Below are 141,110 nucleotides of genomic sequence, written 5' to 3' on the forward strand. Positions count from 1 at the left end.
CAGGGCGTTGCCATGATCCCAGGTACTGTGTCAGGGCTCCCACTGCTATTGTTCTTCCCATGGAAACGTCTCTCTCCCCCCTTTGTGGATTCATAGAGGGTCTGGTATCCAAATCTGGCAGAATCCTGCTGCTCCCAGGTTTCTGCCCTTTCCCAACTGTCCCTGGCCTAGTCACACTCCGAATCCCAGGTATTTTACAGTCTCTTGGTACAATTGAGCTTTTCTTCTAGATACCTTTTTACTTGTGTAACTGCAACAGTTACCTTGTTTACATTACTTCTTGTTTTATTCTATGGTCAGATACTCTCTTTGTTTCAGATCTGTAATCCACCCAATGGGGCCACAGCTGTTTTTCCTAACACTTCAACATACTTTAAATCTGCTTGGCCTATTCTGTGTCTCTCCTCTGCATTGAAAAGAGTCAGTAGGAGCTGTGGCCAGTCCACCAAAGTGGGACTAGAAGTCTGAATTATTGTGCAGGACAAGTCTGTCACAGGTGAGTTGAAAGACAGGGCAAGAGTTCAGTTTCTGGCACCGGGAGTCTTTGGGGTGGTAGTGGACATTGACATATGTGCGCCCATTGATTGGCCGTTTTCATCCTACTTATGCTGAGGGTGTCAAGCCTAGGGGTACCATTTGGGGTATATACACTGTGACTGAAGACTGAGGGGGGGTCTGGTCATCTTCCTGTGCAACATAATGACTTAAACTTGATTCCCCTAGTCTACAGGGTGGGCATTGAAACTCGCTCTCTGCTCATACCTGCCCGTGACATGTCCCTCTATGTATGGGGGAGGCTGTACAAATGATTTCTCAGTTAAACATACAAAAACTTGCTACAAAGGCTTCGACCCTTATCTTATACAGTACCACGTTACAAAACCTTCACCTTAATTTGATTACTTATCTCCTAATAATAAACTTACACAGACCCTCAAACATAAAATCCATCTCTTTCTCCCTTTTTTTTTTTTAACACAGGCACACAAATGTGAAGTGAGGGGGAGGAATCTGGACAGGCACACAGACATGCAGCCATCTCTGCTACAAATTGTTTTTTTTTTTTCGTTAAACATACAAAGGCTCACTTTTCTCGTATGCTATTTTCTCAGTTTCAGTACCTACACTAACTCTTCTGTATTTCTTACTTTTCTCATTTACAACTTTACAGAACTTTTGCTTCAGTTTCATTACTTAACTCTTCCAATGTTAAACTTACACAGACCCTCAAACATAAGTAGCAAAACCTATGTTACAAATCAGCCATACTTAGCTTTAACTCTCTGTCGTAATTCATATAACATTGTCATTTATTAACCACTTAAGCCCCGGAGGATTTGGCTGCTCAAAGACCAGGGCCTATTTTGTGATTCGGCACTGCGTGACTTTAACGGACAATTGCGCGGTCGTGCGACGCTGTACCCAAATGAAATTGACGTCCCTTTTTTCCCACAAACAGAGCTTTCTTTTGGTGGTATTTGATCACATGTGCGATTTTTAATTTTTGCGCTATAAACAAAAAAAGAGCGACATTTTAGGCCAATTTGTTTTCTGCTACATATTTTTGGTAAAAAAAAAATTGCAATAAGCGGATTTTGATTGGTTTGCGCAAAAGTTATTGCGTTTACTAACTATGGGAAAGATTTGTCGTTTTTATTTTTATTTTTTTTTAACTAGTAATGGCGGCGTTCTGCAATTTTTTTTGCGGGACTGCGACATTGCGGCGGACAGATCGGACCCTTGACTGACATTTATGACACTTTTGGGGGTACCAGTGACATTACTACAGTAATCAGTGCTATACATATGCACTGTTACTGTAAAAATGACACTGACAGGGAAGGGGTTAACTTTATTGGTAAATAATGGGTTAAATGTATCCCTAGGGGCGTGATTCTAACTGTGGGGGGTGTGGCTTGTGATGTAACCACAAAGACAGTTACATTAGGGAGAATGACAGACGGCTCAGCCGCCTGCCTTTCTCCCTCTCCAGCGGGAGATTGCGAGTCGCGGGGATGCCTGTGAACGAGCGGCTGAGCGAGTGACGTACCCATACGTCACTTTGCCCAGCAGCGGTTGCCTGCCGCAGTATATCTGTGGTGGGCGGTCGCTAAGTGGTTAAAGACACTACAACAAGCATTCAACATCTTCATACAAGCAACCTGTCCTCAAAATTAGCTAGCTACAAGCAATTCGGACACACACACATCTTACGTTACTGCAGTTTTACAATCTGAGCGGTCAGCTCATTGTTTTCGATATTCAACCAACTCTCATTGCTCTGAAACTTCTACCGTCCAGAGACCAATGCTATTACTATTACAAATCGAGGCTTCCTGAAGACACAACAGTTTCATTTGTATATCAGTCTATCACCCAATTTATCAAACAAAAACAAAATTGCAAGCTGGTGTCCGGTCATGGGCACCTTTGTCCAATCAAACCCTCAGTCTAATGCTGGCCATACACTAGTCAAAAGATCTGTCATTTGGTCCGATCCTTCGTTTTTCATCCAGTTAATGGGCACAAATAGAAAATCATTTTTTAACTTTTCAGAATTCTTCAGAATTTCAAAGTTCTTCAGAACTTTTTCATAATGTAATAGGGGAATACACCGCTGGGAAATCAGGCGATGAAGTACTTGCCACAGCCTTATCTTCCCTTGAAATTTCTTCTCCTCTTGCTCCCTGTTCCCCTCCTGCATCATGCTGGCTATCTGGGAGTTGTTGTTCTACTTGTTTAACCATACCCTTCAATGCTGTTCTTCACATGTTTTGCCAGTACTATCATCCATCACCTTGGATACGAGTATAATAAAATGTGATTTACCATGATCTGTTTTGTTCATTATGGTTGCACAATTATCAGTCACATAGGGCCACACATCTCATATAAAGTCCCAAACTTCAATATGTTTTTTATCGTGCGATAATAGGGATGGAGGCACATGCCTTTGTGTTGCCTCATATAAAGTCCCAACCCCCTCTTTTTTCTTTGTCAATTACCCAGGGATGGAGATGTGTGTCCCGAGTCACCCCTTTTTCTGATGACTCAATGTGCCTATTGTGACAATTTTTGGTTGAGCCCTTCATATATATGGACTCACCATCACCATTTACGATATAAGTTATGTTACTCTCAAAACTTTCTTTTTTTGTCTTAGTTGGTGAGGGTAGTTTGTGTATATGTGTCCACACCTGGGCTCTGTCTGGTTTCCGGGAGCTGCGATGCGCTCCGCCCGCCTTCCTCTCCCTCCACCCTCCGCTCTTTGGGGCGGGAGTGGGGGGCGGGGTTTGCGGCCGCAGCGCATCGGCGTCACACACATCCGTGCAGGTCCTGACGTCATGTTTGGCGTCGGCACATTGACACGTGTTTTCCATCAGCCTTCCCACATATGGATCTCTGCTTCCGGCTCACATAGCCGTTTGCTGATCCCTCGTTGTGGTTGTAGCAGTGTGACGTTGGGAGCATACCCTGCTCATGTTTTCATGCAGGTACTTTTCATTTCTTCCTTCCTACACACTTTCACCTTGTCTCCTATCCAGTCCTAGATGGACTGACACCCTTACCTACTTGCACAATTTCATCATTTTAATTGGGATATTCATTTCATATGACCCTTCTTATTAATCATTGGTCTCGGTTACCAGCTATACCTTTTTGAACCACACATCTCATTGGTCTATCACCAATCATTTTTGCCTTTCATCTACCCTTGCACTCTTGGTACTCCTTTCTCCCTTTCTTAGTCTGCTTCACGGTTCATACACTCTTCTACACTCCAACTACTCTTCATCTATTACTTTTCTATTCACTCCATGGCGGTTGGCCTTGGCGGCTTGGTCCTCTGGCATGGACAATTCACCACCTCTCCTTACTTGCATACGTGCTAAGCTTTTTATATCTTTAATATTTCATTATGATACCATGATATTATCATTCTAGAAACCCATTGTGGTCAATTGGAGATTTTGGTGGTCCCCACATGAGGATTCATAGCATCCATAGATCCAACACTACAGTCACCTACGTGTGCAGGCTTTGCCCCCTCAGCTCCCGTGTCAGGCATACCCTCCGTTGGCACATCTCTACACATCCTGCAACTTCATTTGGAACAAACTTGTGAGTTTCAATATAAGGGCTGGGTATATTGAGCTGTTTCACAGCCATACACATGTTCTTTCATATATACATGTATTCATATACATCATTTTCTCTAGATATACGAACTACATCTGCTCCTGATGAGTGTTTTTACACGAAACGCGTCGAGCCTTTCATGAAGCAAATTTTATATCATCAATTTTGTTTCATTATGCATTTTACTGTATTGTTATTTTACTTGTATTTATTGTTGACATTCATGTTGTTCAACAACATGCATGTACTGATGTTACCATTGCTTTGCCATTGTTGTACATCCATGTAATATCCATACCCTTCAATGCTGTTCTTCACATGTTTTGCCAGTACTATCATCCATCACCTTGGATACGAGTATAATAAAATGTGATTTACCATGATCTGTTTTGTTCATTATGGTTGCACAATTATCAGTCACATAGGGCCACACATCTCATATAAAGTCCCAAACTTCAATATGTTTTTTATCGTGCGATAATAGGGATGGAGGCACATGCCTTTGTGTTGCCTCATATAAAGTCCCAACCCCCTCTTTTTTCTTTGTTACTTGTTTAACAGGGGCAGGCCGTGCTTGTGTGGGCAAAGACACCATGGGATATGGTCTTAAATCATCCTCTTTCTTTAGTGGGAGAGATGAGTATACTGCATCATAACTAGCTGGGGTTGGTCCAGGGGCTGAGGGAACATTAGAAAATACCTGTGGGGGCTCAGGAGTATATCGCGGGGCATACTGCAACCAATTTAGTCCTTCTGCCCTCAAATACTTTATGCCCCAGTCTGGATTCCCTGAAAACCATGGGAGTGCTAAATTATTAATTCATGGGTCTACATATTAATCATACCAGGGAGAGATTCTCATAACATACTCTTTACATGTTAATTACATTTCTTTTTTTAACTCCTATGTCATTTGCTCCGCTCTCTTTCTTTAGAACATTACTTATTACGCGGAGACTCCGGTAGATTGGGCAGAGTTCCCTTACCATCTTAAAGCAGAACAACAGTTAAGCAAAGCACTAAATATTATGGTGTCAGTGTCTATTCCTTTTCACTGGAAGGCTGCCATGCACTGACACTGCCTATACCTTTTTTCTTTTTTTTAGTTTAGAAGTTTAACACCTAAAGACGCAAACACCACAATAAACCTATTCTGTTACCTTTGAGCATCTCTTCCTGAAATTTTTGATCATACACTCTAAGGCAGGGTCATCTTACCGAATGGGCATGCTGGGAAGTTGCCCGGGGGCCCCACTTGCCCGGGGGGCCCCACCTGCCCAGCGACCCATCCCCAGCCAGGCATTAGTCCCAATTCCCGTGTGCATCCCACCGCTGAACTTAGCAGGTGGCAAGCGCCTGTCGGCCCTGCGTTGTTGTCAGGCCACTTGGCCTGTGGAGAGGGAGCCCACAACTGCAGGAATGCCTGTCCCCCTTGATGGGAACAGGCACACATAGGACAGTCGAGTCTGACTCCTGTCCATGTGTGTGTTCACCGGACCAACCCGCCGAACTTGGAAGCTGTCATTAGCCTGGCACTGCTGTACCAATAAATATAGCCTTATCGATAATTTGCATTTTTTTCTCATGGGAGATTGTGTAGGCAGGGCTCCAGTGCACCGCATTTCCCGGTGCCCTTTAATGCTCTTAGGATGGCACTGCTCTAAGGGGGATAGGACTGACTGGTTCCCACCCATTTTGTAGCCTTAGAGAGATGTCAAAACAGACACAAAGGGTAGGGTAAGGTTTTGAGAATCTGGTAGAGGGATCCAAGGACTCTCGACACAAAGGGGTATTTCAAACGGCAATCGCTTTCCCTTATCAACGACTCAGATGCGGTCGCCCGACTGAGAACTGCATCTACACAGGGTCCAATATCTCTTCATTGCCAGGCAACGTCTCATGCACACCATTCACAACGACCTTTGCCACACAGGATAACTAACTGATTGAGGTCCGCCCAGGGTGCACTATCATCCTCTTTTTTTGGAGTTTCCTCGGGCTCCACTTCCCTTGAATACCGTTGAGAGGGCCTCTGACTGCAAATATAAAGGGTTCGCGCTTAGGATAAATGGGTGTTAATACTCCAATATCAATAAAAATAAATAAATCAATATGAGCTGCTGCAGGTAAAAAAGGTAATACCTCTCAAACAATAAAACAACTATGTACCTGCGCTGCTTGTGTCTAAACACCTCAAAATATATGTGATTAAATAAATAAAGTGCTAGTGCAAAATTGTACTAAGTGCAGCCTTAAAAAATCTATATATATATATTACACAAGTACACACAATAAATATCGGTTATAAATTCCATATATAAAAATACCACATAAAAAAAACTTGTGCAAATATAAAAGCTTATAAATACAAATATGTATTCTATAGTGTATAGTCCATGATATTGTTAAAGTGAAAAAAAGTCTCTGTGCTAATTTAAGTGCTTAGTGCTCCACTAATAACTGAATATTAAAAGTGCTCGTGCTCAGTCCAGGTGAAGTGGTGCTCCCCTCTCAGCTCCCCACTCACCAGAAGTTGGATGTAAAAACGCCTTATCAGTAGATAAAATGGAGTAGACCCCTCACTGGATCGTCAACAGGAGCAAGGTATCGCACCATAAGCCTCTCACTCTATCTCCAGGTTATGTTCTCACGATTCATAAAAAGAAAGGGCCATCATCGTGCAGTATATAAGACTTGTTTATTCACACGCAAAACAAATAACACTTACACTGTACAGGGAAATATATCGCCTTCTGCAAACCCGCGGGACGCCAAACAAATGGCCGTGCGTTCCACCCGCGTAACCGGAAGCCGGAAGCCGGAAGTGGTTGCAGCCGGAAGTGATGTATTACGTATTCGGACGGCTTGACGCGTTTCGCTCCGCCAATCAGAGCGTTATCAAAAGCGAGGGCGTCACGAATACGTAGTACTATATATAACAGTACCAATAATACAACATTGTAAACACCTGAGGCGGACCGGAAGTCGATCGCCGCCATCTTTGGACTCCCTTTACAATGGGCTGCCTATCAATCTCCATTATGGTGCACCCGGAAGTGCCATTATGCCCCAAAAATGTATGAATATATGCAGCATGTAAAGTAAAAGGCCACATAACACCATCATGTTACTATAATAATAAACCAATATATTGTTATAATAATAAACTAATTTGGATCTATAGCGACCCCTCAGTCATATGATATTTAACCGATCGAATTCCGGTATACCTTGATGGTTGCCCTGTCTATGTATATACACAAAAAAGACCTAACACACTAATATACATATACATTAGTATGCTAAAAACCATATACCCTATAATTTCTCACCATATTGCAGCATACTATAATCCATAAAATACAATATAAATTTAATATTAAAAAGCATAGTTTATAATAAAATATTTTTATAAAATAAACAGATGATTACGAAAATAAATAAATAAATATAAAAATTAAAAGTCATTTATAAAACAATTTATATCTAAGTCTACATTTAAACCTGTCGGCACCATACTCTTAAGCTGCTGTATCCACCAAGTTTCATTTTGGGATACAGCCCTCTTCATGTGTGTACCCCTCCAATGAGGGCTGATTCTGTCTATTCCACAAAATGTAAGCTTGGATGGATCCTTATTGTGGAATAGCCTAAAATGGTTAGATAAATTATGTTTACGGAACCCCTTTTTTATATTGCTAACGTGCTCTCTGAGGCGTACTCTTAATTCTCTTGTAGTGCGGCCTACATACTGTAGGCCACATTCGCACTGTAGTAAGTATGTCACGTGTGTATTATAGCAAGAGATAAATTGCTTTATCTCATATTTCTTTTTAGTAGTCCACGAAACAAAGTTATTTATACTCTTACGTTTGTCCTTACGGCACGTTGTACAAGCCACGCATCGCCCACATTTAAAAAACCCTGTTTTATCTAAAAAAGTTCCCAATTTTTTAGGAGGGTTGGGGATGCTCTTCACAATCTTATCTTTTAGAACTGGTGGTCTTCTGTAGATAAATTTAGGTCTACTAGGTAACATTTGTTTAAAAACCGGGTCTCTCAACAAAATGTCCCAGTGCTTTCTTATACTCCTCTCAACCTGTTTATATTGCTGGTTAAACTCTGTACAAAACGCAATGTCAAACTTTCTGTTGTTATCCTTATTTCTAGGTTTATCACTCAATAAAACTTTTCTCTCCAGACCTCCCACTTGTTTTTTTACTTTATCTAAATTACCTCTCTTATATCCCTTTTCTTCAAACCTTTTCATTAAGATTTCTGCTTGTTCATTGAAGTCACTGTCTCTATTACAATTTCTTTTAATCCTCAGCAGTTGGCCTTTCGGTACTGCTGAGATCCATTTTGGGTGATGTCCACTATTGGTAGGGATATAACTATTGCGATCTGTGCTCTTAAAATATGTTTTAGTAAAAAGATTATCACCATTTTTAAAAATTGTGAGGTCCAAATAATTTACTTCTTGTGTGTTAAAACTTTCCGTAAAACTAATCCCATACTTATTGTTATTTATTACAGACATAAAATCCATAAAAGAATTCTTAGACCCCTCCCATATGATAAAAATGTCATCGATGTATCTAACATACATCTTGAGAGGGTTGTGGGGTCGTTTAAAAATTGTTTCCGACTCCCATTTGCTCATAAATAAGTTAGCTACCGTGGGGGCATACTTAGCCCCCATGGCGACACCCTTTGTTTGGTTAAAATATTGCCCTTCATGCCAAAAATAGTTGTTTTGCATAGCCATATTTAAAACCTCTAATATAAAATCAATCTGTTCACGTGGGATTTTATTTTCCGATTTAAGGGCCCACTCTACAGCTTTGCTAGCATCTTTTTGCTTAATGTTAGTATAAAGAGAGTTAACGTCTATGCTAGCTAAAAGCTCTTGGGTCCCCCAAGAGGTCAGAACTTTTGGAGACCGAGAGGCCCATACAGAGGCCCCTACAGGGGGCACAACAATACATATCCCCAACAAGGAGGAGGTCCTTACAGGGGATACAACAACACATATCCCCAACAAGGAGGAGGTCCTTACAGGGCCCACAATGCACACCCCCCACAAGGAGGAGAGGCAAGAAGAGAGGATGCCGGGGAGGACAGAAGAAAAAGGAAAAGAGATGCATAGGCGCGGGAATTTTTAATTTAAGTAAAAAGGTTTTTAATGAGGATGAACTTAAAATTTTAGACAGAGGATTAAAATATGCACCACCGAAGCAAATAAACAAATTTAAAACTTTTATTGACCTGCATAAGTTTGTGAGAATTTTAAATATTAAAAAGCATTTTTTTTAACAAACCAGCCACGAGCACTTTAACAGATGATATATTTATACATAGTGGTTTAAGAAATAAATCTACATTTAATCCCAAAAACCCCAGGAACCAATGTTTAGAAGTATTTAAAATGATGGTCGAACAGGATTTGGAAAACATTTCAATACACCCAATAAAAGGAAGTAAAGAAATTAAGCAGAGTATAAAAAAACTCGAAAAAGCGAATGATATTATCATCAGACCAGCTGATAAGGGGGGGGGGAATTGTAGTAATGGATAAGGACCATTATATTGCAGAACTTAATCGTTTAGTCGAGGACAAGGAAACATACATGAAACTCAAAGGTGACCCAGTAAAGAAATTAAAAGCAATGTTAACAAAGAAAGTAAAGAAGGCACAAAAAGAGGGTATCTTGAATAAGAAAGAGGCCAGATACTTAGTACCAGACCACCCCAAAAAACCCATCATATACCAAAATCCAAAAATACATAAAAGCACTACCAACCCACCGGGGCGCCCTATTATTAATGGAGTGGATTCCTTATACTCCAGGTTAGGAGAATATGTAGACTATTATCTCCAACCACTAGCACAAAAATGCCCAGCCTATTTGAAAGACAGCAAAGATTTAATCAACCGTATAACCAATATGAAAGTGTCAGAGAATACCATTTTAGCTAGCATAGACGTTAACTCTCTTTATACTAACATTAAGCAAAAAGATGCTAGCAAAGCTGTAGAGTGGGCCCTTAAATCGGAAAATAAAATCCCACGTGAACAGATTGATTTTATATTAGAGGTTTTAAATATGGCTATGCAAAACAACTATTTTTGGCATGAAGGGCAATATTTTAACCAAACAAAGGGTGTCGCCATGGGGGCTAAGTATGCCCCCACGGTAGCTAACTTATTTATGAGCAAATGGGAGTCGGAAACAATTTTTAAACGACCCCACAACCCTCTCAAGATGTATGTTAGATACATCGACGACATTTTTATCATATGGGAGGGGTCTAAGAATTCTTTTATGGATTTTATGTCTGTAATAAATAACAATAAGTATGGGATTAGTTTTACGGAAAGTTTTAACACACAAGAAGTAAATTATTTGGACCTCACAATTTTTAAAAATGGTGATAATCTTTTTACTAAAACATATTTTAAGAGCACAGATCGCAATAGTTATATCCCTACCAATAGTGGACATCACCCAAAATGGATCTCAGCAGTACCGAAAGGCCAACTGCTGAGGATTAAAAGAAATTGTAATAGAGACAGTGACTTCAATGAACAAGCAGAAATCTTAATGAAAAGGTTTGAAGAAAAGGGATATAAGAGAGGTAATTTAGATAAAGTAAAAAAAACAAGTGGGAGGTCTGGAGAGAAAAGTTTTATTGAGTGATAAACCTAGAAATAAGGATAACAACAGAAAGTTTGACATTGCGTTTAGTACAGAGTTTAACCAGCAATATAAACAGGTTGAGAGGAGTATAAGAAAGCACTGGGACATTTTGTTGAGAGACCCGGTTTTTAAACAAATGTTACCTAGTAGACCTAAATTTATCTACAGAAGACCACCAGTTCTAAAAGATAAGATTGTGAAGAGCATCCCCAACCCTCCTAAAAAATTGGGAACTTTTTTAGATAAAACAGGGTTTTTTAAATGTGGGCGATGCGTGGCTTGTACAACGTGCCGTAAGGACAAACGTAAGAGTATAAATAACTTTGTTTCGTGGACTACTAAAAAGAAATATGAGATAAAGCAATTTATCTCTTGCTATAATACACACGTGACATACTTACTACAGTGCGAATGTGGCCTACAGTATGTAGGCCGCACTACAAGAGAATTAAGAGTACGCCTCAGAGAGCACGTTAGCAATATAAAAAAGGGGTTCCGTAAACATAATTTATCTAACCATTTTAGGCTATTCCACAATAAGGATCCATCCAAGCTTACATTTTGTGGAATAGACAGAATCAGCCCTCATTGGAGGGGTACACACATGAAGAGGGCTGTATCCCAAAATGAAACTTGGTGGATACAGCAGCTTAAGAGTATGGTGCCGACAGGTTTAAATGTAGACTTAGATATAAATTGTTTTATAAATGACTTTTAATTTTTATATTTATTTATTTATTTTCGTAATCATCTGTTTATTTTATAAAAATATTTTATTATAAACTATGCTTTTTAATATTAAATTTATATTGTATTTTATGGATTATAGTATGCTGCAATATGGTGAGAAATTATAGGGTATATGGTTTTTAGCATACTAATGTATATGTATATTAGTGTGTTAGGTCTTTTTTGTGTATATACATAGACAGGGCAACCATCAAGGTATACCGGAATTCGATCGGTTAAATATCATATGACTGAGGGGTCGCTATAGATCCAAATTAGTTTATTATTATAACAATATATTGGTTTATTATTATAGTAACATGATGGTGTTATGTGGCCTTTTACTTTACATGCTGCATATATTCATACATTTTTGGGGCATAATGGCACTTCCGGGTGCACCATAATGGAGATTGATAGGCAGCCCATTGTAAAGGGAGTCCAAAGATGGCGGCGATCGACTTCCGGTCCGCCTCAGGTGTTTACAATGTTGTATTATTGGTACTGTTATATATAGTACTACGTATTCGTGACGCCCTCGCTTTTGATAACGCTCTGATTGGCGAAGCGAAACGCGTCAAGCCGTCCGAATACGTAATACATCACTTCCGGCTGCAACCACTTCCGGCTTCCGGTTACGCGGGTGGAACGCACGGCCATTTGTTTGGCGTCCCGCGGGTTTGCACAAGGCGATATATTTCCCTGTACAGTGTAAGTGTTATTTGTTTTGCGTGTGAATAAACAAGTCTTATATACTGCACGATGATGGCCCTTTCTTTTTATGAATCGTGAGAACATAACCTGGAGATAGAGTGAGAGGCTTATGGTGCGATACCTTGCTCCTGTTGACGATCCAGTGAGGGGTCTACTCCATTTTATCTACTGATAAGGCGTTTTTACATCCAACTTCTGGTGAGTGGGGAGCTGAGAGGGGAGCACCACTTCACCTGGACTGAGCACGAGCACTTTTAATATTCAGTTATTAGTGGAGCACTAAGCACTTAAATTAGCACAGAGACTTTTTTTCACTTTAACAATATCATGGACTATACACTATAGAATACATATTTGTATTTATAAGCTTTTATATTTGCACAAGTTTTTTTTATGTGGTATTTTTATATATGGAATTTATAACCGATATTTATTGTGTGTACTTGTGTAATATATATATAGATTTTTTAAGGCTGCACTTAGTACAATTTTGCACTAGCACTTTATTTATTTAATCACATATATTTTGAGGTGTTTAGACACAAGCAGCGCAGGTACATAGTTGTTTTATTTTTAGGGCCTCTGACTGTTATCCCCCAGAAGGCAAAGATCTCACCTGGTCCTGAAGTGGAGCTCCAACAGTTTGGTTGGTTCCTGAGTCCGGATTCAAGACGTCGTCGGGCGGTTTCGGAGCAGGCCACCAAGATACAGCATAGTCTCTCAGACAAATTCGTCCAGTGGCGTCTGAGACAGAGGCTTGATCCAAAGGGCCGGTTCCCGACCGATCCCCAATGAGTCACCACAGTGGAACAGCCAACAGTCTCAAAAATTCCACCTGGGTTTCCCGGCCAATGCACCAAAGAAATGTTACAGCAAATAGTTAATTGAAACTCAGGAGGAATTTCGGACTCGGACTTCAGAATCAAACCTTTTTTATTTACTAGCGATAAATCACTCAGCCTGGCTTATGGTAGTTTTGCTAAGTGGCTAAGTAAGCGTGTACCTCACATATATAAAACAACAGTTACGTCACAGATACATATTTCCATAACTAGCTTGGCAGCAATACATATCCTTCTCATACAGATGTTGCCTGTACATTGATCTATGGCAATTAACATTCCTGGCTTCATGCTTATCTGTATTCTCGTTAGTAACAGAACAGAGAGAAAGATATAATGAGAGAGAAGTGGGGGCTAAAATGTGCAGCTTGACTGTTCTGGTCTCTGTAGTGCCACAGAATCTACCATTTTGTTTTGGAATGCTAATTAGCCACCAATTTAGAAGCTTTCCAGGTACTGCCACACTCACATGACATGCAGACTCAATGCAATACAGGTCATACACAGTTTATGCCCACAGCTTCTCATATACAAACATACACAGCCCAGGGGGGAAGGTGCAAGGTACAGACCTTCTATGCCCACACTCCCAGCACCCAGCTGATGGCTGTCTGATTGGCTGCACTGTATTCTAATTCCTTTGAGAACAGCCTTGCCAGGGGTTACCAACCCTCATCCCCCCAGGTGCCCACATAAAGGGTACACAGCAAAAAATTGCATCCCTCCATCCCTTACTTCTGGCACAGGACAGAGCGATGAAGCCCAGTACAGTGACAGCAGCCATGTCCCAAGGTTTCCTTCCAAAGTTTCCCCGTGTGCCTGGCTGGTCTCAGCTCTGCTATGTGTGAAGCTCACACAGAAATGAGGATCACACACTGGAATCTTTCACTGTGGCACTCGGCGGAGGGGGGCAGGGCGGCATTAGTGCCTAGTACAAGGCTCCCCGAACAGTGGGTGGAAGAGCTCCCCCCCTGCATACATGTTATGGCCAGGTATAGGCACAAGGTGGCTCGGGGTGGATCGGAGCCCGCATTGGGGGACACAGCTGTGATATGGTGGGCTGCAGGGGCTGACAGGAGGTCTGTTATTTTTAAGCAGCTGGGCTTAAATTAAGGTAGGGGTCTGGAGCTGAAGCTCCAATAGCCCCTACATTAATCTGGCCCTGGAGGCATCACAAATGAACTGCAACCCATGGATCAACTGGTCCACCAGCTCAGGGAGGTTAGGGGGAATCTGTTCCCCTTCCAAATCCTGGCGCAAAAGCTTTCCACCACAGGTGGTACTGTTAATGTTTTTAGGAAAACCCCACTGACTCGCGGCAATTTTGTCAAAATAGGTGAGAAAGAGGAAAACCTTTTTCTTCTTTGAGGATCCACGAGTACTGAAATGCACCAGCGTCTCCGACGCAGCAATAGCTGCATCCTCCAGTTTTAAAGTTTCCCGCACTAGTGCATCCACTAGCGCCTTTTTATGCGTGGCCGTAGTGGAAGAGGAAACATCCTCAATATCAGGGTGCGTGGATGCAGACCCAGCAGGGAGACTCGCGGCGACCAGATCAACCTCAGAATCTGAGAAGACAGAGGATGCAGGTGAAGGCAGGGGAGGCTTTTTTCCCCATCCTGTTTTGCAGGATTATATCTACCTTGGACACTAGTGACTCCAGGACCGCCGTCATAGCAGACAAAGTGGACTGGGACCCAGAGGACTCAGGAGGGGAGCAGGGCCGGACTGGCCTACCGGGATACCTGAAAATTTTCGGGTAGTCTGCCTTCCCTGGGGCCGCTTTGGGCTGTGGGCGGCTGCGGCGGTGCCCAGGACCGATCCTAGGCGGGTGGCCGGGTGTAAAGCACAGCAGGTTCACCGTGAGCTGAGACAGAGGGGAGGGGTGTCAAAGTCCTCTTCTCCCTCCTCCCCTCCTTGCGTATGGCACACACAAGACTTGAGTCTGAAATGTAAGAAAGTCCCGCCTCCTAAGATAGACGGCACGCTGATCCAATGCTGTGAAATTGAATCAGTGTGATGTGATCATCGGAGCGGGTCTAGGAGGCGGGACTTTCTTACAGTGGCAGCCCGGGCAATTCAAATCCAAGCTCCCTGACACTGCAGGGGATTGCTGATGTATGTGATCCAGGCACATGTAGGCTTCATTTGGTGGGCACGTATTAGGCTGCATTTGATGGGCACGGATTAGGCTGCATTTGATGGATACTGATGAGGCTGCATTTGGTGGGCACTGGAAGGGTGCATTGATCTCTTGTATCATGTTTGCAGTCTCTAACCATCTCTTGTATTTGTCTGCAGTCTCTGACCATCTCTTGTATCATGTCTGTAGTCTCTGACCATCTCTTGTATCATGTCTGCAGTCTCTGACCATCTCCTGTACTATGTCTGCTGTCTCTGACCATCTCTTCTATCATGTCCTCAGTCTCTAACCATCTCTTGTATTTATGTCCGCAGTCTCTGATTATCTCTTGTAACATGTCTGCAGTCTCTGACCATCTCTTGTATCATGTCTGCAGTCTCTGATCATCTCTTGTATCATGTCTGCAGTCTCTGACCATCTCCTGTACTATGTCTGCTGTCTCTGACCATCTCATGTATCATGTTCTCAATCTTTAACCATCTTTTGTACCATGTCTGCAGCCTCTGACTATCTCTTGTCTTTTATAATGTCTGAAGTCTCGGAGGGGGGAGTCTGGAGAGGAGTCAAGAGTTGGAGTGGCGCTGGGATGGGGGGTCATAGGAGAAATAAGACGTATGTGGACTGTTGAGAGGAGACTATAGGATAAAACCAGAGCCACCAAGCTGGAGCCGACTAACTGTGCAATGCACGGTGCACCTTAGAGGAGGTTAGGGACAGCGCCACCAGGCCAGTCTGAAAGGGGAGGTCGGTGATGTAAGGGGGGGGGGGGGGGAGTAAATACAATAATGTAAGAGGGCATTAATATAAAGGTTTCCCTTATATCATTACCCCCCCCCCCCCCCACAAACACACATTCCCTAAATTCCTGGGGTCCCCCTTGATTGCTCCACTTTCACCACTTTTAACCGGAATTTTCTCATATATATATATATATATATATATATATATATATATATATATATATTGAAAAAATGCCTGCTGGACTACACAAACATGGCCGTCAAAAAGTACAGCAGCCACCCACGACAAAATAGCGGCTACAAGCGGCGGCAACGCGGCTCCCAGGACCCCCAGAAACTAATGGGCAGTAAGGTGGGGCCCTGGCCGAAGCCCCCACCAGGACCATCCCCCAAAAATGCATTTTCAGCAGCCGACAGCTTGACCCCCCCCTCCCGACCCCCAATGCCCGCTCAACACCCCCACACAGACATTACATGTATGGCCACCCCTGGGGGGGGAGCTAGGTGTAGGTAAATGGGGGGGTGGTTCACAGGGGTAATCCGATAAATGAGGGGGGACGCTATGTGGGAAGGAGGGAACCCGGGAGTCCGAACGTCCCAGGGAGGGGCCCACATCCACCCCAAAAGGTCACCAGTGGAATAGGGGACACTACTTACCACTCCAGACAGGCCACCGCACCATCGGAATGGGGGTGCTGCAGGTTAGAGGCACGCTGTGACTCAGGTGGTGACCAGGTCTGTGCATCCTTTGCGAGACATTTAACTTGCTGGCCAGCCCCCGTCCAGAGAGGCTATGTCACGGTCGACCTAGAGTGGAGCTGAGATTGGGTTGCGATCGCTGGCCGGACTGGGGAGACCATAAGGATCTAGAATATCCAGTTCGTCGCCCAGTCCAGCAGTTGATTGTAGTTCTTACAGGAACAGAAAATAACAAAAAGAGGAAAAAATCCGTTTTAAAAAAAGACAAAAATGCCAGGACCAGAGATCCCAGCAAGAACTAGGTACTTACTCCTGACTAGGCAGAAAAAAACTGAGTGCCTATAGCAGGAAGTGGGAGTATATGCCCTCAGACTGTCCCATAGGCATGGTAAAAAATTTTCCTGCCTAGTGTCCTACTCCTGTAGGGGGCAGCATAACCCAATGGTCAAGACAATTCTGGAGCTGTGTCCGTCAATGAATGAAAGAGAAATCTATTGTTGCTGGGGTAGGTCTAGTTTTGCTGAGGGTATATATTGTTGCGGGGGGGGGTCTATTGTTGATGGGGCGGGCCCCTAGTGTTGCTGTGGATATCATTATTGGGGGATCTATTGTTGCTGGGGTTGGGTCTAGGGTTGCTGGGGTATCGGTTATTGCTGGGAGCATCTATTGCTGCCATGGAGATCTATAGTTGCTGGGGTGGGGGGTCTATTGTTGCTGGCTGCAGAGGATCTATTTTACTGCTTTTCTTGTAATCTCTAAAAAGGACCGATACTGGGAGGTGGATTGGGGGCGAAGGCAAGTAGTGGCTCACAATGGGGGGGGGGGGGGGGGGCATAGTTGCCAACATTTGAAAAATATTTCCAGGGACACTTTGCAGCACAACTATCAATTACTTACCACACCCACTTCCCTGAAGCTCTGCCCACTCCACATACTTATTCTCCGCCTACTTATCAGGTTATAGGGTCTACTCAAGGAGAGAATTACAAGGAATCGAAATACCTTTTTTTTTTTACTACAATGAAGAATATCATTGTGTCATTCCTGTTGGTGACCGCGCTTTGGAGCTCTATCCCTTTTTCCTGCCCCTGTAACACCTATACAAGAATAGGCGGGGATGTGCCTGATGCAGAAATGAAAACATGTCTTCTCCTTCCTCTAACGTTATACTTTGTATCACAGAATGAGAGTATTCCGCACACATTGACAATTGTACAATTTCCTCTTTGACATCCCGCTCCGTACAGTGACCTCATTCTGTACAATACAACCCCTCCCGCAATCCATTCTAATTGGAGTACCAAGACATTGATCGGTAGTCTGGACTCTTCCAGTGTCCAGACCCCCTGAACAGAAATTTTGCCGAGGACGCCTCCGCAGCCGGACAGGCTGGCAGCCATGGTGACCACTGTCCAATACAAGGGGAGGCAGGATTTGACCAGCCGAAGCACAAATCCACCATATCAGGGACTCTTTTGTTCCCCAGCTCAGCCGGATCTGATTATCCAGAGAGTGCAGATTCTTGTCCCATTTGACCAGAATCTCCCTTGCAGGGACTTTGTATGGAACTGTGCAAACGGAACCGCCTCGAAGGTTGACACCATCAGGCCCAGCACCTGCATGCAAGTCCGGAGGGATTACGATCTGCTGGACAACAGGAGACAAATTACAGCCTGAAGTTTGTCCAGAGGAAGGAGCACTCTGGCTAAGACAGAGTCCAGAGTCAGACCTAGATAGTCCAGGTTTGTGGACAGAACCAGAGCAGACTTCTGAAAATATTGAATCCAGCCAAACACCCTCAAGCTCGTATGGGGATTTCCAGGTTTTCCACAAGAGCAGTAGGAGACTCTGCTCGCAGGAGGTCGTCCAAGTAGCCCAGTACTGCAATTCCCCGTTGGCATAACAATGCTAGCACCGAGGCCAACACTTTCGTGAAAACCCGAAGAGCAGAAGCGAGACCAAAAGGGTAACGCCACAAACTGATAATGCTCCACTCCCACGGCAAAGCGGAGGAAGCGCTGAAGACTGACACATATTGGAATGTGAAGGTAGGCTTTCTTGTTGTCGATGGAGTCAAGAAAAATCCCCCTGATGCAGGGAAGCCACCACCGTGCGAATGGACTCCATTCTGAACTTCTGCACCCACACAAAGCAGTTCAGCGCCTTGAGATCCAGAATTGGACACACCTTGCCTTCTTTCCTGGGGACTGTAAAGAGGTTTGAGTAAAAACCCCTGAAAACATTCCGAAGTCGGAACCATCACCCTTTGAAGTAATGGGTGTTCCACCACCCCAAAAAGAGCCTGTAAGCGGACCTGGGACAGTCACACGTTGGGAGGAAGAACCTTACCAGAGGATAAGAACAAAACTCTTGTAGCCTGACCGAATGACCTCGTTGACCCACCTGACTTGTACCAGGGGAGTCCACCATTCCGGGAGCCAGGAAGACATCCCCCCCACCCAAGATAGGGGGGGGGGGTGCACCTTTATGCTGAAGGGGCCTTGTCTGCGGGTCTGGAGAAGCCCTCTTTTGACTTTCTAGACCAAGTTTGCTTGGATCTTCCAGAGGGGGCCCTGAAGGGCTCCGATCCCTTGTCAGTCGACCAAGAGGGACGAATAAACTTCTTATGAACCGAGAAGTCTACGACAAGGGTCCCTGCACTTACTAGCCTGCAGAAGAAAGGTACTCTTCCCCCCCCTTGTGAGACCTTTAACAATGTCATCCAGGGTAGCACCAAACAGGCGATCTCTTTGAAAGGGAAGATTAGTCAAGGCCTTTTTAGAAGTCTGGTCCGCAGACTAGCATTTGAGCGAAAAGACGCGCTGAAGAACCACTGCCTAAACAGAGCCAAGCCACTATGGGAGCCGCATCCAAATAGACATCACAGATAAACTGCAGCCCCTGGACCAGCTGGTCTGCCAGCTCAGCAAGGACAGGGGGGAGCTACTCCCCCCTCCAAGTCACGGCACAAAATCCTAGCCCATTCAGTCAGTCTGCAACACCAGGGCAATGATGAATATCGGCCTCAGTGCCGAACCAGCCAGGGTGTACATATTGTAGGCCACAGCCTCCGCCTTCCTGTCAGTCAGGTCCTTAAAGGCTGGGGACTCTTCAACCGGAATCATGATTGCCTTGTTCAATCTGGAAACCAGAGGGCCCACCACCAGTGGAACAGTCCACTTCTTAAGAAGTGACTCCTCATAGGGGTATCACCTAGCACTATCGCTTAGGTACCCCACTATTTAGTGACAATTCTGTCAAAAAAGGAGGGGAAAGGGAACACCCATTCCCCTCTGGATGGCTTGTGAATGCCAAAAGGGAACCTGCGCCTCTGCTGCAGAGCTTCAACTGCATCCTCCATCTTTAAGGTCTCACGCACAGCTACAATCAATGCATCCACCAGCCCCCTTTCATACGCGGTTGCAGAAGTAGAGAAATCCTCCTCACTATCTGAGGATTCAGGGCGCGTATGAAACCGATATGGCAGGGGAGCTTTTTGCCAGCCCATTGCCCAAAAGCCACCTCCACCCGGGACACTAAGGACTCCAGGATTGCTGTCAGTGCATCGATGAATGGATGCGACCAGATGTGCTACAAAGACTCCATGAGTCACCAGGAGGACCCCAGAAAAAGAAAAAAGTGTAAAACACTGCTAAGGGATAACCCCCCTCCCCCCGCTCTGGCAGCCCACCCAGTTTCCAGCCACAGAGCACCAATCAATTCTCAGTAAAGAGGGAGAGGACCCAACCAGACTCACCACCCTGCAGAAACCAGGCACAGCAGCTACCAGGACAATCTGCACTACACAAACGGCAATCAGGAAATTAAAAGATCCAGGAGTCAGCACCAAAGGGCTCCACTGTCATTACCGCCGCGATTTTCAATGGCAAACCACTGAAAAATGGCCACCAGACTACATGAACATGGCCGCCGTGCATTAAGCACACAGGCTACAAGAAAGTGGCGGCACCATGAAGATCCCAGGAGGGATTCCTAGGCCTCAGAATACCGTACAGGCAGGAAAGGGGGTTCTGGCAGTAGCCCCCCACAGCAGATCGCCTGCCCCCCCTCACCCCCTTTGCCAGCACAGCACCCTGCCCCCACCCACCCTAGGTGGTGAACCAGGCCACCCCACAGCCCCAGCGTCAGTGAAGGGGGGCAGATGGTCCACCAGACAGATGAAAGGGTTGCCTAATGGGAAGTAGGGAACCCAGGGGTTCGACCACTCCATGTCAGTCACGACAGTCACTTACCATACCAGGAACCAGGCGGGCACCACAGACAGAACCTCCTCTCCATCGATATGGGGGGGGGGGGCTGTCGGCTAGGAGGAACGCTGCAGCTCGGGCCAAGACCCGGTCCTATGCGACCTCGCAGGCCTGTCCCCCATCTGGTGGGGCTATGTCACAGCCGACCTAGCATGGAGTTGAGGTCTGCACGCCCTTGCTGGCTAGACTGGGGTGACCACTGGATCTAGATTATCCAGCCCATCACCCAGTCCGGCAGTTATATGTAGATCTCACAGGAAAAAATGCAGGAGAAAAAAAAATTTATATCTAAAAAGAAAAAATTGCTAGGACCAGAGACCCCAGCAAGGAACTAGGTTCTTTACTCCTAACAAGACAGAAAAAAAACAAATTTCTGTAAGAACTTACCGTAAAATTATTTTCTCGGAGTCCTCTGACAGTCGCCGCCCACTCATACAGTCTTCACTTATGGGTATTGTCCTTATCCATAGGGGTAAACTAGGCAAAAGATTTTTGATAAAATCATACATAAAAGAATTTGCATGTACACACCCACAGAGGGCTGTCACTCTGGACCATACCCTCATGCTAGCAGCATTCTCAACTCAGTTTGGTAGCAAGCAGTATACAGATCTAACAACCCCAAAAGAGGTACGGGGGCGGCGACTGTCAGAGGACTCAGAGAAAAGAATTTTACGGTAAGTTCTTACAAAAATTCTGTTTTCTCTTACGTCCTCTGACAGTCGCCGCCCACTCATACAGTCTTCACTTATGGGACGTCCCAAAGCAGTGTAGACTTGAGAGGTGGGAAATGCCACAAGGGTAACGCAACACCCAGGTCAGAGAAGGAACCTGATCGCCAAGATAAGGGTAAAAAACACTGGGAAACAGGAAGCTCAACAGGAGCAACAAAACCCAGGAAAGCAAAAAACCAAGGGGTTAATCCCCCAACAGGAAGGGACAGACGCAAAACAGTAACGTCCCCCTAAAGTACAGCCGCACTCAGAACTGTGCGGCCAAAGGAGGCATCGGCCGACGCCAAAACATCAAGTTTGCAAAACATGGTAAAGGTATGCACGGCCGATCAAATCGCCGCTTTCACACCTGAGACACCGACGCCTGATGGCGAAAAAACCCAAGACACACTCACCGCCCTGGTAGAGTGTGCCGGGACAGGGAAAGGTAGAACCTGTTCCCCAAGCGAATAGGCCAGAACAATCGTCTGCCTGATCCATTTAGAAATGGTTGCCGCAGACGCAGCCGGACCCTTCCGAGGTCCCTCAGGAAGGACAAAGAGAGAATCCGACATTCTGAAGGATTCAGTAGACAGGTAGACCCTGATCGCCCTGACAACATCCAAGGAATGCGAGGCCAACTCCTTAGGGAACCTAGGCTTCGCACGCAGCGAAGGCAAAATATCCTCAATGAGATGGAAGGCAGAAACCACCTTAGGAAGGAAGGATTGATGAGGTTGCAAGACCACCTTGTCCCTAAGGACAACTAGGTAGGGAGAACTGCAGGACAAGGCCGCCAACTGCGACACTCTGCGAGCAGATGTGATAGCCACAAAAAAGGCAACTTTCCGTGACAGTGCCAGCAGAGAAAACTCCCTGATATTTTCAAAGGGAGGACGTAGGAAAACGGACAGGACCAGATTCAAGTCCCAAGAAGCTAATGGCGCCCTCCTAGGGGGGGCAGATGATGCACACTTTGAACAAAAGTGCGGATCAAGTAATTTGATGCCAGGGGGCGCTGGAAAAGAATAGCCAGCGCGGATATCTGACCATTAGCAATGTGCAGCGCCAAACGCTGATCCACACCAGATTGCCGGAAGGCTAACACCCTTGCCACCCAAAAGGAGCGAGGATGGAAACCCGGAGATTCACATCAGGCAAAATGAGCCTTCCAGGTACGATAATAAAGCTTACCAGAAGTGGCCTTCCTAGCCTTCAGGAGGGTAGGAATGACAGCCGACAAGAGACCTCGATCTCTCAGGACCTGACTTTCAACAGCCACGCCGTCAAAGCCAGCAACCGTAAAGCAGGATGGAAGATCGGCCCCTGCGACAGCAGATCGTCTCATGAGGGGAGCCGCCGAGGAGGCTCGACGACCAGTTGCATGATGTCCGCGTACCAGGACCGGCGCGGCCAGTCTGGAGTCACTAGGAACACCTGCTTTTGGTACCAAGGCCAACCTGCGAAGGAACCGGGACAACAATTGAATCGGAGGAAAGGCATAGATCAGACGATACTGATTCCACAGCACCACCAACGCGTCCGAGGGGTCTGCCAGAGGATCGCGAGTTCTTGCCACGAACCTTTCCACCTCGTTGTTGAGACAAGACACAAACAGATCCACGTCCGGGAATCCCCATCGTGCACACACCATCTAAAAACACCTCCGGGTGTAGGGACCATTCCCCTTGGTCCAGGGTCTGGCGGCTCAGATAGTCGGCTTGCCAGTTCTCCACACCCGGAAAGTGAACTGCCGAAAGTGCAGAGACCGGTGTCTCGGCCCATGACAATCTCGGCCACTTCCTTGGCAGCCCGGGCACTCCTGGTGCCCCCTTGGTGATTGTTGCATGTCACCGCAGTGGCATTGTCCATCTGCACACGTACAGGGCGGTGCTGCATACGACCCGACCAATGCAACAAACAGGTCGATCGCTCTTAGTTCCAACACATTTAAACGGCAGAGAGGATTCCTCTTCTGATGAAGTGCCCTGGGCAGACAAAGTGCCCAGAATACCACCCCAGCCCGACAGGCTGGAATCCGTGGCGATCACCGTCCATGGAATTGTGCAAATGGTATCACCTCGAAGGCTGACACCATCAACCCCAGGACCCGCATGCGGGTCCTGAGTGACGAGGAATGTTGTCCCCAAAGGACCTGACCCCGCTCTGTAGAGTCTGGAGTTATACCTCCGGCAGAAAGACATTTGCTTGAGCAGAGTCCAGAACCATTGCCAGGTAGGGGAGCCGGACAGAAGGGGACAACGTCGACTTCTGGAAGTTGAAGGTCCACCCAAACTCCTGGAGCATCTGAACCGTGGCAGCCAGATCGCGTACCAAGGTCGCACTGGAACTCGACCTTAACAGGAAATCGTCCAGATATCCCAGGATTGCAATCCCCTGCGCACCCACAACAGGGCCAGGACAGGAGCCAAGATTTTGGTAAACACCCTCGGGGCCGAAGCAAGACCGAATGGCAATGCCACAAACTAATAGTGCTCCTGCAATCTCGAATCGGAGGTACCTCTGATGACCCTCGTAAATGGGGGATGTGTAAATACGTATCCTTGAGGTCGACCGACACCAGGAAATCTCCCGGACTCAGAGAGGCCACCACTGATCGAATAGATTCCAAGAGGAATTTCTGAACACGCACAAAGCGGTTCATAACTTCAAGTCTGGAATCGGACGTACCTTGTCCTCCTTTCTGGGCACCGTGAACAGATTTGAGTAAAACCCCCGACATTTTGTCCCGATGAGTCACCGGGACAATCACCCCCTGGGCAAGCAGATCCTGCACCGCCCGATATAGATTGAGGAGACGATCCGGGGTTCAATGAAGATTTGAGCGGAAGAATCTGTCTGTCGGCCGTGATCGAAAGTTGATCTTGCACCCCGATCGGGCAGACGCCCCCCCCCCCCCACTCCAGAAGTGGGTGAGGGCGCCCCATCAGGTGGAGGTGGACTGGAACAGCGCGTTAGGGTGGGCAGCTTTTGGCTTGCCCGCACAGGGCTTCTGCAGACCACTCGGGCCCTTGAAGGGTTTGCCCTAGTCTAGTACCCTAAAGGCACGAAATACCCCTGGATTTTTTTTTTTTTTTTTTTACATTTTTATTTTACTTTTTACATACAAAATCAGACAAAAAATATAAAGCAGTGTTAATGCAGCCAATTACTTGGGTCAAACACTCCAAGGCTTTGCGTAAATAGACAACGAAAAAAAAAAGGAGAAGAACAGAAAAAAAAAAAAACACGAAAAAGAAATAAAAACAAAAACAAACACCAAAAAAAAAAAAAAAACCCCAGAAGAAAAAAGGGGGGGGGGAGGGGATTGGAGATTCAAGATTCATCCTGAGCCTATCTAGGTTGCAACCCTTATGTTGCCAAAAAAATCGGCCGTGTCCCTAGAAGAATACCATTCAGTGAATCTAAAAGGGCGTATCATATCTGCCAAGCTCTCTTCTGAAAATGTATATTACAGAAATTATCTCCATCTGGTAAGAAATCTCGGGGTAGTACGTGAGTTGGAAAGCATAACGTCAAGTCTTTCCAGTTGGCATAGAGACAGCAAAGATTGTTGGACCTGTGAGAGATTTGGTGGGGTGGAGTTAATCCAGTTAGCCATAATCGTTTTGTATGCTGCCAAGAGGCAGAGGTGGGTCCATTGTGAAGAAAAGGATATGCAGTTAAAAAGGCAGGTAGTAGGAGTCTTAGGTACACCCATACCCGAAATAAGAAAAATATAACCCAGCACGCTGTCCCAAAAATTGCTGATATGAGGACATTCCCAGAGTCGATGTAAAAGTGTAGGCCGTGTGACTTTACACCATGGACATTGCGCTTGGGTAGGATCATCTGGGCAATGTCGAAAAGGATAGTAAGCCCGATGCATTATTCTAAAATGAGTTTCCCGCCAATTTTTAGAAATCATTTTCAGAAATAAATAATGGTTGGTTTTAAAGGAATGGCCCCACTTACCGAGGAAGAATTTACCCTTTGCCACTTGGGGTAGAAGAGTCTCTCAACCCCAGTGACCCCCTAACAAACATCCAGGGATCCCCCAAAAAGTCTGTACCCCGCAGAAGGGATGTCAGCCACCGTCCCTCAGGAAAACAGGTCAGCCGACAGGTTTTTTTATAACACACAATGCGACAGATGTGCACCGCACATGCAGACAAACGTGAGACCAGAGGGGCCTCATCCCAGGTCGTGTCACACAGGCATAGTACAGTATGATAAACCTGTTCCATCATGGTCATCGTAGCAGGAGGAACAGAATCCGCCTGCATGGTGCGTTGAATAACTTTAATCCACTCCAGCACAGCCCGAGAGACCAGAACTGAAGCGAACCCGGGTTTCAGCAAGGAACCCGCCACCATATAGCAGTAATAGACTCCACCTATCTGTCCGCCGGGTCCCCAAACACCGGGCATTAGTGCGGCCTTATTCAACCTGGACTCAGTGTGGTCCACCTTAGGGGCCACAGTCTAGCGCAAATCCGTGGGAGACGCGAAGGGATAACGGTACTCAAACTGCCTAGGGACCACAAAGTTGCGCCTTAGATTGCGCCAATGTTCATTCACCATTGCATGAAATTCGTCGTGACAGGGAAAAAACCTGGACCGATTTCCGGGTTCTGCGGGTCCCAAAGGATGACCGCGTACCCTGCTGGTGGGGCACAGCCTCCAAATGCAGCGTTTCTGTGACAGAACTAATGAGCGCAGCCATAGCAGCGTGATCTCCGGCAGCCCTGGCGGGGGAAACTTCCCCCTCCTCCACTACCCCCTTCGACTGGGAGGACTGAGACCCCGCAGGGGGTACACTGTCCATGACAACCATATCAGAATCTGAATCAGAAGGTGAAGGCCTGGCCCATATCCTAAAAGACCGTTCAGACATCAGCAGATCCACCTATGATGCTAAAGTCGCTAGTGCAGCGCCAAGGGAGCTCTGCTCAGAGCTGGGGGGAACTTGCTATCCTGAGAATCCATATTAAATCTAATGAAAATTTGGAAAGCGCTGGCCCTTTAAGTAGTAACCGATGCGGATCACACCGCGAGGTACCGCAGCAGCAATGAAATAGTGTTACAAGCAACCAACAGGAAAGTGACTGCCAGCATGAAAAAAATGATCCCAGAGAAGCTAAAAGACCCCCAGAAGGCATACATACAACCTCCACGCTTTGCTGGAACGATCTGAAGTCTGAATAAAGGAAATGTCATCCGCTAGAGGTCACAGACTAAGGGAAAATGGCTGCCTATGTAATGTAATGGGGAGGCTTTGGGAAAATGGCTGCCGAGCCCATGTATTGGAAGGACCGTGCCACATCCAAGATGGCGCCAGAAGGGCGCGAAAATGCTGCAGGGAGGAGCGCAGAGCCCATAACGACGCTGAATAGCGCACCCACACTAAAAAATGGCGGCTCCGCAATTTTTTTGCAGCGGGCCGCCCGCACATGTCTGACACCCCCACAAAAGTACACAAAAGGCACACATCGGGGAGAGGGACCCCCTGTGACCTCCCCACAGCGCGGCAGAACCGCAATAGTGCCCACAGGGACAGACCGGGAAGGACACTGACAGACATGAGGGGAATACAGACATCACAGGCAGACGGTCATCCCCAACACAGAGGCCCCACAGACACCCCCCACATAGAAGGGTTACTCACCGACCAGCGATAGCGTGGGTGCCGCCGTGAGACGGGAAGCCTCCCACCCCAGGTGGTGGGGGTACCGTCAGCCAAACAGGACGCTAGCTACACGCGGCGCACCGCAGTAGAGTCATCCTAGCGAAGTAGCCACATTCGCGGACAGTGTCCCTGAGGACAGAGACAGGTCATTTGCGAGGCCTGGGCGTACACATAGCCTGCTAAATGCTCGATGGCAAGCTGGGATTCCATAAGGTTCTCTGTCCTGAAATACCAGGACAACCAGTCTGATTCCCAGCTCCACAAACACTGAAGTCTTCTGATCTGACTAAGTGCAGGAACAAATAAAATTCTATCAAGATAAAGAGAAAAAACACTTTTTCAGAAATAAAATGAAATAAGAAAAGTAAAGAGGCTGAGACCGCAGCCCCAGCAAGGGAAAGCCTGTCTACCACTTAGCTAGGCAAAAGACAAACTGAGTTGAGAATGCTGCTAGCATGAGGGTATGGTCCAGAGTGACAGCCCCCTGTGGGTGTGTACATGCAAATGCTTTTATGTATGATTTTATCAAAAATCTTTTGCCTAGTTTACCCCTATGGATAAGGACAATACCCATAAGTGAAGACTGTATGAGTGGGCGGCGACTGTCAGAGGACGCAAGAGAAAACTGAGTACATATAGGGGAGAGAGGGAGTATACCCCCTGGGACTGCCCATAGGCGTAGCCAGACTTTTTTCTGCCTAGTGTCCTCCTCCTGTAGGGGGCAGTATAACCCAATGGTTAAGAAGATCAGGAGCTGTGTCAGTAAATGAATGAGAGAGAAATTATTTTTATTGCAGTTTTCAAAACAGGCTGTTCTTAAATGCATGTTTTCTGTTTTTGTACTAACAATCAGGTGACACCTGACAAAACTTCAGCAGAGGCACAACCCCTAGTGTTTTAAGCTAAGATGCCCCAAACATGTTTAGCAGCAGACATGTGCCAGGTGACAACTTACCCAAAAAAAAAAAAAAAAAAAAAAAAAAGAATTTTTGTAAAATCTTACCATAAAATTCCTTTCTCTGAGTCCTCTAACAGTCGCCGCCCACTCATTCAGTCTTCACCAATGGTTATGGACCTCTTATCCATAGGAGCAAGCTAGGCATAAGACTTGTTAAAAACAAAGTAATTTACATAGACACACCTATGGGGGCTGTCCCACTTGTCCAATACCCCCCTGCTATCAGCATTTCCAACTCAGTTTGGTAGCAAGCAGTTAAAGTCCAAAAGAACCCCAATAGAGGGGCAGGGGGCGGCGACTGTCAGAGGACTCAGAGAAAGAAATTTTACGGTAAGATTTTACAAAAATTCAGTTTTCTCTTACGTCCTCCGACAGTCGCCGCCCACTCATTCAGTCTTCACCAATGGGATGTCCCAAAGCAGTGTAGACATGAGGGCTGGGAAACGTAACCATCACAAAGGCAATGCAGCATCCAAGTCAGAGAAAGGAACCTTACTCGAACAGAAAGGAAAATCCTCTGGGTAACAAAAAAGGCTCAACTGGAGCAACAACCCAGGAAAGCAAATAAACAAGGGGAAAAAACAACCCCAACAGTCAGGGACCCGCAAAACCAGGGTCCACTTAAGGCACTGCTGCACAGAGAACTTTGCGGCCAAAGGAGGCATCAGCTGATGCCAGATCATCATGTTTGTAAAATTTGGAAAAGGTGTGCACTGACGACCAAGTCGCAGCCTTGCACACCTGGACCACCGAAGCCTGATGCCGGAAGGCCCAGGACACACTCACTGCTCTGGTAGAGTGCGCCTTGACAGGGAAGGGCGGGGCCCGGTCCCTAAGTGAATAGGCCTGTACAATCGTCTGCCTGATCCATTTTGAAATGGTTGCCGCAGACGCGGCTATACCCTTCCGAGGTCCCTCAGGAAGGACAAAAAGAGAATCCGACTTCCTAAAGGATTCAGTGGATAACAGGTAAACCCTGATCGCCCGGACAACATCCAAGGAATGTAAAGCAAATTCCTTAGGATGCTTAGGATTCGCACATAGCGAAAGCAAAACAATGTCCTCATTAAGGTGAAAATCAGAAACCACCTTAGGAAGGAAGGACTGATTAGGTCGCAAAACCACCTTATCCCTATGAACAACCAGGTAAGGGGAGCGGCAAGACAGGGCCGCCAACTCCGACACTCTGCGGGCATATATCAGACGATACCGGTGCCAAGGCACCACCAGCGCATCCGAGGCGTCTGCCAGAGGATCGCGCGTTCTTGCCACGAACCTTCCCACCTTGTTTTTTAGCCGGGACGCGAACAGATCCACATCCGGGGATCCCCATCTCGCACACAGCATTCGAAACACCTCCGGGTGCAGGGACCATTCCCCCTGGTCCAGGGTCTGGCGGCTCAGATAATCGGCCTGCCAATTCTCCACACCCGGAATGTGAACTGCCGAAATCGCTGGGACATGAGTCTCGGCCCAAGACAGAATGTTGGTCACTTCCTGGGCCGTCCGGGCATTCCTGGTGCCCCCTTGGTGATTGATGTAAGCCACCGCGGTGGCATTTTCCATCTGCACCCGTACAGGGCGGCCCCGGAGACGATCCGACCAATGGAGCAGGCACAGCCTGATCGCTCGCAATTCCAAGATGTTTATCGGCAGGGAGGATTCCTCCCCCGACCAAGTGCCCTGGGCAGACAGGGTGCCCAGAACGCCACCCCAGCCCGACAGGCTGGCATCCGTGGTAAATCACCGTCCACAGCAACGGCCAGAAGGACTTCCCCCTCCGCTTCGGCCGGAGACTGGAGCCACCACAGAAGATCCACTCTGGTTTGGCGATTTAAAGACACCCTCAAGTCCAAGGACTGAGGAAGCCTGTTCCATCTGGCCAGTATCTCCACCTGGAGAGACCGCGTGTGAAACTGTGCAACGGTATCGCCTCGAAGGCTGACACCATCAACCCCAGGGACCGCATACAGGTCCTGAGCGACGAGGACTCATTGTCCCTGAAAGACCTGACCTCGTCCTGCAGGGTCCGGAGTTTGTCCTCCGGCAGAAACACCTTCGCTTGGGCGGAGTCCAGGACCATCCCCAAATAGGGGAGACGAACCGAAGGAGACAGTCAACTTCTGAACGTTGATGGTCCACCCGAACTCCTGGAGCGTCTGAACCGTAGTGGACAGATCGTGCAGCAGGCTCTGACTGGCACTCGACCTTAACAGGAGATCGTCCAGATATCCCAAGATCGCAATGCCCTGTGCCCGTAACAGGGCCAAAACAGGAGCCAGCACTTTGGTAAACACCCTCGGAGCCGAAGCGAGACCAAAAAGGTAATGCCACAAATTGATAGTGTGCCTCCGCGATTGCGAATCGGAGGTACCTCTGATGACCCTCGAATATGGGGATGTGTAAATATGCATCCTTGAGGTCGATAGAAGCCAGGAAATCTCCTGGGCTCCAGGAGGCAACCACCGAGCGGAGCAATTCCATGCGGAATTTTTGAACGCGCACGAAGCGGTTCAGAGCTTTCAAGTCCAGAATTGGACGCACCTTGCCCTCCTTTCTGGGCACAGTGAACAGATTCGAGTAAAACCCCCCAAATCTGTCCCGATGTGGCACCGGGACGATCACCCCCTGGGCGAGAAGATCCTGATCCGCCTGCTGAAGATCTTGCAAACCATCTAGGGTCAAATGAAGATTTGAGGGAAAGAACCTGTCCGCAAAAGGAATTCGATCTTGTAACCCGATCAAATGATTTCCTGAACCCACCTGTCCGGAATGCGGAGCAGCCAAGGTTCGAGAAAACCGTGCAAACGTCCCCCCACCCCTGGAACGGGTGAGGGCGCCTCTTCAGGTCGAGGCGGACTAGGCCGCCGCTCCAGCCTGTGCGGCCTTTGCCTTGCCCGCCCAAGGCTTCCTCTGGCCACCATGGCCTTTAAAGGGTTTCCCCTTGTCCTGTGCTTTGAAAGCACGAAAGGACCCCTGGTTCGTTTTAAAGGAAGGGCCCCGCTTACCACAGAAGAACTTACCCTTAGGATTCTGGGGCAGCAGAGTGCTCTTGCCCCCAGTGACTCCTTTAACCAATTCGTCCAGGGATTCCCCAAAAAGACGAATCCCCGCATAAGGGATGTCAGACACCGTCTTCCTGGAAGTCTGGTCAGCCGACCAGCTCTTCAGCCAAACCAGGCGACGGTTAAGCGCCGCGACACCAGACAGGCGTGCGGCTAAAGGGGCCTCATCTAAGGCCGCTTCACACAGGTACATAACCGCCTGACTAATCTGGTCCACCATCTCCAAAGTAGTAGTGGGGGCAGAGTCAGCCACAAGGGTGCGCCTAAGCACCTTGGTCCAGTCTGCCACAGCCTGAGACACCATGACGGAGGCGAAAATAGGTTTCAGCAAGAAACCCGCCACCATATAGGCGTGGCGGACGAGGGATTCCAACCTCCTATCCATAGGGTCCCTGAACACCGGAGAATCCTCAGTGGGAACCAGAGTGGCCCTGTTCAATCTGGACACCGTGTGATCCACCTTAGGGGCCCACAGACCAGCGCGAATTCGTAGGAGACGCAAAAGGGTAACAGAGTTGAAACCGTTTAGGCACCATAAAATTGCACGATTGTTCATTCACCGTTTCGTGAAACTCAGCGGGGCAAGGAAACACCTGCGCCGCTCTTTGGGATCTGCGGGTCCCAAAAGAGGACCGCTTACCCGAAGGGTTGGGCTCATCCTCCAAATGTAGTGTATCTTTCACAGCAGTAATCAGCGCAGACATAGCAGCGCGTTCTCTGGTTGTCCCAGGGGGGGGGGGGAATCATCCCCCTCCTCGTCCTCCGCCTCCCCGTCAGACGGAGGAATGAGACCCCTCAAGGTGTACACTATATCTACGGCAACCATATCAGACTCAGAAGAGTGAGAAAACCTAAGCCCTTTCCTAGAATCCCGTTCAGCCATCAAAAGATCCACTTTGGACGCTAAAGTCGCAAGTGCAGCAGGAAGTGTAGATGATCCAGGAGGAACCTGAATCATCCACCAAAGCTGGGGGAAATTTGCTGTCCTTGGACTCCATAAAAGAATTTTTTTGGTACTGGCCCTTTAAATCGCATGGCAATCCCACCGCTAGTAAGGACTACACTGACAGGAATAAAGCTGATAGCCAGAGATATTCCCCACAAAAAACAGCAAGAACAGACCCCACAAGTGTTACCACGCTGGCTGACGATCTCCTCTGTATGAGAAAGGAAGTGATGTCACACCGCATGAAGCTGAACAGGACTCAGGCTAAGGGAAAATGGTTGCCCATAGAAAGCAATGGGAGGATCCAGGAAAATGGCCGCCGACATGTGCACAGAAGAAACACATCGCCACACGCAAGATGGCGCCAAAACACACAACATAGAGAGCTAAGAGAAATCTCTTTTTTTTTTAACAGCAAGCCTGAGAACTAGCGCACACATTTGTGCATCCATAGTTCTCTGCAGCAAGGAATACAAATAAAGCATATTTGCACACACCTATAGCCAACCTTTCCACCTGACGCCAGTTGTGGTCTGTTCCTACCAACAACCGGTATCAAACCGGATGTGGGAGGTTCCATGACCCTATATCACTGACGCTCAGCATGGCGTTGGCGTGTATTCCTCCTGACACCTGGCCATGCACAGCTTGGACTGGATCTACATCGGTATTCACCCTCATCCTCATTTCCACTTGATATTTGTAAACCCCTATTTATATATTTTTTCTTTCGCCTATCATGTCACGTTTTCATCCTCTTTGCACTAGCCTTGGCTATGCCAGCATTCATTTTTACTTTTTAATTTTGCTCATTCACCCACTCCATCTATGTTTCCATCCGGTATCTCTCACAGCCACTTATGCAGTTCCTTTTCCCCTGATCACTCAATCGAGGTTCCCATGCACTTTTCACATTCCATTTTTTCACTTTTTCTTTTTATCACTCATTTTGGTGCATTCTTCCTTGGTGTTCCCTTGCACTTTATTGGTTGCATTTATTCTTTTACATCAGTTTATTCATCCATTGTCTTTATAGCATGCTTATGCAAATTTATATGTTTTTCAGAAAACTTTTTTGCACCGAAGGGTGCCCTTTATATTATTATCAATTCCTGGATTAATGCCTTCCAATATCACATCACGTTGCATCCTTGGTCCTTTCCTTCCTGATGCCCCTGTGTGTCGATGGTTTCATGCCTCAGCCCCGGGTGAGATATATCAGGATCAGCTCTGGTCTCCCATTTTAATATTGGATTGGTCATGGATACATGACACTGCTCAAGGTAGTGTTCTTCCACCAGTTTTTACTCCTTATCCCCCATCAGTATCCCTTTTTTCCAATATACGTGAAAAGTGCGGCATGCGTTTGTATTCAGCCCCCTTTACTCTAAAACTCCTAAAATGTAGTGGAACCAATTGCCTTCAGTAGCCACCTATTCTGTGTGTAATTGCAGTATAAATATAGCTGTTCTGTGAAGTCCTCAGGTTTGTTAGAGAACCTTAGTAAACAAACCTCATCATGTAGGCCAAAGGAAGACATCAAACGGTGTATGTGCGTCACCGTAACAGACTAAACCTATAGTTGATAACGAATATGTGGTTTGCCACAACTAAAATAACTCCTTAAAGGAATGTGTACAAATGAACAGAATTTTATAGTAGCAGCGCTAACCAATCTGTGAAAATTAAAGTCAACATGCACGAAAAAAAAAAAAACACAACTAAAAAATGAAATTATACAATATAATGTTCCCAACAAATTCAACGGGATTCACAATCACCATCGGGAAGCTAGTTTCGCCATCTTGGTTATGGTAATTATGCCCTTACTCCATATTGTTTATCCAATCAGCTTACCGAATACCTGAAGTGCCGTTTTTGCCTTTTTGGCTATCCCCAGTGGGATTCCTCCCCTTGTTTCTTTAGTCTATATTCTCACATACCTTTCGGTTCCAGTAGTTAGCGCGTTGAGGCTAGTGGAGCAATGTCACGCTACTTCCGGTTCCTGACCCGCATTGAAATCAAGGCTTGACACGCACGCTGGCTCCATTGAACAGAGCGGCGGTTACAGAGGCTTATGTGCATAGCTGGACAGACTTAGTGCCGGTCTGAGGGCACTTTTAAATGCGAGTGTAAAAACTAATTTTATCATTAGTTTAAATAAAGCAAATGGGATATTGTGCAATCATGGCATTTTTTTAATTACATGAGTGCATGAGAGGGGATTATTTGATCCAAATAAGAAATCAGTGGATAGACTTGGATTTACTATACAACATCGGAACTGTGTCAGTGGAATGTCATGGCATATACCTGGGAGACATTTATATTGATGAGGCACATATTGTACTGCCATCTGGAGTGTGAAGTTTTGAATGTGGTGGATAATCGCACGCACTGGATGGGTGTATCACCGTATGAGCAGCTTTACACATTTGGCATGGAATGGATTAATGAACATTTTTTATATTTATTTTTTGATGTTTAGTTTAACATAAACATTTTTTTTCATAACAATTTGTTGGGTAACATGTATATTGTATACTTTTTACTTGTGGATTTTTTTTGTGGCTGTGGACTTTAATTATTCACAAATTAGTTTAGCGGAGCTACTAGAAAGTGCAAGGAACACACAAGACAACTCAGGGAGAAAGTTTGAGAAGTTTAAAGCAGGGTTAGGTTATAAAAAATTATCCCAAGCTTTCAACATCTTGCGGAGCGCTGTTCAATTCATCGTCCGAAAATGGAAAGAGTATGGCACAACTGCTCCGTTTCCAATTTGCGAGAAGCCATGTGTGTGTGGGGGGGGGGTTGGGGCAGCAAACGTGTGGAAGAAGGTGATCTGACAGAGCTTGAGCTATTTTACAAAGAAGAATTGGCAGAAATTTCACTCTAGATGTGCAAAGCTGGTAGACACATACCCAAAAATACTTGCAGCTGGGATTGCAGCGAAGGGTGGTTCTACAAAGTACTGAAAATTTCAAGGGATATGAATACTTTTTCAAGGCACTGTGGATGTATGGACAGTGCTCATGCAAAGAAAGACTAAGGTTGATTTTAGACAGTCAATAAGTGCCCTTGTCTATTGAGCTATGCAGCTACAAATGCTTCACAGGACAGTATTCTCTTTAAAAAAAAAAAAAAAAAGAGCTCCAAAAACTGCTTTTAGAAAGGAATGTGTCAACACATATCTGTGCTCCCGTTTGCAGTACATTCTGCTGTGACCATATTGGTGCAGTTATCAAACCACTTCTTGTCTCCACACATGTAAATAAAGCAGCTGGCACAACAGACTACAGAGGATTAGTTTAATTAAATGAAAATTTGAAAAGACCCCAAAGAAGGCTTATTGTACCCATTTTACCTCCAATCTTTTCAATTCAACCACTCACCAGATCTCAAACAGAGCAGTTCCTGGTGCAATGAGGGGGAAGTCCTTCTAGGCTTCTTAGCCGTGTCATGTGACACGCCAGAGCTGAAGCTAAGCCTGGGTGAGCTTCTCTCAGGTCTCACAGGGTGCAGTATTTAGTCTGGTACACAACAATTTTTTTTTTCATTCAACTCAGCGGGCTGAATGGAAAAAAACAAAAAAAACTGACAAATTGCTGTACTAACACATGCAATGTTAGTACAGCAATCTCCCCTGCTGTGCTATTGTGTCCTTATAGAGACTGTACCCCCCCCCCCTCCCCCAGGACACATTGATCAGTGCCCGCAGCTATTGGCTGTGAGCGCTGACTGGGTGCTGATTTTTCACCATGCCCGTTCCACAGAAGCTAGTCGGGGAGACTGGCTTCTGTTAAACAGGGAGCTGTACACACGGGCTGAAAATCTGGTTCCTGCTGAACTGACAGTTTTCGGCCCGTGTGTACCCAGCATTTGTGTGGACACATGTATACTGGTAATATCTGGCTGTACTCAGGGTGGATTTCATCTTCTAGGTAAGCCACTGTGGTAAATTACTATACAGCCTAGAAAACGTTAAATCTATAGTTTGTTACACAGATTGGAAAATAGTCTTACAGCCAACATATGGTCACAAACGAAAACATAACATAGGAGACTGCATTTTTTTTTTTTTTATTGAGTACAAAGACTGGAAGGGTCAACTTGTACACTTCAGTGCCATAAAAAAAAATGAAATAAATACAATTTGAAGGTTAAATCAAATTAGTTTCAATAGGTGCTATTGTTTTACAGTTTTACGTGACATGAAATTATGGAAACCAATGGCTCTGCAAATCAACCCGAACTTCTGCAGGATGCCTGAAATAAGCTTAATATCCCATTGTCAAAGTTGGAAAAAGATGCTAAATCTAGCCTTTCAGAGAGGACATTCCTGCTCTCATAATCTCATCCACCAAAAGGATATTGCTTGCGATTACAGTGCTGAAAAAGAACAAGAATTATCCTAGATTAGTAAAGACAGGCTTTTATGGTCATTTGAGTGTTCTATAGACTCTTTGTCCATATTTACTAAGGTTTAGGCCCCGTTCACACTGGGGTGATCCGACTTCCCCAGGCGACCTCACAGGTTGCGGCGCGTTGCTCGCACCACGACCTCGGAGCGGCCGGCACGGACTTCATAACATTGAAGTCTACGCAGGTCGCTCCGGGTCGCCCCAAAGAAGCTCCGGACCCTTTTTCTAAGTCGGAGCAACTTGTGTCGCTCCTATTAGAACGGGTCCATAGCTTCTGTATGGGAGGCGACCTGTCAGGTGCCCCAGTGTGAACAGGGGCTTACAGCCATTTCAAAACATTATTTTGGGTCAAAAACCCGATATTGCAAAAAAAAAAAAAACAAAAACACAAAAATAAAAAAAAACAAACAAACAATGAGCTGTAAAGCCTGGTTAACTAACACCTATGCATTTTCTGGTGCTTTTTGCAGAAGCGCACTACAGTCCATTTAAAATGGTTTGCTATGGAACACGTTCACATCTATTTTTTTAGCCACTGTATTTTTGGAAAATGTCGGACTTTGTAGATGCAAAATGGTGCATTTTGGGTTCAACAGGCTTCAATGGAGATGCTGCAGACAAACGTAGTGCGTTTTTGACACGTTTTGCATTTTTTTTATCTGCCCAAATAAAAAAAAAAATAAAAATAAAAAAAGGAATAAAAATGCAACACGCATCAAAAAACAAGTGAAAATGTGTGAGCAAAACGCACCGCAGAAACGGATCAAAAGCAAACCACATAGGTGTGAACCAGGTCTTACCAAAGGTTATGCATTTGTTTGCTCTACATTACAGCATTATGTAAAAAGCAAGAACACATTCACTTCTTTAAATTGGCTACAAAAAAAATAAAGAATTTAGGAACATCAGAATTACCAGGAATGAAGAAGCTGTTTCTTAACATTGTAATTGTCCCAAATTCCTGCCTCTGAAGAAACCATTGGTTCACCTTAAAAAGAGGAAAAAAATTAAACTTTTGTGCAGAGGGAAATTGGTTAGAACTTCTAATATTTAATTGAAGTCTTACCAAAAAAGAAAAAAGAGGAAAGTTGTTTTAGCCATCGCTACACTTTAAAATTCAGAGCACATTAGCACATAGCCTGACAGAAAGCATAATAGGAAGCACATTTACACCCAGAGAGTAAATGATGAAAACCTGCAATGTTTATTTGTAAAACAAAGATTTATTTTAGAGATAATACCATTATGCTCCGGTGATGCCAGTAAATGCATCACAGCACCCTTGGTAATACACGGTTAGCCACTTAAGGACCGGAAGGTTTTATCCCCTTAATGACCAGGCCATTTTTTGCAATTTGGCACTGCGTGAATTTAACTGGTAGTTGCAGTCATGCAATGCTATACCCAAACATAATTTATGTCCTTTTTTTCCCCACAAATAGAGCTTTCTTTTGGTGGAATTTGATCACCTCTGCAGTTTTTATTTTTTGCGATATAAAATGAAAAAAGACCAAATAGTTTGAGAAAAAAAAAATTTTTTTTCTACGTTTTCTTATAAAAAATATCCAATAAACTCAATTTTTGTCATACATTTAGGCCAAAATGTATTAACCGCTTGCCGACCGCCGCACGACTATTTACTGTGGCGGTCAGCCCCTCACAGGCAAAGCGACGTAGTACTACGTCGCTAGCCTGTGAGGCTCTAGGGACCTAGCGTGTCCGCCGGGCACTCGCGATCGTCCGTTACACCGGAAGAAAGGCAGGCGGCTAATGTAAACAAAGCCGCCTGTCATTCTTCCCTGTGTAAGAATGGAGATCACACGGTTCTATGTAGGACCGTTGATCTCTGTTCTTACACTAGTAGCCACAGCCAATCACAGTTAGAAACACGCCCCTAGGGACACACTTAACCCCTCCCTCTCCAATAAAGTTAACTCCTTCACTGCCATTTTTTTTACAGTAACAGTGCATATGTATAGCACTGATTACTGCAGTAACGTAAATGTCAGTCAAGGGTCCGATCTGTCCGCCGCAATGTCGCAGTCCCGAAAAAAATAAATCGCAGATCGCCGCCATTACTCGTAAAAAAAAAAAAAATTACAAATCTTTCCCTTAGTAAACGCAATAACTTTTGCGCAAACCAATCAACATACGCTTTTTGCGATTTTTTTTTTTACCAAACATAGGTAGAACAAATTGGCCTAAAATGTTAAAAAATTTAGATTTTTAAATTTTTTTTGGGGAATTTCATATAAAAAAAAAAAATGTGAAAAATATTGCTATTTTTGCAAAATTGACGCTCTTTGTTTATAGCGCATGATCAAAAAAAAAAAAAAAAAAAAAAAAAAAAAAAAAAAAAAGCACAGGTGATCAAATACCACCAAAAGAAAGCTCTGTTTGTGGTGAAAAAAAGGACACCAAATTCGTTTAGGTACAGTGTCGCACAACCGCGCAATTGTCCGTTAAAGTCACGCAGTGCCGAATCGCAAAATAGGCCCTGGTCAGGAAGGGGGTAAAATCTTCCGGGGCTTAAGTGGTTAAGCTAAATCGGATAAAAAAAAAATAAAAAAATCTTAAGCAGCGTATAGATATTTGTGGTTTGCACAAAAAAGTTATAGCGCCCACAAACTATGGTGTACATACTGAAATTTACGCAGCTTTTACTTTCTGACAGCCCATTTCATTTCTTGAAGTGCTATAAAATACTATAATAGCAGGGCAGCAACCCCCCCCCCCCCCCCCCAATTACCCCTTTTTGGAAAGTAGACACCCCAAGGAATTTCCTGAGAGGCATGTTGAGCCCATTGAATATTTAATTTTTTCTGATTACAGAGGTTTGACAAAAAAAATAATAAGTATATATATATATATCCTTGCTTTCGCCTTTCCGCGCAAACACGGGGGGAAAGAGGTGCTTGAATTTCATATTTTAATATTTATTTAGCTTTTTATTTTATTTTGACACTTTCCTTTTCATTTTTTTTTTTTAAATAATTTTTAGTGTTATCACAGGGAATGTAAAAATCCCCTATGATCACAATAAGTTGTTATTGACTCTAGATCTCTACTCTGCACTTAAAAGCATCTGACCACACCAAGATTGGCCACATTGCCCCCCCCCCCCCCCTTTTCTCCACCGCATTCATGTGCAATTACATACATGATGTGCTCCACATATATGGTTTGGATTTCGTTAAATGTATAGCACACAGATTTGATAAACATTTATAAGCTAACTCCTTCTGATATATCACCTGGTGCAGGCGTTCTCTTTCTCTGTTTATGCTTATCTTTATTTCAAGATGTATGAAGTTCGGCTGCAGTTTGTGTATAAATTGTTTTTTTGTAATCTCATACCAAAACATGATGTGAATTGTAATACTGTCTACAATCTTGATATGCTGATGTTTTTATAACTCCAGTGGATGTTTTTTCTTTGGGTGATATGTTTTTTTTTATATGTCCCACTGTGTGACTAGCTGTGCTTTGTCGGCTGCCGATATTTGCATATTTTGTCACCTTTTGGTGGGTATGCGGGGGTCGTAGGAGAGAAATGATCGATTCTTCTGACAACTCTCTGTGCCTATCTGCGGGCTCTATCTCCCATACCGCGGCATTGCTTCCATCTATGGGCTAGTTTCTGCCATGCTGGTGGTTACCGGTTGCCTTGACAACCGGCTCTGGGAGTGGCGGCCTGCGTACAATGCGGCAGCACGTACGAGTTTACCCGCGCATGCGCTGTTCGAGTCCCGGACTCCGATACATCAGTGCGGGGCGCCGTCCCTGTCTACTGACATCGGAGTTGTCTGCCTATATATCACAGGCTCTCCCAGCAGCAATTTGCAGACGGTGGATGCTGGACACTGGACACATAGGTACTACCCTTTTGCGGCTGATGCTTTTTCCTTTCATCTCTGTTCATTGATAGTTGCATATATGTATTTTCTTACTATTACCTTCACGCATATTGCAGTGCTGGTTGTATATTTTTTTTATCATTTATTAACGTCCATGATGGAACCCTTACTCATAGATTCATCTAGGTATTCCATGCACTGCCAGACTGTAACAGAAATGTATACCCCTAAGGAAGCGGAATATCACGTGAAACATGTCGGGTAGCGGGTAATCATTCCGAGGAAGTTTTCCTAGATATACCAGGGCGACGCCTGGTCATCTGGGACCTCCGTACGGTCTGCTACAATAATCAATGTTATAGCCTTGCTGACTTATATTGTTTATCCGGACTGTCCTATGTCCTTAATCTTTAATGTACGTTGTTGTGTTTTTTTTATATTTGACTTTGTAATAAAATGTATGATTTTATAGAAAAAATAGGATGGTAGATCTTTGTATATGGGCTATTACTGGTCACAGACGGTACCTTTAAAATCTCGCCCCATATTTTTTTTCCAAATCCCTTTATGTCATTATTGGGATGCGGTACCTTTAATTTACCTTCTTCTGAGCTAATCCACAACAAGTTTATGCCTAAATCTGCAGGCATCTTCCTGGTATGACCACTCAAAGTCCAGCGACGTACCAGTACACTGCTGGTTCTTGTTGGGCATATATTGTAAGGTTCTCTTTTTATCATGCAGCCTGTGGGCTGAAGAAAAAAAAAAAAAAGAACCTAACAGATTCCTCCATTCACATCGATGTGGATGAAGAAATCTCTGCCAGAAAGTGTGTAGTATGCCCACCATTAGACCTCCCAGCATCCACCCACTTCTAATGATGGGCATACATGCAATGTTTTTTTTTTTCGTTCAACCCATGGGCTGAATAAAAAAAAAATAAATAAAAATATAGCAGATTGCCCCATTCGCATTGATCGATGTGGATGAAGAAATCTCTACCAAGAAAAGTCTTTAAAAAAATATATGGCGAGCATAGAGATCCACCCTCTTTTTCTACCCCATCCCCTATGCTTTGCCATATATGACCCCCCCTTTTTTTTTCTTTTCAACTGCGGTGGTGAAATCACCTCCTGTAATGCTACAATTATTGATATGGTGTATATATATATATATATATATATATATATATATATATATATATATATATATATACACATATACATATACATACACCATATATACGTATATGGGAGAGCAAACGCTCTTGCTGTCAGGATAAACAAGTCAGTGCTGCAGCTGATTGGGCGTACCTGCAAAGCAAACAATGGTTAACAATAAAAACACAGTAACAAAAAAACATAATTAAATATTATACAATACAGTAAAACCGTAGAATGGTGGTATCTGCAAAGCAAACTCTGGTTAATGAAAAACAGTAACTATTAAACATTACAGTATATTAAAGTACAGTAGACTAGTAGTCTAAAGTACAGTAAAACAGTAAGAACAGAAAACGAAATAAAATGACAACTATTTTTGGCCTTTTCTTTTAGCATTTCTTTTTATTGTAATTGTAAAAAAAACTTTAAACATTCCAGGCTAGGGTCTTCAAAATGTGATAGCCAGCTAACATCTTTCAAGACCCTGTGTGAAAGTGTGCCACTGACTATGCCGTGCTGTACTCTATACGAATACTCCACTAGTGTGTGGTAGCAACGAAAAACAGTCCCCAATGCAGAGGCCAGGACAGGAGGGACAAAAAAAAAAAAAAAGCAGGTATCACGCCTATATCTGCATTTTCTACATATACGACATCTTTGGGGTGCTCTTTGGGTAGAGGTAGCAGGGAGGAGGACATCCGAAAAATGCCTCTCATGCAACCGGCTCACTGCATCTGGATTGTGAATTTGGGCCACAGCACCTTCTGGATACAGAAGAGCTGTGATGATCTCTCCCTACAATTTTAGCAGGGATCCACTTCTTCCTGACACTTTGTATAGCACATAAGTGTTCAGCAGGGCAAATCTGAATAAGTATACAGAAACTTTCTTGTACCAGCGTCTGGCCTTATGGGCAATTAGGTTACGACGCCATCATCTGGTCATTGAAGTCCACCCCTCCCATGTTAAGGTTGTATTTGTGGACACAGAGGGGCTTCTCAACACCAGTCGCCATTGTAATTTGGACAGTCGTGTCTGCGTGAATAGAGGACAGAACGAAAACATTCCGTGTGTCCCTCCACTTCACTGCAAGCAATTTATTACACTTCAAGCAGGTTCTCTCCCCCAGTCTAAGTTGGGAATCTACAAGCTGTTGGGGGAAGCCCTGGCGATTAGGTCGCACGGTGCCGCATGCACCAATTCCAGAATCAAAAAGTTGACTAAAAAGTGGCACGCTTGTGTAATAATTGTCCACGTATAAATGGTACTCCTTTTCGAATAAGGGTGATACCAAGTCCACAACAATCTTGCCGATGCTCCCTATGTAGTCTGGTCAGTCGTGGGGCTCCATATTGCTATCTTTTCCCTTGTAAATCCAGGAAACTACATGTATAGTCTGTTGCTCTGTCACATAGCTTATACATCTTCACCCCATATCTGGCACGCTTGCTGGGGAGAAACTGTTTGAAAGCAAGGCGGCCAGAAAATTGAATCAGGGACTCCTCAACGCAGATCGCTTGTTGGGGCGTATGCAAGGCTGCAAACTTTATGAAAGGCCGAATTTTATGAAGCCGGTCATATACAGGGTCACCCTGAGGATGACCGAGTTCAATGTCACTGAAATTACATATGATGAAATGGCATATGATGAATTGATCGACGTATAATTTGCTTTGGTCCACAATAGATCTGTACAGATCTTCTGTAAAAAAAACAGCTCCTAAAAACCAAGGGGCATAAAATCGGCTGTTTCCACTAGAATTCCGGGTTGGCCAGTGAATGGGGCCAAGCGCGCACTACAGAAGTGGTGGGCTCCCAATAAGGATTTGTAAGCGCATCAGGAAGGACACCTTGGGCTCTACAGGCCTGTCTTCAAACTCTTGGTGGCTGCAGGACACTACTTGTGCTAGCCACCGCACCAGCTTAGACTGCACTTATGGGACTCACCACGTTATCAAGTGTTACTGAAGTGCTGGTTTGACTGCGACCAGGATGTACTAGGCCGCTGGTGCTTGCCAGTTCACCAGAAGGTTAAGCGGCACTAGTACTGACACTCTGCTGCATACGAGAACCATGTGATTGTTGCACCTCAGCAACAGAAGAATGGGGTCGGGTACGCCTGACCTTAGCAGGGACCACTACTCTGTCGTCAGAGCCATTTGTCAGGATGCTGCCACTTTCTACAAGTTCAAATACAGAGCCCGATTCTGACAGTGAGGCTTCCCCATCGCTCACATCTGTCATGCTCAGCATCGTGTAGGCCTTTTCACTAGTGTATCCGTTAGGACATTTTTGGTCAATACATTTATAGGTACCTAGTGTTACTCACGAGTAAAAAGCACCTGGTTGTCAAGGACTGTTTGAACCACTACCAGAAAAGTTAACTGCTAGTGCTGTGGTTTAGTGTGCTGTGTATTGGAAGTGAAAGTAATCTGCTGATACTGCACTTCTTGGGGGCTGAGTGGAGGGGCTAAACGCAGGTGCTGGCAGGTGTCAGGACGGATCCGGCTAACGCTGCGTTTTGGGAACACTATACTATTGGGGACACTAGTATAGTTCTGATCAGATCAAAGATATTGATATGTTCAGACACTATACTATTAATGGAGGGGTTTAGTGTGTGTGTGTGAGAATGGCAAAGGGTTAAAATTACTAAAATGGGTCGGGCAATCGGACGCTGTCCTGGATTGATGCTAAAGTTACCTGTGACACTAATACAGTGATGAGAAAAAAAGATCTGTACACTATAATAGTGACACCGACAGGGCAGTGAAGGGGTTAACTGGGGGTAATCAGGGGGTTAAATCTTTATTAGGAGATATATGGCAGGTACAATAAACCTATCTGGGACTGCCCCTAACTGCTGCTGACACTAATTGGCGTCACAAGTGACACTAGTACAGTGCTCACTAAATTATCTGTATATAGCAACACTGACAGGGAGTGAAAGGGTTAATGGGGGCGGGGCACATAGGGACGACAGGCACATAGGGACGACGGGCACGCGCCCCCTACTGCCGCGTGCGATGACATACAGGTACAGCAACTGGTTAATGGTGCATCAGTACAATGATGATATGAACGGACGTTAAAAACAAACATTACCTGTGTTCAAGTCTACACCAACGAGTTGGCCTGTTTCAGCATATTCTGTCTGAAGTTTTACTAATGTCTCCTGCTGGTCAAATCCTGAATTCTGAGCAAGAACCTTTACAGAAAAGGTCATAAAAAGCTTGTCATTAGTAACAAAAGAGATTAAACCGCATAAAAAAAATCCAAAAATTACAGCTTTTATAAATATGTAAAGGTTAGATTGTCATAGTACTTAAGATAGCCACATTTACTTTTGCTGATACAATCTTTAAAGGAACTTCACTCATGCTACTAGCATTAGTAAATGAATAGTAAAGTATATGTTTGTTTTAAACTTTTTTTTTTTACATTTCTTCAGTTCCTTCCTGTTTTTTTTGCCTAGGCAAATGATGTCATAAATCCCAGGAGGAGAGGAGAGAAGGGTTTTTCCCAGCTAAGCACACACTCTCCTACATGCTTGAGCCAGGGCCAGATGGATTCCAGGAAGTAAATTATTTGCCCTCGTTTATGATGGCCATGGCCAGAAATGCTAGGGAGTGTTTTTTTTTTTAAAGTGATTTTTCAACAAAACAAAAGCATAAAGACATGGATGGATGGGGGAATTTGCTTTGACTATTAAAAATAAATGTGTTTTTGGTGCTCAGATGCAGTGAAGATTCACTTTAATGTGCTAAAAAAGTGAAATGGAGCTATTGTGGCTGAAACATGATAGTTACTTCTCATTCAATAAAGATTCCAAATTAGTAATAATACATTTTCCATCAAATGGCTTTAACTTTTGCAGAGTTGCATCTTCCAGGAACCTAGCTGATTTGGGCACGAGCAGCACTACATACCAACTTTCACAAATGAGTGTTTGACTACTGAGATTTGTTGCTTACAAGTTAAAATCAGTATTTTTTTACTAGAAAAATACTTAGAACCACCAAACATTTTTATAGCAGAGACCCCAGAGACTAAAACGGCCGTTGCAATATTTTATGTCACACTGTATTTGTGCAGTGGTCTTTTAACCACTTTAGGACCGGAAGGATTTGCCCCCTTCCTGACCAGGCCCTATTTTGCGATTCAGCACTGCGTTACTTTAACGGACAATTGTGCGATCGTGCGACTCTGTACCCAAATAAAATTGATGTCCTTTTTCTCCCCACAAATAGAGCTTGCTTTTGGTGGTATTTGATCACCTGTGCGATTTTTGTTTTTTGCGCTATAAAAAAAAAAAAAGCACAATTCTGAAAAAAATAAAATTAAAAAAACTGAATTTTTGTAAAATCTTACCGTAAAATTCCTTTCTCTGAGTCCTCAGACAGTCGCCGCCCCCTCCAAGTCCTCACCAATGGGTATTGACCTTTGCTCCGTAGGAGTAGCTAGGCAACAAGAATTGTTAATACAAAAGCTTTTAGCATAGACACACCCCTAGGGGCTGTCCCCTCAGTCAATACCTCCCTGCACCAGCATTCCCAACTCCGTTTTGGTAGCATAGCAGTAAGAGTACATAAAAACCCCCAAAAGAGGGGCGGGGGGCGGCGACTGTCGGAGGACTCAGAAAGGAATTTTATGGTAAGATTTTACAAAAATTCCGTTTTCTCTTACGTCCTCCGACAGTCGCCGCCCCCTCCAAGTCCTAACCAATGGGACGTCCCAAAGCAGTGTAGACATGAGGGGTGGGAGACGCAACCGTAGAAACAGGCAACGCAGTACCCACATCAGAGAAAGGAACCTTACCACAGTAAGAGAACCAACTGGGCAACATGAAAAACGTGCTCAACAGGAGCAACAACCCAGGAAAACAAGTAACCCAGGGGTAAAACACCCCAATAACCAAGGGCCCACAAAAAACAAGGGTCCCTAAGAAACTGCCGCACTGAGAACTTTACGGCCAAAGGAGGCATCAGCCGATGCCTGAACATCCACCTTATAGAATTTTGAGAAGGTGTGAACGGACGACCAAGTCGCCGCCTTACACACCTGGGCCACAGAAGCCTGATGACGGTAAGCCCAAGACGTACTCAAAGATCTGGTAGAGTGCACCTTCACAGGGAAAGGAGGAACCTTCCCCTTCAAGGCATAGGCTTGCTCAATGATCGGTTTGATCCATTTGGCGATGGTCGCAGCCGACGCCGCCATGCCCTTCCGAGGTCCCTCAGGAAGGACAAAGAGGGAATCCAACTTGCGAAAGGATTTAGTGGACTACAGGTAAACCCTGATCGCCCGGACAACATCCAAGGAATGTAAGGTAACCTCCTTCGGATGCTTAGGCTTCGCGCAGAGCGAAGGCAAGACAATGTCTTCATTAAGGTGAAAATCCGAGATCCTTTTCGGAAGAAAGGATGGGTTAGGTCGCAGGACCACCTTATCCTTGTGAATCACCAGGTAGGGAGAGCTGCAGGACAAAGCCGCCAGCTCCGACACCCTGCGAGCCAAAGTGATCGCCACCAAAAAGGCAACCTTGGACAGCAGAGACAACGAGATCTCCCTGATCTTTTCAAAAGGAGCCTGTTGTAACACGGACAGAACCAAGTTCAAGTCCCACAGAGGCAAAGGTTCCCTCCTAGGAGGGGCCAAATGTCGCACCCCCTGAACAAAGGTGCTAACCAATGAATTAGATGCCACAGGGCGTTGAAAGAGAACGGCCAGCGCAGAAATCTGACCCTTAATCGTGGCCAACGCCAAACGCTGGTCCACTCCAGTTTGGAGGAAAGCCAACACTCTTGACACCGAGTATGAGCGAGGGGAATACCCCCTGGACTCACACCAGGCAAAATACGCTTTCCAATTACGGTAGTAAATTTTTCCCGAAGAGGCTTTCCTAGCCTTAATCAAAGTGGGAATGACCTCAGGGGAGAGACCCCTATCCTTCAGGACCTGGCTTTCAACAGCCAGGCCGTTAAAGCCAGCGACTAAAGCAGGATGGAATATCGGTCCTTGAGACAGAAGGTCTTCTTGAAGCGGCAGACGCCACGGAGCGTCGACTGCCAGATTTACGAGGTCTGCGTACCAAGACCGGCGAGGCCAGTCCGGTGCCATCAGAATCACTGTGTGCGGTTCCGAGGCCAACCTGCGAAGGAGCCTGGACAGCAGCTGAATCGGTGGAAAGGCATACATCAGACGATACTGATGCCAGGGCGCCACTAACGCGTCTGAGGCGTCTGCCCGAGGATCGCGCGTCCTTGCCACGAACCTTTCCACCTTGTTGTTCAGACGAGACGCGAACAGGTCCACATCTGGGGAACCCCACTTGTCGCACAACATCTGGAAGACATCCGGGTGAAGGGACCATTCTCCCTGGTCCAGGGTCTGGCGACTCAGATAGTCCGCCTGCCAGTTCTCCACCCCCGGAATGTGGACTGCCGTTATCGCCGGGACGTGCGTCTCGGCCCAAGACAGAATATCGGCTACTTCCCGAGCCGCTCGGGCACTCCTGGTGCCCCCTTGATGTTGACGTAGGCCACCGCGGTGGCATTGTCCGTCTGAACCCGAACTGGACGGCCCCGAATCCAGTCCGTCCAGCGCAGAAGGCAAAGCTTTATCGCCCTCAATTCCAGAATGTTGATCGGAAGGGAGGACTCCTCCGACCAAGTTCCCTGGGTGGACAAAACGCCCAGAACACCACCCCAGCCCGACAGGCTGGCATCCGTGGTGATCACTGTCCACAATAACGGACGAAAAGACTTGCCCCCCCGACACCGCCGGGGACTGGAGCCACCACAGAAGATCCCTTCTGGTGCAATGGCTCAACGAAATCCGCAGATCCAGGGATTGCGTCTTCCCGTCCCACTCGGCAAGAATCTCTGCTTGGAGACCCCGCGTGTGAAACTGGGCAAAGGGGATCACCTCGAAGGCCGAGACCATCAACCCTAGACATCTCATGCATGTCCGGAGAGACGAGTGCCGGTTGTCCCTGAGGGACCTGACCTCGTCCTGAAGAGTCCGAGGCTTGTCTTCCGGCAGGAAAACCTTCGCTTGGACAGAGTCCAGAATCATTCCCAAGTAGGGAAGACGAACCGAAGGACGCAGAGTCGACTTTCGGAATGTTTATAGTCCAACCGAACTCCTGCAGAGTCCGCATCGTGGTGGACAGGTCGGTCACCAGGCTCTGACTGGCGTGTGACCGTATCAGGATATCGTCCCGATACCCCAAGACAGCAATGCCCTGTGCTCGCAACAGGGCCAGAACCGGCGCCAGCACCTTGGTAAAAACCCGCGGAGCCGAAGCGAGACCGAAAGGCAACGCCACGAATTGGTAATGATCCTCCGCAATGGCGAATCGAAGGTACCTCTGGTGACCCTCGAAAATGGGGATGTGTAGGTACGCATCCTTCAGATCGATGGAGGCCATGAATTCCCCCGGACTCAGGGCAGCCACCACTGAGCGCAGGGATTCCATGCGGAACTTGCGAACCCGCACAAAGCGGTTCAGAGCTTTCAAGTCCAGAATCGGACGCACCTTGCCCTCCTTTCTGGGCACAGTGAACAGATTGGAGTAAAACCCCCGAAATCTGTCCCGATGAGGCACCGGAACCACCACCCCCTGGGCCCGCAGGTCCTGCACCGCCAGGTGCAGATCCTGCAAGCGCTCCGGAGACAGCTGAAGATTCGAGGGGAAAAAAAAAATCTGCCCGCCGGCCGAGAGAGAAATTCGATCTTGTAACCAGATCGAACGATTTCCTGAACCCAACTGTCCCGAATGCGGGTCAGCCAAGGTTGTAGGAAACCGCGCAGATGTCCCCCCACCCCAGAAACGGGTGAGGGCGCCCCTTCAGGCGGAAGTGGTATGGGAAGTTGACCCAGACTGGCCGGACTTCTGCTGCCCTGCCCACGGCTTCTTCTGGGAGCCTTGGCCTTTGAAGGGCTTGCCCTTGAATTGTGACCCGAAAGGCACGAAAGGACCCCTGAGAGGGCCTAGACGAGGAATTCCGTTTACCACGGAAAGACTTCTGCTTGTGAGACTGGGGCAGGAGAGTACTCTTGCCCCCCGTAACCCCTTTTATCAGAGTATCCAAAGCCTCGCCAAAAAGGCGAGATCCCGCGTAGGGAAAATCCGCCAGCGTCTTGCGAGAAGATTGGTCGACCGACCAATTCTTCAGCCAAATCAGACGACGGTTCAGTATCGCCACGCTGGACAGGCGCGCAGCCAAGGGAGCTAAATTCAAGTCCGCATCGCACAGGTACATGACACCCTGATGGATCTGGTCCACCATAGCCAACGTGGCAGGCGAAGCTGCATCAGCCACCAAGGTGCGCCTGAGCATCTTAGCCCAATCCGCAACAGCCTGCGCCGCCATAATGGAAGCAAAAATAGGCTTCAGCATAGAACCAGCAACCATATAGGCATGACGGGCAAGAGACTCCATTCTCCTGTCCATAGGGTCCCGGAAAACCGGGGTATCCTCAGAAGGCACCGCAGTAGCCTTGTTCAAAATGGCCACCGCGTGATCCACCTGAAGCGCCACACACCAACGCTCGTCGGTGGAGGGCACAAACGGATAAAGCAGTTTAAACTTATTTGGCACAGTAAAGGGCTTCTTTAAATTGTGCCACTGTTCATGAACCGTATGGTGAAATTCAGCAGGACAGGGAAAAACCTGCGATGATTTGTGAGTTCTCTGCGTTCCAAAGGAGGACACCCTAGCAGGAGGAGTAGGCTCATCCTCCAGGTGCAAGGTATCTTTTATGGAAGCAATCAGCTCATTCATGAGTGCAAACTCTTCAGGCGAGCCAGGGGGAGAAACATCAACCCCCTCCACCTCTGCCTCCCCCTCGGACCCCAGAAGGTCCAAAGATGAGCGGGACCCCGAGAAGGGTACGCCAGCCACATCGCCCTCTGAATCAGAGGAAACGGACACCCTGGCCCTTTTTGCGGATCCTTCAGCCATCAGCATCTGCACCTGAGACACCAAGGAAGCCACGACAGCGGTCAGATCGGCCCCCTCGGGGGGTGCAGCAGCCCCCTGGTCCCCCCACCAGGGCGGGGGGAAACTTGCTATCCTGAGAATCCATGCCCCAGCACAGAAAAGTAATAAAGGTACTGGCCCTTTAATACCACGGCGAGCGCAGCCCACTGCACACTACTGTATGCACCGACCCCGCAGGGATAGATAACACTGAGCAAGGAATGACAGGACAAGAAGGTAAAAACCTGGAGAGAGCACAACAGACTGCTGCCACCGATCGCTGTTCCCAGAGAAAGAGGAAGTGCTGCAATGCTGGCTGACTGATATAGCCTATGAAGGCTCCGGCAAAATGGCCGCTCGGCTGGGGGAGAAGGCTACAGGAAAATGTACGAGGACGAGCACCGCCCGCCAAAATTGCGGCGAATGGCGCCAAAACACGGCGCTGCACAGGGACAGGGCCGGTCAAAGCATACAGGCAAAGAAAATGGCGGATCGCCGCAGCGACCGCCGCACACACACGTCTGCACACAAAACTGCACCCAGAGCATAATTTACAGCAGAGCAGGATGGCCCCCCCTCGCAGCCCACAGGCAGTGCAGCCACACAGGGATCTGACAGGGAGCCCGCAGTTACACAGACATGGGGGGTACTACACAGCCACAGACTGACACCCACACAGAAGGTCCCCACACAGAAGGTGCTTACCGTACCAGATGGCGTGGGGAGCCGTCTCCAGCGGCAAACCGCTATCAAGGCAGACAGGGAGTGCCGCAGCCAGGATGCTGGTGAACTGCAGCCATAGACCGCAGTATGGCGTCCAGTGAGGTAGCCACCTCACAGGCAGCATCCCTGCAGCGAACAGGGATGGGTCGTTCAATGTGCCAGGGCAAACCTAAGCTGAACGCTCGATGGCAGGCTGGGGATCCACCTGGCTCTCAGCCCTGGGTCCAGGGCGGCCAGTCCGAGACCCAGCTCCGCATGACGATTCTTCATCCGAAGATCCCTAAAACTAAAGCTGACAAAATAACAGCTAGTAAAGAAAAGAAAAAATACTTTGAAATAAAATCAAAAAAAAAAAAAAAGGGTAGAAGGCTGAGACTGAGCCCCAGCACAGGAAAGCCAGCTACTCCTAAGCTAGGCAAGATCAAACTGGGTTGGGAATGCTGGTGCAGGGAGGTATTGACTGAGGGGACAGCCCCTAGGGGTGTGTCTATGCTAAAAGCTTTTGTATTAACAATTCTTGTTGCCTAGCTACTCCTACGGAGCAAAGGTCAATACCCATTGGTGAGGACTTGGAGGGGGCGGCGACTGTCGGAGGACGTAAGAGAAAAAACTATTTTTCACATTCTACTATATTACATTCTCAAAAAAATAATAAATAAACAAATTTTTTTTAACATTTTAGGCCAATTTGTTTTCTGCTACATTTTTACCAAAAATATCGCAATAAGCGTATTTTGATTGGTTTGTGCAAAAGTTATTGCGTCTAACTACGGGAAAGATTTGTGTCATTTTTGCTGTTTTTTTTTAGTAATGGTGGCGATCTGCGATTTTTTGCGGGACTGCGACATGGCGGCGGACAGATCGGATCCCTGACTGACATTTTTGGGGAGACCAGCGACATTACTACAGTAATCAGTGCTAAAAATATGCACTGTTACTGTAATGATACTGGCAGGGAAGGAGTTAACATTGTGGGTGATCAATGGGTTAAATGAGCCTAGGGGAGGGATTCTAACGGTGGGGGGGCGTGGCTTCTGAAATTACCAGAGAGACATGTGATCCTATATAGAAGGATCACATGGTATCTATTATGATCATTCCAGAAAGAACGGTCAGCTGTGTTTACAACAGCTGACCGTTCCCTCTCAGCGGGGAACGATCGCGGGTGTCAGACGGCAATCGGAGCCGCCTGCCCGCAGCATCGGCTTCCCCGCTGACAAACGTGCGCTCGTCCCTAGACTCGTGAACGAGATCGACGTACAGCTACAGCGATTTTCCTGTGAGCAGCTGCCTGCCACCATATAACTGCGGCGGGCGTTCAGGAACGGGTTAAACGCAATTTTGGAAAAAATACACTTTGATGAAAAAAAAAAAACACACACTAAACAAAGCCTATTTCTTGTATAATGTGAAAGAGGTTACCCAGAGTAAAAAGCTACCCAACATGTCACACATGAAAACTGCACACACTTGTGGAATGGCGACAAACTACAGTACTTAATCTCTATAGGTGACTTAAAAAATCTTTAACGATTACTTGTTTATAGTTAGAGGAGGTCAAGTGCTAGAATTATTGCTCTCGCTCCAACGATCGCGGCGATACCTCACGTGTAGTTTGAAAACGGTTTACATTTGTGGGCGCGGCTTACGTGTTTCGTGGTGCGAGCACAGAGGGATGACGTGTTTCGTTGTGCGGGCACAGAGGGATGGGGCGCTTTAAAAATGTTTTTTTTTACACTGTCCCTTAAAAAAAAAAAATTTCTGATCACTTAATGCGGTCACAAGGTCCTTGTGACAGTAAAAAGCAGTGACAAGTACTCTATATGGAGGATGTGGGGTCTAAAAGACCCCAAACCCTTCCTCTGCAATTTAAATTTTTTTAAAAACGCCAAGATGAGCGTTTCTGAATACTGTGGATTTTTTAAAACTGGCGCCATTGGCCGGGTTACTACATCGGAGACCCGATCAAAGCTGTGCCAGCTGGGACGTCCCCTCCTGCTGCTTGTAATAACATCGGTTGTTATTACAAGAAAGCCGACCGTCGGCTCTAACCGTCAGCTGCAGGCATCACTCCGGTAAAACCACTTGAGCAAAATGAGTTTTCTCAGCAAGTAATTAACCACTTCAGCCCTGCTCACCATACATTTACTGCGGCACTCTGCTGCTGCTGGGCAAAGCGACGTAAACCTACATCGTTCGTTCAGGCGCGCTCCTGCCCCCGCTCGTTCCCTGGGGAGCCAGCTCGTGTGACCGGTGGCTCCGATGGCCTCTGGTCACTCACGATCTCCCACAGCAGAGGGAGAAAACGGAATTTTTGTAAAATCTTACCTGTAAAATTCCTTTCTCTGAGTCCTCCGACAGTCGCCGCCTCTTCATATTCGTCACATATGGGGTATTAGACTTTGCTCCGAAGGAGTAGCTAGGCAACAGAATATGTTAACAATAAAGCTTTAACATATCCCACCCTCAAGGGGTGGTCCCCTCAGTCAATACCCTCCTACTTCCTGCAACCATATCTCAGTTTTAGTGGAATAGCAGTAGAGTATACATTCAAACCCCAAAAGAGGGGCGGGGGCGGCGACTGTCGGAGGACTCAGAGAAAGGAATTTTACAGGTAAGATTTTACAAAAATTCCGTTTTCTCTTACGTCCTCCGACAGTCGCCGCCTCTTCATATTCGTCACATATGGGGACGTCCCAAAGCAGTGCAAACATGAGGGGTGGGAAACGCATCCGCGCCGAAAGGCAACGCAGTCTCCACATCAAAGAAAGGAACCTTACCAAAGGAAGGAAACCAGCTGGGCAACAGCAAAAATAAGTGCTCAACAGGAGCAACAACCCAGGAAAAGACAAAAAACCAGGGGATACAAAACTTATCCCAACAGCCAGGAGTCCCCAACAAGGGACCCTAGGGAACAGCCGCACTAAGAACCTTGCGGCCAAAGGAAGCATCCGCCGATGCCTGAACATCTACTTTGTAGAATTTTGTGAAAGTGTGTACGGTCGACCAAGTCGCCGCCTTACACACCTGGGCTACAGAAGCCCCATGACGACAGGCCCAAGACGTACTCAGAGATCTAGTAGAGTGCGCCTTCACAGGCACAGGGGGAACCTTCCCCTGCAAGGCATAGGCCTGTTCAATGGTCTGCCTGATCCATTTGGCAATGGTAGAGGCGGAAGCCGCCATGCCCTTCCGAGGACCCTCTGGAAGAACAAACAAGGAGTCCGTCTTTCGAAAAGACTCAGTCGATTTAAGGTAAACCCTAATCGCCCGAACAACATCCAGAGAATGCAATCTCACCTCCTTTGGATGTTTAGGCTTCGTGCACAACGAAGGCAAAACAATATCCTCGTTAAGATGGAATTCCGAAACTCGTTTCGGCAGAAAAGAAGGATTAGGTCGCAAGACCACCTTATCCAAATGAACAACCAGGTACGGAGACTTGCAGGACAAAGCCGCCAGTTCCGACACTCTGCGAGCCGAAGTGATCGCCACCAAAAAGGCGACCTTTTTGGACAACATAGACAACGAGATCTCCTGGATCTGTTCAAAAGGAGCACGTTGTAACACAGATAGGACTAGATTCAAGTCCCAAGGGGGCAAAGGATCCCTCCTAGGAGGAACCAGATGCCGCACACCCTGAATAAAAGTGCCAACCAAGGAGTTGGAAGCCACGGGACGTTGAAACAGAACGGCCAGCGCAGACACCTGACCCTTTATCGTAGCCAGCGCCAAACGCTGATCGACACCCGTCTGAAGGAAAGACAGCACACGGGAAACCGAGTACGTGCGGGGTGAAAACCCCCTGGACTCACACCAGGCAAAATAGGCCTTCCAAGTACGGTAATAAACCTTTCCCGAGGAAGACTTCCTCGCGTTGATCAAGGTATGAACAACCTCTGGAGAGAGACCCTTCTCCTTCAGGACCTCGGTCTCAACAGCCAGGCCGTCAAAGCCAGCGACTGTAAAGCAGGATGGTAAATCGGTCCTTGAGACAGTAGATCGTCCCGAAGAGGCAGATGCCAGGGGGCGTCGACCGCCAGATTCACGAGGTCTGCGTACCAGGACCGGCGAGGCCAGTCCGGTGCCACAAGAATCACCGTGCTGCGTTCCGAGTGTAACCTGCGAAGGAACCGGGACAGCAACTGAATCGGTGGAAACGCGTACATCAGCCTGTACTGATGCCACGGGGCCACTAACGCGTCCGACGCGTCTGCCCGAGGGTCGCGCGTCCTTGCCACGAACCTCTTCACCTTGTAGTTGAGGCGAGACGCGAACAGGTCCACATCTGGAAGACCCCACTTCGCGCACAACATCTGGAAGACAGCCGGATGGAGAGACCATTCCCCCTGATCCAGGGTCTGGCGACTCAGATAGTCCGCCTGCCAGTTCTCCACTCCCGGAATGTGAACCGCCGTTATCGCCGGGACATGAGTCTCGGCCCAAGACAGAATGTCGGCCACTTCTCGAGCCGCTCGGGCACTCCTGGTGCCCTCTTGGTGGTTGATGTAGGCCACCGCCGTGGCATTGTCCGTCTGCACCCGAACCGGGTAGCCCTGCAGCCGGTCCGTCCAGCGATGAAGACAGAGCCTTATCGCACGCAATTCCAGAATGTTGATCGGGAGGGAAGACTCCCCCTCCGACCAGGTCCCCTGGGCGGACAGAACGCCCAGAACACCACCCCAGCCCGACAGGCTGGCATCCGTGGTGATTATCGTCCACGAGATCGGACGAAACGACTTGCCCCCGGACACCAACGGGGACTGGAGCCACCACAGAAGGTTTTCCCTGGTGCGATGACTCAACGAGATCTGAAGATCCAGAGATTGAGGTCGCCCGTCCCACTTGGACAAGATCTCCGCCTGGAGACCCCGCGTGTGAAACTGCGCGAAAGGAATCGCCTCGAAAGCCGAGACCATCAATCCCAGACATCTCATACACGTCCGCAGAGACGAGTTCGGAACGTCCCTGAGGGACCTGACTTCCTCCTGAAGAGTCCTGAGTTTGTCTTCCGGCAGGAAGACCTTCGCCTGCACCGAGTCCAGTATCATTCCCAGATAGGGAAGACGAACCGACGGACTCAGTGTCGACTTTGGAACATTTATCGTCCAACCGAACTCCTGCAGAGTTTGCATCGTGACAGACAGGTCCTTCTCCAGACCCTGACTGGTCGCAGACCGAATCAGAATGTCGTCCAGATACCCCAGGACCGAAATGCCCTGGGCCCTCAATAATGCCAGAACCGGTGCAAGCACCTTGGTGAAGACCCGCGGAGCCGAGGCGAGCCCAAAGGGCAACGCCACGAACTGGTAGTGATCCTCCGCAATGGCAAATCGAAGGTATCTCTGATGACCCTCGAATATGGGGATGTGAAGATACGCATCCTTCAAATCGATGGAGGCCATGAATTCCCCCGGAACCAGGGCAGCCACCACCGAGCGCAGGGATTCCATGCGGAACTTGCGAACACGCACAGAGCGGTTCAGAGCTTTCAAGTCCAGAATTGGACGAACCTTGCCCTCCTTTCTGGGCACGGTGAACAGATTGGAATAAAACCCCCGAAATCTGTCCCGATGAGGCACCGGAACCACCACTCCCTGAGCCCTCAGGTCCCGCACCGCCAGGTGCAGATCCCGCAGGCGCTCTGGAGACAGTTGTAGATTTGAGGGAAAAAATCTGCTCTCTGGCCGAGAGAGAAACTCGATCTTGTAACCAGATCGAACGATTTCCAGAACCCATCTGTCCCGCACACGGGCCAACCAGGGCTGAAGAAAACCGAGCAAGCGTCCCCCCACCCCAAAACTGGGTGAGGGCGCCCCTTCAGGCCGAACTGTTATGGGCCGCAGGTCCGGATTGGCCGGACTTCTGTTTCCCAGACCAGGGTTTCTTCTGAGAGCCCTGGCCTTTGAACGGTTTGCCCTTGTAGTGCGGCCGAAAGGCACGAAAGGACCCCTGAGGGGGCCGAAAATTCGCATGCTTCTTCCCAGAAGCCCCATTAGCCTTGGGGAAATGGGGCAAGAGAGTGCTCTTACCCCCGGTGATCCCCTTAATCAACACATCCAGGGACTCCCCAAAAAGGCGAGACCCATCATAAGGCAGATTGGCTAAGGTTTTACGTGAAGATTGGTCCACCGACCAACATTTCAACCAAACCAGGCGGCGAGACAACACCGCCACGCTATGCACACGTGCAGCCAACGGAATCAGGTCCAGGTCCGCATCACACAGATACATGACACCCTGGTGGATCTGATCCACCATGTCCAGGGTCGCCGCCGAGGCCGAATCGGCCACTAGGACGCGCCTAAGCATCTGCGTCCAACTTGCGATCGCCTGGGCCGCCATGAGAGAAGCAAATAGAGCCTTAAGCATAGAACCCGTAACAGAATAAGTATGACGGGCAAGAGACTCCAGTCTCCTATCCGTGGCATCACGGAAAACAGGGGATCCCTCTGCAGGAATCGCAGTGGCTTTGTTCAAAACCGCAATTGCATGATCCACTGGTGGAGGCACACACCACCGTTCATCAGTGGCAGGGGAGAAAGGATAACGCAGCTTGAATTTACTTGGTACCGCAAAAGGTTTGCGCAGATCGCGCCATTGATCCTTTACAGCGCGCTGAAAATCAGCATTGCAGGGAAAAACCTGCGGCGTCCTGCGTTTTCTCTGCGTCCCATAAGCCGCCAAGGCAGCGGGGGGACACACTTCGTCCTGCAAACGTAGCGTCTGCTTAATGGAAGCAATCAACTCATCCATGATTGCAAGCTCTTCAGGCGAGCCAGGGGGAGAATTATCAACCCCCTCAACCTCAGCCTCTACCTCAGACCCCACTAGATCAAGAGAGGAGCGGGACCCCGATAGGGGGGTCCCTGCCAGAACAGCCCCATCACCTTCACCCTCAGAATCGGAGGACAGAGTAACTCTGGGCCGTTTAGTAGATTGAGCAGCCACCAGCATTTGCACCTGGGCAGCAAGGCCAGCCACAATAGTGGCTAAATCCCCCCCTGGGGGGGAAACAGCGGTCCCCTGGCTTTCCACCAATACTGTGGGAAACTTGCCCTCCTGAGAATCCATTGCCCCTGTACGCCAGACAACCAAGGGTTAACTGCCCCCTTTCAGCAAGCGCGGTAAGCGCAGCCCACCGCACACACTCAGGCACAATGAGACCCCCACAGGGAATATACAGACTGAATACAGGCAATGGACAACAGGAAAAGAAGGATAAAACCTGAGGAGACCCCGCTGCTGCTGCTGCCTCGATCGGTGTTCCAGGAGAGAGGAAGTGATGCTGCCAGGGCGCTCTATGTAAGCCTATGGAGGCTACAAGAAAATGGCCGCCGTGCATGTAAACCATGCGGCCGGAGCGGGCGCCGGTAAAATGGCGTCGTTTGGCGCCGAAACCGCCGCTCCACAGTGCATAAAAACACACACAAATTCATCCCATTATATGGATACATGTTAGATCGCCGCAGCGATCGCTGTATATGCCCCAACATGCCATTAAAAACATGCCCCACAGCACACAGCTTCCCACACTGCCCAGCCTGACACACACAGTGTCATACAGCTCCCCCCCCCCTTGCAGCCCACAGCATGCAGCCGAGAGATAGGGAGACAAGCAGTGTGATTTAAAGGCAGGTTACACAGTCCCAGACTGAGACCCCCCCCAGACAGACAGGTCCCCACATAGACACACTTACCTCATATGGCGTGGGGAACCCGCACAGGCGAACAAGCCGCTGCACATGAGGCAGGGAGAGTCGCAATTCAAGACGCACACAATGGCGGTTAAGAAACCGCACAGCGTCCGGTGAGGTAGCCACCTCACCAAACATCCCTGCACCGAACAGGGATGGGTCGTTCACCGTGCCAGGAGCGTTACCTGGCTGAACGCTCGATGGCAGACTGGGAAGCCACTGACCCACGACCTGCGATCAGGGGGATCAGCCCGAGACCCAGTCCGCATGATCCTCTTCGTCCGAAGAACTAACTAATGCTGACAAAAACAACAGCTAAGTAAAGGTAGAGAAAAAACTCAAATAAAATATTAAAAAGAAGAAAGAGTCTGGGACAAAAAGTCCCAGCACAGAGAGAGCCAGCCACTCCTGACAAGCTAGACATTAAAACTGAGATATGGTTGCAGGAAGTAGGAGGGTATTGACTGAGGGGACCACCCCTTGAGGGTGGGATATGTTAAAGCTTTATTGTTAACATATTCTGTTGCCTAGCTACTCCTTCGGAGCAAAGTCTAATACCCCATATGTGACGAATATGAAGAGGCGGCGACTGTCGGAGGACGTAAGAGAAAGACAGACGGCTGATGTAAACACAGCCATCCGTCATTCTCCCTTTAGATCACAGAGGCTATGCGATCCTGCTATATAGGATCGCATGTCTCTGATGATCTCACAAGCCACGCCCCCTGACAGTTAGAATCACACCCCCTTGATCACCAGTAAAGTTAACCCCTTCCCAGCCAGTGTCATTTTTACAGTAAGAGTGCTTATTTATAGCACTGATTACTGTAGTAATGTCACTGGTACCCCCAAAAGTGTAAAAAATGTCAGTTAGGGGTCCGATCTGTCTACTGCAATGTCGCAGTCCCCCCCCAAAAAAAATAAATAAATAAAAATGACAAATCTTTCCCGTAGTTCGTAAACGCAATAACTTTTGTGCAAACCAATCAAAATACGCTTATTGCGATTTTGTTTTACCAAAAATATGTAGCAGAAAACAAATTGGCCTAAAATGGTAAAAAATTGATTTTTACACTTTTTTTGAGAATTTCATATAAAAAAAAGTGAAAAATAGTGATTTTTTTCGACATTTTCGCTCTTTTGTTTATAGCGCAAAAAAAAAAAAAAAAAATCCACACGTGATCAAATACCACCAAAAGAAAGCTCTGTTTGTGAGGAAAAAAGGATGTCAATTTCATTTGGGTACAGCGTCGCATGACAGCGCAATTGTTTATTAAATTCAAGCAGTGCCAAATAACAAAATCGGGCCTGGTCATTGAGCAGCCAAATCCTCCGGGGCTAAAGTGGATCTTCAGCCAGGCTTCGCACACCTATCTCCAGAGCCATGTTTGGTCATGTGCAGATGCGCAAAGACAGGGAAGGTTTCTAACTTCCATGTTGCCAGTCCTTGCATGTGAAATCCCATGCGTGCACAGATTGCTAGGAAACCAGCATGTGGGCAGAAGTGCTCAAGGGCCTATGTAACCCTAGGTAAAAAAAGTTACTAAAACTTGAACTTCTACCTTCAAAGTATTTACCTTGAACATGGCATTTGGGAGTTTGAACTCAACTATGCAACATTTCAATTATCTTACATGGTAAAGAGTTTTAAGAATAAATACCAAATGGGAAAAATGATACAACCTACCAAAAATGGTCAAATAGAAATCTTTTTTTTATGTAATAAAAGTGCAACGGAATCAATATGAGGGGCACCAACATTAATTGCTTTCAACACCAACAACCCTATTCTAACCTTGGACACACAAACAACACTTTCATCAATACCTTGGGAATGATGAGAAGAGCATCAGCGAAAGCTTGTACACCAAGCTGGGCTCGTCCTTTCACATTAGGCTTGTGCTTGACAAGAGCAGCAGCAATAGCAACTTCTACTGCACCAGCACCAGACACAACACATCCTGTTTACAGAAAAAAAAAAAATGTAAATTGCATTCATGTGCTCTGCATCTAACGTGAAAGTGAAAAAACTGTTTTCTTGCACATTTCAACAAGTGTTTGTAGAGATTAACAGTATTACCTATACACTCCCATGTTTATATTTTATATACAATAAACACTAAATATAAGCAGTTAACTACTCTCAGCCCAAGCCAATTCTGGCACTCCACTCCTAATGTAAAAACTGGATTTTTATCGTACCGTAAAATCCTTTTCCCGGATGGACACAGCTCCATGTCTCTTCTTAGACCCTTGGGCTTGTGCTGCTCTCTTCAGGAGTAGGACTAGGCGGAAACAATTTTGGCTACACCCCTGGGGCAGTCCCAGGAGGTATACATCACTTCCTGCTATAATAAGATCTTCCCTGAGAGGAAGTTTCCAAGGGACGTCTGCCTCCAGCCTTACCAGGCCTTTGTACGAAGACCGGTGAGGCCAGTCTGATGTCACCAGAATCACTGGAATCCCTTCTACCTCAATTCTGTGAAGCAGTCTCGACAGAAGTTGTATGGGATGAAAAGCGTAAATCAGACGATATTGACCCCAAGGGGCCACCAGGGCGTCTTGCCAGAGGATCCCGGGACCTTGACACGAACCTCTGCACCTTCCTGTTGAGATGGGAGTTCAACGGGTCCACATCAGGGGCCCCCATATCAGAAACCCTCTTGTACCCCGACTCAACAGGACCAGATCATCCAGAGACTGCGAATCCTTGTTTCATATGGCAAGAATCTCTCTTTGCAGAGGTCTGGTATGGAACTGAGCAAACGGAACCACCTCGAAGGGGGAGACCAGCAGACCCAACACTTGTATGCAAGTCCTGAGCAATGACGGATCCCCACTGACTAGCAACAATCTAGTCAAAATAGGCAGAAAAGGGGGAACACCTTAGTCACCTTGGAAGATCTGCGGGTGCCAAACTGCACCGGCGTTGCCGACTCAGCATTAGCCGAGTCCTCCAACTTTAAAGTTTCCCGCACTGACACAATCAATGCCTCCACCAGTGCCTTTTCATGCGCAGCTGCAGAGGATGGATTCAGGATGCAGACCCAATCGGCTGACTCACGTCTGCAGCAGCCAGATCCACCTCAGACTGAGGCTGCAGAGGATACAGGTGAAGGCGGGGTGTGCTTCTTTCTAGGCCGCCTTTGCAGGGCCATATCAACCTTGGACACAAGTGACTGCATGGCCACCAGGGCAGACAGACCCAGAGGGTCCTGCAGCTTCAAGGAGTGGGTCAGGTGGTGATACTCGTTCCAGGGGCTCCACGATTAAATATGAGCCGCACTATACACAAAAGAAAAACGTTTATTTATTTTTTTTTAAAACCCCTGCACACTGCTCAGAGCACAAGGATCAGCACACCCGTGGAGCTGTATATAGCAGAGGAAGCATGAACTTAGAAAATGGTCACACACCACCACGGAATCCAATGAAGAAAAGTTCCTTTATTCACATAAGTGGTACAAGGTACAGCAGCAGTGTAGGACAGTAGACGCGTTTCACACAAGCGCGTAGCAGTAGTGTGAAATGCGTCTACTGTCCTACCCTGCTGCTGTACCTTGTACCACTTATGTGAATAAAGGAACTTTTATTTATTGAATTTCGTGGTGGTGTGCAACCATTTTCTTCTTTCATGCTTCTCCTGGTGGCGAGCCGAGGTTCAGCACCCACCTTGATTCATGGACTTTGACTAGCCTGAGCAGTGTTATCTCTCTTCACTGTATAGCAGAGGAAGGACTGTATACCCACAGAGACTCACCACCAAGCACCCAGAGCTGGATCCAGAGCGCCAAACAGCGTGCCACTGCGATCAAAGACGAAGAGAAATCGCTGACGCTGTCACTAGAGGCCTGCGCTGCACGTCACCGCACTTGACTTCAAGAAAATGGCCGCCAGGTCATTTGATTCAACCATTGATATAGAGCAGGGGTGAGGAACTTTTTTCTGCCAAGGGCCATTTGGATATTTATAACATTTGGGGGCAGTACAAAATTAGCCTGTTCTATTTGGTCAAACATTTAATTAACTCAACCCTAATATGATGGCTGGAACTTCTCTTTGGTAAGGTGTGTGATGTTAGCGGGTATGGATGATATTGCTACTCCCAACTGGTTTTCCAGGTTTGCGTCGATGACTCTGGAGCGCAGTCAACTCTTAGTGATGGTAAGGTTTGAAAAGAACTGCTGGCGGTGGCTAGTACTGTGCTGTGGGTACTGCTGGCTGGTACTGCTAGCTCAGGCTGGTACTGCTGTGGGTATTGCTGGCTCAGGCTGGTACACTGCTGGCGAGAAATGCTGGCTAGAGACTCAAGAGCGGTGCCACGCTGGAGGAAGATAGAGGCGATGCTTCCTGTATTGGTCAGTCTCCTCGCAGGTGGAGTGCATTTGATTTTACTCTGCCTGTGACTCACTCAAGACTGTCAGGACAGAGCCAGAACTATACAGGAAACATCAGCTCTGTTCTGACAGCTCAGCTGAGACAGACTCAGCGGCACGGGCGGCCAGACTAAAGGATTTTGCGGGCTGCATACGGCCCGCAGGTCCCCACCCGATATAGAGGGTATGCACAGCTACAATTTCCATTGCTGCTGCGCATATTCCACCACTTTAAAATAGTGAAGGAGAACGAAGCACAGGACACAGCTGCATTAGCACCATATCAACTGTTAAAACATACAGGACGAATAACCAGTAGGTTTGTGGAGGTGGACGCATGTACAATGTATAATTGTGAGGCTAGCATCTGCTTTTGTTGTGATGAATAGAAGGCAGGTGGCAAACGGTTTTGTGAACACTGTGCGACTGCACAGAGTCTATAAGATTAGTAACCTACTTACCATAAGTGAGGTCATCTGAAGCTAGCAACATACCTGCTCGATCTGAAGAAAAAATTTATTAACCCCTGTAATGCAAGTCTGCTAAAGTTTTTAATAAAATTATCCCATAGGTACAGGTTCGATTTAACTTTTGTCATGTTTAAACCCAAGTTCCTAGAAGCAACTTACCATCTTCAATTGCATTTTTAACTGCTCGCAAGCCATCCCTAATGGCATCTTTTATCTGCATTAGAGTGTGTTTATTTGGCCCCTTAACCAGCAAAGTGACAGAGCGTGGATGGTCACATTGTTCTATGAAAGTAAACTTCTCCTCCCCCTAAAATGAGAGATTCATTACATTAAAAAAAAAAGGTAATGCATATGGAGGGAGTAGATCCTAGCATGTAGCATTCTACCACTTACCATTGTATACTCATAAACAAGACCAGCATGTCCTAAACACTCTGGGGTGAGGTCATCTACTGAATTCATTGCACTGCCACCACAAGCCAATGTTAGTCTAGACAAAAAAAGGTTAGGGTCAATATAAATGTATACAGAAACCGTTGTAATTGAAGTAATTAAAAACAAGTTTTTTTTTTCCCCCTTTTCTTAAATTCACCTCTCCATGTTTCTCCTCTTTGCTCTGCGAAGGGCTACAATTCCCTCCTTTGCAAGGGTATCCAAGGAAAATGGGTCTATTCCCTGAAAGGAGAAAAAAAAAAAAAAAAAAAAAAAAAAAAACACACATTAGAATGATATCCGATCAAATTATTAGTTGGTAATATGTTGTACATTTTCATAAACAGTAGTAAAAATAAAATTTATATGAACAAAACAAGACGTGGCATACGGGAACAATACACACATAAAAAATAGATCCCTTCATCTACTCTCTTTTCTACATAACAGCAATGTATGTTTCTTTTATACATCTGTAAAAAAAAAAAAAAAAAAAAAAAAAAAAAAAAACTGTCAAAAACTATTTTTGTAAGAACTTACCGTAAAATCCTTTTCTCTGAAGTTCAACAGACACAGCTCTGCTTTGGGAGGAGGGTTATGCCCCAATGGCCAAATGTAGGCAACCAGGTAAAACAGGTCAACCAGAAACAGGAGCTCCCCCGAAATGAACTCTCAAAGAGAAACCAAAAAAACAGGTTCTCTCAACTGCAGCCTGCAAAACCTTGCGGCCAAAAGAAGCATCAGCTGATGCAAGCACATCTACCTCGTAGAATTTAGTAAAGGTATGCACAGACAACCCAAGTTGCCGCCTTGCAAACTTGTAGCAAAAAGCCCAGGTGGCACTCAGTGCCCTGGTAGAATGCGCCTTCACTGGAAAAAGGAGGAATCAGACGGTGGTACAGGCCTATTCACTGAAGGGTCAGTCTGATCCATCTGGAAATGTTCACAGCAGAAGCAGTCAGTCCCTTACGAGGTCCATCCATAAGGACAAAAAGAGCGTCCAATTTTCTGAAGGACGCAATGGTCTCTAAGTAAAACCCTGATAGCCCAGACCACATCCAAAAATGTTAAGGCATGCTCCTTAGGATGCTGAGGTTTAGGGCAAAGGGAAGGTAGTACAAGGTCTTCATTTAAATGAAAATCAGAAACCACCTTAGGAAGGAACGACTGATTAGGTTTAAGTACCACCTTATCTCTGTGAACCACCAGATAAGGTGAATAGCAAGACAACGCCGCCAATTCAGATACTCTGCGGGCAGAAGTGATTGCCACCAAGAAGGCAGTTAACCTTCTGAGACAAAGCAAGCAGCGAAAATTCACGAATTTTCTCAAAAGGAGGCTTTTGAAGAACAGACAACACAACAGTGAGATCCCATGGCGGTAACGGGGGATCATGCGGAGGTGCCAAATGGCGCAAACCTTGAATGAATGTCTGGATAAGGGCGAGCGTGGCTAATGGGCGTTGAAAATAGATAGCCAAAGCCGAAACTTAACCTTTGATAGTATCCAAAGCCAACCGCTGTTCAACCCACTTTCTGGAGAAAAGCCAAAACCCTGGCGATAAAAAACAAGCAAGGGTGCACTTTCAGCGATTCGCACCATGAAACGTACGATTTCCACATGCGATGATAGATCTTTCGAGAAGCCGACTTCCTGACCTTCAAGAGAGTGGGGATTACAGACTCCGAGAGACCCCTATCTCTCAACAACTGACTTTCAATGGCCATGCCGTTAAAGCCAGCGACTGAAGTAGGATGGAAGATCAGACCTTGAGTCAACAGATCTTCCCTGAGAGAAGTCTCCAAGGGGTACCGGTGACCAAATCTTATAACGTCTGCATACAAAGACCAAAGAGGCCAGTCTGGAGCCACCAGAATGAAAGGAATGTTTTCCACCTCTATCCTGCGCAGAAGCTTCAACGGGGGAAATGCATAAATCAGCCAATACTGATCCCAAGGAGCCACCAGGGCATCTGTAGCGTCGGGCAGAGGATCTTGAGACCTGGCTATGAATCTCTGCACCACCTTGTTGAGGTGGGAGGCAAACAGATCGACCTTGCGGGTCCCCTATCGAACACACAGTAGGTGAAACACCTCCGGGTGTAGGGACCACTCCCCTTGATCCAACACCTGATGACTCAGGTAATCCGCCTGCCAGTTTTCCCCACCTGGGATGTGTAAAGCAGAGAGGGCTGTAACAAAACTTTCTGCCAAAATCAGAATCTCGACCACCTCCTTGCCCGCCAGAACATTCCTGGTGCCCCCCTGGTGATTGGGGTAAGCCACAGCCATGGCATAGTCTGAATGAGCTTGTATCAGACAATCGCATAGGCGAGTTATCCAATGACTCAAAGTATGATCGCTCCGAGTTCTATAACATTGATTAGAAGTTTTGACTCTTCCACCGTCCAGGTACCCTGGGCAGAGAGCTTCCCCAGCACCCCGCCCAAGCCCATCAGGCTGGCATACGCAGTTACAACCTTCCAGAACAACGAAAGGAAGGACTTGCCGTGGTCCGTTTGGCCAGGACCAAATCTACCTTGGACACCAATGACTCCAGGACCGCCATCAGTAATAGTTGGGGGGGGGGGGGAAATCAGGTGGGGAAATGCGTTTCAGCGACTCCATTAAAGAACAGGGGGACCCCCACAAAAGTGTTTGACACTGCTATGGACACCCCCACCACGCTGATGGCACTACAAGGCCCAGCACAGATGCACTATCACTGCTATAGCAGAGAGAGGGAGAAAGAACCCTACAAAGGCTCACCACCACCGATCAGGCACACCACACAACGATCAGGAAGAGAAAGAGTCAGCACTAGGGCATGAGGGGGGACTCCCAATGCCAAATCACCGCCCATACAGCTCCAAAAACATGGCCGCCTCTATTTCCAATGAGATAAACACAAGAAAATGGCTGCCGAGGCTACACAAAACCGCCATGCCATAGCAGGAGACCCCACCCAAAGATCGATCGTCCTAAGCGCCCCCCTCCAAATCGCCAGATCGACATGCCAGCCAACCTAAAGGTATGGCCATCCCATGGGAGGGGAGGAGGGGGTTGTGGGCAGATGAGGGGGGGGTAACAAGTCCAGAGGACCACTGATAAAAGGGGGGGTGCATGGGAAGGAGAGGAGCCCGGGGGTCCAACCATCCCAGGGAGGGGCCCACGTCTAGCCCAAAACCTTCTGGGGTGGGGGGGGGGGGGGGGGAGGACAGCTACTTAACACACCAGGAACAGGGTGGGCACCGCTCCTAACAGACCACCGCTCCATTGTAGTGTAGGTGGCTGACGGCTAGGAAGAACGCTGCGACTCAGGCCGAGGCTAGATCGTATGCTCCCTTGTGAGAATTTTAACTCGCAGGCCAGCCCTCGTCCAGTAGGGCTAGGTCGTGGCTGAAACCTGCGTGCTTGCTGGCCAGACTCTGGATTTAGATTATCCAGTCTGTCGCCCCCAGTCCAGCAGTTCATTGTAGCTTCTCACAGGAAACAAAAGAAAAAAATTGCCAGGACCCAGCAAGGAACGAGCTCCATACTCCTGACTAGGCAGAAAAAAAACTGAGTGGCTATAGCCGAGAGTGGGAGTATACCCCCAGAAACTGTCCCATAGGCTTAGTCAAGTTTTTTCCTACCTAGTGTCCTACTCCTGTAGGGTGCAGCATAAACCAATGGTGAAGATAAGGAGCTGTGTCCGTCATTGAAAGAAAGAGAAAACGTCATCCCTGTACAGCTTCTGGGCATGTTCATCAGGGACTGACGTGTCTGCAACGGAAGTGACGAGCAGGGCCGGTGCAGCCGCATTGACTTTTGGGATTGATGACGTTCATCTCCCAGGAGTCAATGCAAGGAGGAAGTGACGGCACGGGCCGAGGCCACAGAGGGAGGAAGAGGAAGGAAGGGAAGTATATTTTCTTTAAAAACAAGGTAAGTGAATAAAAAAAAAAAAAATATCCAATTGTTTTTCAGGTAAAATTAAAGCAAGCAGACCATGAAAAGCTCATTTTGAGGGTGGAACTCCGCTTTAACCACTTCCTCTGAGATTTTCAGGATTTCCCTACTTTGAAAACTCAAATGCAGTTCGGCCTACATTACATCTGTCACTATGTACTGTACTTATGAATACGTGCCCGTGAATGGCTATTTTCACCAGACGCAGAGGAAAAGGACAGTCATCAATCTTGCACAGATTTGCTGGCCAAGGGTGTTATACATCACACTTGGGTGTTCTCTGTGCTTTACAGAAAATACTTAATTTTAAAGGGCAACTCACCTTCTGGTTAATCACAATGAAGCCTTTGCCAGAATCGCCACACACCTTCTGTTTCAAAGCTATGATTTTTTTTACCCTTTCCTCAATAAACTTCCTTTCTGCTGTAACAAGTTTCTCACGCTCATCTGCACTTTTGTAGAAGAATCCAGAGTTTACTTCCCTGAAATGACAAATGTGACAATTAAAAACCACTAAAAATCTAGTTAACCAGGACTTCATCTTTTTAACAGCTTTTTTAGGTACAATTCTAATTATTACCCTAGTTTGTATAATGCAAAAGCGGGTATTTAGCCAAATCAGATTTAATGTTGATAATGGTAGCTTTACAGCAACTGAACAATTCAGACAGATAGTAAAAGTTTAACAAAAAGCAGTAAAATAGCTCACATGCCACGCTGGTTGCGGTAATAGTGCATTACATACATTCACATCGTAAGGCACAATTTTTACAAGTATTCTGACAATTGCAAGTAAGGAATATAAGGACCTAAACCAGATTAACTGCTTGCTGACCGCCCCATGTATTATGTACTGTGGGGCGGCAGCACCTGCAGGTGCAATCTTGTACCTGTACATCCTCTGCACTTCTTGGTTTGCGGCCGGTAACCAGCTCCCGCTGTGATTGGACAAAGCGGGAACCAATCAGCGGGTCAAGGAGACCCGATGTCCGCTGGGACCTGCCAATCGTTCCTGACATAGGCAGAAAGGCGGTGTACCTATGTAAACCACTCAGATAACAGTTCTGTGACAAGGGAAGACAGGAAAACGGATCGCTGCCTTCCCACAGGGGGGTGGGGGGGAGGTTGGGGACACACACACACACCGTCCATTAGAGCATTAGAGTTTGGCTTTGCCGGGGGGATCCGGCTCCTGGTAGCGGCCATTGGAAATAAAGACTGCTGGTCTGATCTAATCTTTACATCGTTATTCTGAGATCGGGTGAGCACTGTTTACATGCTGAGGATAGCAGACCACCACATCTACAAGCGGGATACTTAGTGGAATCCTATCCAGCCCTTCCGAGACAGTGGAGCAGATCCCCGGGTACATCCCAGTGGGAAGACACAGGTGAAACGGACCTGGGAACAACGGGAACCATAACAAAGAGACCCATTTACCCACGCTAGACCCCAAGGGGTCTTCTGCTAAGTGGGCTGAACACTCAGTGATGGATTCCCCTCCCTGATCTTGCATGTGGACATTTATCTGCACTGAGCACCAAGCACCTTAAAACCATCATTGAGAACTATTTTGCTGCACCTTTTGCACCTGCACCTTCAAAATTACAAGGACTGTATATATAAATTGTTGTCATTAAGCACAGACACCTTATAATTTGAGCACTTTAGGGGTAACCCACTGGTCCACCAGATAGTGGCTTAAGAGTATGTTCAACAAGTGATTTGTCATATTTAATCCCCATTAATGATTTGTCATTATTACCAATATTTTCACTTAGAGTGCTTGTTTATTGATTCACATATTTAAATATTTATATAATTTTGAGCGCTGTCTCCCTTTTACTACAGTACAGTGAGTGCAAATTATTTTAGCACTAATCACTGTATTGATGGCACTGGTCCCCAAAAAAGGGCAGCGTCTTGATTTCTGCCACAATCCTGCTAATTAAGTTGCGGATCACCATAAATAAGAAAAAAAAAAAAAAAAAAAATTAACAAAATCCTTAAAACATCCCAGAGTTGGTTGACGCTATACAAAAATTTTGCGCAAACCAATATATGCTTATTGGAATTTTTTTTTTTACCAAAAACATGTAGCAGAATACACATCGGCCTAAATTGATGAAGTTTGATTTTTTAAATTAAAAATTTTTTTTTTGGGTGTGTTTTATAGCAGAAAGTAAAAATATTTTTTTCCCCCAAAATTGTTGGTATTTTTTTGTTTATAGCACAAAAAATAAAAACTGCAGAAGTGATCAAATACCACCAAAAGAAAGATCTATTTGTGGGTAAAAAAGACATCAATTTTATTTGGGTACAGCGTCGCACAACCGCGCAACTGTGAGTTAAAGAATTCCAGTGCCGTATCGCAAAAGATGGCCTGTTAATGAAGGCGGGGGGCGCGGTTAAACCTTCTGGAGCTGAAGTGGTTTAAATATGGGTTTAAGAGGGTTAAACATTTATCATTTAATATTAACAAATAAGGCCTCATACACACTGGACATTTTTACAGCTGCTGTTTTGGGCGTCAGGCTTGTGATCACCTCGGTAAAATTTTTAACGCGTTGCCTATGGAGGTCAAGTACTGTAGTTTGTCACCATTTCACGAGTGTGCACAATTTTAAAGCATGACATGACATCTATTTACCCGATGTAACATCTTCACATTATACAAAAAAGTTGAGCAAACCATTACCTTTTAACCACTGAAATTATATATATATATTATATATATATATATATATATTAGTTGCTGTGGAAACAAGGATTGGTGATGAGCTTCAGTGGAGACACCTTTTTCCCCATAACTCTTAGGCCCCTTTCACACGAACGATCCGATCAGATCCGCCTGTCAGTTTTTTAGGCAGACCTGATCGGATCCTTCATGCACCCCTAAGGGGCAGCGGATGTCAGCGGAGACATGCCCGCTGACACCCACATCCGATCCTGTCCGTGTAATGGGGATGGATGGAAACCCTATTTTCCATCCGTCCAGCGGATCGGATGAGAGTGGACAGACAGTCCGTTCTCAACCAATTCCCCCAGAGAGCAGCGGGGGCTGTCATCCGCCTGCTCAGCAGGGATCGGCGGATCGATCCCCCACTGAGCAGAGCGGAAGGACTGTATGAAAGAGCCTTCAAAGGAGTGAATTTCCATTGAAAGGGGTAGATTTCCTCCCACTTCCTATTGCCTCCCTCAGTTTGTAAGTAGGAGTCATTTGTAAGTTGGATGTTTGTAACCCGGGGGCCGCCTGTATAATGTTTGGGGGTTCCAAGTAGTTTTCTAGCAAATACGGATTTTAACTTGTAAGCAACAAAATGTCAGAAATAGGCATGGTCTTCAGGTGGTTAAGGAGCAGGCCAGAAAGCTGGCTGCTGCATCCTTAACGACAGATGAGTCATCAGACGTCAGGGGGTTTCCTGGCAAACTCCAAGCCAAAATAACAAAAAAAATAAAAGGTTTGGGGTCTTCTCCAAAATCAACTTGGGCACAAGGTCCTCTTCCCCACAACCATAGCCCAGTGGTTGTGGGGTTGACTTATCGAAATCTGGAAGCTCCCTTTAACAAGGGGGCCCCCAGATCCGGGACAATAAACTAAGGGACAGGGCCATCAGGTGAATCTGGCCCCTTGTGACATCGACTTGGGCATGCCAGTGGCCCCCACCCATTTCGTTTATTTAGCGGCTGAGCTGTCTAGAGACAGGAGCCTTCGTCAAGTGCAAATTTTTTTTTTTTTTCCCGGGTCAGTGGCTTGCATTCATGGTGATTGATGGATCTAGACCAGAGGACTTTTAAAAAATTGTGCATGCACGTTATTTACTTTGACACTTTTTTGGTGAATGAGTTGCAGGATCTTCGGCCCCCCTTTGTTAAAGGGTAAGGGTTGCGGGGAAGAGGCCCTTGCTCGTTCCCTCCTTTCCTGGTCTGCAGGCTGCATGCTTAAAACCAAGGGTCTGATATATATATTTCTCTTACGTCCTCCGACAGTCGCCGCCTCTTCATATTCGTCACATATGGGTATTAGACTTTGCTCCGAAGGAGTAGCTAGGCAACAGAATATGTTAACAATAAAGCTTTAACATATCCCACCCTCAAGGGGTGGTCCCCTCAGTCAATACCCTCCTACTTCCTGCAACCATATCTCAGTTTTAATGTCTAGCTTGTCAGGAGTGGCTGGCTCTCTCTGTGCTGGGACTTTCTGTCCCAGACTCTTTCTTCTTTTTAATATTTTGTTTGAGTTTTCTCTCTATCTTTACTTAGCTGTTATTTTTGTCAGCATTAGTTAGTTCTTCGGACGAAGAGGATCATGCGGACTGGGTCTCGGGCTGATCCCCCTGGTCGCAGGTCGTGGGTCAGTGGCTTCCCAGTCTGCCATCGAGCGTTCAGCTAGGTAACGCTCCTGGCACAGTGAACGACCCATCCCTGTTCGGTGCAGGGATGATTGGTGAGGTGGCTACCTCACCGGACGCTGTGCGGTTTCTTAACCCCCATTGTGTGCGTCTTGAATTGCGACTCTCCCTGCCTCATGTGCGGCGGCTTGTTCGCCTGTGCGGGTTCCCCACGCCATGTGAGGTAAGTGTATTTATGTGGGGACCTGTCTGTCTGGGAGGGTCTCAGTCTGGGACTGTGTAACCTGCCTTTAATCACACTGCTTGTCTCCCTATCTCTCGGCTGCATGCTGTGGGCTGCAAGGGGGGGGGGGGGGGAGCTGTATGACACTGTGTGTGTCAGGCTGGGCAGTGTGAGAAGCTGTGTGCTGTGGGGCATGTTTTTTCTTGGCATGTTTGGGCATATACAGCGATCGCTGCGGCGATCTAACATGTATCCTTATATTGGGATGTAATGTGTGTGTTTTTATGCACTGTGGAGCGGCGTTTTCGGCGCCAAACGACGCCATTTTACCGGCGCCCGCTCCGGCCGCATGGTTTACATGCACGGCGGCCATTTTCTTGTAGCCTCCATAGGCTTACATAGAGCGCCCTGGCAGCATCACTTCCTCTTTCCAGGAACACCGATCGAGGCAGCAGCAGCAGCGGGGTCTCCTCAGGTTTTATCCTTCTGTTCTTGCTATCCATTGCCTGTATTCAGTTTGTATATTCCCTGTGGGGGTCTCATTGTGCCTGAGTGTGGTGCGGTGGGCTGCGCTTGCCGCGCTTGCTAAAAGGGGGCAGTTAACCCTTGGTTGTCTGGCATTACAGGGGCAATGGATTCTCAGGAGGGCAAGTTTCCTACAGTATTGGTGGAAAGCCAGGGGACCGCTGTTTTCCCCCCCAGGGGGGGATTTAGCCGCTATTGTGGCTGGCCTTGCTGCCCAGGTGCAAATGCTGGTGGCTGCTCAATCTACTAAACGGCCCAGAGTTGCTCTGTCCTCTGATTCTGAGGGTGAAGGTGATGGGGCTGTTCTGGCAGGGACCTCCTTATCGGGGTCCCGCTCCTCTCTTGATCTAGTGGGGTCTGAGGTAGAGGCTGAAGTTGAGGGGGTTGATAATTCTCCCCCTGGCTCGCCTGAAGAGCTTGCAATCATGGATGAGTTGATTGCTTCCATTAAGCAGACGCTACGTTTGCAGGACGAAGTGTGTCCCCCCGCTGCCTTGGCGGCTTATGGGACGCAGAGGAAACGCAGGACGCCGCAGGTTTTTCCCTGCAATGCTGATTTTCAGCGCGCTGTTAAGGATCAATGGCGCGATCTGCGCAAGCCTTTTGCGGTACCAAGTAAATTCAAGCTGCGTTATCCTTTCTCGCCTGCCACTGATGAACGGTGGTGTGTGCCTCCGCCAGTGGATCATGCAATTGCGGTTTTGAACAAGGCCACTGCGATTCCTGCAGAGGGTTCCCCTGTTTTCCGTGATGCCACGGATAGGAGACTGGAGTCTCTTGCCCGTCATACTTATTCTGTTACGGGTTCTATGCTTAAGGCTCTGTTTGCTTCTCTCATGGCGGCCCAGGCGATCGCAAGTTGGACGCAGATGCTTAGGCGCGTCCTAGTGGCCGATTCGGCCTCGGCGGCGACCCTGGATATGGTGGATCAGATCCACCAGGGTGTCATGTATCTGTGTGATGCGGACCTGGACCTGATTCCGTTGGCTGCACGTGTGCACAGCGTGGCGGTGTTGTCTCGCCGTCTGGTTTGGTTGAAATGTTGGTCGGTGGACCAATCTTCACGTAAGACCTTAGCCAATCTGCCTTATGATGGGTCTCGCCTTTTTGGGGAGTCCCTGGATGTGTTGATTAAGGGGATCACCGGGGGTAAGAGCACTCTCTTGCCCCATTTCCCCAAGGCTAAGGGGGCTTCTGGGAAGAAGCATGCTAATTTTCGGCCCCCTCAGGGGTCCTTTCGTGCCTTTCGGCCGCACTACAAGGGCAAACCGTTCAAAGGCCAAGGCTCTCAGAAGAAGCCCTGGTCTGGGAAACAGAAGTCCGGCCAATCCGGACCTGCAGCCCATAACAGTTCGGCCTGAAGGGGCGCCCTCACCCAGTTTTGGGGTGGGGGGACGCTTGCTCGGTTTTCTTCAGCCCTGGTTGGCCCGTGTGCGGGACAGATGGGTTCTGGAAATCGTTCGATCTGGTTACAAGATCGAGTTTCTCTCTCGGCCGGAGAGCAGATTTTTTCCCTCAAATCTTCAACTGTCTCCAGAGCGCCTGCGGGATCTGCACCTGGCGGTGCGGGACCTGAGGGCTCAGGGAGTGGTGGTTCCGGTGCCTCATCGGGACAGATTTCGGGGGTTTTATTCCAATCTGTTCACCGTGCCCAGGAAGGAGGGCAAGGTTCGTCCGATTCTGGACTTGAAGGCTCTGAACCGCTCTGTGCGGGTTCGCAAGTTCCGCATGGAATCCCTGCGCTCGGTGGTGGCTGCCCTCGTTCCGGGGGAATTCATGGCCTCCATCGATTTGAAGGATGCGTACCTTCACATCCCCATATTCGAGGGTCATCAGAGATACCTTCGATTTGCCATTGCGGAGGATCACTACCAGTTCGTGGCGTTGCCCTTTGGTCTCGCCTCGGCTCCGCGGGTCTTCACCAAGGTGCTTGCACCGGTTCTGGCATTATTGAGGGCCCAGGGCGTTTCTGTCCTGGGGTATCTGGACGACATTCTGGTTCGGTCTGCGACCAGACAGGGTCTGGAGGAGGACCTGTCTGTCACAATGCAAACTCTGCAGGAGTTTGGTTGGACGATAAATGTTCCAAAGTCGACACTGAGTCCGTCGGTTCGTCTCCCCTATCTGGGAATGATACTGGACTCTGTGCAGGCGAAGGTCTTCCTGCCGGAAGACAAACTCAGGACTCTTCAGGAGGAAGTCAGGTCCCTCAGGGACGTTCCACACTCGTCTCTGCGGACGTGTATGAGATGTCTGGGATTGATGGTCTCGGCCTTCGAGGCGATTCCTTTCGCGCAGTTTCACACGCGGGGTCTCCAAGCGGAGATCCTGTCCAGGTGGGACGGGCGACCTCAATCTCTGGATCTTCAGATCTCGTTGAGTCATCGCACCAGGGAAAACCTTCTGTGGTGGCTCCAGTCCCCGTTGGTGTCCGGGGGCAAGTCGTTTCGTCCGATCTCGTGGACGGTAATCACCACGGATGCCAGCCTGTCGGGCTGGGGTGGTGTTCTGGGCGTTCTGTCCGCCCAGGGGACCTGGTCGGAGGGGGAGTCTTCCCTCCCGATCAACATTCTGGAATTGCGTGCGATAAGGCTCTGTCTTCATCGCTGGACGGACCGGCTGCAGGGCTGCCCGGTTCGGGTGCAGACGGACAATGCCACGGCGGTGGCCTACATCAACCACCAAGGGGGCACCAGGAGTGCCCGAGCGGCTCGAGAAGTGGCCGACATTCTATCTTGGGCCGAGACTCATGTCCCGGCGATAACGGCGGTTCACATTCCGGGAGTGGAGAACTGGCAGGCGGACTATCTGAGTCGCCAGACCCTGGATCAGGGGGAATGGTCTCTCCACCCGGCTGTCTTCCAGATGTTGTGCGCGAAGTGGGGTCTTCCAGATGTGGACCTGTTCGCGTCTCGCCTCAACTACAAGGTGAAGAGGTTCGTGGCAAGGACGCGCGACCCTCGGGCAGACGCGTCGGACGCGTTAGTGGCCCCGTGGCATCAGTACAGGCTGATGTACGCGTTTCCACCGATTCAGTTGCTGTCCAGGTTCCTTCGCAGGTTACACTCGGAACGCAGCACGGTGATTCTTGTGGCACCGGACTGGCCTCGCCGGTCCTGGTACGCAGACCTCGTGAATCTGGCGGTCGACGCCCCTTGGCGTCTGCCTCTTCGAGACGATCTACTGTCTCAAGGACCGATTTACCATCCTGCTTTACAGTCGCTGGCTTTGACGGCCTGGCTGTTGAGACCGAGGTCCTGAAGGAGAAGGGTCTCTCTCCAGAGGTCGTTCATACTTTGATCAACGCGAGGAAGTCTTCCTCAGGGAAGGTTTATTACCGTACTTGGAAGGCCTATTTTGCCTGGTGTGAGTCCAGGGGGTTTTCACCCCGCACGTACTCGGTTTCCCGTGTGCCGTCTTTCCTTCAGACGGGTGTCGATCAGCGTTTGGCGCTGGCTACGATAAAGGGTCAGGTGTCTGCGCTGGCCGTTCTGTTTCAACGTCCCGTGGCTTCCAACTCCTTGGTTGGCACCTTTATTCAGGGTGTGCGGCATCTGGTTCCTCCTAGGAGGGATCCTTTGCCCCCTTGGGACTTGAATCTCGTTCTGTGTTACAACGTGCTCCTTTTGAACAGATCAGGGAGATCTCGTTGTCTATGTTGTCCAAAAAGGTCGCCTTTTTGGTGGCGATCACTTCGGCTCGCAGAGTGTCGGAACTGGCGGCTTTGTCCTGCAAGTCTCCGTACCTGGTTGTTCATTTGGATAAGGTGGTCTTGCGACCTAATCCTTCTTTTCTGCCGAAACGAGTTTCGGAATTCCATCTTAACGAGGATATTGTTTTGCCTTCATTGTGCACGAAGCCTAAACATCCAAAGGAGATGAGATTGCACTCTCTGGATGTTGTTCGGGCGATAAGGGTTTACCTTAAATCGACTGAGTCTTTTCGTAAGACGGACTCCTTGTTTGTTCTTCCAGAGGGTCCTCGGAAGGGCATGGCGGCTTCGGCCTCTACCATCGCCAAATGGATCAGGCAGACCATTGAACAGGCCTATGCCTTGCAGGGGAAGGTTCCCCCTGTGCCTGTGAAGGCGCACTCTACTAGATCTCTGAGTACGTCTTGGGCCTGCCGTCATGGGGCTTCTGTAGCCCAGGTGTGTAAGGCGGCGACTTGGTCGACCGTGCACACTTTCACAATATTCTACAAAGTAGATGTTCAGGCATCGGCGGATGCTTCCTTTGGCCGCAAGGTTCTTAGTGCGGCTGTTCCCTAGGGTCCCTTGTGGGGACTCCTGGCTGTTGGGATAGTTTTTTGTATCCCCTGGGTTTTTTGTCTTTTCCTGGGTTGTTGCTCCTGTTGAGCACTTATTTTTGCTGTTGCCCAGCTGGTTTCCTTCCTTTGGTAAGGTTCCTTTCTTTGATGTGGAGACTGCGTTGCCTTTCGGCGCGGATGCGTTTCCCACCCCTCATGTTTGCACTGCTTTGGGACGTCCCCATATGTGACGAATATGAAGAGGCGGCGACTGTCGGAGGACGTAAGAGAAAACGGAATTTTTGTAAAATCTTACCTGTAAAATTCCTTTCTCTGAGTCCTCCGACAGTCGCCGCCCCCGCCCCTCTTTTGGGGTTTGAATGTATACTCTACTGCTATTCCACTAAAACTGAGATATGGTTGCAGGAAGTAGGAGGGTATTGACTGAGGGGACCACCCCTTGAGGGTGGGATATGTTAAAGCTTTATTGTTAACATATTCTGTTGCCTAGCTACTCCTTCGGAGCAAAGTCTAATACCCATATGTGACGAATATGAAGAGGCGGCGACTGTCGGAGGACTCAGAGAAAGGAATTTTACAGGTAAGACTTTACAAAAATTCCGTTTTTTTCTAAATCTTGGTGTAGCGTTCCCTTTAAAGTTCATACCAGACCAAAGGGCCTGGTATGGACTGGAGGGAGCCCCCACGCTGTTTTTTATCATTGCCACCAATTGTTTTTTTTACACTCAGCTGTCAACGGGGAACGATAATTTACCCGTTAAAGATACAGCAACCGGTTTCCTGGGCAGCTCCTTAACCAGCAACTCACTGATAAGAATGCCGGCAGCCCTGTTCCTTAACGCTACTTAACGTATCATACATACTGTGCTTAACGCCGGCAAAAAAAAAAAAACTAATTTTTTTTTTTCCTTTTAACAGTTTTTAGTTTTCTATTGTGTATGAACCCTAAAGCACCACTCGCCTTCCCTCTCTGGCTCGCCAGATGCAGAACAAGAATTCCTGGTTATTCAATTTCCACTTCATAGGACTTAAAAGTGTTCGTAAAGGGACAGAGACTTAAGACACACAGAAGAATGCAAGAGATAGAGCAACACCAAAGCAGAAACTAAAAGGGATTCAAGTTAAGCTACTAAGCACAGGAGAACAGACCAAGTAGCATTAAATATTGCTAGTGCTGATAAGAGATTGGGGTATAGAGCTGAGTGAACAGGTACAGAAAGGAGTGTGCTGTAGTTTGGACAGCTGAGGGGACTTCTAAGAGAAGCTAATGCAGATACTATGGGGACAGTGATGATACAGGAATGTGGGTGAGAGTGTAGTGGACACTGAAGAGGAAACAACCTGTAGTAGACACTAGAGAGCAGTAACTAAGTAGAATGTTATTGTTAGAGATGTGGACGCTGCTGAGTGAACAATGTAGGTCCCCTATCAGATATGCAGGGCTCGAGTCCTGCAGGAACGCATGGGAATGCCGTTCCCTTTGCTCCTCCTGCAGGACCAAGGCAGCTGGTGTCACTCCTCACCCCAAAAGCAGATAGCGGCGCCTCCTGAGCTGATCCTTTAATCCGTATGTGCGGGAGCAGCAGCGGCATCTCCGCATAATGAAGGAGTCGGGACCTTGACTCTGCCTCCGACCTCCCCGAGTGACGTCACGCGGAGCCCCGGATCTCCTCTCCTCAGATTGACTGACTGAGGAGAGCAGTGGAGTGGAGTGACACACGCAAGTCTCACACGGCACCTTCTGCAGCAGTGAACCCCCCTGAGTGAGGCCCCCCCTCCCCCCTGAAGCCAGTTTTTTTTAACCCCCCAAGTGAGGACCCCCTGAAGCCAGCATTTAACCCCGAGTGATGCCCCCCTGAAACCAGCATTTAACCCCGAAGCCCCCCTCAAGCCAGCATTTAACCCCGAGGGCCCCCTCAAGCCAGCATTTAACCCCGAGGCCCCCCTCAAGCCAGCATTTAACCCCCCCCCCCCCGAGGCCCCCCTCAAGCCAGCATTTAACCCCCCCCCCCCCGAGGCCCCCCTCAAGCCAGCATTTAACCCCCCCCGAGGCCCCCCTCAAGCCAGCATTTAACCCCCCCCGAGGCCCCCCTCAAGCCAGCATTTAAACCCCCCCGAGGCCCCCCTCAAGCCAGCATTTAAACCCCCCCCCCCGCCCCGAGGCCCCCCTCAAGCCAGCATTTAAACCCCCCCCCCCGCCCCGAGGCCAGCCAGGCCAGCAGTGCACCCACCACTCCAAGGCCAGCCAAGACCGCAGTGTACCCCCCCCCCCCAAGGCCAGCAGTGTACCCCCCATCCCCAGGCCAGCAATGTATCCCTCCAAGGCCAGCAGTGTACCCCCCCCCCAGGCCAGCCAGCCAACAGTGTACCCCCCCCCCCCCGAGGCCAGCCAGCACAGCACCCTGAGGCCAGCCAGCACAGCACTGATCCTTGACTCAAGGATGAGTCAAATCTTCAACTCAAGTTGAGCCAGTCTTCAGAACTGTTAGTAAAGATATAAGGGGAGCGATTACTTGTTTGATGGGGGTAAGGGTCCTTTCACACAGGCAGTGTGCCTGACAGACTCTGTATGGAACAGCAGGGATCAATCCGCCGATCCCCGCTGAGCAGGCAGATGACAGCTCAATCTCAGCTTACTTTGCAGAGACATAGCTGTCAGATCCCCGCTCTCCTTTATGGGGGGATCAGATGAAAATGGACCGTCTTTCCGTTTTCATCCCATCTTATCCGATCCTACAGATGGATGAGAAATAGGGATTCCACGGACAGGATCAGATAGCAGCAGGTGCCAGCGGAGATGTCTCCGCTGACATTCGTTGCCCCATAGGGCTGCATGGAGCATCCGATCAGTTTTGCTGAAAAACTGACAGGCGGACCAGATCAGAAAGCCCGTGTTAAAAGGGGCCTTTGGAGGCTGGGTGGTTGGTGGGATCTAACCAGTATACTGACAGTTGCAGCTATGGATTTAATGCAGTGGTTCCCAAACCGTGTGCTGCTGGGGGTCCTGGTGCGCCACGCCATTTCTTTTTGTTTTTTTAATTGTTGTAATCATACAGCCAATTTATTTCATATGTTTTGTTCTAATTTCTTTGCTGGTTGGAGGGGTGAGGGGCAGTACTATACAATATGTATATAAAAAGTAATCTGCAAAAGTACAACATTCTTGTGTCAAGCTAGGAATGTGCATATTTTTTTTTAATTTTTAGAATAAGGTTACATTTCATACATTTGTGCCTTACACTGCGCCTCAGGCACCGGACCACCCCCACCACTGCCAACAGCGGAAAGTTCTTCACAACAAGAGGTAATAACAGAACGGATTTGGAATTCTTTGCCTAAAGAGGTATTGTTTTCAGATTTGTGTTATTAGAAAGATTTTAACAATTTTTTTGTTGTTTTTATTAGTACAGAAATGAGCAAACGAAAAAGCAGCATTACAGATTTCTTCACGAAGGCATCCAGGAAGAAATCTCATGCTGATGTTGCAAGTTGCTCAACTTCAGCAGGCGATGTCCGCTGCAGAAACTACACGTCTGTGAATCGGCTGTACTTGACTTGGTTACTGATGTGGCTGAAGATACCACTGTCGATGTCAGTGATAACGTTCTTCCAGAATGTTGGGACCAGAATCAGTGGCTAGATTTAAAAAAGTACCCTTGGCTGTTTGTAGAAAATGGTCTTTTAGGGTGCAAAGTGTGTCGTGAGGTTAAACACCTTGGAGTGTCTGTTTCACAGGGTGTATCCATTTCAAAAGAATGGAGAACTGGTACAATTGCTCCATATGGCAAAACAAAAAAAAAAAAAAAAAAAAAAAAAGATATGTTGACCTCACTGCGTAAAAAAATCCACATACATAAAAGGTTTCAGAAGCACATGTAAAGGCAGGGGATATCCAAGCAGTATCCAGAAAAGATATTTTGCAATCCAATATTGCAGAACAGCAGAAGCATAAGTTTGCGTCCACCACTAAAGTCTTTCGCATTGCCTACTTTTGTGGGGAAAAAAAAAAAAAAAAACACCCTTTCACAGACTTCCGAGATCTTAGCTTGCAAGTTGCAAATGCAGCTGACTTAGGATGTATTCTCTATAGTGAGTACACAGCAGCACAACTAATAGACTGCATTGCTAGTGAAATGAGGGAAAAGCTTTGCAAAGCAATTGTTGAGCAGCCTCCAAAAATTTCTGTTTATATTGATGAACCTATAACAGTTTCTACCCATTCTGTGTTAATCGTTTATCTTCATGCCTCTGTTAACGGAAAAGACCGTTACTTTTTCTGGATTTGCTTGATTTACCTAAAGCAGATGCACAGTCTATTGAAGACACTCTTCTAGCTTGTCTTTCTTGCAAAAAACTGAATTGGGGCTTGCAGTGATGGTGCAAGTGTAATGCTTGGAAGAAAGTCAGGTGTTCTGGAACGACTCAGTCAAAAATATCCACAACTCGTGAAATGGCACTGCTTGTGTTCTATTTCTGGTCTTCATCATGTAACACTTTCTGAAACGTTGTATGCTGTGTATCAGTCACCAAAAAATCTGGCAGAGCTCTCCGATTGTGCAAAAGAATTAGAAGTACAAATTCTTAAAATTGGAAAAGTTTTTCAGTTAGATGGGTTGCTTCAAGCCAGAGAGCTATACGAGCAGTTTGGGAGTCCTACCCTGCACTACACCGTAATTACTTGAAAGCAAGCTTAAGCTCAGCTCATAACAGCAAACCAAACAGAAATCTGTATTTAGTGGCCTTAACAAGGTCTTGACCTCAGAAGATTATTTGTTAAACCTTGCTGGGGTTGCATATGCTCTTCAGGAAATGGGACTGTTATCTGAAGCTCTACAAAGATGACATCAAACTTCCACAAGCCTATCAACGGATTAATCGTTCAATTCGTGCAATTGAAAAAATGAAAGACATGCCTGGCAAACATCTGAAAGAAGTCATGAAATTGCTGGAGAAAGGGGATTTCAAAAGGTGTGTCCATCAATCTAGAGAGTTCAAAAGGCCATGCGAGGATAAATCTCCCTCAATTTTATCAGTGTTTGGTGGATAATTTACGCTCCAGACTCTTTGCTTTAACTGCGAGCAACAGACCTGCAGTTTCATCAGTCAGGTGAATTTGAGAGTTTTATCCCGGAAATGGACATCCTGAATTCACAACGCTGGCCAATCAATGTGGACAGTCCGTGGTTTGAAGGTGAAGTGAAGCTGGAACAGCTGTGCAAAAGATTCCGTCTCAGCTATGCATCCATCTGTGAAAGTTTCAGAGACTACATTGATAATGGTGGTGCAGAGATTCCAGACAAGCCGAAACCAGTGGTGACAACAGTTAAAAGTCTTCCAGTGACATCCGGTGATTGTGAAAGGGGCTTCAGTACCATGAATTTGGTGATGTCACCCATTAGGAATGGGCTTGGCATTCCACGCCGGTCTTCTCTTTTGTTTATTAGTCTCATTGGCCCTCCTGTGCATTTATGGGATCCTTTACCATACGTCACAAAATAGCTGACCACACATCGCAGCGCAGATGATTCTAAATCCCGAAAAGTTGATCATCTTGCACAGCAAGGGCAACGTTATTCCAGTTTGTGGGATATTTTCTAATGGGCTGTGTGTTTAGTTTTTTTTTTAAACACTGTTTGTTTCAGAAATTCCCTGTAGTGAATGAATTTTAGTTGCATACACTTCTGATGGTAGAAGCCTCCAGCAGTAAAACTGTTAACAGTAAAAAAAAAAAAAAAAAAAAAAAAAAGAGCACACAAAACAATTGTATCTTCACACTACAATGAGACTCAGCAAGCAGCTGGTTTGCACTAGGTTATGCCCCGTACACACGTGAAGATTATCTGAAGACTTGTCTGCAGACTTACCAAAACCATATAATATGAGGTCAAACCTAAACACTTTCAATTTGTATGCAATCCGGCAGGCCCTTGCACTACATAGAAAAGGTAAATCTGAAGACAAAAGTCTTCAGATAATCTGCACATGTGTACGGGGCATTATTGAGATCATGATTTGCTCCAAACATTTGCAAGGGAAAAGAATTAGTCTCACCTGTGGCAGAACCCTCCAGTGAAAACAGGATATTGCATGCACAGCATGTGTTTAACCCAGGGACAAGGTGACTGAGCACTTACGTTTTTTCATATTCTAGAGACACATTGCATGTAAGAATGAACGCATCTTCAACTCTCTTTTTCATGTCTGGATGGCGAGCCCCATGATCAAGTACCAGTCCTCTAATAAGCCTAAGTAGAAATACAAATCAATATGAGAAAAGACAGAAGTAAAACAAAGGCATGCATAATATACATACACTAAATAATGAAAACTGTACTCAAGTGTGCAGACATGCTAAACAGAATGCCATAGGAAAGCACATATGAAGTTTACTCTAGCATGGTGTCTGACTGCAAAAATCACTACATGATGATGCAGAATTCATCCATGCATACAACTATAACAATCAATTTAAGTTCTTTTTACAGAAATTTTTTTTTTTAAAAAACAATGTTATACTTATCTCCTCTGTGCAGGTAGTTTTGCACAGAGCAGCCCAGATCCTCCTTCTCAGGTGCCTCTTCTGTGCTTCTGGCCCCTCCCTCGTCGAGTACCCCCACAGCAAGCAGCTTGCTATGGGGGCACCCGAGCAGAGTCACAGCTCCCTGTGTCCATTTAGCTGTCGACCAATAATCTGACAGGTCGTCAGACGCAGAGGTCTCTTTTGGAGGGAATACCAAATGCCAACGACATTCTGTGCAGTTGGGGGGGGGGGGGGGTGATTGCATATTCCCCAGGCAGGGGCCAGATTGCCCCAAATTGCTGCTCCTGACCTGCACTACCCAAAGCCCTTTAAGCTGGATGGGAGGTTGGCCAGGGAGTCCCCTGCAATTAGCACAGAGACTGGAAAACAAACCAGCTGCAGCTCCTGTGGATCCAGAGGAAACGCAATCAAAACTGAGGCACGCAGGTGTATGACTGATATTTTTATAATGGTGGACTGTTGTATTTCCTGTGTCCGGTGGGAGGAACCCATCTCCCAAATGCTGTCCTGGAAGACTATTACAGAAAAATATCCCACGCTTCACAATCACTCCCACCAGAAATCAGCAGCACCTATAATTGAGTTAATACTTTCAAGGATGAAGCACACGAAGAGCAAAATTACAACCAAAATATCTGATGAGCACCTTGAAAATTGCTATGAAAACCATCAAATCAGATATTGATGCGTTTATCAGAAACCATGTTGCACTAGTTATATGATGCCCTGTTACTTTTAAAATAAAAAGTTACAAAATGAAGTTTTATTACTCAGAAAGGTACATCATCTATATCAGCGATCGTTAACTTGTGATCTGCTCAACGACTTTTGCTCATCAGCTATCCTTATTGTTAGTATATATTATGTGTGGCCCAAGACAACATTTTTCCTCTTCCAATGTGGCCCAGGAAAGTCAAAAGATTGGACACCCCTGCTTTTGAAGAGTGAGGGAAATAGCCCAAATTAGCAATTTTGTGATAATTATTTATTGGAAAAAAAAGTTGAACATCCGCATATACTACATACTAACCAAATAACAGTTACATGGTCAAGAAAATTACCCTAAAAAATAATGTTATTTCATTCAGAAGCAGAGACCAACGTTCGTACTGCCCCAATGAAAGCTCTACTTACGTTGTGTCACTTTCGGTTTTATGCTTCATCTCCATAATTTCAACCATGTACAAGTCAATTGGCTCATTTTCTTGTCTTATGGCAAGAACAGAATCCACAACTGCCTGCAAGAAAGAGCTGAATAACCATTCCAAAAGAAGTTACAGTGATTCTCTGAGCTGCATATCAGTTTGGAGCATTCCAATCACAGTAAAACTGAAATCAACCTACACATAATGAAATCTATCACCAGAGGTTTCTAGGATAGGTATATTGCTTTGAACACATTTCTTTTAATATTGCCGCTAATATGGACTCCTATAAACAACACTCATATAGACCCCAACAAAACTTTAGCATTAACATCATCTTGTGCCCATGAACCATGTATGAATTAGATCTACAGTATGTCAGGTAATTGGATTTTGCTTTTGACACACACTGCACAGAATTTTTACACTAAAAAGATTTACAGCATACAGAAGCCAACTGAATTAAAATTGTAATGTGAGCCTTAAAAAAAAAAAAAGTATGGGTTTCCATTTTTTAGCCTAATCTTAATCCTTGTGAGCTGCTAGTACCTACAAATCTTTCTAGCCTTCTGACAAATGCACCCTGTTAACCACTTAAGCCTCAAGAGGATTTGGCTGCTCAAAGACCAGGCCCTACCTAGTTAGCGATTCGGCACTGCGTGACTTTAATGGACAAATGCACGGTCGTGCCCACAAACAGAGCTTTCTTTTGGTGGTATTTGATGACCCCCTGCGATTTTTATTTTTTGTCTATAAACAAAAAAAAGAGCGACAATTTTGAAAAAATAATAAAAACAATAAAATTCTCAAAAAATTTTCTAGGGAAAGAGCGGGGGGAAGGGGAGGCAGGGAACGAGCGGGGGGAGGCAGGGAACCAGCGGGCCTCCAGTGGCACGCTTGCCCTCTGCAGGCTCCTGAGCGAGCGGCAGTCGGCAAGTGGTTAAAATAGAGTTAATTACCTGTGGGAGGGACTACAGTCTTCTCTAGAGTGTCATACCAAAAATAGGCATCTGGATCCACCCCCCTTTCTTCTCCTCACTGTGATTGATTGATGTCGAATCTGGGCTCTGCTGGTTCCCGAAACCTCACACAGCACACAGAGCTGCTCTCCTCCTCCCTCTAGGCAGACGGCACACAGACCAGCCTTCAGTAATAGCAGCTGAACTTCAGTGACTGTAAGAGAAGTCACTGAAAGTGCTGCTTATTATACTGTACTTACTAGTGATCAACCGATATCGTTTTTTACACCAGATACTGATATTTTGGTCATCGGACATAAAAAAAATACATAATTTTTTTTTTAATGTCTACAGGTACTGTGGTGGAGGCATCTTAGGGCCCAAACCCCTCCTCTGCACTTAAAAGCATTCAAAACGCCAAGTTTGGCTGTTTTAAATGCTGTAAGTTTTTGAATTTCAGGCGCCGCCAGTACCCGGAAGTGATGTGATGTCATTCAAAGAGATAAAGACCCGGTCAGACGGTGGCGGTGCAGATGAAGGCCCGGTCAGACGGCGGCGGTGAAGGTAGGATGCCCGGGTCTCTCGGTGAGACAGGAGACCCGGGCGAGCAGCATCGGTTGTCATTACAAGACAGCCGACCGTCGGCTATGGACACCAGTACATGCACTTTCCCGAAATATCAGCAATATCTGTAAATCAAAAGGCCGATTCCAATATATCATGGAAAGTGCATACCGTCCCTCGACATATCGGCTTTGCCGATAATTGGACGATCTCTAGTACTTACTCTTCCTCTTATAACACATAGAATACATTTGTTTTTAACATACTGTACCAGCATTTCCCACATTTACTGTTACAGTAAATTCAGAGCCAATATTGTGAATGGATGATTTTATTGACCATTCAGATTATACACGATTGAGGCAATGAAAGCTTCCATTCACATTTGTTTAGGCTGGATTCACACTCCTGCGATGCACTTCGGGCACGGCGTGGGTGTTCCACGATTTCCATAGACTTTATTAGGTCCTGTGTTTTTGGCGCATTTTCTGAAAGTGCACCAAACATGCAGCACGCAGGACTTTTGGTGTGTTCTCAGAAAAACACCAAAAATGCAGGACCTAATAGAAAGTATATAGGAAACTGCAGGTTCACGGAATGAAAACCACAGGTACACCCGCACTGCAGCCAAACCACAATGCAGCAGTGTGAAACTAGTCTTGGCCCCTTTTCACACAAAGGGTCCGCTCAGGTCTGCCCGTTAGTTTTTCAGACGGACCTGATCGGATCCTCCATTTGCCCCTATGGACCAGCGGGTGTCAGACTTGTATCCGCCAATCTGGTCCATTAAAAATAATAGTTATAAAAAAAAAAAAAAAAAAAATCTGCGTCACTTACTACTGACCTCAGAACCCAGTTTTTAAATTTAACAGCAGGTGCAGGGAAGAGGATCCCCCACTCGCTGATACAATAGGGGATCGGGAAAGGGGAGTGGGGATTTGTGGGTGTGGAGCTGCTGCATTACTAACCTGTAAATACAGATTAACTTATCCTTTAAACACTGCCATAGTGTGGGAGCTGAGACTGTTTGCCATGCATAGCAGGAGTACCTGGGATCACTAGGCACCTTATCCTATCAGACTCAAAAAATAATAAGTTCACCTTTCGTAACATGTTAAACCCATATTCAGGGTGTAACATGTTACAGATGCAGCAATCGCCTTCCCCAGTTGTGACAGCGAACAGGGGAGCTTCTCTCCCCACTCGATGTCACAAGACGCGACTTTGCGGGACTCCACCCGCGTCATTCATTAATAGAGTTCTGTGAATGTGAGAACTACAAGTACTGACGTCCTTTGCGGCTGCTGGCTTGTAGTTCTCAATGATCTGCCAGGGCACTATTGAGCGCTCTAGGTAGTTCATTGATGCTTCCTGTCAAAGCGTAACTGCCTTGCGGCTGCATCCGCGATCTACTGATCGCGAGTGCAAAGCTTTAAAGGGTCCTAGTAAAAAAAATAAATACAATTTTTTACCTGCAAAAAGATGTGCATAATATATATATATATATATATATATATATATATATATATATATATATATATATACACACACACACACACACACACACACACACTATATATATATATATACACACACACATACATACTCACACCTTCTCATTCAAAGAGTTTTCTTTATTTTCATGATTATGAAAATTGTAGAGTCACACTTCAAGAGGTAGTCACCTGAAATGGTTTTCCCTTCACAGGTGTGCCCTGTCAGGTTTAATAAGTGTGATTTCTTGCCTTATAAATGGGGTTGGGACCATCAGTTGTGTTGTGCAGAAGTCAGGTGGATACACAGATGATAGTCCTACTGAATAGACTGTTAGAATTTGTATTATGGCAAGAAAAAAACAGCTAAGTACAGGAAAACGAGTGGCCATCATTACTTTAAGAAATGAAGGTCAGTCATTCCTAAAAAATTGGGAAAACTTTGAAAGTGTCCCCAAGTGCAGTCACAAAAACCATCAAGCGCTACAAAGAAACTGGCTCACATGCGGACGGCCCCAGGAAAGGAAGACCAAGAGTCACCTCTGCTGCGGAGGATAAGTTCATCCGAGTCACCAGCCTCAGAAATCGCAGGTTAACAGCAGCTCAGATTAGAGACCAGGTCAATGGCACACGGAGTTCTAGCAGCAGACACGTCTCTAGAACAACTGTTAAGAGGAGACTGTGTGAATCAGGACTTCATGGTAGAATATCTGATAGGAAACCACTGCTAAAGAAAGGCAACAAGCAGAAGAGACTTGTTTGGGCTAAAGAACACAATGAATGGACATTAGACCAGTGGAAATCTGTGCTTTGGTCTGATGAGTCCAAATTTGAGATCTTTGGTTCCAACCACTGTGTCTTTGTGCAACGCAGAAAAGGTGAACGGATGGACTCTACATGCCTGGTTCCCACCGTGAAGCATGGAGGTGGTGTGATGGTGTGGGGGTGCTTTGCTGGTGACACTGTTGGGGATTTATTCAAAATTGAAGGCATACTGAACCAGCATGGCTACCACAGCATCTTGCAGCGGCATGCTATTCCATCCGGTTTGCGTTTAGTTGGACCATCATTTATTTTTCAACAGGACAATGACCCCAAACACACCTCCAGGCTGTGTAAGGGCTATTTGACCAAGAAGGAGAGTGATGGGGTGCTGCGCCAGATGACCTGGCCTCCACAGTCACCGGCCCTGAACCCAATCGAGATGGTTTGGGGTGAGCTGGACCGCAGAGTGAAGGCAAAAGGGCCAACAAGTGGCAAGCATCTCTGGGAACTCCTTCAAGACTGTTGGAAAACTATTTCAGGTGACTACTTCTTGAAGCTCATCAAGAGAATGCCAAGAGTGTGCAAAGCAGTAATTAAAGCAAAAAGATGGCTACTATTTAGAACCTAGAATATGACATATTTTCAGTTGTTTTTTTTGTTATGTATATAATTCCACATGTGTTAATTCATAGTTTTGTTGCCTTCAGTGTGAATCTAAAATTTTCATAGTCATGAAAATAAAGAAAACTCTTTGAATGAGGTGGTGTGTCCAAACTTTTGGTCTGTAATATATATATATACACATTTTTTTTTTTTACAAAAGGTGAAATCCTATAAGCATTAAAAGTGGTGCGAAAGTGATAATCATAGGTCCTGTAACTCCGGCAGATGCAGGGGTAATATTAGCACTATTTTCAGGCTGAACGGAACCGGTAGAATCTAGCTCGTCAGAAGAAGAAAAAAAAAACCAACACACACCTTTCCTATTTACACACTAAAACTGTATTACGTGCTGCACAAACTTCGACTCATATCATTGAGGGGTGGCAAAAAACAATTGGATGCAAAGCATAAAAACAGATTACAAAAAAAAAAAAAAAAAAAAAAAAAAAAACACACACCACACAATGAGTGGGAATGATCACCAGCTGAAAATGTAATCTCATACATCTAGTATACCGCTTATGAGTCTGTGCACATTTCTGTTCATACAGTAAAATTCAAACATGGCACAGGACCCAGATGTTGACACAAAGTTAAGATCATAGAAGGTTGTGGGAACAGATTTTTGTACTAATTACATTTACCGTACCTCCGTTAAAATATCAGCCAACTCAGCGTGGACTTTGGTGCGAAGTGATGTCCGGGCCACATTGATCAGCGTCTCTCTATCCATCTCTTTGGACACCTTGATCTCATCCAAAACTTGAAGTGCTTTAATTTTTGCAGCTTCAAAACCTTCTGTGACAATTCTTGGATGAAGACCCTTTAAAGCAATAAATGTTTGGGTTAAAAAAACAAAAATGAAGACTTTAGCTATGTTGTTGAGACACAAGTGCAACACCTTTCTCAGGACTGCCAATATGTGTAGTAGCTCGTCTAAAAAAATATTATGAATTATGCTTCTAACAGGCTATTCTTCCGTGAGAACTGATTTCTAGCTACTGACAAAACAAATAGCATTAAGAAAAGATCTGCCTCAGTACAGTGCATCCATAAAGAATTCAGACCCCCCTTCATTTTTTTCAATTTTGTTATGTAGCCTGATACTACAGTTGTTTAAATTCCAATTATTTTTTTTTCTCAATTTACACTCAGTACACCATAATGACAAAGTAAAAACAGAATATTAGTAATGTTTGTGAATTAACCACTTAAGCCCCGGAAGATTTTACCCCCTTCCTGACCAGGGCCTATCTTGCAATTCGGCACTGAGTGACTTTAACAGACAATTGCGCGGTTGTGCAATGCTGTACCTAAATGAATTGGACGTCCTTTTTTTCCCACAAACCGAGCTTTCTTTTGGTGGTATTTGATCACCTGTGCGATTTTTTGATCATGCGCTATAAACAAAAAAAAGAGCGTCGATTTTGCAAAAACAATATTTTTCACATTTTTTTTTTATATGAAATTCCCCAAAATAAAAAAAAAAAAAAAAAAAAAAAAAAATCAAAATTTAACATTTTAGGCCAATTTGTTTTATGCTACATATGTTTGGTAAAAAGAAAAAAAAAAAAAAAAAAAAAGAAAATCGCAAAAAGCGTATTTTGATTGGTTTGCGCAAAAGTTATTGCGTTTACTAAGGAAAAGATTTGTCATTTTTTTTTTTTAACGAGTAATGGCGGCAATCTGCGATTTTTTTTGCGGGACTGCGACATTGCGGCGGACAGATCGGACCCTTGACTGACATTTTCGGGGTTACCAGTGACATTACTGCAGTAATCAGTGCTATACATATGCACTGTTACTGCAAAAATGACACTGGCAGTGAAGGAGTTAACTCTATTGGAGAGGGAGGGGTTAAGTGTGTCCCTAGGGGCGTGTTTCTAACTGATTGGCTGTGGCTACTAGTGTAAGAACAGAGATCAACGGTCCTACAAAGTAGAACCGTGTGATCTTCATTTTTACACAGGGAAGAATGACAGGAGGCTTTGTTTACATTAGCCGCCTACCTTTCTTCCAGTGTAACGGACATCGGGCACACGCGCGGGGGGTCCGTGACCGAGCAGGAGCGCTCCTCCGGCGGCGCACGCTCCCTAGAGCCTCACAGGCTAGCCTACGTAGACCTACGTCGCCCTGCCTGTGAGGGGCTGACCGCCGCAGTAAATAGTCGTGCGGCGATCGGTTAAAAAGAAAAAAAATTTAAGTTAGACTTACCGGTAACTTGTTTCCCAATAGTCTTTCAGGACAGCACCTTGAGAGATGACTCCTCCCTCTCACCAACAGGAAACACCCCATCCACCAGATTTTAAAAAGGAGGCTTCTCCCACCATTTATCAGTTGTAGAAGAGTACCTCCGGCCCATGCTGGAACACAAACCGATATGGTTAATCACAGCAAAATTTATACAATAGGGCGGGCTCCTGCTGTCCTGAAAGACTATTGGAAAACAAGTTACCGGTAAGTCTAACTTGAATTTTCCCTAAACGTCTTTCAGGACAACACCTTGAGAGGATTATCGAGACTGACTTAGTTTAGGGAGGGACCACAGCGTGAAGGACCTTTCTGCCAAAAGCCTGATCCCCAGCTGCCAAAAAGGTCCAACCTATAATGTCGTGCAAACGTATAGTAACTTTACCAGCTTTCTCTGCCCATGTAGTGGCTAGAGCTCTAGTAGCGTGAGCTCTAATACCTTGCGGGGGGGGGGGGGGGGGGCAAAGAGATAATTTCATCTAGGAGTAAGCCTCTAAAATAGCGAATTTGAAGATCTAAATTCCTTAGTAACCTCTAGGTAGTGCATAAGAATTCTTCTTGCATCTAGGTTATGAAAACTTTTTTCCTTATTTCCTAATTGATTAGGGCAGAAGGTCGGTAAGACAATTTCTTAGGATCGGTTTTTCGTTCATGTTACTTTTGGAAGAAAACCCGGATCCGTTTTGAGAATTATCCTATCCGGATATATGGACAAAAAGGGTTCAATAATTAATAAAGCATAAATGTGAAAAGTGCGCTGATAAATGGGCGATATGTGAAGCTGCAACCTTAGATCCAAAATAAGGAATATTGAAATGAAATAATAAAAGCAGGTGCGCTAAACAAATATTGCTCTAATCAAACAAATGACAGAGAAAATCTTTTTTGAGGGGGTAGTAATAGGGATGTAGGATCTCATTCACCTATTCAGATTAAAATTTATTTTAATTATATAATATCCAAAATATTCTTTTAATTATCTCAGACCTTATAGTGTATTTTATTTTATCTGAGTCTGTTTTTAATGTATGGGTAGTACCCTCACCCCACTGGTTACCCTTAGGTCACCCCCTGTGGTGTAGATACAGGATAAGTTTCCCGGGCACACCCATTATATTTTACTGTGTTTCAGATATTACATATGTAAATGTGTGTTTTGTTTTTTATAAATACTTGTTAATTTTAATATCGGCGACACTATATGAGAACGTTATAAGCACTTCCGGTGTATATTGCGATGATTATATTGGTTTATATCCCGTGGTTTTTTTGAAAACCCAGTGCCAGCTCATTCCAGAAAAAGCATAGTTAAGATACCGAGTTATAGATGAGACATTGTAGCATTATTGAGAATATTGTCACTCTGTACGGGTAATCTCATTCGGAACATCTGTACATCCTATGCAGACACTGGAAGTCCTTTTAGGTTTTCACACTTAAGGGCATAAGTGACGATGCAAGCTCTCTCAGTTGATGCCCGTATTGGGAGGAAACGCGTCAGGGAGGAGCGCTGCATCGTCACATTCATCGCCGCGGTCTGCGCAGCAGGCAGCCGCGGACTATTAGGAACCTCTTGGAAGTGATCTTATGTGCTTCAGACGGAATACTTCTTGTAAGTGTACTCTTTATCTAATAAAAATTGGTCTGAGGATAATGCACCATTAGTAGATTTTTGTCCTGCATGTCAAACTGCGAGGATCCGTATCAACAATAAGATTGCCAGAGGGACCAGTCCAGTTTCATACCTGGAGGAGAGGAGGGAATCCACTTCTAACAGAGTAAAATCACAAGTCCTCACGGTATATTGTTCTGGTAAGAGGCCTACCCTCCCCCTCCCCGACAAGGAAGGTGTAGGAAGATATTTTCCTTTCCCTCTCCCCAGCATGAGATTTCTCATTTTGAATCTGGTCACTTACACGCCCTTTAACTCATCACTCCGGTAAGGCAGCCAGTTCATAATTGGTGGTGGGACACTCAACACACCCAGTTGTCTTGGGATTGTCACTTGGAGCTACACTGATTGTGTTTGGTTGGACCAGGGACTTTTATTTGGACTTTGCACAGTTGGACTGTTTGTTCATGCTTTTGGTTCACAACCATTTATATTAGTCGTTTAATCAGATTAGGCAATTTATTGTGTTTTACACTGATGGATATAGGATCCCAGTGAGGTGACATATCCTTTAACACCATACACATGATTGTTTTGATTTTCTCTTTGTCATTTGTTTAGCGCACCTGCTTTTATTATTTCAATTGATAAAGCATGTAGTTCACTAATTCTTCTTGCTGATGCTATTGCAATAAAGAAGGCAGTTTTGAGGGAAAGGTTTCTTAGCGAAATGGTCTCTAAAGGTTTAAAAGGCTCTTTTGTAAAGGCCTGAAGAACTACTGATCAGTCCCATTTTGGAAAATTCTTGATAGCTGCTGGTCTGGAGCGGGTAAGAGACCTTTAGAATCTGGTGACCAGAGATTGAGGCAATAGGTTTTTCTAGGAATACTCCCAAGGCTGCTACTTACACCTTGAGGGTACTCACTGCCAAACCCTTCCCTGCACCATCTTGCAGAAACTCCAAAATTGAAATAATACTATCCAATTTTTGATCTCTTGAACCTTACCAGGTATTATAAGTTTACCAAAAACTTCTGCATATATATCTCTTGTAACTTTCTTCATACTGGCAAGTAAAGTGGTTATTACTGCGTCCGAGAGTCCTTTCCTTTTTAGCAGTTGCTCCTCCGATACCAGGCGGTGAGGTTTAGCTTTTCTACCTCTGGGTGACAGACTGGACCTTGAAGAAGCAAGTCCTTATGAGGAGGGAGCTGAGAAGAAGGTTTGGCTGCCAGTTGAAGGACAGTTGAAAACCAGGCCCTTTTGGGCAAATATGGAGTGATCAGGATCACTGAGGTTCTTTCCGTCTGGATCTTTCTCAGCACCAGCGGAATAAGTTGAAAGGGGGAAAGGCATATCCCAAGCGGAAGTTCCAGGGATGTGCTAGAGGATCCATTCCCAGAGAGTTGTCGTTTCTGTGGAGTGAGAAGTGGAAGTTTTAGATGGATTGCCGACAAGGAAAGCAACTGACTTTCCGCCCATTGCAGGATTTCTGTTGCCAATAACTAGGGTTCTGCTTCTTGTGCCCCCTTGTTTGTTTAGATATGCCACTGTAGATGCATTGACTGATAGGACTTGTATACGAGTCCCCTGGAGGTTTTGAGAGAAGGCCACCAGAGCCAGGCCGACTGCTTTCAATTCCCTCCAATTTGAAGATTTTGTTGTCTCTGAGACCAAGCACCCTGTGCCAGGTTTTGGTTCCAGTGGGCTCCCCACCCCCATCTGCTGGCGTCTGTTGTCAAATCTTTGGTCTACCGGGAAGGTCCAGGCCAATCCCCTTGACAAGGTTTCTTGGTTTCTCCACCACCAGAGGGTCCTCTTAACCTTGGTGGGGATCTTTACCTTTGACTCCAAAGTTTCTGGATTGTGATCCCAGACTCTCAGGAGAAAATATTGTAGTGGCCGAAAATGAAGCCTTGCCCATTGACTGGCTAGTGTTTATGCAGTTAGGTTTCCTAGAACTGACATGACCTTTCTGACTGACCATAATTGATTTGTTTGTAGCCTTGCTACCATATTTTGGATCTTGACCTGTTTGTCTTCTGGTAAGATCTTTTGTTCCACTGAGCATATTTGAAACCCCAGGAACTGAACCCGCTGAGCTGGTGCAAGGTTCGACTTCTGGACATTCACTATCCAGCCCAGAGACTCTAGATGACCTCTGGCTTTGTCCAGATCCTTTTGAAGCTTTTCTTTGGAAGGGGCAAAGAAAAGTAGGTCGTCCAAGTAAACTCGATCCTGTAGCCTTGGGACAGCATATCCAGAATATACTGGCTTTCTGTCATGGCTGCCCAGTAGGGGAGGAACTCTCAACGTTCCCCCCACCGGCAATGTCTTGTCATTGCGTTTTACTGGTCGACGCAGGAGGATGGAACAAAATGCTTCCTTTTGCCTTGGGTCTTTGTGCTGACCATTATCTCCTCTTTTCCTGGGGCCTGCTATCCTGCTGAGTTTTTTTAGGTCAAAAAAGCCTCTTAGGTGGCTGCTTTTTCTTTTTGATAGAAAAGGACCTCTTTTTGTCTGAACTTCTGTCTAGAACGGATTCCAACTCCGGACCGAATAGGAGATCCCCTTGGAATGGAATTCCGCACAGCTTGTTTTTGGAAGCTGCTTCTCCAGGCCAAGTCTTTAACCAAAGAGCTCTTCTCGCCGAGTTGGCTAAACCAGTACTCCAAATTCCTGGATACACAGGTCACTGCCATAGCAGGCTTAAGATTGCCCATGATGGACTGCCAGGATCTCTTGAGCTTTTGGTCCATCTTCTTGTCCATGGGATCCCTGGAAGACATGAAATAAAAATACACAAAATTCTTTCTAATGAGTCAGCCTAAACCTCAGGGCCACCTAGGTGCACAGGAAGACATAAGGTAAGCCCCATGTGCCCTGACAGGCCCCCAGCCACCAGGGGGGGGATAGTGAAAAAAGGAAGGAGAGACCCCACAGTAAGATAGGTAATACACAGTTACCCCTTACCTGTGTGGTTGCTGGTGCCTGTGCCACTCGCTGTAGAAGCTGTGTCCATCGCTGGCAGCGTATCACGTGGCTTTCGGTACCGATCCAGAGACCAAAAGCGCACCTGCGCTGGACTGGAACAAGCACCAGCTTGCTCCTCCCCTCTTACCCTGCGTCCGGCGGAAATGACGCCACGCGCCCCCTCACTTCCGGCCGGACAAGCGTCGGCAAATTTGAAAAAGTAGCGGTGGGAAAGAAAAAAAAAGGTGCACCGCCAGGAATGCCATCCAGGGGCTGCGCTCTGAGGGGTCCTGACTCCCCTGAGCACTGAAGGGGAAGAGGGAGCCCATGCACTGCAGTCGGTCGTGTGAATGGGAGGAAGCAAAAGTCTCTAAAAATAGGGTAAGGTGGACGCAGGAAGCCCGGTCTCTCAGGACAGCACCTTAAGAGCCCCAGACTCCCCACACAGGTGTTCCTCGGCCAGAGGAAACACAAAAACTGATGAATGGTGGGAGAAGCCTCCTTTTAAAATCTGGTGGATGGGGTGTTTCCTGTTGGTGAGAGGGAGGAGCCATCTCCCAAGGTGCTGTCCTGAAAGACGTTTAGGGAAAAAGGAAATAAAATCGCATGTACCCAAGTATTCAAACCCTTTACTCAGTAAATTGCTGAAGCACCTTTGGCAGCAATTACAGCTTTGATTCCTTTAGGGTATAAAGCGACATGCTTTGCACACCTAGATTGGGGGGTTTTCTGCCATTCTGTGTGCCTATGATCGTTGTCATGTTGGAAGGTGAATCTTCGGCCCAGTCTGAGGTCTTGAGCGCTGTGGAACAGGTTTTCATAGAGAATCTCTCTGTACTTGCTCCATTCAGCTTTCCCTCAACCCTGACCAGTCTCCAAGTCCCTGCTGCTGAAAAGCACTCCACAGCATGCTGCCACCACCATGCTTAATTGCTGGAATGGTATTAAGTGACGAGCGGTGCTTGATTTCCTCCAGACATAACATTTAGAATCGAGGCCAAACAGTTCAATCTAGGTTTCATCAGACTAGATGAAAGTTGTTCCTTCAGAGGCTTTTTTTGCATATCGAGTGGGCTTTCATCAGGGCCGATCCTAGGGTCACAGACGCATAGGTAAGGAAATATTTCTGGTGCCCCCACATGGGTGTGGTCATCTTACTAACTCCACCCCTTCACAGATGTTTACATGGCAACGAATCAACGGCACAACACCGGAGGATATTGCTCAACAGCTTAGCCAGTAATTCTAAACATTTGAGTTTACAGTTGTTTCAGTAAGCCTAAACTGCAAGCATGCCAACCACATCCTAAATTTTACCAGCATTACCTTATCACAGCTCTACTACTTAGCAATGTAGGGTTTTGTAAACAAGAAATAAAGAACTTGAATGCAGTAAAAGTCTGCAATTCACGTTGGCTCCTTCAACATTTCTAACACTGATCAAGGAGAATGAAATAATCCTTCCAAAAAGGACGGGTTAGCAATTATATCATATAGACACCATGCTTGATTTGGGATCAGGATAATTAAATCACATTTTTTCTATTACTACATTGTAATATATAATAAAATAGTTCAACTCCCCATAATGCAGAATCAGGGAGAACCCTGAGCTTAGCACTTGCCACCAGATGCAGTGCCACTCTCTACCTCCCCTTTAGCTGAGCATGCTGGGGGCTGCAGTTTCCCCCTTAGGATCGCAATAGGCCCACCAGTTCATAGGACTAATGTCCCACGATCCTCCTTTCTGCTCTAATTGCTTTTTTTTTCCACGGCCAATAGGAATGGGAGGGACAAAACATAGCAGCAGTCCTGGCAAGTGCCGCTACTGAGTACAGAAGCACAAGGAGAGGGAAGATGGAAAAAAAAGACTGCAGCTTTCTCCACAGAGACACAGCTGCTGTCCCCACTGCTGACAGAAGGAGGGAGGGGAATGGGCAGGAAACAGAGAGCCCTCCAACAGTGGCGGCTCAAGCAGGGGGAGGGAAGAGGGGGGCAGCACAGTTTCTCCTCGCACCCGCTCACCACTCCTATCATTTGCTGGCGGGGAGAGCAAGCAGGAGGGGGATCCGCAACACCAGAGCTTTAAGCCCCCCCGTCTCCTAAGCTCGCGGCACCTGCCCAGGATCGGCCCTGGCTTTCATGCGTTTTTCAGTGAGAGGCTTCGGTCTAGCCACCCTGCCATGATGCTCAGATCAGTGGAGGGCTGCACTGATGGAACTTTGTCCCAGCTCCACATAGGATCTTTGGAGCGCAGTCAGAGTAACCATAGGGTTCTTGGTCACCCTCCCGACTAAGGCCCTTCTCACTAGATTGCCCAGTTTGGCCGGGTGATCAGCTCTTGGAAGAATCCTGGTTGTGTCAAACTTCTTCCTTTTGAGAATTATGGAGGCTGCTGTGCTCTTGAGAACCTTCAGAGCAGCAGAAATTTTTGTTGTAGCCTTCCCCAGATCTGTGCCATCCAATAATAAGATCTCTGTGTTCTGTGGGCAGTTACTTTGACCTCATTGCTTTTTCTCAGATACAGTATGCATTGTTAGCTGTGAGGCCTTTATAGAGATGTGTGCCATTCCAAATCATGTCCAATCAATGTATTTTACCATAGGTGGATTCCAAATAAGGTGCAGAAATATCTCAGCAACAATCAAGAGAAATGGAAGGCACCTGAGCTAAATTTCAAGTGTTGTCACAAAGAGTCTGAATACTTACACCATTGTAATATTTCAGTTTTTAATACATTTGCAAACATTTCTGTTTTTACTTTTGTCATTTTGGGGTACTGAGTGTAGATCAATGAGAAAATATTTGAACATTTTATGATTGCGCTGTAGCTTCAGTGGTGTTTTTGACACCCAGAGAAGTAAAAAGAAACCGACAAATTGAAATTAGTGTGAAAGGAGCAAATCTGATGTAACAAAACATTGAACCTGTGCTGGTCTATCTCAGACAACATTTTTCACCATATGCATATCACATAATACCTCAGATATGTAAAGGTCTGCTTGTTTTAGAAGTTCTCCAATAATAAGAACATTGGAGGTGGTTCCATCTCCAGTGATGTCATCTTGTGCCGTGGCTACTTTAGCTATCAGAGAGGCTGTTGGATGCTGAATTTGCTAAAAATTAAAACAGAGGAAGTTACTTAATATCAGTTTATTGTAACCGCAGCAGCTTAACCACGACCTTCAGAAGATTTAACCCCCCCCCCTCCCTTCCTGACCAGGCCATTTTTTCAAATACAGCACTTTAACTGACAATTGCACGGTCATGCAACGCTGCACCCAAACACAATTGATGTAATTTTCCCACAATTAGAGCTTTTTATTGGTAGTATTTGTTTAGGAGTGCAAAAAAAAAAAAAAAATTTAATTTCATCATACATTTAAGCCAAGATGTATTCTGCTACATATTTTTGGTAAAAAAACCAAAAAAATAAGCGTATATTGATTGCTTTGCACTAAAGTTATAACATCTACAACTATGGGATAAATACTGGAATTTTTATTTACTTTTTATACTAGTAATGGCAGTGATCAGAAACTTATAGCGGGACTGCAATATTGCGGTGGACAATGGAACACTGACACTTTGTGGTAACCAGTGCTAAAAATATGCACTGTCGCTGTACTAATGACACTGGCTGGGAAGGGGTTAAACATTGAGGGCGACCAAGGGTTAACGGTGTGCCCAGCCAGTGTTTGTTTTTACTATAAATGCTGCTTTTACTGCAGGAACACAAAATCCATCCATTCTCCAGTCAGAATGGAACTTTGCCTTGTTCACATAGACCGAGCTCCATTCTGAGTCTCTGCCTAGTGATCGACGGGTGCCAGCGCACATCAAGTGCCTGCCACCCACAGATCAGCTTCTGCTATGAACAATGACGCACTTGCCCCCTCCAGGTGGAAGACCAGGATCACATATATACCTTAAATGGATATAGTGCGGTCAGCAAGTGGTAAAGCACAAAGGTTTTTTGTGTATTCATTTGGTAGGAATTTTCTGATATTACACCAAGTACTTTCAGCATTAGCACATTTAAAGTGATAGTGCATTATTTTTTGGGTTTAAGTATTTATCTAGTATTCAGATATTTATGATGCAGCAGTCCCTAATATTACTGTCATTTGTGATATGGAGCGCAGGTAATTTACTTTATCCAATAATAATAATAAAAAAAAAAAAAAAAAAAAAAAGACAGGGCTAGCCACTGGTGTCTTATATCTCGCCCAACAGCTGTGAACTGGTATGGCTCATCCTTTCCTCTGCAATAGGCCTGCTTTCAGGACATCCCCACAGACTGGAAAATATTAACGCATGATAATGAGCAGCTTTAAGTAATGGTTCTAACTTCCCAACACTGTAGAAATGCCAAATAAATGTCAACAAGAACATGAAATCAAGAGCATGGTTTGCAATTACCAAGCTGCCTATAGTCAGCTTAGCTGTTAATAGTTCTAGGAACAATCTGTCTAATCTAACATACAGAACCCAGTGTGCTGTGCAAAATTAGAAAAAATATTGTCACCTAATCTACACTTGTATTTGCTTGATACAGCAGTGAGAGTGAAAGGATCAGAGCATCCCTGGCCCAAAAGCATTTGCAGTCCTTCCTACTCAAGTGGCAGGCTTTTTGGAAAGGGTGTTTGCAATTTTACTGTATGCTTTTCTGTGGAAGCAAAATTAAATGGTACAAGGGATCACCAGCCACTCTAATGGTCACTAGTTTTTAGTTTTTCTGTATGGAAGAGTCGATTTATAAGTGGAGTGTCACATCTTGTTCACAGTAGACAATTGTTTAGAGCCTTAAGCCCTGTACACACGTACCGAATGTCGGCCGAACGATCGGCCGTCTTTTGTCCGGTGCTGTCCTGTCGGTTGAAAAGTGCTAAAGACTGCACACGAATTTTGTCGGCCAACAACAGCCGACTGCAGAAGTGATGTCATGTGATGGTTAACTTTCCGTGTGTTTTTTCTTCTCTGAGCATGCCCAGTCTTGCTCATCTGCTGTTTGTCGGCCGAATTCTGTACTGACAGAGGAACAATCGGCCGTTCTGGTGTTGGCCAACAAAAATTTTAATGCCTGCACACCAGATTCTGTTCGGCCGAAAAGTCGCAGTCGGTTGTCGGAAGCATCATACTAACAAGCCGACAATTGGCCGATCGGTCGGTGGCCGAATATTTATGGCTGACAATCGCTGCGTGTGTACGGGCCTTTACTGCAACAAAAAAAACTTACCATTTCATGAAGTAAGACATTTCCATCTTTAGTAAGCTTGATTTCACCAGCACCAGAGACTAGCCTGTAAAAAAAAAACAAAAAAAAAAAACACCCAAAATCAGAACTACTAAATCAAACTGCATGACATATCTTAAAGTTGTAAACCTCCCAATGCATAATGAGCTAGTATGCATTGCATACTAGCTCATTAATTACTTACCTTAAAACGAAGCCTCCGCAGCGCTGCCCGCATAACACTTACATGGCTGACGTGTTAACCTGTCTTCCTTCCAGGTTTGCATCCTCCAGCCATCTGATTGGCCGGAGAAACGATCATGCCACTCCCATGCATGGGCATAGGAGCCGCCGTTCACAGCACAGGGCTCTGAAGGAACGGCACCAGCGGCCGCTCCGTCAGAGCGCATGCATCAGTGATATCAGTGGCTGCATGCAAACTAAATATCTCCTAAACGGTACACGTTTAGGAGATATTTACAGTACCTATAGGTAAGCCTTATCATAGGCTTACCTATAGGTACAAGTTGCAGAGGAGGGTTTACTTCCTCTTTAAGGGACTGGCAAAAAATACTCTAAGTAGTTGTGAAGGGTTCCCAATTTTTTTTACCCTCCCTCTCAGGATGTACAACCTCAACCAACATCATTTACACACAACATTCTGTGAGCACCATCATGGGTGAAAAAAAAAAAAAAAAAAAAAAAAAACATCAATTTTATTTGGGTACAGCATTGCACAACCGCACAATTGTCAGTTAATGTAATGCAGTGTTGTATCGCAAACAAATGGCCTGGTAAGGAAGAGAGGGGGGGGGGGGGCAAGGAGTGGAAATCTTCCAGAAGTCAAGGGGTCGGAGGAGCTCCAGTTTCCTGTGTAAAAATGAAAAACCAGCCGCTACAAAAACTGTAGCAGCTGACTTTTAACAGACACTCGCACAGTCCTCACCCCGACCGTTTCACGAGGGGGGGGGGGGGGGAGCCAAACTTCGCTCTGATCGCCTATGCAGTTGAAGCAGAAAATCAGGTTCCCCTTCCCCAAAAGTGCCATTTCATAAACAGGAGTTGAAGGAAAAGGCCTTAAAGGAGATGTAAAGTCTGGGAGGTTCTTTCTTAATCTTAATGCATTCTATGCATTAAGATGAAAAGTCTTCTGTGTGTAGCAGCCTCCCCAGGACCCCCTAATACTTACCTGAGCCCCATCTCTGTCCAGTGATGTCCACGAGTCCCTCGGGCCATCCTGAGACTCTCCCTCCTAAATGGCTGAGCTACAGCCACGGCGCCATTGGCTTCCGTGGCTGACAAAGTTGGTGAGCCAATCAGGAGAGAGGGCAGGGCCGAACGGCAGCTCTATGTCTGAATGGACACATGAAGCTGCAGCTCGGGTTCCCCCATAGCACGCTACTTGCTGTGGGGGCACTCAATAGGAGGGAGGAGCAGCAAAGAGGAACCAGAGAAGAGGAGGATCCTGTGTACTGCCGAAATTTCCAACCTGCCGAGATCTCCAACCAGCACCACTTCCGGTCGGAGATCTCGGCAATTTACCGCTACCGCCTTGAAAGCATGTTCACAGAGGACTCCAACTCCGTGCATGAGTTAGACTTCTCGGCAGCGCAATAGAAAACTACTGCACATGTGCCGAACGGCAATGCCCGTTCACGGATAACTCCAACTCCGTGCACAAGAGTTGGACTTCTCGGCAGCTCAATAGAACACTACCGCGCATGCGACCGCGGCAGTGCTTTACAGTTGGAGCTTTTGGCAAATGATAACCCCTGCACAGTGCTATCCCCCACAGTAACTTGTACAATTAAGCCTGAAAGTACATGCTGGGATTTATAGTTCCTCAAAAAAAACAAACAAACAATTGTGAACAGCGCTTAATGGGGGACACTGGCTGCGTGATGGGGGGGGGGGGGGACACAGGCAGCATGATGGGGGACACAAGCTGGATGACGGCGGGGGACACAAGCTGGATGACGGCGGGGGACACAAGCTGGATGACGGCGGGGGACACAAGCTGGATGACGGCGGGGGACACAGGCAGCGTGATGGGGGACACAAGCTGGATGATGGCAGGGGACACAGGCAGCGTGATGGGGGACACAAGCTGGATGACGGCAGGGGACACAGGCAGCGTGATGGGGGACACAAGCTGGATAACGGCGGGGGACACAGGCAGTGTGATGAGGGACACAAGCAGCGTGATGGGGAGACACAAGCTGGATGACGGCGGGGGACACAGGCAGCGTGATGAGGGACACAAGCTGGATGACGGCGGGGGACACAGGCAGCGTGATGAGGGACACAAGCTGGATGACGGCGGGGGACACAAGCAGCGTGATGGGGGATACAAGCTGGATGACGGCGGGGGACACAAGCAGCGTGATGGGGGATACAAGCTGGATGATGGCGGGGGACACAAGCAGCATGATGGGGGATACAAGCTGGATGATGGCGGGGGACACAGGCAGCGTGATGGGGGACACTGGCTGGATGATGGCGGGGGGGGACACTGGCTGTTTTTTTGGGGGGACACTGGCTGGAGGACAGCGGGTAACACAGGCTGTGTTTATGGGGGACACAGGCTGCCCCCATCACGCAGCCAGTGTCCCTGCCGTCATCCAGCCTGTGTCCCCCATTACGCACTGTTCACAATTGTGTTTTTTTTTTTTTTGGAGGGGAACTATAAATTCAAGCATTCCTTTTCAGGAATAATTGTACAAGTTACTGTGCAGGGGTTATTTGCCAAAATCTCCAACTGTAAGGCACTGCTGCAGTCACATGTGCAGTAGTATTCTATTGAGCTGCCGAGAACAGGGTTCATACACATTTTCACCAATGAAATTCCATGACTTTTCCATGACTTCACGTAAATATTCATGACCTAATGTTTCATGAAATGTCTATGTATACGTGTTAAATAAGAAGAAAATCGATGTCACACCCAGCATATTTTTACTAATATAAATGACAATCTTTGTAGTGTACAGTGGAATATGAAATATTTATTTAAATAACGCTTGCACAGTAACGACGTTTCATAACAAACCCTGAGAACCGCTTAGAAATGGATTAACGTAATCCACAGGAGATATAACATAAATCAAGGGGAAGCAACTAAAAAATAAATAAAAGTGTCCAGCAACACTGTTCTGAACTTAAGGCTCCGTTCACATCTAGGCGTTTTTGGGGCGTTTTTCTGCTCTAGGATCAGCTCTCAAAACGCCCAACAAGACAAATCCTATTCATTTCAATGGCCCCTGTTCACATCTGAGCATTTGGAAGCTGTATACAAAACGCCCAACGCTCAAAAAAGTACATGAGCTTCTTTTTGGGCAGATTACAGGCGTTTTCCATTGATCTCTATTGAATCTAAAAACGCCTGCACAAAAATCGCGGTAAAAATCGCCGCAAAAATCGCGGTAAAAAACGAGCGAAAAACGCTACGCTCAGGTGTGAATGTAGCCTAAAGTGCCATAAATTGACCCGATAACAGTCTTTAACAAGTTAACTTAAACATTGCCAAAAAACAATCAGACAAAGTCAGATGCACAAAATGCAGCACAGTAATCTTTTAGGCCCAAGCCACAGTCATGAGGTGCAGGCGGACTGGTATGGATGGCACAGATCTGATGGTGCACAAATGCGGCACTTACTCTTGGAGAAAGAACAGTAATGGGTGCTCCTGCTTGCCGAAATAAAGCTGTTCAGGCAGTCATGAAGGTGTAGCTGGACACTGTGATATGGATGGCACAGTTAAATGCACAAAATGCGGCGCTTACTACTCTTAGGCCGAACCTAACAGTCCCACAAACAGGCAGAAAAGAGTTCACAGAAAGGCGACTCAGAATTGGATGCTTAATAATTTGACATTTATTTTTTTACATTCCGCATATACTGGTACAGGTAGGTGTCCTTCCGGGTCCGCAGTTTGCCCTACTGTCAGTCACTGGCCAGCAGCAGCCGAGGAGATGATTGTGAACCAATCACTGGCAGCGGGGAGGGCCGGCCCCGGTTTGCCTGGATGTAAGTGGCCAGCAGCAGCAAACCAATCACAGGCAGCGGAAGCGTCACTGGAGGGCGGGCCGGCCGCATGAACGTGATGACACGGGGGTGCGGTAACCGAAACGGTTACCGCCCCCTTCCGCGTCATCATTACGTTCATGAGGCCGGCCCGCCCTCCAGTGATGCTTCCGCTGCCTGTGATTGGTTTGCTGCTGCTGGCCAGTCACATCCAGGCAAACCGCGGCCAGTCCTCCCCGCTGCCAGTGATTGGTTCACGATCATCTCCTCGGCTGCTGCTGCTGGCCAGTGACAGCGCACGGGCATACCGCGGACCCGGAAGGCAAATAATATGTGGCACTGGCAATTTATTAAACAGTACTGAATAAAATAATAAATTCAACTTTAAGCATCCGCTCCCCGCCCCTCCCCAGTATATATTTCCATGACTTTTCCAGAACATTAGTGGAATCCTAAGTTTCCATGACCTTTCCAGGCCTGGAAAGTGTCATCTCCAAATTCCAAAACTTTTCCAGGTTTTCAAGGACCGTACGTACCCTGCGAGAAGTCCAACTCCCATACACAGAGTTGGAGTTCTCCGTGAACGGGCATTGCCGTTCGCACATGCGCAGTAGTATTCTGCGTAGTTCTATTGTGCTGTCGAGAAGTCCTCTGTGAACGTGCTTTCAAGGCGGCGCGCATGCGCAGTAGCATTAAATTGCCGACTGGAAGTGACGTGGGTTGGAGATCTCGGCAGGTTGGAAATTTCGGCAGTGCTCTTTGCAAAACGACTGCACAGAGGAGGCAAGTATAACACGATTGTTAAAAAAAAAGAGACTTTACAATCACTTTAAAGCATAACTTTCCCCTTTTGGGTGAAGCTATACTATGTCAGTGAAATGTTTAGGCGACTACTAACCGGGAATCATGCATGTGAGAATTAAATTCTACCTATCACTAGGAATGAGCCTCATTATACATACATATTCAGATCAGAATTCATTGTTTTATCAAATCAGACACCGATGGTTTCAGCACTCCATTACACCCAAGAAGTTGTTCAAAAGCTACTTAGACGTAGAAACAATATCACCCCAAATGAAGGAAACCCCAATCATCAGCACCCCCCAATAATGATCAGATTAGTAACCCTAGGTCAAGCAGAGCTGTCAGCACCACGTGGGCTCACACAGCATGCCCATATATGGCAGTGCCTCTATCCCGCCACCCCTGGCGCCATGAACCCCATTGCCCCCCACATGAATGGGCGCTGCCCGGGCTATAGCGAATCTCACTAAGGCTGCGCGCGCACATAGACGGCCGAGCCGGGTCCCCCATTCACACATAGACACAAACAGCGCTCTTACATCTTCATGGTCCCCTTAGGCCCGAGGTTGGTCCTCAGCACGTCCTGGAGGCCGCGAGCCGCACTGATGTTCACTGAGAGAGCCGCCTGGGCTCGGGCCACTTCGGCTTTCGGGTTCAGGGATTTGACGGCGGACATGACTCTGACTCGTAGGAGCACCGCGTGCGGAACACAATGCGCAGAACCCCACCGTCACTCCACTTCCAGAACAATCTAACGTGCTTAGCCGGTGTAACGTTAAAAAACCATACCCCGTGGAGAAACCATACCCTCGTCACTTCCGGGCTGAAACAGCTGAGCAGCGCAGCAGTGCGCATGCTCAGAGTCCCGGATACGTGATTGAACATTAAAGAATTAGACAAGTGCGCATGCTCGGTGGGCATGAAATTCTCACGGCACTGTGTCTAATGTAAATCTTGCGGCGCTTACATTAAAACAGCTTATCTGAAACGTAAATCATCTCCGCTCTTCGCCCTGTCACTGCCCTGATCTCCGGTAATAAATATGAAAGCGGTGGCGGGTGTATGTGATGTAAATGTGACGGCGATCGCGGCTCCGTGATCCGCTTTTATATTTATTACCGGAGATGAGGGCAGTGACAGGGCGAAGAGCGGAGATGATTTACGTTTCAAATGAGCTGTTTTAATGTAAGCGCCGCAAGTGTAACTACCGTGAGAAAGCCATACCCTCCGTAGCGGAACCGGAAGTGATTAGGGTATGGTTTTCTCACGGGTATGGATTTTTCACGGAACACCGGCACACCGCCCTACGCCACACCTCATTGGCTGAGCAGCCGCCCGTGCTTTGTCATTGGCGGCGTTGTTCTCGTACGTCGAATCACCTCGCGAGATCTTCTTGTAGTTCGTTATCCATGTGGAGGAAGTAACAAGTGAGGGTGGTTACTGAGGGAACAGGCAAGAGCGGCCAGTAAAAGCAAGTCATTGTGGAGATACAACAGGGCTGACTCATGTTACTGTATAAATGGGGGGCTCCAGCTATCGTATGTACTAGGTGTATTAGCTGTTTTTCTAGATTAGGGGTCTTCAAACTTCCTAAAGGGCCAGTTCATTCTCCTTCAGACAGTAACCCTGGTTCACGCCTGATGCACTCTAGTGTATTTTTATTCTACATTAAAGAGGTTGTAAACCCACCTTTAATGACTTGTGCCTATAGGTAAGCCTATAATCGGGCTCACCTATAGGTGCTGTAAATATCTACTAAACATGTACCGTTTAGGAGATATTTACATTGCATGCAGCCGATGATGTCATCAGTGCATGCACGCGCTCTGAAGGAACAACCACTTACTAGCTCATTATGCCTTTGTCTTTCAGGGTTTTTACAACCTCTTTAAAGGGCATGGATGGTGACCAGATTTTTAAAATAAAATCCGGCGACATATTTTAATTTTTATTGGCCAATGGCACAGGACTGCATAATACACAGTGCTGAGCACAGGAATACATCATTTCCACAGTGCTGGATTCAGGGCTACATAATACACAAAGCGCTGGGCACAAGACTACATAATACACAGAGCGCTGGGCACAGGACTACATAATACACAGAGCGCTGGGCACAGGACTACATAATACACAGAGCGCTGGGCACAGGACTACATAATACACAGAGTGTTGGGCACAGGACTGCATAATACACAGAGTGCTGGGTACAGGACTACATAATACACAGAGCGCTGGGTACAGGACTACATAATACACAGAGCGCTGGGCACAGGACTACATAATACACAGAGCGCTGGGCACAGGACTACATAATACACAGAGTGTTGGGCACAGGACTGCATAATACACAGAGTGCTGGGTACAGGACTACATAATACACAGAGCGCTGGGTACAGGACTACATAATACACAGAGCACTGGGCACAGGACTACATAATACACAGAGTGTTGGGCACAGGACTGCATAATACACAGAGTGCTGGGTACAGGACTACATAATATACAGAGCGTTGGGTACAGGACTACATAATACACAGAGCGCTGGGTACAGGACTGCATAATACACAGAGTGCTGGGTACAGGACTACATAATACACAGAATGCTGGGTACAGGACTACATAATACACAGAGTGCTGGGCACAGGACTACATAATACACAGAGTGTTGGGCACAGGACTGCATAATACACAGAGTGCTGGGTACAGGACTACATAATACACAGAGCGCTGGGCACAGGACTACATAATACACAAAGCGCTGGGTACAGGACTGCATAATACACAGAGTGCTGGGTACAGGACAGCATAATACACAGAGCGCTGGGCACAGGACTACATAATACACAGAGTGTTGGGCACAGGACTGCATAATACACAGAGTGCTGGGTACAGGACTACATAATACACAGAGCGCTGGGCACAAGACTACATAATACACAAAGCGCTGGGTACAGGACTGCATAATACACAGAGTGCTGGGTACAGGACTACATAATACACAGAGCGCTGGGCACAAGACTACATAATACACAAAGCGCTGGGTACAGGACTGCATAATACACAGAGTGCTGGGTACAGGACAGCATAATACACAGAGTGCTGGGCACAGGACTACATAATACATAGAGTGTTGGGCACAGGACTGCATAATACACAGAGTGCTGGGTACAGGACTACATAATACACAGAGCGCTGGGCACAAGACTACATAATACACAAAGCGCTGGGTACAGGACTGCATAATACACAGAGTGCTGGGTACAGGACAGCATAATACACAGAGCGCTGGGCACAGGACTACATAATACACAGAGTGTTGGGCACAGGACTGCATAATACACAGAGTGCTGGGTACAGGACTACATAATACACAGAGCGCTGGGCACAGGACTACATAATACACAGAGCGCTGGGCACAGGACTACATAATACACAGAGTGCTGAGCACAGGACTACATAATACACAGAGTGTTGGGCATAGGACTACATAATACACAGAGCGCTGGGCACAGGACTACATAATACACAGAGCGCTGGGCACAGGACTACATAATACACAGAGCGCTGAGCACAGGACTACATAATACACAGAGCGCTGGGCACAGGACTAGTGTCAGGAAACAATTTGTTTATCCTGTTTTCTGTGTATACTTGGTATAGGCAGTTGTTTGTTGTGTGTCACTATTGTTTGGTTATCTGGTTGGATTTACACAGTTTTAGTTAAATGGAGGTGTTGTACCTTTGTGCTATTCACTTATTATTAAATCAATTATATTATTCTTCACTTTACTTGTGCCTGATATTCTCTGCGGCAGTCCACACATTTCTGGTCAGCCGATCCTGAAAACGACAGAATACACAGTGCACTGGGTACAGGACTGCATAATACACAGAGCGCAGGGTACAGGACTACATAATACACAGAGCGCTGGGTTCAGATCTACATAATACACAGAGTGCTGGGTTCAGGACTACATAATACAGAGAGCGCTAGGCACAGGACTACATAATATACAGGAGGTTGTTAGCCATAGAGTGAAGGGTTTAGAGGTTTGCTATGCACAGAGAACACTTCTGCCCTACATCCATAGCTCACCTCTGCACCCTTCTCTCACAGATTATCTTTGTAGCCACCTCTTAGCCCTTCCCCCACAACAGCTAAACTCTCCATGCAGCTGCATCAGCTCTGACCCCTGCTCCTCCACTGTTCTCACCTGTGTACAAAGAGACCCCCCTTCCCCAATCTGCTCACCTCCCGGTCTCAGCCCTCCATACAGTCATTTTTTTTGCTCTGCCTCTCCTCCACTGAACAGCAGCATGAGCGGCAGTGAGATCGTCCAGCAGGGGGCGTCGGCATCTGAGCCACGAGGCTGTTTCTCAGCCACCAAGGGATGCCCTGACTACATTAATCCGGTGTTCTATCAGAAAACCCTACCCCATCAGATTTCCCTACCTACGTCATTTCCGGTGTAGGTTCGTCATGCACCAGCTGTAGCTGCGTCACACGTCCTACTGCGCATGCACGGAATAGGTAGGGAATTTTGATAACATCACAAGGGGGTGAGGCAAAAGTCCTACTGCGCATGAGCAGGCGCATGCGCACCAACGGATCGGGTAGCGGCATCTCTTATAACAAACATCCATCCCATCTCCATGGCATACACTGCGCCAAGCCGAGAATGGGACAATCCTATTCCCTAGCCACACACGCACGCCCACTGTCTCATTGTTGGGTCGGCGCAGTGTGGGCCATGGAGATCGGATTGTCGGGTCGCTGCAGTGTCGGGTCAGCGCAGTGTGGGCCATGGAGATTGGATGGATGTTTGTTATCAGAGACGCCGCTGCCCGACCCGTTGGTGCGCATGCACACTAGGACTTTTGCCAGACCCCTTACGATGTTATCAAAATGCCCTACCTGTTCTGCGCATGCACAGTACGACTTGTGACGCGGCTAGAGTTGATTCATGAAGAAGCCACAGCTGATCCACAACCGGAAATGACGGAGGTATGGAATTCTGATAGGGTATGGTATTCTGACAGAACACCGGCTCTGAATCCGGGGACAGTGTCTTCAGTCCGGGAACATCTGGTCACCCCATAGTAGGGAAATGCAACACATTACTGTAGATCAGCTTTTTTTTTTTTTTTACCCTTTTACCCCAGAGGAACCCCTAAAATCATTTTCAGGCCTCTGGGAACCTGTGCTAAAATAATTCATATGGGATCATTGGAAAAATGTCATTGTCATTGGACCCAGAAACTTTGCAAACACCATCAGATGGGGTGCCAATCAGCCACAGCTGGAGGAACCCTAGTTGAGAATGGCCACAGTAGACTGTCAGATGCTGCAGACCAACTAGAGGAGGTGGTTGGAGACAAAACACTATAGGAGATGGTGCAGGAACACAAGTGTGATTGGAGACACATTGCAGGAAACTGTCAGAGACCCAAGATGTTTTGTATGTGATGACTAGAGATCACGGACATTAGTCCTTTTACAAGTCAGTGCTCTCATCTCTGAGTGCTTGGGCCCCAGGCCAGGACTGAACAATCAGCTTGGGACACCAAGTTGTTAATGAGTGACAAGTTTACTTGCTATGGGGAAAGCAGCTCTTGCTAGACAAGTAGCCTAAGAGGAAGTCAAGTCACAGCAGCAAAAAAAAAAAAAAAAAAAAAAGGAGGCATTTGTTGAAGGCTAAGCGCAATAGAAGGGACATTAGTTAATAAAACATACTTGGAAAAAAAAACAAAATTCTTGGCTAATGTCCTTTTAAGTATAAGTGGGAGAGCACTGTAAGCCAATCAGGCTCTAATGCATTGTAGAGTGTTGTCAACCTAAAGCCCCGTACACGCGTACCGATCGTCGTCATACAAACGTCGGCGGACGAAAGATCTGCCGATTGTACGCTTGTTAGTATGGTGCCTCCGACAGCTGTCTGCGCACATTCTGCGGACAAGAGTCTTTCTTGCAAACATGAAAATTTTTGTATGCCGACACCAGAACGGACGATTGTTCGCCAGTCAGTACAGAATTCTGCCGACAGACCGCAGATTTGCAAGACTGGGCATGCTCAGAAAAGAAAAAACACAGGGAAAGTTAACCATTACATGACATCACTTCTGCAGTCGGCTGTAGTCGGCGGACAAAATTCTTGGGCAGTCTTTGCACTTTTCAACAGACACCAACGTCCCGGGGAGAAAAGACGAACGTTTGTATGCCGACGATCGGTACGTGTGTACGGGGCTTTACACAGAGTTTTCTGAGAGGGGAGCAATGCACAAGCATCATCTGATTCACAAGCATGTTGCTGCTCCCTCATAGTAAAATCACAGAGAGGTCCTAGACTAGAATATTTTGCATACCTACTGTCCTCTCTGAGGGATCAAGCCTTCAGGTCTGTCATTTTCTTTGACTTTATAGTTTTACTTAGTTTTTAAAGTGGTTGCAAACCTTTACATATACCTAGAGAAGTGACTAGCTTCTGGTGATACCCAGAGATGATACAAATCCTCCTATATAAGTTGTACCTGTTTATCTGCAGTATTCTCTTCTCTAACAGCATTCAAAGTCCAGAATTTTTAAGGCTTGTCTGAGAGCTCAGAAAAAAGGGGGCGGAGAGCTGAAGCTACACTGCAGAGCTCAGTGAGGAGAACTCTGAGAGCTGATTGGAGGAAAGAGACATACCCCCTCCACACAGTAACAGAGCTGAGGCTGTCAATCTGCTGGAACTCTCTCCCGTCACCTTTTTTCCCTTGGTGCCAGAAAAACTTGTCAAAATTGACTCATGCAGATAGCAGAAGGCGGCGGTGGCAACAGACAGAAATGACACTTAGTGCTCTAGACTGAGACAAGTACACACTATTGAGCAGCCTTTCTCAACCTTTCCAACACTGAGGAACCCTTAAAAAATAACTTTCAGGTTTCAAGGAATCCCTGATAAAAATCACTATATCTACAACTCATGATACATTAGTGTGATGGTCAGTGGGAAGAATGCTACTTACATACACTGGTGGTCATTGTAAAGAATTACCTCCTTCCAAATAGCTAAAAAGATCAATGGTGTCAGGGGAACATATCTGAGAGTCAGAAATTACTCATTGCTCAAGGAACCCCTAGCAACCTCTGGAGGAACCCTAGTTGAGAAACCCTGCTATAGAGGGGTATGCTGCTCATATTTCATGTCTGAGGTTTATAACCACTTTAAGTAGGAGATAAATTAACACCATCCTACCTATCAATTTATGTGCATTGTGGCATGCTGAATTGGGCAGCACATTCAAAGGAATGGGCTTCAAAATGTAAAAAAATTGGCCTTGCTGCATTTTATTATGCTGTGCAGTGTAAGACACATTGGGGGATATTTATCAAGCAAATTAGTGATGTAATTAGTCACAAATCAGGCTGCCTCTCTATTCTTGGGCATCCAAGGGCTAAAGATTAGCGATGCACCGAATGTTCGGCCACCGAAATTATAAGTAAATAGGCCGAATAAATTTTGCTGAACAATGACGTTTTTAATGACGCAATCAAATAACCCGCATAGAGTGAGAGGCGCCCGCTTTATGCAGCAAACATGTCAGCAGTGTGGAAGCACTTTAAAGTGTCAGAGAAAGAGGCAAAAACGGCCGTTTGCAGACATTGTTCTGCTGAATTGTCCAGAGGGGGTGCATCTGCAAAAACGTACAGCACTTCAAGTTTAATTTATCACTTAAAATCAAGACACCCCGAACATCATGCAGAGTACGAGAAAGACACGGCGGCGGCTACGGCAACAGCAGCAGCGAAAAGAAAAGTAGCTCCCAGTCCTAGGACACCCACTCCATCTGTGGCTGACTTCTTAGAAAAGGCAAAAAAGTTTGCCAATGACAGTGCCAAAGCTAAAGGTATTACTAAAAGGATAATGGAATTCATCGCATTGGATGATCAACCATTCTCTGTTGTAGAGGATGTTGGATTTCGCAGGCTTATAGACCATATTGAGCCCCGTTATACCATCCCTAGTAGACGGCATTTCTCAGACGTGTGCTTACCTGAGATGTATAACGTCGTTTCAACTAACGTCCATGAGCTTTTGGCAACAGATATTGCAGCCCTCAGCTTCACGACTGATATTTGGAGCTCGGATGTGAGCCCCACTAGTATGCTGAGTTTAACTGCGCAGTGGATCGACACAGATTTCAAGCTACAAAAGATTGTGCTTCACTCACAAGAGTTTAGAGGGTCCCATACAGCTGTAGCCATATCCGAGGCGTTCGCCAACATGTTTGACACTTGGTGTATCGACCGATCTAAAGTGCATGCGGTAGTCAGTGACAACGCAAGAAATATGGCTAAAGCCATGGAAGATAGCAATCTGAAAGACATACGGTGTATGGCATACAACAATTCAACTGGCGGTCAACGAAGGATTGTTGAGTCTGCGCAGTATAGCAGATGTGATAGCGATAGGCAGGAAAATTGTTGGCCATTTTAAACATTCACCGCTTGCCTATGCGCGCCTACAATCTATCCAAGAACAGTTCGGAATGCCACAAAAACGTTTCCAACAAAATGTGAGCACAAGGTGGAACAGTACATATTATATGCTGGAAAGCCTTTTTGCGTAAAAGCGAGTCTTGGCTACATACATAGCAGATCATGACCTGCCCGTGACATTTACCGCACACCAGTGGGTGTTAATCGAGAACGTTCTCTCTCTTCTCGCCCCCTTTGAGCAGATAACAAAAGAGATAAGCTCATCTGATGCATCTGTGGCAGACGTCATACCCTTACTTGCAGCATTAAAGCGTCTTTTAAACAAAGAGGCTGAAACAGACCACGGAGTGAAAACAACTAAAAGTGCGCTCTTAGAAGCTGTCAGCACACGATTTAGTCAGGCGGACTCAGAACCCCTGTACTGCATCGCGACTGTGCTTGATCCACGATATAAAGATCATTACTTGGATGTGGGGAAAAAGATGCGCACACGAGAAATGATCCCTAGGTGATGGAGACGGTCAGGTGATGCACAGCGCAGGAGATGAAAACAGCGCAGAGAGTAAACGGGCTCGTACTACAGATGGGCCGCGCACAGTCTCGCTGTCTGACATGTTCCATGAGACCCTCCAAGAGAATAACCCATTTGCAAGACAGAGGACAAGCTCGACCGCTCAACAGTTAGATGGGTATCTCTCAGAAGTCCCCATCCCCAGGAGCAATAACCCTCTCGAATTTTGGAGGACCAATCAAGGCCGCTTTCCCGACTTGGCGCAGATAGCACGCAGGTAGGCTACTTGTATGGGAGACATTGTTCGTTTTGAAATGAGCAACTGTCAGAAAACTGCAATAACATTTTCAACTATTCTGCAGGTACTTGTCTGCTCCATGCACAAGCACCGACAGTGAGAGACTGTTTAGTGCTGCATCTCATGTCATCGATGAGAAGAGGAACCGACTTTCATGTGAGAAAGCAGAGAAACTACTTTTCATAAAGAAGAACCTGCCACTTTTCCTGAAGAAGTAGGCTAAGTAGGCTTATGTCTAGGACAGTTATTCATTTGTTTTGGGTTCATCCACAGTTTTTGCACTATTCAATGCACATTTGTTGTTGTAGACATACAGAGTTACATTCTTTCAGCAGTCAGTTATAGGCCTAACGTAGGCTATTCAAGAAAAGGGCTTCAAAGATGTCAGAAATTTTTTTTTTTTTTTTACTAATTTATTTATTTTAAGTTATATTGTGCTTTGTTTGTATAATATTTGCTGGAATGTTCAAAAATGTTCAGTGTTAAATAAATATTTTGAAATTGTATTTTTGTTATTTGATTTATTTATCTGAAAAGCAACACAAAATAGTAAAAAGCATTACATTGGAAACCCGAAGAAAACCCATTCATGCGAGCCCTTTATTTTTATTTTTTTTTTACCAATTTGAAGCGGCTCACAAGGACTTGGGAGTGGCTACCCCCGGACTCTCTTGGGACCTTGGGGGGCGGGCCTACTCTCTTTTCTTCCTATGCATAATGTTTCTCAAGAACTAATGTGCCGTTTTATACTTCTCATTGATTTGCAGCGGTTTCACACGGGTTTGTAAGTGCCTGGTTGAAGGACGAGTCAGGTTTTTGGTTCTACTTAGTTCATTACCCAGAATCATATACCTTTGTTTATTAGTCTAAGTTTAATCTTGGTTCGGATGAGGAGCATTGGAGCATTTACTCGGGATCCACTGCCATGGGTGTCTTTAAGATCCCCGTCGTGGTTTAGTTCCGATTGATGCCACTAGATGGCAATATTTCTCAAGTTGTTTTGGTTGTATACTAACATGGTATCAAAGTTTTTAACTTTTTGTTCTTTTCATTCCCTATTTCTTATCTTCTGACCATATGTAACAGAAACGTTTACTCTTGCGTGATATGTTCCAGTGCTCCTCTCGGGACACAGGTATGTGCACTCAGTTCCTCTCTTGACCTCGACCTATGCCATAATGATGGTGCTGTCTATACTTGCCAAAGGTAGTTACCCTTCCAGTTATAATGTTGTTTTTACTCCTATATTGCTATTATCCCAGGTTCAACGTTACCTCATAGAAATGAACACCTAATAAGTTTTTATTTAGGTGGTCGGGTGGGGATACCATGGGTTTTTCCCACGTTTTGGTCGATCTTTGGTACCCTCCAGATACCGCACGCTTCCTACCACCTTCCCACACAGCTTACATTTGAGCTGACTAAATCCAACATTCTCTATCCCCATAGCAGTTAAAAGCAGGTCTTTCTCTGCTGTTGGTCCGTGATCCCCCTCCTATTGAAAGGGGGAATTGCTCTTTTTTTTTTTTCTCTTGTTTTTTCTTCTTTTCTTGCTTTCCTAACCCCCGCTTCCCCTCCCCTTTTTTCCCTTCGTCTTTTCCCACCCCCCTTCCCTTGTCATTTGCGATCCTCATCATTATGGCTACTTCATCTTACACACCTGCACTCAAACATCTTAAAATCATCTCACTTAACACTAAAGGACTTAATGTTCCCGAAAAAAGGTCCAAACTAATCCCCTACCTCCATTCTCTTAAAGCAGACATAGTGTTTTTACAGGAGACACATTTCAAGACTGACCGTATTCCGAAATGGCATGTCAGAGAATTTCCGTCGATGTTCCACGCGACTAACAGTCTCGCCAAAACCAAGGGGGCTTCTATTCTGATAGCGAAACACATCCCTTTTGAAATCACGAACACCCTGATTGACAAAGAGGGCAGGTACGTGTTCGTGAAGGGTTCCTTGTGGAACACTCCACTGACTTTGGCTAATATCTACGCACCCAACACAGCACAAGTTCGTTTTTTTAGAGAAATGTCCACAATCCTTACATCTTTTCAAGAGGGATGTCTCCTCCTCGGAGGAGACTTCAATCTTGCTATTAACCCCATAGAGGATACTTCAACCGGGGCCTCATCTATGCCGTACAAGGCACTTAAACAGGTCAAGAAACAACTACAAGATCTGTCCTTACACGACACTTGGCGTTTACTAAATCCGTCCGGCAGGGACTATTCATTCTTCTCCACTCCACGTAACAGATATTCGAGGTTGGATTACCTCTTGATCACGCAAAAAGACATTCATCTACTCAAAAAAGCGACTATAGAACCGATGTGTATCTCAGATCATTGTGCTATCTCTGTCACACTTGCGATCCCTCAAATTAATAAACATGAAAAAATCTGGCGACTAGATCAGTCTATTATTATGCATCCCAAAAACGCGGAAATAATTAGATCTCAACTATCTGAATATTTCCTAACAAACGATACATGTGACATGGTTCCCTCCACTATATGGGAGGCCCACAAGTGCGTGATCCGGGGTACACTGCTCAAAATGGGGGCACATAGGAAAAAAGCAGCACAAAAAAGCATTTCTGAGCTCTTCTCGCAAGCCAAGAAACTGGAACTCACACATAAACGATCGCATGCTGTTCAACATTTAGAGGAGTTATCTCAGGTCAGGAACAAGATCAGAGAGTTTTTTAACATCAAAGTTAGGAAGCGCTTCATACTATCACAAAAGCTATTCTACGAATTTAGCAATAAAAGCAGTAAATACTTGGCCAGGGTCTTGGCGGCAAAAAGAGCTCAGAACACCATCCACTGCATAACAGACTCCACAGGCAAAAAAAATCACTCTAATTCTGAAATTGCACAAGCATTCACTCAATACTACACCTCTCTCTATAACCTACCACCTGAACACAAACCTCAAGCGACTGATAGTTCTAGATCTGAAATTATCAGGGACTACCTACTTCAAAACGGCTTCAAACCACTCACCAATCAACAGTCCTCCAACATCGACGGTCCACTTACGAGTGAAGAATTTAATCTGGTTCTGAAGCAAATGAAACCAGGGAAAAGCCCTGGCCCTGATGGTTTTTCTCTAGCCTATTAAAGATCCTTTGCAGATATCTTGGCCGTACCCTTTCTGAAAACATTCAACAGTCTTTCCAATTCGAATTCCAGCCACTCCAGACTCCTGGAAGCACATATTTCCGTTATACCAAAAGCAGGAAAGGACCCCACACGAGTTCAAAGCTACCGTCCAATTTCACTGCTCAATGTAGATCTGAAAATATTTGCCAAAATACTAGCTAACCGCCTCCTTTCTTTCATTCCGTCCCTGATTGACTCTGACCAAGTTGGCTTTGTGCCTGGCAGGGAAGCTAGGGATAACACACTTAAAGCCCTTAACATACACCGCATTCTTTCTTCTTCCTCACAGACCGGTTTTCTGCTATCTCTTGATGCAGAGAAGGCATTCGATAGGCTGGCTTTGGACTACTTAGAAGCGATTCTCCAGTCAATTGGTCTGAGACCCAGATTGATGTCCCTTATACTTGCACTTTACCACAGCCCGTCAGCCAGAGTACGTGTTAACGGCTCACTATCGAATGCCTTCTCCATCAGCAACGGAACCCGTCAGGGCTGCCCCCTGTCTCCTCTTCTATTCAACTCACACTTGAGCCCCTTCTCAATAGTATTAGAACTAATCCTGACATTTCCGGTGTACATTCCAACTCTAACCAATATAAGATTGCTGCCTATGCAGATGATGTCCTGCTGTTCCTCTCCAACCCCCTTATCTCAACCCCCAATTTACAAAAAGAATTGAAATTATTTCAATACATTTCTAACTTCAAAATAAATAGATCCAAATCGGAAGCACTTAACATATCCCTCCCTGACCCAATAGTTGAGCAGTGTAAACAATCCTTCCCCTACGAATGGAAAACGGACACCATCACATACTTGGGTATCGAAATCCCCACTGATCTAAATAACCTATTCAAAAAAAACTATCTTCCTATTTCACAGGATATTTTCCAAGACCTTAAAAAGTGGAATAAGGTACACTTTTCATGGTTCGGTCGTGCTGCTAGTGTTAAAATGAATGTGCTTCCGCGTATCCTCTACCTACTACAAACAGTTCCCATTCAACTGCCCTTACACTTCTTCTCCTCTTTAAAAAAGGCCATCAGATCCTTTATCTGGCATCACAAAGCCCCTCGTGTTAAATTTGAAACACTCTCCAGACCCAAATCCAAAGGTGGAATGGGAATCCCAGACATCTACTTGTACTACCAAGCATCCCACCTCTTACGCATAGCAGACTGGCACTCACAGAAGCACAAAAAGGATTGGGTTGAATTGGAAGACTCTCTCTCTCCGATTCCCATTCAAAGTACCCCTTGGCTAATTTATTCCTCCTTACAGGACTCCCTAAAAAAACACCCGTTAATAGGGCCCACCATTCGTTGTTTTCATACAGCAAACGCCAAACACCAACTAGTCCGGAAACATAGCCTCCTTACCCCTTTACTAGACAACTCGCAATTCCCACCGGGTCAATCCTCGCACACCCTGCGCTCGGTTCCCAATGATATAGGGATTCGCATTTTCCACCTCTTACAAAATAGGACATTTCCCAACTTTCAAGATCTCAAAAATGCTTTACTTAGTCCCGCATTGACCTGGTGGGAATACACACAACTTCATTACTTTGTCTCCGCACGCCTGAAAAAAAATCCTAAAGAGGCACCTCTCTCCAAATTTGAACAAATTTGTGTACTTCAACAACCCCAGCGACACCTGCTATCAGCTATACACTCCCTTCTATGGGATTCCTGCCCTATACAACTTGGCAAACTGTGTGATGACTGAGGCATCGATCTGGACTTACCTCTGACGGACCCCCAATGGGAAAAAATATATCGTAACATCTTAAAAGGATCAATAAATGTATCCATTCAAGAAAATAATTATAAGATACTTACCAAATGGAACCGCACCCCATTCCTGCTTAACAAATATAACAAAGTTATCCCAAATGAATGTTGGAGGTGCAAACAATCTCATGCAGATTTGCTACATATCTGGTGGTCTTGTCACCTGATACAGCCATTTTGGAATACGGTCAAATCCTACATACTCAAAATTACCACCCAAGACTTACAATTACATCCAGCTCAGTTTCTATTGCACTTTCACCCTAACTCGCTTACTAAGTACTTCAAATCCCTTCCCATGATCATGATAAATGCTGCTAAGCTTTGCATCCCCAGACTTTGGGGTACCACGAAAGTCCCATCCCTACACACTTGGCTCACACAGATTAACAAAATCTCCGAAATGGAGGAGCTCATATCTACAGTACATGACTCTCCAAACAAATATCTCAAAATATGGAAAGATTGGATCATTTTCCGATATTCCGCCGAATATGAACAGCTTATTAACTCATTTAACCACTTTACAACCGGAGGATTTTGCTGTCTTACGTCCAGACCACTTTTTGTGCTTCGGCACTGTGCGAATTTAACTGACAATTGTGCGGTCATGCAATGTGGTACCCAAACAAAATTTACGTCCTTTTTTTCCCACAAACAGAGCTTTCTTTTGGTGGTATTTGATCACCTCTGCGCTTTTTATTTTTTGCGATATTAATAAAAAAAGAGCGAAAATTTTGCAAAAAAATGAAATTTTCAACTTTGTCTTTTAAAAAATATCCAATATACTCAATTTATGTCATATTTTTTGGCCAAAATATATTTAGCTACATGTCTTTGACAAAAAAAAATTCAATGAGCGTATTTTTATTGGTTTGCGCAAAAGTTATAGCGTCTACAAACTATGGTGTAAATACTGAAATTTTACGCAGCTTTAATTTCTGACTGCCTATCTCAATTCATGAAGTGCTAAAATGGCAGGGCAGTACAAGACCCCCCCAAATTACCACTTTTTGGAAAGTAGACATCCTAAGGAATGTTCTGAGACGCATGTTGAGCTCATTGAATATTTAATTTTTTTGTCACAGGTGTTTGAAAAATGAATAAAAAAAAAAAATTTTTTTTTTTTAACACAAAGTTGTCACTAAAAGATAAATTTCTCACACATGCCATGGGTATATGTGTAATTACACCCCAAAATATATTCTGCTGCTTCTCCTGAGTACAGGGATACCACATATGTGAGACTTTTTGGGAGCCTAGCTGTGTACGGGACCCCGAAAATCAATCTCCATCTTTAGGTTTTCTAATGGCGTAAATTGCTGATTTTACTCCTCACTACCCATCACAGTTTCGGAGGCCCTGAAATTTCAAGATAGCACAAAACCCCCCAAATGACCCCATTTTGCAAAGTAGACACCCCAAGCTATTTGCTGAGAGGCATGGTGAGTCCATGGAATATTTTATATTTTGCCACAAGTTTTGGGAAAATTACAATTTTTTTTTTTTTAACACAAAGTTGTCACTAAAAGATAAATTTCTCACACATGACATGGGTATATGTGGAATGACACCCCAAAATACATTCTGCCGCTTCTCCTCAGTATGGGGATACCCCATGTGTGAGACTTTTTGGGAGCCTAGCTGTGTACGGGACCCCGAAAATGAATCTCCATCTTTAGGTTTTCTAATGGCGTAAATTGTTGATTTCACTCCTGACTACCCATCACAGTTTCGGAGGCCCTGAAATTTCAACATAGCACAAAACCCCCCCAAATGACCCCATTTTGCAAAGTAGACACCCCAAGCTATTTGCTGAGAGGCATGGTGAGTCCATGGAATATTTTATATTTTGCCACAAGTTCCGGGAAATATATTATTATTATTTTTTTTTTTGTTTTTTTACACAAAGTTGTCACTAAATGATATATTGCTCACACATGCCATGGGTATATGTGAAATGACACCCCAAAATACATTCTGCTGCTTCTCCTGAGTACAGGGATACCACATGTGTGAGACTTTTTTGCAGTCTAGCCGAGTACAGGTCCTCGAAAGCCAACCCCCACTTTCAGGCTTTCCAAGGGCGTAAATTGTTGATTTCACTCCTGACTACCTATCACAGTTTCGGAGGCCATGAAATGCCAAGACAGCACAACCCCCCTCCAAATGACCCCTTTTCGGAAAGTAGACACCCTAAGCTATTTGCAGAGAGGCATGTTGGGTGTTTTGCAGATCTCACTTTTTGTCACAAAGTTTTGGAAATTGAAAAAAGAGGAAAAAAAATGCATTTTCCTGTTTTTTCTTCATTTTCCAAAAAAAATGAGAGATGCAAAATACTCACCATGCCTCTCAGCAAATAGATTAGAGTGTCTACTTTGCAAAATGGGGTCATTTTGGGGGGTTTTGTGCCATCTTGGCGTTTCATGGCCTTCAAAAGTGTGATAGGTAGTAAGGAGTGAGATCAACAATTTACGCCCTTAGAAAGCCTGAAGGTGGGGAGTGGTTTTCCGGGTCCTGTACGCGGCTAGACTGCAAAAAAGTCTCACACATGGGGTATCCTTGTACTCAGGAGAAGCAGCAGAATGTATTTTGGGGTGTCATTTCACATATACCCATGGCATGTGTGAGCATTATATCATTTACTGACAACTTTGTGTAAAAAAAAAAAAAAATAAAAAAAATAATAATTTTCCTGAAACTTGTGGCAAAATATAAAATATTCCATGGACTCATCATGCCTCTCATCTAATAGCTTGGAGTGTCTACTTTGCAAAATGGGGTCATTTGGGGGGGGGTTTGTGCCATTTTGGCATTTCATGGCCTTCAAAAGTGTGATAGGTAGTAAGGAGTGAGATCAACAATTTACGCCCTTAGAAAGCCTGAAGGTGGGGAGTGGTTTTCCGGGTCCTGTACGCGGCTAGACTGCAAAAAAGTCTCACACATGGGGTATCCTTGTACTCAGGAGAAGCAGCAGAATGTATTTTGGGGTGTCATTTCACATATACCCATGGCATGTGTGAGCATTATATCATTTACTGACAACTTTGTGTAAAAAAAAAAAAAAATAAAAAAAATAATAATTTTCCTGAAACTTGTGGCAAAATATAAAATATTCCATGGACTCATCATGCCTCTCATCTAATAGCTTGGAGTGTCTACTTTGCAAAATGGGGTCATTTGGGGGGGGTTTGTGCCATTTTGGCATTTCATGGCCTTCAAAAGTGTGATAGGTAGTAAGGAGTGAGATCAACAATTTACGCCCTTAGAAAGCCTGAAGGTGGGGAGTGGTTTTCCGGGTCCTGTACGCGGCTAGACTGCAAAAAAGTCTCACACATGGGGTATCCTTGTACTCAGGAGAAGCAGCAGAATGTATTTTGGGGTGTCATTTCACATATACCCATGGCTTGTGTGAGCATTATATCATTTACTGACAACTTTGTGTAAAAAAAAAAAAAAAAAAAAAAAATAATAATTTTCCTGAAACTTGTGGCAAAATATAACATATTCCATGGACTCATCATGCCTCTCATCTAATAGCTTGGAGTGTCTACTTTGCAAAATGGGGTCATTTGGGGGGGTTTTGTGCCATTTTGGCATTTCATGGCCTTCAAAAGTGTGATAGGTAGTAAGGAGTGAGATCAACAATTTACGCCCTTAGAAAGCCAGAAGGTGCGGATTGGTTTTCCGGGTCCTGTATGTGGCTAGACTGACAAAAAGTCTCACACATGGGGTATCCCTGTACTCCGGAGAAGCAGCAGAATGTATTTTGGGGTGTCATTTCACATATACCCATGGCATGCGTGAGCAATATATTATTTAGTGACAACTTTGTGTAAAAAAACAAAAAAAAAAAAACAAATTGTCATTTTCCTGAAACTTAGGGCAAAATATAAAATACTCCATGGACTCAATATGCCTCTCAGCAAATAGCTTTGGGTGTCTACTTTCCAAAAAGGGGTAATTTGGGGGGTGTTTGAACAGTCCTGGCATTTTATGCTCAATTTTAGCAACACATCACCCACTCTTCTAACCACTTGAAAACCAAGCCTTTTCTGTGAGTTTTTGTTTACATGAAAAAATATTTTTTTTTCACAAGAAAATTACTTTGAACCCCCAAACATTATATATATTTTTAAAGCAGAGGCCCTACAGAACAAAATGGTGGATGTTGCAATTTTTTTTGTTACACGGTATTTGCGCACACATTTTCCAAACGCAATTTTTGCGTAAAAAAAACACTTTTTTTATTTTTAATGCAGAAATACACTATATAATTCCAAATTGTTTGGTAAAATTTAAAAGATGATCTTATGCCGAGTTCATAGACACCTAACATGACATGCTTTAAAAATTGCGCACGCCCGTGCCGCGGCAACAAACTACGTACGGTTTTAAAAGCCTTTAAAAGTCTTTACAGGTTACCACTTTGGACTTACAGAGGAGGTCTACCACAACAATTACTGCCCTCGACCTGGCGTTCACGGCGATACCTCACATGCATGCTGAAATTGCGGTTTACATATGACACTAGACCAACGCTTGTGCGCGCATTTGCGCGCAAGCACGGGGGGACAGGGGGGCTTGATTTTTTTTTTTGTTTTTTTTTTTTTTTAATTTGCTTTCTTATGTTATTTTGACACCTTTTCTTTCATTTTTTTTTCTTTAATCATTTTTATTGTTATCACGGTGAATTTAAATTTCCTCTATGATAGCAATCTGTAGTGACAGGTACTCTTTTTAAAAAAAATTGGGGTCTTTTATACTCTAGATCTTTCCTCTGACCTTAACGCATCTGACCATACCAAAATTGGTGTGATAAAATACTTTCCCAATTTCCCAATGGCGCTGTTTATTTCTGGCGAAACAGAAGTCATGAAATGCTCGTAGCCTCCGGCATCTTAGGCCATAGAGATGATTGGAGCCATTCTCATCTCCAATCAGCTCTATGGTTAGATAATTGAACCACCGGCTGCACTCTCGGGTTAACCGGTGGGACAGGAGAGCCCGAGAAAAACCGTGGAAGGCAGCGGAAGGCGGCAGGAGGGGGGGGAGTCCCCTCCCACTGCATGTAAAAGCAGTCTAGCGGCCAATTATCCGCTAGGATTGCTTTTACATGTAAGCCGACCGCTTGCTGTAAAAAACGATACCAAGATGATGCCTAAATCTGCAGGCATCATCCTGGTATAACCACTCAAAGTCCAGCAACGTACCAGTACATTGCTGGTCTTTGTTTGGCATATAGGTTTTTTTTTTTTCATGCAGCCTGTGGGCTGAACGAAAAAAAAGAGAACCTATCAGAAATCAGCACAGGAATAATGCGTAGTATTACTCATCATTAACCGCCCAAACAACCACCCACTGAATTTAATGATGGGTATACACGACACTATCCACGTATACCAAAATAGGATTTTAACTGCAGTGCTGAAATCAGAAAATCACCACAGCTGCTATCAGCAAAGGTATCCATATATGCTGAGCGCAAACGCTGTTTGTGTCAGAATATATAAAATCAATGCATGGTAGCCGACGAGTACCTGCAAGAGAAACAGGTCACAAAAGAATGAAAAAACAAACAAAGTACATTAAAAAAAAGTACATTAGGAAGAGTAGGACATATAAAATGACTGACACAACAAAAGTTTTTGGATTCTCATCATTAACCGCCCAAACAACCACCCACTGAATTTAATGATGGGTATACACGGCGCTATCCACGTATACCAAAATAGGATTTTAACTGCAGTGCTGAAATCAGAAAATCACCACAGCTGCTATCAGCAAAGGTATCCATGTATGCTGAGCGCAAACACTGTTTGTGTCAGAATATATGAAATCAATGCGTGGTAGCCGACGAGTACCTGCAAGAGAAACAGGTCACAAAAGAATGAAAAACAAACAAAGTACATTAAAAGTACATAGGAAGTGTAGAAGAACATAAAAAATGACTGAGACGACAACTATTTTTGGCTTTTATGTATTTTTTTTTTTTTTCTTCAAACGTCGAGTTCCAGGTTCCAGGTTCGGGTCTCTCAAAATGACGATAGCCATCGAACATCTTTTGAGACCCTGTGTAAATGTGCCCTAAACTGTGCCGTGCTGTACCCTATGCTAATAATCCACTAGTGTGTGGTAGCGACGGAAACAGTCACCGTGGCAAAGACCAGGTCGGTCAGGACAGTCGGGACAATAATTCCGGGTGTCACGCCTAAATCCGCGCTTGCTGCAGACACGGCATCTTTTTTGGGGGTATCGTTTGGTATCGGTACTCGGGAGGTATTGCGGAAAATGCCTCTCATGCAGCCGCCTCACTGCATCTGGTTGGGGAAGTTGGGCAGGAGCACCAGCTGAATACAGAAGGGCTCTGATTATCTCTTCTTGGAATTGAAAGAAGGATAATGTTCCAGCAGACGCTTTGTATAAGACAAAAGCGTTGTAAACAGCCAATTGAAATAGGTATACAGACACTTTTTTGTACCAGCGTCTGGCCTTACAGGCAATTAAGTACGGTCCCATCATCTGGTCGTTGAAGTCCACCCCTCCCATTTTACGGTTATAGTCGTGGACACAGAGGGGTTTCTCAACAACAACACCGGTGACCGTAGTAATTTGGACTGCCGTGTCTGGGTGAATGGAGGACAGCACGTAAACGTTTCGTTTGTCCCTCCACTTCACTGCAAGCAATTCCTCGCACCTCAAGCAGGCTCTCTCCCCCGAGCTCAGTGGGGCATTCACTAGCCGTTGGGGGAAGCCCCGGCGATTAGATCGCACGGTGCCACAAGCGCCAATTTGCAATTGATAGAGGTGTCTAAAAAGTGGCACGCTTGAATAGAAATTGTCCACGTACAAGTGGTACCCCTTTCCGAATAAGGGTGACACCAAGTCCCAAACTATCTTGCCGCTGCTCCCTATGTAGCCTGGGCAGTCGGGGGGCTCCACAGTGCTATCTTTTCCCTCATAGACACGGAAATTAACTGTATAGCCTGTGGCCCTGTCACAAAGCTTATACAACTTGACCCCGTATCTGGCACGCTTGCTGGGGAGGTACTGTTTGATAGCAAGGCGACCAGTAAACTTAATCAGGGACTCGTCAACGCAGACATCTTGTTGGGGGGTAAACAAGGCTGCGAACCGCTGATTGAAGTGGTCTATGAGGGGCCGAATTTTGTGGAGCCGATCATATTCAGGGTCTCCCCGAGGACGACAGAGTTCATTGTCGTTGAAATGCATGAACCGAAATATTTGTTGGTATCGAGCCCTGGACATAACAGCAGAGAACACGTACATTTGATGAATTGGGTCAGTGGACCAATATAACCGCAATTCATTCTTTCTTGTAATGCCCGTGTTGAAGGAAAGGCCCAGATAGGTTTTAAACTCCTGAATCGTAATAGGATTCCAGGCGAATGGTCTGGCAAGGGGTGAATTTGGGTTGGCGGCGATGAATTGTTGAGCGTACAAATTTGATTGGTCCACAATAGATCTGAAAAGATCTTCAGTGAAAAACAGCTCAAAAAAGTTTATGGGATTAAAACCAGCTGTTTCCACTTGGATTCCGGGTTGGGCGGTGAATGGGGGAAGTACTGGCGCTGTGGAATCTGTGGGCTGCCAATTAGGATATGCCAGCGCTTCAGGGAGGACACTATGGGCTCTACGGGCCTGTCTTCGGATACGCGGTGGCTGCGGGCCACTACTCGTGCTAGCCACCGCACCAGCTTCAACTGCACTCAGGTGACTCGCCACGTCACCAGGTGATACTGCAGTGCTGGTTGAAGGTCCAGGGTGTACTAGGCCGCTCGTGCTTGCCAGTTCACGAGAAGTGTGAGCGGCACTAGTACTGGCACTCTGCTGCATACCAGAAACCTCCAGTTCTTGCAAGTCAACAACTCCAGAATGGGGTCGGGTACGCCTGACCCTAGCAGGGACCCCTCTGTCGGAGCTATCTGTCAGGGAGCCGCTGCCGTCATCTGGTTCGTATATTGACCCTGATTCTGCCGGTGAGGCTTCCCCATCGCTCTCACTTGACATGGTCATTATACTGTATATAGCATCATCACTGAACGAACGTTTTGTCATTTTGGTAGCTAAATTTACTCGTACAGTGATGCGACTACTAGGTAATAAAAGCACCTGGTTGTCGAGGACTATTTGGTCGCTACAAAGAAAAAACTGCTAGTGCTAACAGAGATCAGGCCTGACTCTGCTAACGCAGCGGTTTTGTGTGATGTGTTTTTTGGAAGTGTCAGTAATCTATTGATTACTACACTTGCCTGGGTAAGGTGGGCTGGGCAGGGGGGCTAAACGCAGGTGCTAGCAGGAATCAGTGCTGATTGTGCAAACACTGCGTTTGGGGAACACTAAATTATGAGGACGCTAGTATAGTTCTGATCAGATCAGATATTGATCTGTTCAAACACTATACTAGTAACGGTGGTGTGTGTGTGTTAGTGTACTTGACTCTAACTGACGCTAAGTAACGGTGGTGTAGTGGGACCCTGACGCTAACTAGCTAGCCTAAGTTGTGTCACCCGTGACGCTAATACAGTGATCGGTAATCACTGTATATAGTGAACACTGTGACAGGGAAGTGAAGGGGTTAAACTGGGGGAGATCAAGGGGTTAAACCTTTATAGAGGATAGATGGCGGGTGGCCTAAACCTATTCGGGCCTAGCGCAAGCGCAAATTAGGGTCACCAGTGACACTAAATACAGTGATCAGTAGTTATCTGATATACTGTATATATTAGTGCACTGTTTTATATGGAGTGAAGGGGTTAACTGGGGAAGATCAAGCAGTTAAAAGTTTATTAGGGAATAGGTGGCGGGTGCCCTAACCCTATATGGGCTTAGCGCAAGCGCAAATTAGGGTCACTAGTGACACTAAATACAGTGATCAGTATTTACCTATATACTGTATTTAGTGCACAGAGTAATAGGTAGTGAAGGGGTTAACTGGGGCTGATCAAGGGGTAAAAACTTTATTAGGGGATAGGTGGCGGGTACCCTAACCCTATTTGGGCCTAACGCAGGCGCAAACTACGCTCACAAGTGACACTTATACAGTGATCAGTAAAATATCTGTATACCACTGTATATAGTGTTCACTGTGAGGGGTTTTGGGGGTGATCAGGGGGTGATCAGAGGTGATGAAGGGGTTAAATGTACCTATGTGAGGTGTGTCAGTGTAGTGTTGGTGGAACTCACGTTTTTACTGTGTCTCTGTCTCTCTCCTGGAACCGAAAGGACTCCAGGAAGGACAGTGACATCACTTCCCCTGTCTGTGTTTACATTACACAGACAGGGGACAGATTGCCATTGGTGGGGACCGATCTACAGACACTGACCAAAAATCATTGGTCAGTATCTGATGACTGATCGGTTCCCTACCGAATGACATCGGGATCGGGACCCGCGGCGCGCGGGAGCGCGCTCTGGAGCCGTGATCGCGCATCACGTTAATACTACGTGGCTGAGCGGTATCGTGCCGCTCTGCCGCAGTAGTATTACCGTGCGCGGTATTAAAGTGGTTAATAATTAGTTAATCCACCTCCTCCGTATTATCAGTTATTATAGCCATGATTCTTATAGTGACTTAGACACATAAGTTGCTTTGGTCCTTACCTGCCTCCCCTCCGCCCACTTTCCTTGCCTTCCCTTCTTCTCCATCTCACTTTTCTAGCTTACTCCTCCCCCTTCCCTGCGGACCCAATGCGGGTCAGAGGATCCGCTCCCCCACTTCCTCTTTGATATACTTCCTCTTTTTCTGTTATTTTAGCTTAATTAAGCGAAAAAAAGAAGTTAGCCCTTAACAGCCATATTTCATGGGCTATGTTGTTTCAACATAAAACTTCGCACTCTAAAGGGCGAATCACCTCAGTTTTATCATTCCTGTATTAATACGTGTTACAACATACGTTTTCCTTGATATCTGATTATTTCTTTTGCCTAATGTAAATTGATACTTACTCGTTTATAATGTTATTGGATCAGATTGGATTGTTATTTCTACATACAATGTGAAAAGTATAATTACATATTGTTAACCTCATTACTCTTCAATAAACTTGTTGGAAAAAAAAAAAAAAAAAAAGCAAATTTTTACCATTTAATTATTGTAATGGTGAAAAAATTGGCAAAATAAATGGAAAAAATGCGAAACACCGCGTTCGGTATTCGGCCAAGCATTTCATTATTATTCGGCTTCGGCCAAGAATTTCATTTCGGTGCATCCCTACTAAAGATAAGATGGAAATCCATTCGAAAAAGATGCAGAATTAAGAAGTGGTCAGGGTTAGGTTTGGTCCAGTCACAAGTGCAGACTTTAGAACAGCCAAAGGATCCTTACGCTATAACTTTGCAGTAAATCTGTTTCACTACTCCTGTTTAGCATTATTTTTGCCTTGTAACAGGATTGATAATTGTCCCTCAATATGCATTGAGGTGATATTCATTGCAGTGCAAGTGTGTTGAAATTGTAATTAAAAATACATGGTACGGCAATGCATGTACTGGGTGGTACCACAATAACCTAGAATGAATGGGGCCTAACAATTTTTATTTTGTTTTTTTTTTTAAAAAAACAGTTTAAATTATATAAATAAAATCAGACAGTTGTATGCATTTCCAACAGTGTTCTATAGCTTTCCTACTGGTTACTCCCATTTTTGCAGTACAGCTTGTCCTGGTAAAGAAAGGGGTAGAATACATGATCCACTGGCAGGATCTACAGATAATTCAAGGGGATCTGACGTCACAGCATACACCTCAATTTTATAACATTAGCATTGTAATATAAATACAAACAATCCAATATAAATTTATCCTAAGGCTCCGTTCACATTAGGTCGCTCCGACTTAAGGGGCGACCTGTGAAGTCGCGTGCAGCGCGAATTCAGCGCAACTTGCACGGACTTCACATAATGGAAATCAATGCAAGTTGCCTCCAGGTCACCCCGAAGTAGTACAGGACCCTTTTTCTAAGTCGGAGCGACTTGTGTGGCTCCTATTAGAACCGGTCCTGTACTACACTATGAGAGCGACGGTGCACGACTTGTCAGGCTGACCAAGTCGCCTGACAAGTCGTACCAGTGTGAATGGACACTAAATCTCCTTTCATGCTGTGAGTGATGCCTGTCTGCTGGCTGTATCTTTTGCACAACTTCCTGGAAATCCTGCAAGCTTTGTATCTTCTCCTTTGCTGTTAATTTTCAGTTTATAACTATATATTCCATGGTATCTTGTTGCCTGCAAGCAGTGATTCCTGTAAGGACTGCTTCCAGTACTGGAAGGAACATAATCTTTAAGTGCCGGTTCACATTATAGGGATGTCAGATATCGCACTGCTCTGCAAATCACATGCAATGTCTGTGTGATGGCTGAATTCGCATAGCATTCGGATCAAAGTCATGCAGGACCCTTTTTTGGTCCGCAACATAATCGGATCGCATGGGTGTTCACACCTATGCAATCCGATTCCTGTCCGAATTGACAGTTCGCACTGCAATATGCAAACTTTTCTGGGGGCGTTATTAAATTTGTTTTGACACTCCCAGCAGTTCGCATATTGCAGTGTGAACTGCCTGCGAATGAGTCAGGTGCAATGCGGGACGCAGGGTTCCCACATCACACCAGTGTGAACCTGCTATAAGTGTGGAAGAGACTCATTAGACTCTCCTCCATTCATAGATTATGTTACTGGCAGTGAAAGCAATGAAAGAATGTTTCTCAGTGGAGGGGGAGGAGGGCGGCAGGTCCTCGTCGGGAGCTCTTTCACAGAGGACTCAAAACTTTTAAACCTGCAGAGCTGGAAGTTTAGAGAGCGGAAGACAGTGGGTCATCCCTGCAGGAAAGATTTCTCCAGGATCCAGCGACCTGCACAACAACATAGGATATCCGTCATTACAGGTAAGCTAGCCTACTAAAGTGATTTTTTTTTTAAAGCTAAATGCCAGCTTTAAAATTAGAATTTTTATTACAGCTTACCTGTAAAATCCTTTTCTTGGAGTGCATCACTGGACACAGAGCTAGTAATAATTACTATTTGGGTTATATGCTACCTTCAGATGAATGGACACCAATAGAAAGAAAGTTCCTCCTATATAACCCCTCCCATTCAGGAAGAACATCAGTTTTTGAAGCAAGCAATGAAGATCCCAGAAAAGAGGGGAGGGAGCTCTGTGTCCCGTGATGTACTCCAAGAAAAGGATTTTACAGGTAAGCTGTAATAAAAATCCTAATTTCTTTATCGTGCATCACGGGACACAGAGCTGGTAATAATAACTATTTGGGATGTCCTAAAGCAATGCCCTTGAGGGGAGGGGACACAGAGTCCAAAATTTGCCCCTGAGCAAAGAAAAAACATAGAACTACACAGCTGCTTGCAGTACGCTACTACCAAACTGAGCCCCTTCACGGGCCCTAACATCCACTTGGTAGAATTTTGTAAACGTATGCACTGAAGACCAGGTAGCAGCTTTGCAGATCTGGGCCCAAGATAGTGGATGATGTACTGCCCATGAAGCACTTACCCTTCTGGTAGAGTGGGCCTTTAAGTTAAAAGGCGGAACCTTACCCTTAACCACTTAAGCCCCTGAAGATTTTACCCCCTTCCTGACCAGGGCCTATTTTGCGATTCGGCACTGTGTGACTTTAACGGACAATTGCGCGGTCGTGCTACGCTGTACCTAAACGAATTTGACGTCCTTTTTTTCCCACAAACAGAGCTTTCTTTTGGTGGTATTTGATCACCTGTGCGATTTTTTGATCATGCGCTATAAACAAAAAAAGAGCGACAATTTTGCAAAAATAGCAATATTTTTCACATTTTTTTATATGAAATTCCCAAAAAAAAAAAGTAAAAATCAAAATTTTTTAACATTTCCGGCCAATTTGTTTTATGCTACATATGTTTGGTAAAAAAAAAAAAAAAAAAAAAAAAAAAAAAAAAAAAAAAATCGCAAAAAGCGTATTTTGATTGGTTTGCGCAAAAGTTATCGCGTTTACTAACAAAGGGAAAGATTTTTGTTGTTTTTTTTTTTAACGCGTAATGGCGGCGATCTGCGATTTTTTTTGCGGTACTGCGACATTGCGGCGGACAGATCGGACCCTTGACTGACATTTTTGACACTTTTGGGGTTACCAGTGATATTTCTACAGTAATCAGTGCCATACATATGCACGGTTACTGTAAAATGACACTGGTAGTGAAGGGGTTAACTTTATTTGAGAGGGAGGGGTGGTGTGTGTCCCTAGGGGCGTGATTCTAACTGTGATTGGCTGTGGCTTGAGCTGTAGGAACAGTGATCAACGGTCCTACATAGTAGAACCGTATGATCACTGTTTCTACACAGGGAGAATGACAGGCGGCTTGTTTACATCAGCCGTCTGCCTTTCTCCCTCTGCAGCGACGATCGCCGAGTGACCGGCGGACATCGGGTCCACCGGTCACACACGCGGGGGATGGTCCGTGACCACGTGGGAGCACTCCTCCGGGCGTGCGCGCTCGCTCCCTAGACCCTCACAGGCTAGCGACGTAGATCTACGTCACTCTGCCTGTGAGGGGCTGACTGCCGACGTAAATAGTCGTGCGGCAGTCGGCAAGTGGTTAAAGCCATAAGCTTGAGAAATGACCTGCGAATCCATCTAGAAATAGTGGAGGAAGTTGCCGCTTGGCCTTTCTTAGGCCCATCCGACAAAAAAAAGAAAGCATCAGTATTACGAAGCTGTGCTGACCTGGTTAAATAGACTTTAACCGCATGTACAACGTCAAGAGAATGGAACAACCTTTCCTCAGAGGATTAGGAAAAATGAAGGCAGAACAATATCCTGGTTCAAGTGAAAACCAGAAACTACCGTAAGGTTAAAAACAGGATGAGGATGAAAAAACTACCTATCCTGATACAGATTTAGAAAAAAAGGTTCTTTTCACATGAAAGAGCCGCTATCTCTGATACCCTTCTAGCTGAGATTATAGCGACCAAAAAAAAGACCAGCTTCCTCAATAAAAGTAACAAGGGTATATGCCTGATAGGCTCGAAGGGCTGCTTCTGCAGGACCGTGAGAACCAGATTCAAATCCCAAGGCCATAGGGGTGGTTTGACTGGCAAAACCATACGAATCACACCTTGGAAAAAAGGTCCGAACCAAAGAGTGCGTAGCCAACGGTCTCTGGAAAAAAGATTGATAAGGCAGAGACTTGTCCTTTAATGATTCCTAATGCCAATTTCAAATCCACACCTAACTGAAGAAAAGCATTCTTCCAATGACATACTTACTAGGATGCAAATTTGTTGGATTCACACCAAGAGATAGGCTTTACAGGTGGTAAGGCGTTGTTTTCCTGCCTCTGGGTCCTCCTTGCTCTTTGAGTTATCTCCTCTGGTACCATGTCTACATGCTTAGTACTACATCCTTGGCACACCATTGGTTTCCCCCTGACCAGGAGCTTATTTTATTGATTTTAATAAACAAGCTTATCATCCAGATCCCGAGCAGCATCCAAGTTCTTTCTTTCTTTTTATGTCATTTTGTCCGGGAGCGCCATCATACCCGTTTTTTTTGTGTTGCTATTTATGGAAGCAAGCATGCATTTACGCAAGCCAAAGTTTATGCATCTTATGCAAGCAAGCAGACGTTTATGGAAGCCAGCATGCGTTTATGGAAGCAAGCATCGTTTATGCAAGAAAAGATTTTGCAAGCAAGCAGATATGTGCTTATGTAAGCAAGTGAATCTTCCGCTGACTGGAACCTCCACAATCACACCCTGGATCCATAGGTAATCTAAGACCTGGAACAAGGGCCTTTTTTTTCTGGGCAAATAGGAATACTTGAGTCCAGAAACCGATAGGGAGGAAACACTTGAAACTCTATCATGTAGCCCCGAACTATAGTGGACAAGAGCTATCTGTCTTGAACCATTCCTTCCCATGTTTTTGAAAACTGTAAAAGACTTCCCCCCATGGGATGGATGGGGGGGGGGGGGGGAGTCAAAACTGCTTTGAAGATGCTGCATGTGGTAGGGACAGTGACACTCGGAGCCTTAAAAGACGGGTATTTATTCCTTCTCTTAACAGGCAATAATGCATCCCCCCCCCCCCCGAGATCTTTTGGATATATTTATCCAGATCTTTCACCAAAAAGCCATTCTCCATGAAAGGGGAGAGCTGTCAGCAATTCTTTACAGGGCATTTCTGCTGATCAATTTTTCAGCCACAGGAGTCTGTGCATATGAACAGAGAGGAGGACCTGGGATACTGGATAGAATCCTTAAGGGCATAAATTGTAAACAATAAAGCGCGAGATATCTCTGCTAGATCATCTGCAGATTTCACTCTGAATAGGCAAATCTTTTGATAAGCCTCTTAAAACGGCCCTTCAAGGACTGACATACTCCTAGCTGAAAATAGCTGGTTGACCAGCATATCCAGCAACAGCATAGGAGCTGTAAACAAGAACTTCAGTTTTTTTTTTTTTCATACACCAACTGCTGCAACAGGGAGTGGAAAGGAAAGGCTTGAACACTCTGTTTGAGGATGCAAAAAGCCCAACGAGGAACAAGAGGCCTCAGACCATTTAAATGAGGGATTGAGTCAGTAATCTTTGCAAGTGAGATGCTGTAAATGGTTCCTCAGGATCAGAATCCCCTGAAGAGGAAACATGATCCACTTGTGATTCTAAGTCACCAATGGCTACCTCTTCATTATCTTCTACTGCCCAATCAGGTTCTAGGCCAGAAGCCCCCCTCCACAAGATCTAGGGCTATAGGCCTTACCCGTTTGCTGGGCCCAGGTGCATGGGAAGGGGATCTATCCCCTTTTCTTCCCACCCTGAGTAACAGAAGAAATCATCCCTGCTACTTTACCTTATAGGCTAGCCAGGGCAGATGCAAAGTCATCCTCGTAATATAGGGAGAAACCGTAGCACAATACCTGATAGACGTAAAGGCTCGGATTGGCCAGTAGGTTCAGGTCTTACTGGGGAAAAAAATGCAGGGGAAACCGGACTAGAAAATAATCCAGGTGCGGGGGTACTTAACCTTTTCCCTGCTGCACCCACACTTTTCCTTCTGGAAGACATTGCAGGCAAAGAAATTTCTTGTGCTTATTCCTTTTTAAAAAAAAAAAAAAAAGTTTTTTTTATTTTTTTAATAAAAAAAGGAAAAGGAATTCTTACCAGTCCCGCCGCAGAATCCTGCAATAGTATTCAAATTTCACCCATCACGGCGGGCTCCGTCAAAGACCTTCAAGGACCGGGTGCTCCAGCTGTAGGAGGCCACTCCCTTGGACCTGTAGATCACCCTGCTGGAATCACCATGGGTAAGTTTTAACCAGGATTCCATTTGCGAGGGCCCAGCGCCCGAAGGACCACATTACAGGCTAAACCTCAGATCTTCGGTTACCGAGGCTCGGATACCATCCTTTTAGCGCTTAGCCTTTTGAATGGATCCGATAGGTCGCCCCTTTTTCTGGAACAATACAAAATCTTGGAGAGCTTTAACAGCCATGCCACCACCTTCAAGACAATTTGCGAAAAAACTGATGTTCTTCCTGTATGGGAGGGGTTATATAGGAGGAACTTTCTTTCTATTGGTTGCCAGTGTCCATTCACCTGAAGGTAGCGTATAACCCAAATATTAATTATTACCAGCTCTGTGTCCCGTGATGTAAGATAAAGAAAGTAGGATTATTAATCTATGCTTACTTATTGCAGTGTTCTTAACCTCTTGCCTCCCACAAAACACATGTGCATCAGCAAAGAGAGTGGTCTTTAATCGTCACACCCCGCACATATGCTTCCATGGGTGGCAGAGGCCTCTGTGCTGGGCGCATGCTTACTGTGTGCTCCCAGCACAGTGGCCAAGCTGTCAGACAGCTCCTGATCGCTAAGTAATAATCATGTGACTACTGTAACAGGAGTACAGTAACAGAAGTTACAATATTCAAACAGGCCTGCCTGCCTGCCATGCCCCTTAATAACCCAGTTAAAAGGATGCCAGGGCTGTGCAGGAAGAGGTTAATCATTATGCTAACCTTTGGTGCTGGAAACACCCGGTTGAGTGGGGATTTACATTGTCACATATGCTACTTTTTCCCCGTATAGACTTATTGTATGGCTGAATGCTAATGTGGCTATGCTCCTTGTCCCCAAGCTGGGCAAGGACCCATCTCTCTGCTCATTTTGTAGTGCATTAGCACATCTCTCCCAGCAAGGAGTGTTGTCTCCAAGGGTTAGAGAGGCTGGATTCACCCCTTTTTTATGGATAGTGTAGGACCCACTGATAATGGGGTACTTTGACGTAGTGGTGGGCTTGAGCACGATATGGCCATATGGTGGGACTAAATCCCCATTTTTATTTATGGATTGCCTCCATATTTTATAGTCATTTCTTTTGCATGTGTGCGCTATTCTTTTTTAATATACATGTCGCTTGGTTCATAGCTGCACCGGCTTTAGATATACATGTTCCGGGTTTGCTCCCCCAATTTTTTGCTTGTTTATTATGCATTCGGTCTGATCAGACTTCTGTGGTTGAGCACCCCCCCCCCCCACACACCTGTACTCTATCAGTGTCCACTATCAAGTAGATATAGGAGGAGTCCCTTGTAGTGCATTAGCACATCTCTCCCAGCAAGGAGTGTTGTCTCCAAGGGTTAGAGAGGCTGGATTCACCCCTTTTTTATGGATAGTGTAGGACCCACTGATAATGGGGTACTTTGACGTAGTGGCGGGCTTGAGCACGATATGGCCATATGGTGGGACTAAATCCCCATTTTTATTTATGGATTGTCTCCATATTTGATAGTCATTTCTTTTGCATGTGTGCGCTATTCTTTTTTAATATACATGTCGCTTGGTTCATAGCTGCACCGGCTTTAGATATACATGTTCAGGGTTTGCTCCCCCAATTTTTTGCTTGTTTACTCTGCTCATTTTACCGCCCAATTTTTCTACTGAAGGTAGATTCCAAAATTCCAACTAAGGTACTTGCCAACCGATTGAACTTGGTTATTCTTACCATAGTCCATGGGGATCAATCGGGATTTATGCTGGGTAAAGGGGTGGACATTAACCTTCATCGTCTCTATACGGTCATTGCCAATTCCAGTTCAGGCTCTGGGGTAGTGGCCTCTCTCAATTCAGAGAAGACCTTTGACTCAGTGGAGTGGGAGTATTTCTGACTTGTCCTGCAAAGATTTGGACCTAAATTTAAAGACAGGGTTAAGCTCCTATATGCCCACCCCAGGGCAAGAGTCCGGACTAACAGTTTACTTTCCCCCTTTTTTCCACTGTTCAGAGGGATGAGACAGGGGTGCCCCGTTTCACCTGGGTTGTTTGCCCTAGCAATCGAATCAATGGTGCCTCCGATAGCTAAATTTGCCACTTCTATTAGTTGCCGAATTTAAGTATCTGGGGTTTCGAATTACGTATTACTTTAACAGCTTTTTGGTTAATTCCTCCAACCAGGGCTGACTCAACTTGCTCATAAATGTAGTATATCGAAATCTATTCCCCTGACTCCAGTTGGTTGGGTAAATTTGATAAAGATGACCTTTTTGCCGAAATTTCTTTATGGATTACGAAAAATCCCGGTATTGATCCCTAAGGTCTTTAACAAAATTGACCAACTTCTTACTCCCTTTATCTGGGCAGGGAAGGTTCCCCCTGCTTGGCAAAAACCACTCTGCAGCTCCCTATGTCCATATTTTTCTATACTATTACTGAGCAGCAGTACTTGTCTCTGTTCAATGGTGGTTTGCCCAACTGCAGGGTATCCCAGTGGTCAACTCTGAAGCAGCACTTTTGGGCTCCTATGCCAAACCGAATATGTTTTTCTGTGGGCCCAAATTGGACCCTGGCATTACGACCCCAATGTATACTACGATTAAGTTTTGGCAACAGGTGACTAACTTTAAGGGCGAGCCTAATAGTATTTCACCCTATACACTGCTCTGGGATAATCCCCTCCCTCCTGCACATTACATCGATTCCGGATCCCATAGTGTGGGCAAGATTTGGTATTACTACCCTTAATCATACATATTTGGAATGGTTCCCTACTGAATTTCAACCAGCTGAAGCTGGAATTTCATCTCCCAAACCAAATGTTTTTTAGATACCTGCAACTGCACCATGCAATTAGTGCACAATTCCCCAATTTACTGGTACCCTGGAAACACACTGCGCCATGCAGTGGAGCTCTTGATTTCTAAAAATGCTGACAGGATAGTTTCCTCTCTGTATCTCAGGATTTCCGGGAAGGAGATAATTAAGGTCACTCAATTGTGTCATATTTGGCAAAATTATATTCCAGGCCTTGATGCCGAAGATTGGGGGGAGGATATACAGCAATTTATTCCAATGATGGTTTTGGCTAGGGATAGGTTAATTCAATCGAAGTTCTTGCACCGTGCATGTTATACCCCACAGCAACTATCCATTATTTACCCTACAGTTAACAAGCACTATCCTAAGTGTGGGACGGAGGTAGGCACCTTCATTCAAATGGTTTGGTCCTGTCCTGCCATTCAAACCTATTGGCAGGAGGTTGTGGAGGAGTATGATGCATTCTTAAATCAGTGAGTTCCTTGGAATCCACGGAAGCTCATTCTACTGCAGTGGAAGTCAGCTGCAGTGCCTACAGTACAGCAGTGGAGAGCGTTGGTGAACCAGGTGCTTCCGCTATATAAATTGACCTATATGGGCCATAATTGCCCAAAGAAATTCAATAAAATCTGGGGTGCATGGATGGAGGCTAGAGGATTGTCTTTGTGATCTTTTCTGCTTCTTTTTTTTCCCTTTGGTTTCCCCCCCTCTGCTTCTTCCTTTTTCCTCTCCTCCCTTCACACTGGTTCCTGCTGTTTTGTTTACCCTACTTACCACTTCTTTGCAAAAAAAAAAGAAAAAAAAGGGGAATATATGGTTTTAATACTGAGATTTGACTGTATGTTAGAGGAGTTAAACTGCCTCCCCTTTGGGGTTGTTCCCAGAAATTATTACTATGTGTTGGTTCCTCTCATACGATGTAGAGAT

The 141,110-nt window shown here is 45.9% G+C and overlaps 1 protein-coding gene across 1 annotated transcript; it reads right to left on the reverse strand.

Moving 5' to 3' along the window:
• Positions 1 to 36,411: 36,411 nt before the first annotated feature.
• Positions 36,412 to 107,584, reverse strand: CCT6A (chaperonin containing TCP1 subunit 6A). The gene is made up of 14 exons (XM_082245481.1): positions 107,362 to 107,584; positions 101,996 to 102,059; positions 99,738 to 99,872; positions 90,571 to 90,744; positions 85,467 to 85,570; positions 83,926 to 84,036; positions 68,745 to 68,904; positions 64,633 to 64,715; positions 64,434 to 64,530; positions 64,200 to 64,347; positions 61,022 to 61,155; positions 44,893 to 44,995; positions 37,683 to 37,755; positions 36,412 to 36,735 (listed from the first exon to the last, which is right to left on the reverse strand). Exons 1-14 carry the CDS (start codon positions 107,496 to 107,498, stop codon positions 36,663 to 36,665), a joined length of 1,596 nt encoding a protein of 531 aa, XP_082101607.1. The 5' UTR covers positions 107,499 to 107,584; the 3' UTR covers positions 36,412 to 36,662.
• Positions 107,585 to 141,110: the final 33,526 nt, after the last annotated feature.

Source organism: Pelophylax lessonae (genome assembly GCF_965119305.1).
Source record: "Pelophylax lessonae genome assembly, chromosome: 2".
In the NCBI taxonomy this organism is placed as follows: Eukaryota; Metazoa; Chordata; class Amphibia; order Anura; family Ranidae; genus Pelophylax; species Pelophylax lessonae.

Bases quoted from the DNA above. Each gene is read 5' to 3' on its own strand.
- CCT6A (XM_082245481.1), bottom strand. From the start codon at position 107,498: ATGTCCGCCGTCAAATCCCTGAACCCGAAAGCCGAAGTGGCCCGAGCC. The intron at 85,571-90,570 runs GTACGGTAAATG...TCTTTCTTGCAG, and splicing joins TGGCTGATATTTTAACGGAG to GCAGTTGTGGATTCTGTTCT. The intron at 64,716-68,744 runs GTGAGTTGCCCT...TTCTCCTTTCAG, and splicing joins TCATTGTGATTAACCAGAAG to GGAATAGACCCATTTTCCTT.